At 38.0% G+C, this 144179-nt stretch overlaps 3 protein-coding genes across 5 annotated transcripts in view; all 3 read left to right on the plus strand.

Moving 5' to 3' along the window:
• Positions 1–9790, plus strand: part of CCDC112 (coiled-coil domain containing 112) — a 14722-nt gene extending 4932 nt beyond the window's left edge. The window contains exons 4-8 of the mRNA XM_058168077.1: positions 4217–4723; positions 5987–6400; positions 7710–7805; positions 8723–8841; positions 8980–9790. Coding sequence (XP_058024060.1) covers positions 4217–4723; positions 5987–6400; positions 7710–7805; positions 8723–8841; positions 8980–9010 — 1167 coding nt within the window. The 3' untranslated portion in view covers positions 9011–9790. The remainder of the gene's footprint in view (positions 1–4216; positions 4724–5986; positions 6401–7709; positions 7806–8722; positions 8842–8979) is intronic.
• Positions 9791–10701: 911 nt separating this feature from the next.
• Positions 10702–44626, plus strand: PGGT1B (protein geranylgeranyltransferase type I subunit beta). Of its 2 annotated transcripts, none has more exons than XM_058170335.1 (9): positions 10702–10887; positions 14451–14569; positions 20779–20846; positions 23446–23597; positions 25344–25476; positions 29192–29237; positions 30731–30915; positions 31237–31345; positions 43985–44626. In XM_058170335.1, exons 1-9 carry the CDS (start codon positions 10745–10747, stop codon positions 44164–44166), a joined length of 1137 nt encoding a protein of 378 aa, XP_058026318.1. In that variant the 5' UTR covers positions 10702–10744; the 3' UTR covers positions 44167–44626. The 2 variants fall into 2 exon arrangements, with proteins under 2 accessions (XP_058026318.1, XP_058026317.1); XM_058170334.1 differs by lacking the exon at positions 43985–44626 and adding an exon at positions 31665–31684.
• Positions 44627–59426: 14800 nt separating this feature from the next.
• TRIM36 (tripartite motif containing 36) lies at positions 59427–111968 on the plus strand. 2 transcript variants are annotated; one of them, XM_058172418.1, is made up of 10 exons: positions 59427–59676; positions 84362–84599; positions 94142–94467; positions 98485–98631; positions 99573–99668; positions 101119–101372; positions 101938–102062; positions 104915–105208; positions 106775–107072; positions 109908–111968. In XM_058172418.1, exons 1-10 carry the CDS (start codon positions 59614–59616, stop codon positions 110272–110274), a joined length of 2208 nt encoding a protein of 735 aa, XP_058028401.1. In that variant the 5' UTR covers positions 59427–59613; the 3' UTR covers positions 110275–111968. The 2 variants fall into 2 exon arrangements, with proteins under 2 accessions (XP_058028401.1, XP_058028402.1); XM_058172419.1 differs by lacking the exon at positions 59427–59676 and adding an exon at positions 79140–79364.
• The last annotated feature ends 32211 nt before the right edge of the window (positions 111969–144179 follow it).

The raw sequence follows: 144179 nt of genomic DNA on the forward strand, positions 1-144179 counted from the left end.
TATCACCAGCGCAGCTGCATTCTGGACCAACTGCAGCCTCCGGATGCCCTTCAAGGGAGCCCCATGTAGAGAGCATTGCAGTAGTCCAGGCGAGGCGTCACAAGGCGTGGTGACTGTGCACAAGGCATCCCGGTCTAGAAAGGCGCAACTGGCGCACCAGGCGGACCTGGTGGAAAGCTCTCCTGGAGGCGGCCGTCAAATGATCTTCAAAAGACAGCCGTGCATCCAGGAGAACGCCCAAATTACGCACCCTTTCCGCCGGGGCCAATGACTCGCTCCCGACAGTCAGCCGCGGACTCAGCTGACTGTGCGGGATGCGGCATCCACAGCCACTCCGTCTTGGAGGATTGAGCTTGAGCCTGTTTCTCCCCATCCAGACCCGTCGGCTTCCAGACACCGGGACAGCACTTGATAGCTTCATTGGGGTGGCCGGTGTGGAAAAGTACAGCTGGGTGTCATCAGCGTACAGCTGGTACCTCACACGAAGCCACTGATGATCTCACCCAGCGGCTTCATATAGATGTTGAACAGAAGGCGAGAGAATCGACCCTGCGGCACCCACAAGTGAGGCGCGCGGGTGACCTCTGCCCGTCAACACCGTCTGCGACGGTCGGAGAGATAGGAGGAGAACCACCGATAAGCGGTGCCTCCACTCCCAACCCCTCCAACGGCGCAGCAGGATACCATGGTCGATGGTATCAAAAGCCGCTGAGAGGTCTAATAGGACCAGGGCAGAGGAATAACCCCTATCCCTGGCCCTCAGAGATCATCCTGCTTGACCAAAGCCGTCTCAGTGCTGTAACGGGTCGGAAGCCGGACTGGAGCAGGTCCAGATAGACAGTTTCCTCCAGGTGCAGAAACTGATATGCCACCATACTCTCTACAACCTTCGCGCGGCGGGTTGGAGACGGCGATAATTACCTAAAACAGCGGGTCAGGAAGGCTTCTTGAGGAGGGCCTCACCACCGCCTCTTTCAAGGCGGCGGAAGACTCCCTCCAACAAGGAAGCACTCGTAATCCCTGGAGCCAGCCTCGTGTCACCTCCTGAGTGGCCAGCACCAGCCAGGAGGGGCAGGTCCAATAAACACGTGGTGGCATTCAATCTACCCAGCAACCTGTCCATGTCCTCGGGAGTCACAGGGTCAAACTCATCCCACACAACATCACCAAGACCGCCCTCAGATACCCCGTCTGAATCGCCACAATTTTGGTCCAGACCGTCCCTAAGCTGAACGATTTTATCGTATAGATAACCGTTAAACTCCTCAGCACGTCCCCGCAACGGGTCATCCCGCTCCCCTGGTGAAGGAGGCGGGTCACCCGAAACAGGGCAGCTGGGCGGTTATCTGCCGACGCAATGAGGGAGGAGGCGTAGCAATGCCTCGCTTCCCTCAGTGCCACTAGGTAGGTCCTGGTATAGGATCTAACTAGTGTCCGATCAGCCTCTGAACGGCTGGACCTCCAGGAACTCTCTAGGCGTCTTCTCCGGCGTTTCATCCCCCTCAGCTCCTCGGAGAACCAAGGAGCCGGTTGGGATCTGCGCCGGGTCAGAGGCCGCAAAGGCACGACACGGTCTAAAGCCCCAGCCGCAGCCCGTTCCCAGGCTGCAGCTAGTTCCTCTGCCGTGCCGTGAGCCAGACCCTCAGGAAGTGGCCCAAGCTCCGTCCGAAACCTCTCTGGGTCCATCAGGCGCCTGGGACGGTACCACCGTAATGGTTCCGTCTCCCTGCGGTGTTGGGTAGCGGTCAGAAAGTCCAGGCGAAGAAGAGAGTGATCTGACCATGACAAAGGTTCAGTGACTATTTCCTTTAAGTCCAGATCTCTCAACCACTGACCAGAGACAAAAATCAGGTCCAGTGTGCCTCCCCCGATGTGAGTGGGGCCATCCACTACTTGAGTCAGGTCCAAGGCCGTCATGGAGGCCAGGAACTCCCGAGCTACCGTCGGCAGCCGGCAGATGGCAAGTTAAAGTCCCCATGACTAAAAGTCTGGGGTCTCCACTGCCACCCGGCAAGCACCTCCAGGAGCTCGGGCAGGGCAGCTGTCACGCAGCAAGGAGCCAGGTGCGACCAGCAAGCCCATCTGACATCTATGACCCCACCTCACAAGAGGATTCACACCCGGCAATCTGAGGTACAGTGGTCTCCCTCGGCTCTAGACTCTCTTTAATAGCAACCGCCACCCCTCCACCCCTACCCTGGGCCCTCGGCTGATGGAATGCACGGAAACCCGGTGGGCACATCTCGACCAGGGGCACACCCCCTTCAGTGCCCCACCAGGTCTCCGTACCGCCTATAATATCCGTGGCACCCCTGTATCAGATCATGTATTAGGGGCCTTGTAACCCACGGACCGTGCGTTGCATAACATCAGGCGAAGGCCCAGGCTCTGAGGGTCTTGACCATCCGGGGGCAGGAGAAGTCAGGGGATCGGGCACGCGATCGCCTGCAGACATCGACCGCGTGACCCCCTATGTCGATACGATCCCCCCCTTCCGCCATATCTGCCCCTCCCACTTACCGTGCAAATAGACTCACCCTCACACAAAGGAACACACTCCCCCCCCATAACCTCCGAACCCAATTGATAGTCGCCACGAGCATGCGCTGGAACTGGTTTCCCTCCCGACGGGCTACCCCCCTCATCCGCCCTAACCCTCCCACCCCCACCCACCCTCCCTCCCCCCACCAACCCAAGCCCGTCGATTTCCACCCTCCCGTAAAGTCCCATTAAAACTCCCTTAAAAATCGGTTAAAACAATTAATTAAAATATGTATATATTGGGTTTTCATACCATTAATAGGAAAATTTAAAATGTTAACTAGGAAACATTCATATAATATTTTAAAAGTTAATTAAAATTAAAGAATACAAAAAGATACAAATCTAACTTTATTAAAACAGTTTTCTAGTAAATTAGCATTTCTGCATAAATAACCCAAAGGCCCTCTAATAGTGATATAGAAAGCCATTGAAGTAAGTACTACAAATGATATGTAGAAAGTCAATTCTAACATCATTCTTAGTATATGATATAAATAGTTTAAATATTCAATTTATTCTCAAAAACTAAATTTGTTTATGTAATAAAGATATATTTAGTAATATTGTATATATTATAACCCATAAAACAGTAAAGTGCATTTTAAAGACATGAAATATTCTCTTTTTTTACCATCTTTATGGAAGTTAAGGATTAAATTCCCTGTTGGCCACTAGGTATTTTTTTAAAGGTTTCAAATTTTCACGAATGCTCCATTTAATTGAATGAAATTCAATTAATTAAATTTAATTTAATTGAAATTCAGGACATAAATTAAAGAATAAAATTAAAATGTATGGCTGGGTTGCAGAATAAAACAGCATCTTCTTGGCTGTTTCCAGAAGTCCACATCAGATATAGGGAGCACTGGAGGATAATATTCCTTTTTCTTCCTCTTCCATTTTTTTTTTATTTCAGGAAAGAAAATTCTGTTCTTGAGCCAAGTAGGAAGAGGGAAGTCAAGGCTAACAATGTCTACAGAAGATTTTCTCTTTGCTACATAATTATAGTTTATTCACATATGGATCCTTCCTTACAACTGTCATTGCTGAACACCTGGGAAAGATAGGATCATCCTGTTGGCAAACTCATCGTTACCACTCAAACCATTCAAATGGGGTTATGAACTGCTTTTTAGCTGATTGAGCAGTTCATCCAGAAATGTTTGGTTAACATTAATTATTTTTGTTATGAGCTTGTCTGGCAGCCATGACCAAACTACTTTTCTTTCAATCTATTTATATAATAAGGAAGGGACAATAATTTTGACCAATTTGTGCTATTGTTATAAAAATCGTGTGTGTGTGTATAGGGATGTAAAAGAAAAACCTTTAATGTGCTGAAGTGTGCTATCTTATTTTTATCTTTGATTTATATTTCTACTGTATAAAAAAATTGAGAATTTAAAAGTTAATCCAAATGTCTTAATTTTAGATATGTATTTTACTTTGTGTTTAATTAAGACAATACAGTATTTGGCCTTGGTAAGAATAATACTTGCATTTTATTATATCTTTATGATTTAAAGCTCTCTGAAGAAAATTTCTGAGGTTTGCTACCAGTGTCAGGATTTAAAGATTTGTTCTAAATATATACATCCAAAACCCCATTTGGATTTTCTGAGTGCCATAAGGAGTGTATGAGCAGCAAAATGATATCGCATAACACTGCTTTTGTATATTTGTTCAGTTTATACATCCTTTTGCAAGATGTATGTTCATGAAAGTTAGGCACAGAATTAGTCGCATTATTTTTTATTCTATGTTAAATGATTTATTTATATTTTTAATTTTTTTTAGTTATGATGAACTTCTAAGAGACGAGAATGCTGCTACAAATGAGATCAGTGCCTTAGAAAGAAAAATCGAAATGTGGGCTGTAGGAACTTCAGCTGCAAGAATTTTCAAGCAATGTGTATTTCCAGTACATAAGGAAATCCAAAATCAGTTTCCTAAAGAAGTCCTTGAGCTTGAAAGATTTCTTCAGCAAACTGGAGGAAGGCAAGGAGGTTGGGATGAATGTGATCATCAAATCTTCCTAAAAATTTGGAGAAAACATAAAGGGAAACCATCGTACATCACTGAAACCCTCGAATACCTCCCTGATAGAACAAAGGAAGACATTCAATCACATGAGAAGTGGCATAAAGAATTTCTAATTTTAGAGTCACAGAAAAAGGAGGTGAGAGAATTTTGCCAATTCATTTGTCTATAAATTTAACAGTGCCAGTGTATATTAGAACTGATCTATACAATTATTTTTTTCTTAACCATTAGTTGTTTATTTATGCTAGCATGTAAATATCTTCCATTTTCATCAATACTTCCTTTAGAGGTAGAATGATAAATTCCATACTTCCAATTGTTATGCTAGGAATTGGATTTAGGAAGAATGTTTACAAGATGTAGTAAATATAGGTGCTTTGGAACATGAGAACATGTTGAAGTACTGTTGCGATAACCAAGAATATTGTACAGGTAGTCCTCAACTTACAGCAATTCATTTAGTGACTTTTCAAAGTTACATCAGCACTGAAAAAAGTAACTTATGACTGTTTTTCATACTTATGGCCATTGTAGCACCCCTATGGTTACGTGATCAAAATTTGAATGCTTGGCAACTGGTTCATATTTATGATGGTTGCATTATTCTGGGGTTATGTGATCACCTTTTGCAACCTTCTGATAAGCAAAGTCAATGGGGAAGCCAGATTCACTTAGCAACCGTATTAGTAATTTAACAACTGCAATGATTTACTAACAACTGTGGCAAGAATGGTCATAAAATAGGGCTAAACTCACTTAACAATTGTTTCACTTAGCAACAGAAAGTTTGGGCTCACTTGTGGTTGTAACTCGAGGACTATAGTTGGGAAAAATAGATTGTTCTTTTTTGGGTTCTACATTAGACTATACCCCCTCTCTGTCTCTTTTTATTATTCTATATCCCTTTTTAAAAAAAATTCTTACAGCCTATAATTCCCCCACCAGCAAACTTTCACCTATTTGTTCATTGTTTCTCTATTCTCTGGGTTTGGTGATCGTCATACAGACTGGAATTTATTCAACTTCGATCAGAATGTTGCATTTAAGACTCACATCTAACAAGGCTATGGAAATCTGTTTCATTGAAAAGTGAAAGTATTCAATAGTCGAACAAAGTATTACAGTAGTTTAGTTGTTATTTCCTAATCATAATAAGGTAATCCTCAACTTATGACTAATAGTTATAAGACCAGAAAAACCCTGGTAGATCATCCCAAAACCTATCCTAGTATAGTAATTTGTTTCTCAAAGTTATCAAACAGATTTTTAACATCTCTTCAGAAGCATGAAGACACCTATGGGCCTAATTGTACATCTTAGGTCCTGTTTTCCTTCAGAGGATTAGAAATGGCATGATAAATTTATGAATTATTTTATTCACTTTACTGTAATACTCTAGGCCATTAAAAAATGGAAGATAAAGAAACAAGAAAAGTGTAAAATCTTAGTCCAGAAAGAGAATCCTGAGGAAGTGCCCGCTGATATTCAACGTGAGCGTGAAGAAGCTCTGAAGCAGAAAACTGAAGAGGAAAGGAAAAAACGATTAGCAGAGCTTGAAGCATGGAAGAAAGACAAAGCACTTGCAACTGCAGCAAAACAGGAAGCTCAGTTAAAAGAGGAAGAAGAGAAGGAGAAAAAAAAACAGAGAGAACGTCAGCGGCAACTTCAAATGAAGTTACTGTTGGAAGATTATAGTAGAGAGAAAAAGGAACAAGAAGAGCTGCTGAGACTTGAAAAAGAAAAAAGAGAGGAAGCTGAAAGGGAAGAGAAGAAAAGATTTGCAGCAGAAGAAATTGTTAAATTCCAAGAACGAGTGAGTAGTCTTGTTTATCTCTTCCATATTTATTTCTGGTTTCTCTTTGTTTTCATATGAGAAGGACAATATCCATGTATGAAGCTTCTTGGTGATGAACATTGAAATTCAATTGATTTGTCTCATCTGGATACAATTGTTTTCATTAAAAATGGTAAACCTTAGGAATTATTTCTAAAAGAATTATTCATATAGGCTTAAAATAATTATTTGATTGGGGTAATCAAGAATTGAAGTGACGAGACTGTAATTATGAAAAACAAATGCATGTAGCAGTTGTCTCCCCAGTATTTCCTTAAAGCAAAAAAAGGATCTATGTTATCAAAGAATATACTATATTAAGTTTGAAAACGTCAGAATAGACTACAGTTTATTTATCCATAAGAGTGGTCTTTGCCAATTCTGAAGTACTCTGGGTAAAATACAAAATATCACAGAATAACAAAATAGCGTATATATTGCTATTGACGATATAACAATATCAATAAATGATGATATAACAATAGCAATAAAAACTAATCATCTCGCTACTGAGAACAATATACAAGTAACCTCTAAAGATGTTCTGATAGAACAATTCTTCACTTCTTCAGAAGGCCATAAAGAGAGCAGCGAACCTCCCTTCAGGAAACAAGCTATATCAAAGGATATATTTACCTTTACCAATTACCTTTGTTTTATTATCTTCAAGGAGATTAAACATGTTTCTCAAGTCCTTATATGGCAAAAATGTGATCCTCTATTTGCTTCACTTCCTAACTGAATTTCATATTTAGACCTCCTTGTGTTTTCAATCAAATACCCCTTGCTTGCCTACATCTGAAATTTCTTACTCATTGACCATGTTTGATTTGTACTTTTAAACAGAGATTAGCTATAGTCTATTCACTAATATCACATCCCAGTATTAGCATTAACGAAGACTATAATGAGGTTATTTTTCATGTTTCATGTGGGCTTGAAAAAAAAATCCAATTTAAAATTTTTAAAATCCATTAACCTATATTTGATCTTTTTATCTCTCTGCCTGTAGAAAGGTCTCCAAAGCAGGTTTTTGCAACTCTCGGGTATCCCTGTGTTCTATGGCAATGCAGGACAGTCATAGGTAGTCCTGTTTAGCGACCACAGTTGGGACTGACAATTTAGCTGTTAAAACAACAAACAACTTATATATATATGTTTTTTTATTTGTTTATTTATTCAATTTATATGGTGGCCTATCTCAAACAAGATTTCCTGGGGGGAGGGGGGAGGGAAAGAGTGAGTGAGTGAGAGAGAGAGTATGCAATATTTTATTTATTTTATTCAGGATCTGCATAAACTTGAGCTAAAGTTTCTAGAAAAGCAGGCAAAGGAAGATGAAAAGATTGAAAAAGAAAAAAGATTGTCTAAGCTGAGAAAGAAGGTAAGAATTTAATATGTTATATATCTCAGTCCCATGTACATTTCCCAGGTGTGTATCTCTGACTTCAAAGAACTCTGGCATTTAAAAATTATCTTATATGATATTAGTCTCTTATTGAAATGTCATTATATAACATCCTGAAACTGGAATTCAGTCGCCCATATGGAAGCAAGAGGAAAAGTTGTAAATAGGTTGGAATGAAAGAAAATGGAAAAGAAATTGTGTTAAGAGTAACCCAATTAGGTGTGCAAGCTGCATGTCATTTTAAAAACAAAATGGGATCTTATCTGCCTTCTCTTCTCTAGAAATTAAATTTAAATTAAAACTGTAGAGATGATGAATCAACAGTACTTCCTGTTTCTTCTAAGTGTTTTAGGATTGTTGATCCAGACTTTAGTTTAGTGCCTCGTATCTAATTAGTAAGCCCTTGGAATCCAGTAAAACTACTTTGTGCAAAATTGTTTTCAATTGAGCTTTAAATATTAAACAATATGTGAAATGTATATTTTTTATTAAATTTTAACTATTAGTAATAGCAATGGAAACATAGCATCTAATCACAATCCATAGGCTGAAATGTTGGAGTAATGATCTTGGTGGACTGAAATTTAAATTTTGTATTTCACTGGTCTTGGTTCCATCCACTATAGTACTACTCTGCAATTACTGTCTGGTCCCATTTGACTTCTTTTCTGTTAGTAGTCACCACTTTTTTGATTTGCATCTTTATTCTAAGTATCCAACAAGAATCAGATGCATAATAAATTGTTAGGTCTGTAATCCAAACAAATAGTATTTTGGGCTCTGCAATAATAAAAATACAGTGTGATGCAAGTTTACTTCTTACTCTTTATGGTTTAATTCCTTTGTATTTGCAATTCCTTCAATTACTTTTTCTGTATTTTCACTATTAACAGGTTCACATTAATGTAACTCGGGATCCATGCAGGTTATTCAGACCGACAAAAGTTTGGGAAGAACGAACAAAAGAGATTGGGCCTGTAGGTACAGGGCCAGTGTTATACATTCCTCATAGGTGAGAAAATTGAAATATTTTATATGATTAATGTACATCTTAAATTAAATTACCTTACATTTAAATATTTATATGATTGATGTACTTTTATATGTTTCATGTATTTTGCAAGATACTAATCTATTTTTACATTGATAGGGCTGTCCCAAGTTGGCGACAGGGATTATAATTGGACATCTGCAAATAATTTATCTGAAGAAAATATAACATTATGTATTGTTATATTAGTTTGTATTATATATGAGAAATGTTGTACATATGCATATAAATGTTATGTTAAATAAAAATCAAGTACACATTGTTTCATTGTGTAAAGTACTTGCAAAAGCTTTTTTTTGGTTTGTATTTTTTTTCTTTAGAACCTGGATTTAGCAAGTGATCTCTTTCTGTAAAGCTCAGAAAAAAGTTAATGTATTGCTTTCTACATACTTTCATGGTTATTTTCAGCCCAGAAATAAATAGAAAAAATTAACACAAGTGTTTTTTTCTTTGCTTTACTTAGTAGATTGATTACATAATGTATCTCAGATTAATTTAAGAGGGTAAGCAGATAATATCTTCAATGTTCCTAAAATGGGAAAGAAAATAATAAGCTCTTGTTATAGAGAAATGATTTGTTTCTTAATCGTTATCCTTCAAAACTAATAATTTTTACAAATAAAATAACAGATTTAAAAACCCTAGAAAGAGGTACAGTATTATTTTCTTTCTGCAGTCTTCCAAAAAATTGAAAATATTTCAAAGTAAGCTTGTCTATGATTAAGTTATGCATCTTAAACTTTATTTTAAAATGTTACAAAAAACATAAAAACTAAGACAAACTAATAAAAAAAAAGCAGAAAAAAGTCAGTTGTGCCAAAAGGGAAAGAAATAGAAACTTCTGATTTCTTTTACAGCAAATATACTGTCAATACAACTACAAAATTATCTCTTACTCTATGATAACAAAAGAAATCTCACTCTATTATCCAGTTGCTTTTCTAATTATCAAAACCATACCTTGTAAGTGCATTGTTTTCATTATATACAATGTCTAATAAAGGGTTTCCAGTCACCCATATATGTAGATACTGTTTTCTGTCTAAGCAAAGAAGTTAATTTAGGCATCTATGGAAGTTTCATCACCTGCACCAGCCATTTGTCCATTGTGGGTATTATCGAACTTTGGAAGTAAAAATCTAGAGGACCTGCATAAAATATAGTATAGATCCATGTTTTGCCATGCGGTACCTCAATTTTAATAACCCATGTCAACCTTTGTAGCATATGGTCTTCAGATTATTTTAATATTTTATCAACGTTTTATCAATGAGAAAGACATAATTTCAGAAGGCTCTGGGACAGAAACTACATTCCTTATATTTCTGCACATTGAAGCTACCAAAGTTGTCAAATCTAATTTTTCTGGATCAAGCCATGCGAATAGAAACCATATGTAATTTTGCAACAGTGTGTAAGGGATCCTTGGTGCTCGCTGAGATTGCTTGTTTTCTTGCAGACCTTTCATTACCCTAACTAACGTCATCAATGCTAGTAAGGAGCGCTATTATGACTATAAACTGACAGCAAACAGCACTCCTTACTAGCACTGATAATGTTACCTAGTTAGGGTAATGAAAGGTCTGGAAGAAATCAAGCAAGCTTAGAGAGCACCCTCATTTCAACCCTGAGCTACACGAACGATCAGAGCATTTTTTAAAGCTGCTCTCGCTTGGCGCCAAAGCTTAGCTCCACTTTCTCAGGCGCAAGAGGCGGAACTAAGCCCTGTCAGGTGCCGGTTGTTGCCGTCGCGGCCGCTAAAAGAAGAAGGGGGAAAAAAAAAAGGGCCGGCGTTGGGGCTGCGTCACATGACCGTGCCGCCAGTGACGGAGCTGCGTGCGGGAGTAGGAAGCGGAAGACCAACATGGCGAGCACGGGGCTGGTGGAAGACGAGGGAGGCTTTGGGGACGGGGAAAGGTTGGATTTCCTCAAGGAACGCCACGTGCGCTTCTTCCAACGCAGCCTTCAGATTTTGCCCGAACGCTATTCGTCCCTGGAGACCAGCAGGTACCCTCGGGGAAGCGGGAGAGACGTTCGGGGTGCTTCGGGTGGGGAAGTCGACGAGGAGTTGACATCCCACAAGCAGCCCCTGCGCGCGAAGTGCTTGGGACAGCTGGGCGGTGGGCGGGTTCCCCTCTCGGAAGCGGGAATAACCCGCCAGGATTTGTTCTCTTCTGGCCACTCAGGGGTGTTGAGACGGAGGGTGGGGGGGATGAGTGGCGCTCTGGGAGGCTTCCTTGGAGTCAATATTTGTGGAATGGCGTTAGCCTTAATTCCTATTTAAACTTGACTGGGCGCCAAAAGTCCTGCATCCTAACCCTTGACGATTGTCTGGGGCGGCTTGAAATTGAAAGCCGGTGTCTGCTGAGAGAGATCCTCGTTCATTCACACACTCCGAATGTTAGCTTTAATGTTGGGGTGCGCTGATCTAACAATGGCAATCCCGTTGGTACTAAAACAAAATTAAGACCCCGTTCCCCCCCCCCCGTGCGTTTTAGGTCAAAACTGAGAACAGATCAAGCATACGAAATTATTTTCAATTATTATAGACTCAAAACAGTTAAAGTACTTTCTGTTTCGTTTCATTAAACTGTTAACATTTTGCAGCTTACCCTTGATCAGAATCCAGATGTTTTGTACCATTTTCAAAACTTTTGAATGCTTACTCCCCTGATTGAGATGGATACAGCAGGTTTGAGAGCAGACCGTAGTAATGCTTACCTAGTTTAGTTGGTAGGTTACCTGCTTTGCATTCAGAAAGGCCTCTCTTCCTGTAAGATTCTCAAAAGAATTTGACACATATGATTGAAAGTGTGAATTAAAAAGAGAAAGTGTAAAAGGTAAATAAGTCTATAGAACTTGAAATGGAAAATATAGAAAATACTCTCTGCAATCTTTGTACTATTCACCAGCAGTTTATCCAACCCAGATTTCTTCAAGAACAGAATAAATCCACAAAGAACATGTTGGGTAAACTGCTGGTGAATAGTACAAACGTTGCAGAGACTATATTTTTAAAAACCTTACAGTGTGACCCATTGAATTCAGCCAAACTTAGTCCAAAATGGACACCTGTAAGATTGTCATCAAGATGAGTGGCAAAATTATATTTTTAGGCTTGGAGTTGAGATCACTATATTAGGATATTATGTGGACTTAATGTCCAAGCTCCTTAGAAAGAGAAGATGTGGAGCTTCTAAAAAAGCAGCTTGAGAATATGTTCTTTTTCATGAAATTTTCTTTATCAATAGTTTTCTCATTCTGAAACTAATTTTCTCAATTCACTATCCTGAAATAGAATGAATTGATTTAAACTGCAGATTAATATGTCTACATTTGGGGAGAAAGAGCTAAGGGTCTTCACTAATTTAAAAGTGTGTCCATTAGAGGCAAAAGATTTAACTCTAGTTCTTTGTTCATTATCCTACTATTAAGCTAGGTGTTGCAGTTTCGGTAAACACATCAAAGGTAAAGGAGTTCTTATTTTCTGTGCTTCCTACATTGGATGGGAATCTTAATTCTGGCCTTGGGACTTGTACTGCATTATTTACTCTGAATGTACTCTGCTTGATCTAGGGTACTTATTTAGAATTTATTCTATTAAAGGCGAGTATGCAAAGAATACAATTAGTGAAGCTAAATTTTAAAATTTGAACACACAGTGTAATTAAAAGTGGGTGTAGCAAGTATGAATATGCTTGATGTTGTTTTGTTTACTGCATTGTGAAACCTTGATATATGTTAAACTATATCTTTCTGTCAAAAACATTCACTGAGAGATTCTAAGATTAAATGTTGCATGCTCCAAAGTGAATAAGAAGCATATTGTTGCAATCTGCATTCACTGCATCTCAGATTTCCCCCAAAAAATATGGTGTAAGAATTCAATAGCATTCTACAGTTCTTCCTAGAGCTAGTTATTGTTTTGTAGCTAAAGTTGATGTTGTGTTTTTCCTGGCAAAGTACCCAAGATTTAAATGAAATGTAGGTAGCTGGAACTTATATCTGTAATTTCTGGCCTTAGTTATTGAGGCCATGAAAATAGCTTATTATTAACTTCCCTGTAGCTTTCCTGCATAGACTTGAACATAGCTAGCAAGACTCCCCTAGAATCTGAAGTCCTATTTTATCCTAAATTTGGACAACCAAATAAGCAATGAAACGCATGAGTTTATTTTGTTAAAAATAATAAATATGCATTTATTTCTTAAAATTATTTTCAGTTTTTATTTAAGCAAAATTATAATTGTGTCAATAGTCTTAACATTTGCTCAAACAGAAATTTTTTTTGTACAGACTGACTGATTTTCAGCACTATATAAAGCTTTTTTGGCTTCTATATCAATGTGGAAATTGTCTTTTGTTCCATTATGTAAATGCTAAAGTATTTATAGTGTGTCTTATGATTTAATACTATCAGTAACACAATCAATTTTGCTATTTACTTTTATGTCCTAAGTGCATATAACATGTATTCTTATAGATTTCTAAGTTTCAATATATAAAACCCTGACTTGGAAAAATACTGCTCAATAACTTATTCCATCACCAGCCAGATATATATAAACATTGTCTACAACATGTTTTGGCTATTGCTCTTTTTGCTCATTCTCTGAAATGTTCACCCACTTTTCCTGAAGTATTTATTATATATGCAAATTTAATAGACCTTTGAATAGTTATTGATATTTTTTAACGTAGTCATGTGCTCTTCAATAAAAAAGATGGATTGTAACAATCAACTGCCCATTTATTTGACCAACCCTAGTCTGTGGGGAATATAAGTCTTCAGAACTTCTGAATCTGAATGTAGAGACCCATGTATCTCCCTCCCCCTTGATAGCTTATAAAGTAAATAACATGTTTTAGTGAAAAATCATTGGAAACAGTATCATGTTTCTGGTATTAACTCAGATATACCATGGAAATGTGTGATCTGCATAAGAGTAAGAAAAGAATAAGAACAAGCCTGCACAGCTTGTAGAGAGGAAAGGGTCACATTTATAAATAAAAATATTTGCTTACCACAAAGGAATAGTTGTTATACTGATCAGATGTTCATCAGCTATTGAGGTGGTAGTAGCAGTGCAGCTTGCAGGAGCAGCGACGCTTGTAGGTGCTCAGCAGTGTTTTTCTGGTGCAGAGGTGAATTAATACCAGTAAAACTTTTTTAAAGTGTCAGCAGGCTGCACAAGGCTGCTTGATGGGGTATGTTATGCAGGCCTGAGTAAGAGGATCAGCTAAATTTGATTTAATGTTAAGGGAAAGGGAAAATTCAGGGAAATGAAAATATCAGAAACGTGGGAAAAAATTGACCGTGTAATGCTGGAGTCAGGGTGAGAAACGAGGATAATACATCTACTCATTCATCAAAGTACAATGAATATATTTGATGGTCGAATAACTACTTGCTTGTGGTCCTGTATGTTTCGTTCAGTTTATTTTCTTGTTATAACATCCATGTTGTTTCAGTTAATTCTGCAGTTGTCCTTCTTGCAAATAACTATCATCTGGGTTGGAATTTAATATTAATGGTAAATAGTAAATTGCTATTTTTGTTCTCCCTTCAGGTTGACAGTTGCTTTTTTTGCACTTTCTGGTTTGGATATGTTGGATTCCTTAGATGTTGTGAACAAGGAGGATATAATAGAATGGATTTATTCTCTGCAAGTACTTCCCACAGAAGACAGTGAGTGAGTTTTTAGCTTTTCTTTTATTAACATTTCATTACATATGAATAGTATCTATCTTTTAAAAATAAAGACCATTCTCTTCATCTGAATATCAATTGTGGAAACTATTTTATTTGAACTGCACAAAAAGCTTGTCAGTCCTAAAATATCTTTATTCTTACCTAAATCAATGAACAGTGCAGTGAAGCTTGTCAAAAGCCTGTACATTGCTGATAATAACTTTTGCCAAAGTAAGTAAGGAATGAAAGTTAAATGAGATTCCTATGATACCTGCTAATAACTTTAAAAAGATTGTTTTTGCATGCCATGATATTAAAAAAAACATTTTTTACAAACTATCAGATTTTTTTCTCTTCATTATTTTGCTAGAATTTCTTTAAAGAATTATTAAGTATGAATAATGATGTACTGTAGCCAATGTACAGATTAGTAACTCTTCCAATCTGCAGTTATGTTAATAAATGTAAGGCTAATTTTTCACTGCTGTAAGAAAATAGAGTGAAAGCAGTCACATTACTTGTTAGAAAGATAACCAACAGGATGCCTGGAATACAGTTTGCTTGTTGGATATCAGTGGCCTACATTCTATGTGCTGTTTGCTCCACCAAGTTTGAGGTAGATTTTCTGATACAGTGAATGTAGACAAATGGTGATTGGTTTTCATTTTTAATTAAATGCTGCCCTTCAAAACCAGTCCTTCCCAGTAATAAAGTGTGTTAACAAGACACAAACATTGGTTGTCAGGTAAACTCATAATGCATTCTCGAGTTGTAGTGTTTCGCCATACTTTAGCATGAGAGGGCACTTAATCTGGGCCTGCAAAATTCATCATGATTTAAGTAGAGGGATGCTGGAAGAGGTTTTCCTTATTGTATCTACCTCGTGTTCTGGTAGTAATGTTAAAGCAGGGGTGAAATGTAAAATTGGTTACTACCAGTTCTGTGGGCATGGCTTGGTGGGGTGTTAGTGGTAATGTGACTGGGTGGGCGTGGCCAACTTTTTTTTTCTTTTAAAAGCATTTTTTCTACAACCTCTTTGGCCAAAGAGGTTGTAGAAAAAATGCTTTTAAAAAGCTCCTCTGGGGATCCCAGATCAGCCACGCGATCATCAGAGGTTTTTTTTTTAACTTTTAAAAGCATTTTTTTGGCCGAAGAAAAAATGCTTTTAAAAGTTGAAAAAAAAAACCTTTGATGATCGCACGGCTCAGCTGGGCATGGGGGGAGCAGGGATTTTTGCTACCGGTTCTCCGAACCACCTGCCGCCTTGCTACCGGATCAGGCAATATGGTCCAAACCGGGAGCCTTTCACCCCTGTGTTAAAGTATGTTTAAAGTAAAAATGCTATAGATAGAAGTGAAAATTGGCTCAAATATAAAATCTCAGTATCATAATTTTCTGTGGAACCATAGCAAGATTACATAAAAAGTTTTAGCAAGTTTACAAAGGCACTTTTAATCTCTATACTAGAAGTCTAAAATATGAGATGAAAACATTGGATTCATTTCAAATACTGAACACAGAGAGTAAAATGTACCAGTAATCAACTTCATCATGAACTGTATGCAGGAGTTCTTGAAATATGAAGCTCAGAGTGATTTAGAAGGTATTTCATGCATCCTTTTTATTGGGGCTAGTAATATCTTTTTAAGTACAGCCTTTCCTACCAAAAATAACCAAGATTTTTTTTCAGAGGTTCTTACATTAATGCCAGAGGAATATTGGCTCAGTAGCAAAAGGAGAACTCAGTTTTATTGCACTTTTTAAGACAGATTCAATAATTTTATAAAGTTGGGTTGTCACTGCTATGATTTTTAACCTTAGTTTAAGTGTTTAAGAGCAATAGCAGCAGTAGCAATTAGACTTATATTATTGCTTCATAGTGCTTTACAGCAATGCTCCCCAGCCTTTTGGCACCAGGGACCAGTTCTGTGGAGAGAGATATTTCCGCAGACTGGAGGGGGCATGGTTTCACATGCTGCCTGCATCCCGCAGATGGAGCTTCACTTGTTTGTGTGGCCCAGTTTCTGGCATGCCATGGACCAGGGGTTTACAGCACTGCTTTACAGCACTCTCTAAACAATTTAAAGGCTCAGCATATTGCGTCCAATAATGTGGGTCCTCATTTTACAGAAGGGTGGAAGGCTGAATCAACCTTGAGCTGGTCAGAAACAAACTTTTGGCAGTGAGCAGAGTCAGCCTGAAATACTGCATTCTAACCACAGCGCCACAACAATTCCCTAAACCATACTTTTTCTGGGTTTACCCAATTGCTAGAGCAAAGCCATCAAACTAAACAAGCTATATTACACTTCAGTGTGATGTTGTCATCAGATTTTAGTGTGAATTTCCTAGAATAGTTGTGGAGTTAAATAAATGGAATATTTTATATACTTTTGTGAATGCTTTAATCCATCCTAATTTATTTGGGAATTTATCCTTCCCATAGTGCATAATGCTCTAATGAATAGAGCCAAAGACTGGGAAATGACAATACTTAAAATCTAGCATATCTTGAAGCAGCATATTAAAAAAAGCTTTTATTTTTTTCAAGAAGTAATAATACAATTTTTGTAAACACTAGATGGCACCATACTATAATCCAGGGTTTTTTGACATTTCAAATTTTAAGACCTACCAATGACTTGATATATACAAACATATACATACACAGAGCTATTTTGTTATTATACTGTATGTGTGTATCAATTATGGTAAATTATGAGCATAAGATTTTAAATTTGAGACAGGGAGTTACTTCCACGTCTGTATACTACTGGTGAGGAACACTCCCATAATTTAATTTAATAGAAAACTTTCAGATTATAATTTCAAAAGAGAGATTTTATATTTGATTCCAAATAAAAGGAAAGATTAATGGCAGTGCCTTAGAGAAACAAATCTATTACAGATTTAAGTATAATGTGTTGTAGTCTTTAAGGCACCTCAAGATTTTAATTTTGTTGCTGTAACTTTGGTCTGATCTTTTTAGACTACTTCCTTTAAATCTGGTTGACCAAATTATATCTAGTTATTAATATAATATTAAATTATTCAACTAAAATTATACATTCTATCACTCATTGATACTGCAATGTGAAACTTGCATACTCCATTTATCATTTCAAAAAGTGCCAAACTTTAGCATTAGACTGTGGCAGAATCTTTATTATAAAAGCTCACATTTGGCTACAGTTTGTTTCATTTTCAGATTGCTGGATGACTCTTATTGTGATTTCTTATACATTTATTGTGGTATCTCCTTTGTTAATTAATTTCAAGAATACTTAAATTAAAAATTATACCAGCTTTTCCAAAATTGATGCCCTCAAAATGTGTGGAATCATTTCTCATAATCATTGGCCGCATTGGTGCTTATGGAACCAAGTTAAAGAAGATTGAAACCAAGATTTACAGGGAGTTGGATTGTGTACAGATAATTTAAAAGCAACAGGTTCAGTGAGAGTGTTTTGTAGGATTGTGCAAGTGCTTCAGAAAAAAAAAATACACACAATGGCGTATATGAGACCCATCTCCTTGAAATACTAAAGCAGATGCATCTTTCTCCAGGCTTGTGCAGCTGCTTTGGAATGTGTTCCTGGCTGTGTCTGCCCAGGCAGTCAGAAACACTTCCAGTGCTACTGCATGAGCTTGGAAAAAGACTTGTCTGCATGTATCAAAACATCTCTTTGTAAGTATTTGTACAGTCCTAGAATTTAAAACAAACAAACAGAAAACTTGCTTGTGGTTGGTGTTCTTATGGGCTTTTACCTTTCTATGTTGGTTTAAAAATTCACAAATAGCTTTCTTTCCTTTTAAAAATAACTGTGTGCAAATAATGAAATGAAAACCCTAGAGTTGTGTTTATATACTAAAAATTCCTGAGAGGTATTCTATTTTTACTTTTACTTTTAACTTGATCTTTAGTCCCTTCAAATAAGGTGCTAGAATTTAATTTCTTTTCATTTTTCTTTGTTCATTGTCACAAAATTTTGAAAAGACAGTTTTATAAATCCAATGTAGGAAAATTATTCAAGTCACTCTCTCAATTTGTTGTTAGCATATCCCTTTTAATTAAGACATTAGCCAGTTCCTTTTGTACATCCAATGTAATATTTTTAATCATGACATTCTATGTCATTTTAAATTCCACTTCCAAGGTAGAATTTGTTCCTCTTTTATAACATCATTTGGACAGAGTCTGTATACACAGACAGATACTATTAAGATTACATTTTGGATCCATTGTTCAAAAAACTGTCCCAATGTTAGCAATTGCAATCCCAATTGCCAACATTGTTGTTGTTAACCAAGGGCTATCTGTACAAAGTATAGCATATTTTTAAAGTTCTCTGAAGACATTCTGCAATTCTGTTTGATTTATACCCATGTCAATATTTATTATTCTAGCATTTTATACAATAAGCATTTTATTTAAATTGTAAATAAATGTATGTTCATTTTCAGATTGTTTATACCTTGTATGAGAGCACCAGTTTGATATAGTAGTTAAGGGAGCAGACTAGAAACCAAGAGACTGTGAATTTTAGTCCCACTTTAGGGTCAAAGTCAGTTGGGTCAGTTTCACACTCTCTTGGTCCTTGGAAGAAGGCAATGGCAAACCACTTGCCAAGAAGACAGCAGAGACTAGTCTAGGCATGAACATTGTCTCACACAATTGTTAGAAATCAACATTGGTACAATGTTATATATTGTATCTTATGTAAAGGTGATTAAAAATTGAAATTGCACAAGGGCTGCATAACTACACTGCACTGAAAGAACTATAGTGCTTTAAAAATTATTGCTGGCTGGTATTATAACATAAAACAGTTCCTCCGTTAGGAAGGGTGCAAATCTGGGCATATCTGTGCCCCCCCACCCCAAATTGGAAAGAATAGTAATTGTGAAGAGCTGAATGGAATACGAAAGAAAAATTAAACTTTGGATTTTTTCAGTAGGAGTTTTTCCCATTGTTTCTGATAAACTTCAGTAGTGCTTAATATCTAGAAATTGATATTTTGATGTTTTGATGTAAATAATTTGTTTAAAGCTTGTGGTGATTTTTCACTAAATGTTTAACGTCTTGTTTTATACATTGTATCCCGTGAAAATATGAGCAGATGATTGTGTGCTCACCTTAACTGTATTAAAAAGGGGAAGATTTTTCTCTATTACCATTTAGTTCCAGTGACTCCCTGGAGACATTTTTTTTTTTTTGCCAACAAGGTAGTAGTGGTTTGCCACTGACTTTTTCTAGAATGCTTTTTTTTTGTTTTCTAGTCAAATCTGGATTTTTTTTAATGATCTCCCATTCAAGCATTAACAAGATCTAATCTTTCTTAAGGGGACGCGGTGGCTCAGGGGCTAGGACGTTAATTTTGTCGATCGAAAGGTCGGCAGCTCGGCTGCTGTGTAGCGGGATGAGCTCCCGTTACTTGTCCCAGCTTCTGCCAACCTAGCAGCATGTAAAAATGTAAGTAGAAAAAATAGGGACCACCTTTGGTGGGAAGGTAACAGTGTTCCATGCGCCTTTGGCGTTGAGTCAGGCTGGCCACATGACCACGGAGACGTCTTCGGGCAGCGCTGGCTCTTCGGCTTTGAAACGGAGATGAGCACCGCCCCCTAGAGTTGGCAACGACTAGCACATATGTGCGAGGGGAACCTTTACCTTTACCTTAATCTTTCTTAGATTTTTGGTAGGCTAGTTCAGCCTCCTATTGTGGACTATCAAGTATCTACCATTCGTATTTTTTTTTAATACTTTGTAGTGATGCTTAGTTCTGGGGGACTTTTTTGTTTATATGTTGTCTAGAATTTGTAAGACTGGCAGGGTTTTCTGCATACCTATTTAAAAGTAAATATTTTGAATTTACTGGAATTTCTATGTATGAATGAATAAGTATATATGATTATATTAGAGGCAGTCCTCAACTTATAGTCATTCATTTAGCAACCATTCAAAGTTTACTTAACAACCATGCAAAAAAAGGTAATATAATTGATACAATTCGCTTAGCAACCATCTTACTTAGCAACAGATTCTGGTTCCAATTGTGATCATGCGTTTCTAAGTATCTATAGTGATATGCTACATACAACTTTAAATTTCAGCTGGGTTTTTTTTACTACCAGGTGCTAGCAGTTTTTAAGAGACCTCTCCTATTTTCTAATGTGTATGCAAAATAACAAGTTTTTTTTCTCCCAAGGGACAAACATGCATCACTGCGGCTTCCGTGGTTCTTCATATCTAGGAATACCTTTCAATCCATCTAAGGTTAGTGAATAATGTATTTTAACCAACACTTTAAAAGTTAAAATCAATATGAGGTGTAAAAACTAAACATAGTGCTTTATGGGTAGAAATTAGATTAAATGCTGTAAAAATGCTATAATGTTTTCTGAAAATGTAGGGAAAATATTTTTATTTACATGATTAAATATAGTAAATTGGTATAGATATAAATAATAATACAGATATGGTATTTTTATAAAAGCTTTTAAGTTAATGCAGATATTTTTTACATCTTAAATAATGAGCCATTCTTATCCAGTTTACCATAGAATGATTCAGATCATACCTTGGCTTACAGAAAAATGAATGTACTTCTCTAAAAGTCTATGGAGAATCTCAGTCATCCAGGTCATGGTTATCCCAAAGGTGCTTTTTCAGGAGGCAACTGGACTTTCTTATTTTTTCTTTTGAAGACATTTTGTTTCTCATCCAAGAAGCTTTTTCAGTGTTTCGCTTTACATCCAAAAAGCTTCTTGGATGAGGAGTGAAACATCTTCAAAAGAAAAAAACAAAAAGCACTTTTGGAATGTGCTTCTCTTTTTCTTTCTGATATGGTTATTTTAGGTATTTAGCAAGCACACCATAGTTCAAAGAAATTCTGGAATGTGCTTGCTCTGGAATTTATTTATTTATTTATTTATTAGATTTCTAGACCGCCCTTCTCCCGAAGGATTTAGGGCGGTATGCAGCCTTAATTAAAACACATAGATACACAATACAAATCCCAAATTTAAAATACATTTAAAATGAAATATTTAACAGGCCAATTTAAACTAAAACGGTCAAAGACCGATATAAAACCCTTAGAATATAAAATTATAAATAGATTAGTACAATTAAAATTCAATTAAACTAAATATTAAAGTAAAATAAATATTTAGGCTAGTCCCGCCTGATTGAATATAGAGTCTTCAGTTCCCGCTTGAAGGTACGGAGGTCAGGAAGTTGGCGTAGCCCTGGGGGTAACTCATTCCATAGGGTTCCAAACTTTCAGAGTTTTTTTCTTTTTATTAGCTATTGGTCAACCTTGGATAAAGACAAACTGCAAGATGCAATTTGGGTGGGCTTTTCAGTTACATTAACTACCCTGTTTCCCCCAAAATAAGACATCCTCTGATAATAAGCCCAATCGGGCTTTTGAGTGCATGGCAATAAGGCCAAGTGCTTGTTTCAGGGTTCAAAAAAATATAAGACAGAGTCTTATTTTCGGGGAAACACAGTATTAAGAATCACTACATTACTGTTTTCATCTTTACTGGGAATCATCAGATCTGGTCTGATAACATTTCTCAAATAGAAACTGATAACATTTCCAAATAGAGAAATTTCACTCCCCCCTCCTACCAAGAGAATTGGAAGTCATATAGAATACATGAGGATATGACATAATATAATACCTGCATCTCTCTGCTCTGTAAGCTTACATGAAGGTAGCCTAGATACACTTTTCCGAAAACCAATACAAGAGAGGAAACCCCTCCTCTTGGTGGGTTTTTTGATGGTTAACTTTCCTAGGCTTCAGTTGTCCTAATTTATCACAGGACTTAACAGACTTGCCAACTGTGCAATAACCTTTACAGTTTCTGAATCTCTTGAAGTAGAATTCTTCATTTTCATTATAACTCTTTGTTACATTTGTTAATTGCTGTCTTCCCCGTTTGAATAGATTTGCCATACCATAGTTCATCCTAATAATAATTCATTTATGAATAATTTAATAAACAAAGAATGGATTTGTTGATACCATGTTTATAACCTTCTATTTGAAGAGTGAGTTTCTGCTTACCGTATATACTCGAGTATAAGCCGAGTTTTTCAGCACGTTTTTTGTGCTGAAAAACGTCCCCTCGGCTTATACTCGAGTATATACGGCTTATACTCGAGTTTTTTTTTTTTTTTAAGCCCCTCGGCTTATACTCGAGTATATACGGCTTATACTCAAGTTTTTTTTTTTTCTTTTTTTCACATTTTACCGGACGGAAGCCCTGCCGGTGCAGTGAGAGGGCGGGGCGGGGGAGCCGCCAGCCTTCTCAGCTGGGGGAGGAGGGTTTCAACCGTAGGTGCCTCATTTCCCACCCTCGGCTTATACTCGAGTCCCCAGTTTACCCCAGTTTTTGGGGTAAAATTGGGGACCTCGGCTTATACTCGGATCGGCTTATATTCGAGTATATACGGTATTTAACTTCTTGCTAGGAAGATTTCCTGAAATGATAAATATAGTATTTTCCTAGTGTCAATATGTTATTTGTTATCAAATGCTATATTGTTGGAGATGTGTACTAACAGAGGTAAGTTGAGATTAAAAACAGTCACCAATTGACAAAAAGTCCCTGCAAAAACTCTTTGGTATCATAAATCTATGTAGCCTTAAAATAGTTTCTTCCTGTGGTCGCACAGTTGCTGATATGTGTGGGTCATGTAGAGGTGGACATTTATATATAGCTTTTCAAGCAGTATTCCTGACTAGATCCCTTCTGAATTACAATAAAAAGCTCAGGGCAATTCTCTGTAAAATAAATGCTTATATTTATGTAATTATAATTTTGTTTGGTAAACAAATTTGCATTTTCTCTTGTTTCAGGGTCCTGGTATTTCTCATCCATATGATAGTGGGCACATAGCAATGACTTACACTGGCCTTTGCTGTTTAATTATTCTTGGCGATGACTTAAGTCGAGTAAATAAAGAAGCCTGCTTGGCAGGACTCAGAGCTTTACAGCTGGAAGATGGGAGGTACAGTAAAATATATTTAGAAAAGGGAAAAAAACGTCAAAATCATGCACACTATTATAGTATAGCAAATGGTCAGGCTGAATCTTGATTGGGCAGCTAAGCATATAAAGAAAAGGTATCTTCCTGCTCCATGCCTTTATTGTTATCTTTTTAGAGAAGGCAACTGGACACCATGGCCTTCCAGTTAGAATAGTCTTTACTAGCCTCCTCCTCATTTTACAAAGCACAGCTCAGGAATAAGGGAAACCTATGCTCTTGCCTTTAAATGATAAAATTGGCAAGGTGTTTCAGGGCCTTCCTCCCTTATTTGATAATAATCAAGCAGCAAGTTGGACATGTTCAACTAGGCTAACAAAAATTGCATTTACAGAAATAGAATATAAAATGTTGAGTCAAGAAACTGAAATATTTGTAGATGTATATAGGAGGAGTGATACCTTATATCTTTTTTTTATTTCTTTTTGTCACAACAGTATACACAAACAATTGTCATAGATAAAACAACATATTTTGAAGAAAATATATACATATATGTAAAAAAAAATATGCATCTTCTTCTATGACCCACAGTACTTATTACAACTGTGTCTTACAGAAACAATTCCACTCTACAGCTTTGCAATATGATGATTAAATACGAATGTGGGGGGAAAATCTTATTTTGGGTCTGCAACTGCTGTGTGGCTTCATCAAACATTTTAGAAACACTTTAACCTTGGAACACAAGAACAGGAAGTGCTGTGCTCTATTCTTTGAACCCTTTGACACTTTTGGAACACTTTGAAACTATTCAAAGTGGCCCAGCTTGTCTTTAAAATGCCTGGTTCTCACTTTTTTTTTTTATTTGCATTTATATCCCGCCCTTCTCCAAAGACTCAGGGCAGCTTACACTATGTTAAGCAATAGTCTTCATCCATTTGTATATTATATACAAAGTCAACTTATTGCCACCAACAATCTGGGTCCTCATTTTACCTACCTTATAAAGGATGGAAGACTGAGTCAACCTTGGGCCTGGTGGGACTTGAACCTGCAGTAATTGCAAGCAGCTGTGTTAATAACAGACTGTCTTAGCAGTCTGAGCCACCAGAGGCCCTTTGAAGGGATGCTTCACAATATTTCATGTAGAGAAGAATTGGAAACGCTGCATTGTGTATCTCTAATATCAATTATTTCTCTTGCTATTGTAATTGGCAATTGAGCTCTTTAGAGTCATATGTCTTCCTTTATAGAGTATTCATGTATCAACTTGCACATGAACACTGTAAAAATAAGGATGTGAAAGCAAAAGCAAAAAGTAGTCACGTAGGCATACAGACTAAAAAATAAAAGTGTAGCTTTGGATCTCTAAATGGGTGCTTGAATTATTGTATTTCCATAACAGGAAATATTTTCTATTTTCTGAAGGCCTCAATCTGCTTAAATTGGAGTTATAATTGAACTTGACGCAAGGAAAATTTCAAGATGATAGATAGATAGATAGGTAGGTAGGTAGGTAGGTAGGTAGGTAGGTAGATAAGATAAGATAAGATAAGATAAGATAAGATAAGATAAGATAAGATAAGATAAGATAAGATAAGATAAGATAAGATAAATATTGATACTTGGCATTATTAACAAACCTGATCATTGAAGGAAGACCATACCATTGTGTTTTACCTTGGAAACAAAATTACATAGTAATTACATAATTACTATATTACTAATAATATAATAACTATTACATAACTGAAATGTTTTTTCCAGTTTTTGTGCAGTCCTTGAAGGAAGTGAAAATGACATGAGATTTATATACTGTGCTGCTTGTATATGCTACATGCTCAATAGTTGGTCAGGGATGGATACAAAGAAAGCCATTGACTATATTAGAAGAAGCATGGTAAGTTTTGCCAAGTGTCTCTTGATTAAAATGTTTTTTGTATCCTGTACTTAGAAAACCATTATATTGCTTCTCATGAGCATCCCTGCTTTATTGGGATAATGCCTTTTTTGCTGACAAGTTATATCATAGAGATAATATTTAGCTATTTCTTGAGTTGAATGAGTAGTCTTTAGTTTAACCCTAAATAATAAAGATAGCAACTGCCACACAACATGCCACACTTAATTGTTGATAAGAAAGATAAAAAAATCTGGATGTGGACATTAAAATACCTGAAGATAGCAAAATAGAAAAGAAAGAAAAGGAGAAAAATCACAAAATATAAAACCTGCAAATAGAAGTAAAATGATTGTAGTAAAAGAGAGCAAAGATACTACCAATAGTAAAAAGTGTCTTGGGTACAATTCCAAAACACCTGGAGCATCACTTGAATACCATTGGCATTGACAAAATTACTATCAGTCAGTTGCAAAAGGCAGTTTACAATCTGCGACAATACTTTTAATATTGTTAAACAACATGGGCCTATCCCAAATCATTGAGAAGGACTTAATAGGTGGACAAAAAGGCCAAATCCAAGACTAAACATCTGGCTGACTTTGCGACCAACTGTAATGATAACATATATACAACTCAACAACTATATATGGTGATATAGGGTTCATAGGGATGGTAAAATGTGTATTCTTACAGTACTAGCTAAATATATAGATTTTCTATCCTTTTTATCTCTACCCTTAGGAACTTCTGTTGGACAAACTAGCATCTGATTTTTAATAACTACTGATAGTTTTTCTTTTTAGTTGTATATTAAATTGTTTTCTTGTTTAAGATGAAAAATGTTTTTACAAAAAATGAAGATGTTAAATATCTGGTATTTGAAGTCTGATTAACTGAAGTGGTTTTTAAATTCAAAAATTTAAATTCTGTTTTGGGTAGTATATTCTATATTCATGCCATAGATATAAAGTGTACTATTGTGTACTATGGTAAAAATTGTGGTGTTTAGCTTTTGTGGAAATTGAGGTTGTAATATTTTTAAATGTCTGGTTTACAAAATAAGGAATACCGAGACTATCAATTTAAGCTAATGGATACCATTTAAGTGTAATTACAGTGATAAATTCTACTCCCTAATACAGTGAAAATAGGAAAGTTTTGTTTACCTCAGTATAACTGCATTGGATGTAAAAATATAGGTTAACTTTTAATTTAAAAACCAGAGTGTTGCCTTAAATTATAGGTGTCTACTACACTTAATATCATTGTCTTAAATCATTGTTAAGAAACAAAGAATTCCAGTATGAACAAAATACACAATTTCCTGTTATAAGGTTCTAAAGTGAGGTGGTGGTGAATGAGCAAAATTCTGAATTACATAAATCTCTTTCTCCTCCTTATCTGGTTACTGCAAATGTTCAATTTCTATGAAAGTCTGGAACCTTCAAGATTGAAATTGCATGATCCCAAGCATGTTAACTTGCTATTTTTTAGGTGTTCTCTAAGCTGTTTTTTTTTTCCTTTTTATTTCCATTCAGTTATGTCTCATTCTCATTCTTGTCTAGTCAGTTCCCTGCAGTTTTCTTGGCAAGGTTTTTCAGAAGTGATTTGCCATTGCCCCCTTCCTAGGGCTGAGAGACAGTGACTGGCCCAAAGTTACCCAGCTGTGTTTTTTTTGGTTTTTTTTGGTTTTTTGGTCAAATATGGGACTTGAACTCATGTCTCCTAATTTCTACCTAATACCTTAACCACTGCATCAGACTGGCTGCTTTTAGAGAAGCTTAATAGCCCTTGGATTGTAATAATGCCACAAATGTTCAGTCTTATATCCACATCATTGTAATTAATCTCTCTAGATGTTTCAGTCTGCACTCAGGAGCTTTCACGGAAGGACAGGACTCTGATACATAAGTAAGATTTATTGCAGATACAAAATAGCTATAATAATGAAGATACAGAGTTTACAAAAATCTCACTGTGTATGTGTCCCTTCAAGTTTAAATTCCTTTTCTTCTATTTTCTGTCCTTTTGTTGTAATAGATTGTATGCAGTCTTTTTTTCTCAGATTGGGCTATTGATAGCATTGGTACTGTGTTTACCTAATGATTCAGTCCCAGGCTCCTTACTTCTCAAGTTGGCCAACTCTAGTTTTTTCATGAATTCCTTTAAGAAAAGAGATAATATATTCTTCACAAAGTGATTACTTGCTTATTTTTAATTCTGATCTGATGTGGGGAAAACTTGGAATGACTAAAATATTACTAGATTGAGCCCAGAGAATGAGAAGATTGTACATTTGATTTAGTACTTGGAAAATGAAGTATGCTTCAAAATAATGATGTTGAACAACAAATCTGATACCGTAGGATTTCTCTGTTTTTTTCTGAATTAAGATTGACACAGGATAAAGGAGGCAGCATTTTAACTGATAGGCAGAAATAAAAGCTTGAAATTATTTAATTTAATATGAAATTCTTATTAAATGAAGCTATTGATCTTAATTTGAATTCATTTAAAATATTTGTCTTTTCATACAAGCTCTGTTTGAATCTCAATTTGGTTTTTAAGATTTATATAGTATAAAAAGGCATAAGATATAACATAGTTTGTATGTATTTATTATATTGTAAACCAAATATATTATTGATGCAAATTACTATCACTGATGTTGATTTCTAGGTTATGGATAATATATTTATCAAACTTACATTGCATCTTTATTCAGTGTACATAATGTCCCCTCCTCTTATTCTCCATAAAAATAACCCTGAGATTTGTATTAGCTGAGAGTGAGCAGGCTGTCTAAGGGAGGACTAGTATTCATGATCTCCTGGTTTCTAGTCTGGCACTTTAACTACCACATTGACTCTTTATTTATTTGAATAATGGCCCTTTATACAAGGCAAAATAGATGTCATTGTTAGAGAACTACTACACAAAGATGCTTGTTTGTTTCACCATATCTTATGTTGCTGTGCAAAAGAATAAGGCTGTTAGTATTTAATATCAACTTGTGTAAGCAATACAAATTGGCATGCTGCTGAAATTCATAGAGCTGGGGAATCAGTTGTTATTTTGACCAGACAAATGTTATTTTAAGGTAGTATGCTTATAGACTTATAAAAGAAAGTCATATATTATGTGATTCTACTTGTGTGGAATCTATTTCCCTCAGGTTTCTGCATTTACTCAGTGCATTCTAGTATACACTCACATACTAGTATACTACTACTGCTGCTTTTGTACCTGTGCCAGGGTGGAGGATTCCATTGGTGGAATCCTGAACCCTCAAATAACTATATGAGGCAGGTGAATGAATACATTGGGAAGATGGGGTGAGAAAGCATTTTTCTATGAATAGAGTTATGCTTGCAGATATTTAAATCTAAGCAGAAGAGTTATTTTAACTCCAGATTTTTAAAACAAAATCCAATCTTTCACAAAATTAATATTTATATTGCTCCTTTAGTGATTGAAAAGTTAGATCTTTGTTTTTCATTTAGAATTAAAAGTGCTACAATTTAATGGTGCTCCAATCTCCAGTTAGAAGAATGCAATTGAGGGAGGTGATTCTGTTTTTTTGTTCTACTTTTTGTTCTACTTTCTAACACATTGATCTTGGTCCTGACCAAGTTCAATTCACCTTATGCAATATTTTAAAAAAATCTGTCTGTTAAAAAAATTACATTGTCAATTTATTTTTGTTTTTCAGTCCTACGATAATGGTCTTGCCCAAGGAGCAGAACTTGAATCACATGGTAAGCAGGGGTGAAATGCTCCTGGTTCGCACTGGCTCGCCCGATTAGGTAGCGATGGCAGCTGCTAGTTCGGAGGACCGGTAGCAAAAATCCCTGCCCCCCCCCCACCTCTGCTGAGGTGCATCATCAGCAGAGGTTTTTTTTTTTTACTTTTAAAAGTTTTTCTTCAGCCGAAACATGCCTTTAAAAATAAAAAAAAAACTCCTCTGATGATCACGGGGCTGAGCAGAGATCATCAAAACCCTTTAAAAGTTTTTTTAAAAAACCCTCTTCAGCCGAAGGGGGAAAAAAAAACAAGAAAAAAAACGAGATTATAAAAGCCTCCTCTGGCGATCCCAGAGGAGTTTCCTGATCCTCACAGGCTTTTAAACTCACTTTTTTAACAGCCCTCACTTACAAGAGCCCCCACTCATACCCAGCCAATTCCCCCTCCTCACTTACCTATAATTACTGCTCTTTCGGGCTGGCAACGCCATGCTTTCTTCAGCTACTGAAGGGGAAAAAAAAGCTTGCTTTGACTTCCTGCTTTGCTGGCTGAGGAACTCTGGGATTTGAAGTCCACAATAAAATAAAATAAAATAATAAAATAAAATATTTGTGCAGCTTTCTGAGATTTGGTGTGTTTCTGTAGTGTTTCACTCTAACTACACAAACACACAAAATCTCAGAAAGCTGTATGTGGCATTTTGTGTGTGTGTGGTGAGTTGTGTGTGCGTAAAGTGTGAAAGTTGGTTTTTGAGCTTTTTGTGGCTGTGTGAAGTGTGAAGTGCAGCTGCTTTTACATTGTGTGTGAGTCTGTTGTGTTGTGTTGTGTGTGTGTAAAGTGTGAAAGTTGATTTTTGATGCCTCTTATTGTTTTTTTATACTTTGTTTATTATTTTTATTATTTATTGTTATTGGCCACACCCACCCAGTCATCTGACCACCAAGCCACGTCCACCAATTAAGCCACACCCACAGAACCAGTAGGGAAAATTTTTAGATTTCACCCCTGATGGTACGGTAATGTTTTGGTCTAATCATTAAAAAATGGTCATGGAAATCTGGTTGATCTTCACTTCTATCCCAGTGCTGGCAAAACGTGAACGCTGTGAATTCCATTTTGAGAATTCTTGTGAGAAAGGGGAAAAAATCCTCTAATTTTTATTGACAAAAGCTAGCTTCTCCCATATTGGGATTGCTGTTTCTTCAGCTGTCATGCTTACTACAACAATTTACACTTTTTGCTCCCATATGCAATGTGAAATAAAGCTACGGTACGTTTTCAAAGTTGGATAAATTAGAACCAATTAGACTCAGCTGGAGGCTATTAACAGGTACACCATGTAGGAGGTTACTTTAAAAGATTAAATGAATTCATGGAGGAAAAAACTATGGGTGTCAGTAGTTGCTTGAGAACATTAATAGCAGATGATAGTTCATTTAAATTAAATCTTATTAGTAATTCCATAAAGACTGTAAACATATTGAAGAGACTGTCCCCCATGTTATAGGTGGCTCTACTTTTTGTGGTATTGCATCATTGTGTCTGATGGGTAAACTTGAGGAAGTCTTCTCTGAAAAGGAACTGAAGAGAATAAGGAGATGGTGTATTATGAGGCAACAGAATGGTTATCAAGGAAGACCCAACAAGCCTGTAGATACCTGTTACTCATTTTGGGTAGGAGCAACTCTTAAGGTAATTTGAAAGTATAAATAAGACCTTAGAATCTATAGCCTGCTTATCCTATATTAGTAGTTTTATTGTGCCAACAGCATACAAGCTTCTGACTTTTTCATCAAGCTAGAGGGCTAAAATTTCTGATTAAAATGTATGAATGAGCAGGAAGAAAGGAGAAAACTTATAGTTGATTTTTGAATAATATATATTACTTTGAGGGTGTCATTTTGCGTTTAATATAAACATTGCATTACCATCTAGCTTTGAATGTTCCTCATGAGAAATTGCTTTATTGTGATGTTTCTGAGGTGTTTTGAACATGATAAATTTTTCTTTCAGCTTCTGAAAATATTTCAGTACACAAACTATGAAAAAAATAGAAATTACATTTTATCAACCCAAGATCGCCTTGTTGGTGGATTTGCTAAATGGCCAGATAGTCATCCAGGTATTGTCAGTTTTTTACTTACTTGTGTGATTATTTATGACAAAGAAAAGATTGTCTTAAAAGAAAACAAAAGGAAATAGGAATGTTTTCTAGAATGAAATAAATTTTTGTCTCCAATTTTTCAAAAGAGAAGATCTATAGACAAAAGTGATCAAATAAAGTATTTTGTAGAATCTCTCAGGCAAGATTCTGCATACGTATTCATAGAATAAGTGCTTATATGGATTAATAGTCAATTATAAAAGGAAAAGTAGTGTAAGAATAAATGAATAATTTTTACAATGGAAGGAAATAAATCTCAGGTATTTGTACAATACAGGATAATCTGGAATTGGATCATCAGTGATATAGTCAAATTAAGAAGCAGTTCCAGATAACTAAGGAAATTCAAATGGATTATAAAGACTTTGTTTTTCCAAAGTCTTTGAAAATTGAATAAAAGAGCAAATGAGCTAATTTAGAAAATGCAAAATGATGTATCTGGTGGCAGAAGAAAATATACACTGGTAGGTATTATTTAGGAAAGATACACATTTGTGCTAAGGCTTAATACATTTTGGAATGTAGCAAAAAACACAAGTTTCTTGTTTGGGGTTTTGGATCGTAGAATAAAGATAGAACTATTAAAGTTTTAAAACCTGTTATTGTGTGGTAGCATTTAGAATACCATACAGTTTTCTAATTAATCATCTCAAAAATATCAGAACATTCTATAATATTGGTATTAACAAGACTCTGAATTATCTACAGAACCATACTCGGAAACTACAGGTAGTCCTCAATTTACAACCACAATTGAGCCCAAAAATTATGTTGCTAAATGAGAAATTTGTTAAGTGACTTTACTCCATTTTACAACTTTTCTTAACACATTTGTTAAGTGCATTGCTGCTGTTGTTAAATTAGTAACACGGTTGTTAATCTGGCTTTCCTATTGACTTTGCTTGTCAGAAGGTCACACCAGGGTAACCATCATAAATGTAGGTCAGTTGCCAACCGTCATAAATGTAGGTCAGTTGTCAAGCATCCAAATGTAAATCTCATGACCACAGGAATGCTGCAACGGTCATAAGTGAAAGAAAGGGTCATAAGTCACTTTTTATCAGTGCCATTGTAACTTAGAACAGTCACAAAGTGAATTGTTGTAAATCAAGGACTATTTGTAATAAGCAGTGCCAGGACAAAGACTAAATGTGATATGATTCCATTTATATTTAATTCAATTTAACTGTAGGGAATTACATTCTCATATGTATTCAATAATTTCCTGCTTCTCCTGTGGTAACAATGTTTGATAACAAACTCAGATATTTCTGAGTTTCACGCTGTCCTTAAAGCCTGAATTTTTAGGCTTCTTCTGTTCTTGACTTCTGAATATCTGAAATCTCATCCGGGGGGGGGGGGAACTATTATAATAATATAATTTCATTCTCACTAGATTTTAGAGTAAGTTAGATTTTTCCCAGATGTGAAAAATGAATTAGAAATGAATGTGCAAACAAAAGTTAACATTGATCTGGAACAAAATGCAAGAAAAAAGATTGGATGACCTTTCAAAAATTTAAAGTTTTAAAACCTGTTATTGTGTGGTAGCATTTAGAATACCATACAGTTTTCTAATTAATCATCTCAAAATATCAGAACATTCTATAATATTGGTATTAACAAGACTCTGAATTATCTACAGAACCATACTGAAACTACAGGTAGTCCTCAATTTACAACCACAATTGAGCCCAAAATTATGTTGCTAAATGAGAAATTTGTTAAGTGCATTGCTGCTGTTGTTAAATTAGTAACACGGTTGTTAATCTGGCTTTCCTATTGACTTTGCTTGTCAGAAGGTCACACCAGGGTAACCATCATAAATGTAGGTCAGTTGCCAACCGTCATAAATGTAGGTCAGTTGCCAACCGTCATAAATGTAGGTCAGTTGCCAACCGTCATAAATGTAGGTCAGTTGCCAAAATCCCCAAAGCCTTAACCAAAGACTATCTAGTATTGACCTCACCCCATTCCTAAGAGGTCTGTAAGGCGTGCATAAGAGCACCAGCGTGCCTACCGTCCCTGTCCTAATGTTCCCTTTAGTTGTATTCCTTTTATGTATTCAATTCATGCTTATATTTATATAATTATTTAATATGTATTTGACAAAATAAAATGAATGAATGAATGAATAGAATAGAATAGAATAGAATTTTTATTGGCTAAGTGTGATTGGACACACAAGGAATGAATGAATGAATGAATGAGTGAGTGAGTTACTTCAACAACATTGTCTCACAGAAATTGACAATACAACTGCAAGCATGAAAATGAGTCCTCCTTTAGCTTCCAAGGGACCAGGGTGCCTCTGAAGGTCAGTGCTCTAAGCACTAAGAACCCAGCACAAATCTAAGCCTGTATGCACACCAATAGTGAAAATACCCTGCACAGTGTCTCTTGGCAGAGAAGGTTAATTTTCATAGACGTTGGGGTGGCTCTTTTTTTTTTTGGCAGGGCAATAAGGATCTCTAATATCATTAAACCCAAGTGTGAGGAAAAGACAGCAGCTAAAATGTTAAGGCCAGTTGTGTGACCTTCTCCAATACAGTTGGCCTGGCTGTTTGCCAAAACTTAAAACACCCTCCCATCCCCCTCCTGCTAAAGCTTCTTTCTTAAAACAATTGTGGTCTTTGCCTTCATGTCGCTCAACCTTTCACCTGCCAGGTTCCTAGCCTTCACCCTTGACCCACTGCTGTGTTTGCTTAGCATTGTGCCAATCGACTTTAGAAGTCTGTGTGTGTGTGTGTGTGTGTGTGAGAGAGAGAGAGAGAGAGAGGAGGGAGGAGGGAGTGCAAAGGGGAAGGAGGATTCCCAGCTCTAAACAAAGGAAATCCCGGAATGCCAGCGAAAGGCGGTGCTCGCGTTCCTCCTCCCTTGCTCAAAAGCCCCAATAACCTTCACCAGCAAGGCAGACCCCCACGGGAAGGAAGGGGCAGGCTGACTCACGAGCATCTGGCTGAAGAGCAGCTGCTCCAGGTCGCCCAGCACGGTGAAGCACGGAGGAGAATTGTTAAGTGCATTGCTGCTGTTGTTAAATTAGTAACACGGTTGTTAATCTGGCTTTCCTATTGACTTTGCTTGTCAGAAGGTCACACCAGGGTAACCATCATAAATGTAGGTCAGTTGCCAACCGTCATAAATGTAGGTCAGTTGTCAAGCATCCAAATGTAAATCTCATGACCACAGGAATGCTGCAACGGTCATAAGTGAAAGAAAGGGTCATAAGTCACTTTTTATCAGTGCCATTGTAACTTAGAACAGTCACAAAGTGAATTGTTGTAAATCAAGGACTATTTGTAATAAGCAGTGCCAGGACAAAGACTAAATGTGATATGATTCCATTTATATTTAATTCAATTTAACTGTAGGGAATTACATTCTCATATGTATTCAATAATTTCCTGCTTCTCCTGTGGTAACAATGTTTGATAACAAACTCAGATATTTCTGAGTTTCACGCTGTCCTTAAAGCCTGAATTTTTAGGCTTCTTCTGTTCTTGACTTCTGAATATCTGAAATCTCATCCGGGGGGGGGGGGAACTATTATAATAATATAATTTCATTCTCACTAGATTTTAGAGTAAGTTAGATTTTTCCCAGATGTGAAAAATGAATTAGAAATGAATGTGCAAACAAAAGTTAACATTGATCTGGAACAAAATGCAAGAAAAAAGATTGGATGACCTTTCAAAAATTTAAAGTTTTAAGTGCTTTTATATTATGAAATCCAAGGTAATGAAGCTTTGAATTCCAAGTCCTGTGAATCAAATAACAAATGGAGCTTTTGTTGTTGTGTCCTCTTTGGAGATTTTGTGGGGGAGCTGTTCAGTTGGGACAAACATAAGGTTTTCCTCTTGAGGGGAAAAAAAATCAGTTCATAAGTATAGAAATGCAGAGACTTTGGGTGATGGCAGTGGATGTAAGAAGGATGTAGAAGTACTAGTATACCTACTAGTTAAAAATGAGGCAGCAGTGTAACAACCCGTCCCCATGTAATCCTGGGCTGCATTAACAGAGGCATTGCATCCAGATTGTAGGATTAATCTGCACTGATCAAGCTGCAGATGAACTACTTTGTCCGGTGCATTTCAAAGGGACATGGAACAGCTGGAACAGGTTCAGGGGAGAGCTACAGAGACCAGTGCCTCTAAGGAATATTTTAATGTGTTGGGTATGCTTAACTTGTAACAGAAAAAATAATGAAGTGGAGATATGATTGCAGTCTACAGGTATAGGCAATCTTCGATTTACAACCACAATTGGGTCCAGTTTCTGTTGCTAAGCAAGGCAGTTAATAACTGAGCCACAACTGATTTTAAGACCTTTTTGCCACATTTGTTAAGCAAATCACTACAATTGTTAAGTGAATCATGCAGGTTATTACACGAATCCAGCTTCCCCCATTGACTTTGCTTGTCAAAAGCTTAGCTGGGAGGGTCACAAGTGGCAATCAAATGACCCTGGGACACTGCAACTGTCATAAATACATGCCAGTTGCCAAGCATCCAAATTTTGATTATGTGACTGTGAGGATTGTACCAATTGTAAGTCACTTTTTTCAGTGCTGTTGTAACTTTGAATGGGCATTAAACTCGTCATAAGTCAAGGACTACCTTCATCTTAAAGGTTGTCACATGCAAGAAACATCAGAGATATTCTGTGTTGAAACTCAAAAGTATGACAGATCAATTCACTAAATTAAAATAAATGAACAGAACGAAATTTCCTATTAGGGCTGTTAAGCAGTAGAAATCTGGCCTTGCTAGAAATGGAGCTTTTGTTGTTGTGTCCTCTTTGGAGATTTTGTGTGTGTGTGTAAAGTGTGAAAGTTGGTTTTGAGCTTTTGTGGCTGTGTGAAGTGTGAAGTGCAGCTGCTTTTACATTGTGTGTGTGTAAAGTGTGAAAGTTGGTTTTGAGCTTTTGTGGCTGTGTGAAGTGTGAAGTGCAGCTGCTTTTACATTGTGTGTGTGTAAAGTGTGAAAGTTGGTTTTGAGCTTTTGTGGCTGTGTGAAGTGTGAAGTGCAGCTGCTTTTACATTGTGTGTGTGTGTAAAGTGTGAAAGTTGGTTTTGAGCTTTTGTGGCTGTGTGAAGTGTGAAGTGCAGCTGCTTTTACATTGTGTGTGTGTGTGTGAGAGAGAGAGAGAGAGAGAGAGAGAGAGGAGGGAGGGAGGGAGGGAGGAGGGAGTGCAAAGGGGAAGGAGGATTCCCAGCTCTAAACAAAGGAAATCCCGGAATGCCAGCGAAAGGCGGTGCTCGCGTTCCTCCTCCCTTGCTCAAAAGCCCCAATAACCTTCACCAGCAAGGCAGACCCCCACGGGAAGGAAGGGGCAGGCTGACTCACGAGCATCTGGCTGAAGAGCAGCTGCTCCAGGTCGCCCAGCACGGTGAAGCACGGAGGAGAAGAAAGAATGAAAGAAGGGAGGAACGGCCCTCCTTTCTCTCTCTCTCTCTCTCTCTCTCTCTCTCTCTCTCTCTCTCTCTCTCTCTCTCTCTCTCTCTCTCTCTCTCTCTCTCTCTCTCTCTCTCTCTCTCTCTCTTCCAGCGCCACGGAACAGAAGGGACTAGGCGCGCACACACGCCCAGCTTCTGAAAATATTTCAGTACACAAACTATGAAAAATAGAAATTACATTTTATCAACCCAAGATCGCCTTGTTGGTGGATTTGCTAAATGGCCAGATAGTCATCCAGGTATTGTCAGTTTTTAGTTACTTGTGTGATTATTTATGACAAAGAAAAGATTGTCTTAAAAGAAAACAAAAGGAAATAGGAATGTTTTCTAGAATGAAATAAATTTTTGTCTCCAATTTTTCAAAAGAGAAGATCTATAGACAAAAGTGATCAAATAAAGTATTTTGTAGAATCTCTCAGGCAAGATTCTGCATACGTATTCATAGAATAAGTGCTTATATGGATTAATAGTCAATTATAAAAGGAAAAGTAGTGTAAGAATAAATGAATAATTTTTACAATGGAAGGAAATAAATCTCAGGTATTTGTACAATACAGGATAATCTGGAATTGGATCATCAGTGATATAGTCAAATTAAGAAGCAGTTCCAGATAACTAAGGAAATTCAAATGGATTATAAAGACTTTGTTTTTCCAAAGTCTTTGAAAATTGAATAAAAGAGCAAATGAGCTAATTTAGAAAATGCAAAATGATGTATCTGGTGGCAGAAGAAAATATACACTGGTAGGTATTATTTAGGAAAGATACACATTTGTGCTAAGGCTTAATACATTTTGGAATGTAGCAAAAAACACAAGTTTCTTGTTTGGGGTTTTGGATCGTAGAATAAAGATAGAACTATTAAAGTTTTAAAACCTGTTATTGTGTGGTAGCATTTAGAATACCATACAGTTTTCTAATTAATCATCTCAAAAATATCAGAACATTCTATAATATTGGTATTAACAAGACTCTGAATTATCTACAGAACCATACTCGGAAACTACAGGTAGTCCTCAATTTTACAATGGAAGGAAATAAATCTCAGGTATTTGTACAATACAGGATAATCTGGAATTGGATCATCAGTGATATAGTCAAATTAAGAAGCAGTTCCAGATAACTAAGGAAATTCAAATGGTTTATAAAGACTTTGTTTTTCCAAAGTCTTTGAAAATTGAATAATAGAGCAAATGAGCTAATTTAGAAAATGCAAAATGATGTATCTGGTGGCAGAAGAAAATATACACTGGTAGGTATTATTTAGGAAAGATACACATTTGTGCTAAGGCTTAATACATTTTGGAATGTAGCAAAAAACACAAGTTTCTTGTTTGGGGTTTTGGATCGAGAATAAAGATAGAACTATTAAAGTTTTAAAACCTGTTATTGTGTGGTAGCATTTAGAATACCATACAGTTTTCTAATTAATCATCTCAAAATTATCAGAACATTCTATAATATTGGTATTAACAAGACTCTGAATTATCTACAGAACCATACTGAAACTACAGGTAGTCCTCAATTTTACAATGGAAGGAAATAAATCTCAGGTATTTGTACAATACAGGATAATCTGGAATTGGATCATCAGTGATATAGTCAAATTAAGAAGCAGTTCCAGATAACTAAGGAAATTCAAGGTAATGAAGCTTTGAATTCCAAGTCCTGTGAATCAAATAACAAATGGAGCTTTTGTTGTTGTGTCCTCTTTGGAGATTTTGTGGGGAGCTGTTCAGTTGGGACAAACATAAGGTTTTCCTCTTGAGGGAAAAAATCAGTTCATAAGTATAGAAATGCAGAGACTTTGGGTGATGGCAGTGGATGTAAGAAGGATGTAGAAGTACTAGTATACCTACTAGTTAAAATGAGGCAACAGAATGGTTATCAAGGAAGACCCAACAAGCCTGTAGATACCTGTTACTCATTTTGGGTAGGAGCAACTCTTAAGGTAATTTGAAAGTATAAATAAGACCTTAGAATCTATAGCCTGCTTATTCTATATTAGTAGTTTTATTGTGCCAACAGCATACAAGCTTCTGACTTTTTCATCAAGCTAGAGGGCTAAAATTTCTGATTAAAATGTATGAATGAGCAGGAAGAAAGGAGAAAACTTATAGTTGATTTTTGAATAATATATATTACTTTGAGGGTGTCATTTTGCGTTTAATATAAACATTGCATCACCATCTAGCTTTGAATGTTCCTCATGAGAAATTGCTTTATTGTGATGTTTCTGAGGTGTTTTGAACATGATAAATTTTTCTTTCAGCTTCTGAAAATATTTCAGTACACAAACTATGAAAAAAATAGAAATTACATTTTATCAACCCAAGATCGCCTTGTTGGTGGATTTGCTAAATGGCCAGATAGTCATCCAGGTATTGTCAGTTTTTTAGTTACTTGTGTGATTATTTATGACAAAGAAAAGATTGTCTTAAAAGAAAACAAAAGGAAATAGGAATGTTTTCTAGAATGAAATAAATTTTTGTCTCCAATTTTTCAAAAGAGAAGATCTATAGACAAAAGTGATCAAATAAAGTATTTTGTAGAATCTCTCAGGCAAGATTCTGCATACGTATTCATAGAATAAGTGCTTATATGGATTAATAGTCAATTATAAAAGGAAAAGTAGTGTAAGAATAAATGAATAATTTTTACAATGGAAGGAAATAAATCTCAGGTATTTGTACAATACAGGATAATCTGGAATTGGATCATCAGTGATATAGTCAAATTAAGAAGCAGTTCCAGATAACTAAGGAAATTCAAATGGATTATAAAGACTTTGTTTTTCCAAAGTCTTTGAAAATTGAATAAAAGAGCAAATGAGCTAATTTAGAAAATGCAAAATGATGTATCTGGTGGCAGAAGAAAATATACACTGGTAGGTATTATTTAGGAAAGATACACATTTGTGCTAAGGCTTAATACATTTTGGAATGTAGCAAAAAACACAAGTTTCTTGTTTGGGGTTTTGGATCGTAGAATAAAGATAGAACTATTAAAGTTTTAAAACCTGTTATTGTGTGGTAGCATTTAGAATACCATACAATTTTCTAATTAATCATCTCAAAATTATCAGAACATTCTATAATATTGGTATTAACAAGACTCTGAATTATCTACAGAACCATACTCGGAAACTACTGGTAGTCCTCAATTTACAACCACAATTGAGCCCAAAAATTATGTTGCTAAATGAGAAATTTGTTAAGTGCATTGCTGCTGTTGTTAAATTAGTAACACGGTTGTTAATCTGGCTTTCCTATTGACTTTGCTTGTCAGAAGGTCACACCAGGGTAACCATCATAAATGTAGGTCAGTTGTCAAGCATCCAAATGTAAATCTCATGACCATAGGAATGCTGCAACGGTCATAAGTGAAAGAAAGGGTCATAAGTCACTTTTTATCAGTGCCATTGTAACTTAGAACAGTCACAAAGTGAATTGTTGTAAATCAAGGACTATTTGTAATAAGCAGTGCCAGGACAAAGACTAAATGTGATATGATTCCATTTATATTTAATTCAATTTAACTGTAGGGAATTACATTCTCATATGTATTCAATAATTTCCTGCTTCTCCTGTGGTAACAATGTTTGATAACAAACTCAGATATTTCTGAGTTTCACGCTGTCCTTAAAGCCTGAATTTTTAGGCTTCTTCTGTTCTTGACTTCTGAATATCTGAAATCTCATCCGGGGGGTGGTGAAAACTATTATAATTTCATTCATTTCATTCTCACTAGATTTTAGAGTAAGTTAGATTTTTCCCAGATGTGATTACAATACAGTACTGGCCGATGAATTAGAAATGAATGTGCAAACAAAAGTTAACATTGATCTGGAACAAAATGCAAGAAAAAAGATTGGATGACCTTTCAAAAATTTAAAGTTTTAAGTGCTTTTATATTATGAAATCCAAGGTAATGAAGCTTTGAATTCCAAGTCCTGTGAATCAAATAACAAATGGAGCTTTTGTTGTTGTGTCCTCTTTGGAGATTTTGTGGGGGAGCTGTTCAGTTGGGACAAACGTAAGGTTTTCCTCTTGAGGGGAAAAAAAATCAGTTCATAAGTATAGAAATGCAGAGACTTTGGGTGATGGCAGTGGATGTAAGAAGGATGTAGAAGTACTAGTATACCTACTAGTTAAAAATGAGGCAGCAGTGTAACAACCCGTCCCCATGTAATCCTGGGCTGCATTAACAGAGGCATTGCATCCAGATTGTAGGATTAATCTGCACTGATCAAGCTGCAGATGAACTACTTTGTCCGGTGCATTTCAAAAGGGACATGGAACAGCTGGAACAGGTTCAGGGGAGAGCTACAGAGACCAGTGCCTCTAAGGAATATTTTAATGTGTTGGGTATGCTTAACTTGTAACAGAAAAAATAATGAAGTGGAGATATGATTGCAGTCTACAGGTATAGGCAATCTTCGATTTACAACCACAATTGGGTCCAGTTTCTGTTGCTAAGCAAGGCAGTTAATAACTGAGCCACAACTGATTTTAAGACCTTTTTGCCACATTTGTTAAGCAAATCACTACAATTGTTAAGTGAATCATGCAGGTTATTACACGAATCCAGCTTCCCCCATTGACTTTGCTTGTCAAAAGCTTAGCTGGGAGGGTCACAAGTGGCAATCAAATGACCCTGGGACACTGCAACTGTCATAAATACATGCCAGTTGCCAAGCATCCAAATTTTGATTATGTGACTGTGAGGATTGTACCAATTGTAAGTCACTTTTTTCAGTGCTGTTGTAACTTTGAATGGGCATTAAACTCGTCATAAGTCAAGGACTACCTTCATCTTAAAGGTTGTCACATGCAAGAAACATCAGAGATATTCTGTGTTGAAACTCAAAAGTATGACAGATCAATTCACTAAATTAAAATAAATGAACAGAACGAAATTTCCTATTAGGGCTGTTAAGCAGTAGAAATCTGGCCTTGCTAGAAATTTTCAAATGGCAGTTCTATGGCCAATATTCTGAAAAGGTTAATAGTTTTCCACAGGAAACAGGAAAAGGTCTACAAGATCCCTTCCAACTCATTCATTCTTTGATTCTCTATGCCAGCATTCAGCAGTTTTCTAGTACTAACTCAAGGCTGTGTAAAGATCTGTGATGTATTGGCTAATCTTAGAAAGCTAAGCAGGGTTGGACCTAGTTAGGCTAGACTGGAAAGTTAAAATTAACATCCTAGAAGAAAGCAGTGGTAAACCACTTCTATATTGTTGCCAAGAAAACTAAAAGGATATATTCATAAAATCACCAGAAATCAAACTTGACTTGGAAGACATGGTGTATTTGTACAGACATAGAATTTGCTTGGAATCATGTCATTTTGCATCCTGACTTTGAAGAAAAACTATGAAACTACAAGCAGAATCTCGGGGGAAAACCCACGCCAAAATGTTTGCTAAACTTTTTGATGATTTAATATTGTTTTGAGGTTTTAAATCAAATTGTTTGATATTTGTCCATATACAAATTTTTTGATATTTGTCCATATACAAATATCATTAGAATGTTAAATGTTGCCTATCTTGGACAAGTGTCTCTCTGCTTTTTTATTTCTTAGAAAGTTTGAAAATACATTTACAAGTTCTTCTGCAAGATTGTGTGAGTTAACCATACCATTGGTAGATACAAGAATAAACATATAAGCTGTACAGGGATCTTACTAGAAAGATCAGATGTTCCTTTCATGAAGATTTCTAATTGGATTCATATGCTGGCACTCATTATGCTGAATTCAACTTTTATTATCAATATAAACTTTGGTTCTTGCAATTATTATTTCACCTTGATTTTTCATCCTTGCTGAAGCCTTGGTGAAGAGTCAGGTCTGCAAGGCCCTTCAACACCACCAGCATGGCTACTATCAGGATCTCAGACGGATCTTAATTCTGGAGGGCAGGTGCTAGTATTGTGATGGCGAACCTATGGCACATGTGCCGGAAGTGGCATGCAGAGCCATCACCTGTTGCTCTTCTGGGTTCTGGTGCGCCAGCCAGCTGGTCTTCACATGTGCAGGAGTGCTGGAAACTGGAAGAGCAGCCACCTGGTACACATGCACACACTGAGAAGATGATCTTCCAGTCTTTGGTGCATACATGCGCACTGGACAGCTGGTCTTCGCTCGCTCATGCGTGCTAGAAACCGGAAGACCAGGTGGCTGGTGTGCATTGGAAACTGGAAGATCATCTTTCCGGCCTGCAAATGCACACCAGGCGGCTGCTCTTCTGGTTTCTGGCATGCGTGCGCACGCTCCTGTTTCAGCACTTGGTGCCGAAAGGTTCACCAACACTGAACTAGTACTTAAAAGGTGAACTTCCTGGGTCCTGATAGATGGCATTGTTTAATCAAAGGAATCCAAAGCAAACCAATCCTGCCAGATTAAATAGGCCTAATAGATGTTATGAGAGATAGGTTATCCCTCAAATACTAGGCCCTGTGCTTTGTAGGGCTTTATAGGAATGATGAATACCTGGAATTGCAGCTGGAAGCAAGCCAGCAACTGCAGCTCATGAAGCAGATATTACACAGGCATACCAAGACATGCCTACGACTACCTGTGCAGATGCATTCTGACTAACTGAAGCTTTCTGATGTCTTCAAGAGCAGTAGAACATATGTTGCAGTAGTGAAGCCAAAACAGTGGTCAAACAGAAACTATTTTTTGTGACATTCTGCAAACTTTTAATAATGGGATCTACATGTTGGCATTTGAGAGTGATAAATCCAGCCATTGAATTTCTCAGCCTATTAGAGTTTTCTTTTCTTCTAAAATCACTGACTGATTTTGGGCCATTCACCATCATTCAGCCCAACCTACCTCATATGCTTATAGTTTTTATAAGAAAAATGGAAGGAGAGAATCCTACATATGCTATCTTGAGCGGAACAAAAGGTGGAATATAAACAAAAAATAATGCAGTGTTCTCTAAGCTTGCCCTATTAATTTTTTTTTTTTCAAAATATGTAGTTGTGTCTCAGAATGAAGCTTTCTTTGTTATTTACTTTCAGTGAAAAGATCTTAGTTTAGAAAATAATAGGTTATTGTACTGTGTGCGCCTATATGTGAATAGTGTACGTATCTCTCACACACACTCATTTCTGTTTGCCTTTCTAGATGCTCTTCATGCCTACTTTGGGATTTGCGGCCTGTCTTTAATGGGCGAGTCTGGCATTCGAAAGGTTCATCCTGCCCTGAATGTAAGCACAAGGACTTCAGAACGCCTTCAGCACCTTCATCAGATCTGGGCAACCCAGGACTCTAAACAGTCTTCAGAGGAAATGCACAGTGCCACATGACTGAGACTCCATTTGAGCTTGGTAGCATAATTGTAGCCCAAGGTTCTAAGCCATGTATAACCGATGTGCTCTTTTAAAGTACTGGTATCATAGAATCAAATTCATATACTGGCATCAACTTGACAGCTTCTGGATTGGACCTTTTTTTAAAAAAAAAAATGCTTGCCTTTACAAATGCAAAGATAGAAGATTGGTTTCAGAAAAAGACCTTCAAAGCGAGATAAGTTAACGAATTCTACTTTATTATTTTAAAACAGTGCAATGGCAAACTATGATATAAAGAAACTTCAAAATGACCTTACATATTTTCATACTAAATATCTTGAAATTAGTGATACTTATGTAATAAGGACTTCATATGGTATCTTATAAATTAAGTCTTAATTGCTAAAAGGTGTTCTTTACGGTAGACAACAATTGTATAATCTTTGTAAAAAAAATAAAATTATTTTATTCATCATGTATGGTATTTATTTGGGGATCACCTTAATTTAGAATTATATAGTTTGAAGAGACTATTTGGCCCTCAATTCTAGTCACCCATTAAGTACAGCAGCCTAAATTAATCTATCCAGGTTTTCCCTTCCTTGGACGGTATTTATGTGTTTGATTTTTGTTTCCCAAATGTATCTCTTTGTCTTTGTTGAATCCTCTTTGTAGTCCTCAACTTGCAACAGTTCATTTAGTGATTGTTCAAAGTTACAACAGCACTGAAAAAAATGACTTATGACTTTTTCACAGTTGCAACCACTGCAGCATCCCCATAATCATGTGACCAAAATTCAGCTGCTTCAGTGATCCCCTTTTATGACCTTCTGACAAGCAAAGTCAATGGGGAAACCAGATTCACTTAACAACCACTTTACTAATATATCAATTGCAGTAATTCACTTAACAACTGTGGCAAAAAAAAGGTTATAAACAGGCAAAACTCAATTAGCAAATGTTTCACTGAACAACAGAATTTTTGGGCTCCATTGTGGTCATAAGTCAAGGACTTATGTACTTGTTATTTTCATCCCAGGTGCATCTTGTAATTCTCAAGGTGTTCAGTGCTGATTTCTTCCATGAAGCTCTTCGTTTAATTTCAGGAGTTCAAAGTGTACTTATGAATTTTGTTTTTGCTTGTCACTCTTGTCTGCTGAGCTTGCTTCTTTGCTTGATCTCTTCCTGTTGGAATAGTGCTTCCTCCGGCAGCTCCTCCTGCTGTTTCTTTGATTTCATAAACCATTAACTCTTATGAACTAGAATGGGTCCACTCACTACTCTAATCCTTTTTTTCTTCAGGTTTCTGCTACAATCTTCTAAGCTATCTTCAGGCAGAGAAGCAACCATGCCACACACATTAGTAACAGTTGCAGGTCCTTTACAGGTCCTGTCAGTTCATTTTCACTTCTTAAGGTACCACTCATACCAATTTCCTGACTTAAAAGATAAATTCATTCAAGAGTCTCCCTTATACAATAAACTATCTCACTGAACTCCATTGAGAGTTCCTATTTGGCCTCATTCTTTATAAATTTGCTTTTACAAGTTGAATTTTAGATGACAGTAGGAGTTCTACAGTTTTCATTGAGGTTTAATAGTTAAGGTATATTGTGCTAATCTGATAAAAAAAATTAAAATGCTGTTATTCTCAGGATCATTCTAATACACCAAATATTGTGACTTGCTACAGAAAGTTGCACAGATGGCCCAACCCACGGTATATTTAGCAGTTTCTCACTTAGTGCATTCGACTTCCTGCTTTTGTAAACTTATACTTCATAATTGTACAACAGTGAAGACAGCAGGCCACATTGTTATTTTTCTGTCCCTGAAGGAAAAGATCAGGTATGTAAAATAACAGATAGCTTATCTTAACAACTAAAAGCAACTGGGTGAAAAGTCAGTCTCAAACATACTGTGTGGAAAGCCTGAATAAGGGAAATTGGACTGTATTTCTCAAAAAGCTGCTTCTAGGAAATGGCATTTTTACAGTGGTAACAAATGAAAACTAAATTGGGTGATTGATAAATCATAATTTATGGTTTACTGATCTGTGGCCTATTTAATGATGCACTAACTCATGGGTTAGTGAAATTTGCAAGTCCATTGTGAATGGTTGTGATTGTGAATATTTGCAGACCAATTTATTTTGCACCAGTTCTGAACCTTAAGACATTTAAACTAAAATTGAAAAATCATACTGATATCATTATAGTTTTGATCTAATCTGGTAAATTATTATAATCAGAACATACCAGTTTAACACACAACCATTTATAGTAGATACAGGTTTGTTTGCTTTTTTTTTCAGTGTTGTGATTAATGTTGAACTTCTGTTAGGTTACATCTGTGTGAAAATGTACATTTTACACAATACAGAAGGGAAAATGAAAAGCCAGAGAGTGTTCTGTGGCAGCTGGACAACTGTTAATTCTGGCTCCTAACAAGAGGTCCTCGATATCAGAAATGTAATTTCTTCCAAGCATGAAGGAGAGGTGTTTTTTTGTTGTTGTTTCTGTTCTCAGGGCTGATAAATGGCATATTGGGGATTCTTGTATCCTTTAGCCATTTTCTTTTATCTGAAGTATACTTTCAACTTTATTGTACTTCACTGATTTTTCAATAGAATTATATTTAACTAGGTTAAACTAGTTAAGTTATTTTAAAATGAAGTTTCTGGTTTCCTTATTTTTTGTGGTTCAAAGGCTAAAACATACGAAGAACAGTTGTAGGAATTGGGTATGTCTAATTTAATGAAAAGAAGGGCTAGGCATGACGTGATAGTGTTCCAATATCTAAGGGGTTGCCATATAGAATACGGAATCAGCCTATTTTTCAAAGCACCATAAGGCAGGTTAAGAAGCAATTGATGGAAAGTAATCAAGATGGGAACCAGCCTAGAACTAAGGAGAAATTTCCTGACGGAACAATTAATCAGTGGAACAACTGGAGGTTTTTAAGAAGAGATGGGACAACCATTTGTCTGAATTGGCATAGAATTTCCTGCTTGAGCATGGGTTTGGACTAGAACAGGGGTCTCCAACCTTGGCAACTTTAAGACTTGTGGACTTCAACTCCCAGAATTCCTCAGCCAGCTTTGCTGCCTGAGGAATTCTGGGAGTTGAAGTCCACAAGTCTTAAAGTTGCCAAGGTTGGAGACCCCTGGACTAGAAGACCTCCAAGGTCCCTTCCAGCTCTGTTATTCTGTTCTGTGTTTCTTGAGGTTCAAATTGTAATGCAGCGATATGTTGAAATATATATTATAGAACACATATTACGTATTTAGCAGAATATATAGGAATTTTTATTTTTTATTTATTGGGGGAAGCATTCTAAGTTTCTTTTTTGATGGTCTTTTTTTGAATTGATGCTTTACCAATCATGTTCAGTTTTCTTCTATGGATTTAACGTTTTCCATATCTGCTTATGCTATGCATGCATTGCCTTAGGAATAAATGTAGCAATTGACTTTGGAGTTTTTTAAGAACAAGGGATCTTTTCCTTTCCATCAGCCTGAAGGCATCTCAGCACCTGTGCAAATCTAAATTAAATCTCCAAAACCTATTCTGGCATCCTCTTTTAAGACTTGCTAAATGGAGACTGTTAGCTCTGAATATTAATGTATCTCTCATCTCTTACCCCCTCCCCTCATCTTTTAATCCTTTCTAACTTAAAGTAATGTAGGAATAACCTTGTGTAAAGGTCTTCAGACATTGTCTATCTTCTGAAAAAGAGTGGAAGAGAACCAGATTTGCAACAGTGGGGGAGTTGAGTTGAAAATGGACCACATCCAACCGGAGGATAGAAAGAATAATGTTCCACCTACACGAGATTTCTAGATTTCAGTGTGTCAGTAGTCCAGTATGTTGCTGATTCCTTCATGCTAAGCTCCCTCCCTCCTCCTGCCTGGTCATGTGACCTGGAATATTGCTATCAGTCAGATTTGAAAAGCTACACTATCTTGTTTCTTCTTTTCTTCCCATTTTGTTCTGCTTATTGATTCTGAGACATCAAAAGTATCCACACTGTTTTGTGGCTTTCAGGTATTATACTCATGTGACTACCAGAATGTGTCTTACCTTGTATATGAGTATATAATACAACCACAATGCAATTCTTAATTTTGGTGTCTTTCTGTCTGAAAATTGAACCATAGTTTCAACTGGAAATCTGAACATCCTAGACCAAGCTAAATAATAAAAAAAAAGCTAGGGAATTCTTGGAAGTTTGGCATTCAGACAAATCAGCTATCAAGAAGGTGTTTTTCAAAGGGCAACTGGACTGTGGAGAATCTCCACATACATATTTATTCACCATTCAAAAGAGACAATTAAAAAGCCAGAAAGGAAAAAAAAACAGATCCTCTCTAGCAGCCAAGATCCAGATAAGCAGGATTAACACTAGACAAACAATCAAGCAGAAAACAATAATCAAAGAACTATTAAGGAGAAAAACATACCTCTACCAATGCTTGCAGGGCAGCCTACTATATATGGAAGCAAACCACTTGCATTGATGTTACCTAATAAAAGGTCTGCAAGCAAAGAAACTTTGAACAGTAAGGACTTCACAAATCAGAAAATTCTGGCAAAGCCAATATGCATGATATATTTCTGTCCACTTTGCATCAACAATTGCCAATTGTGTCCTTATTTCTCTAAACATGATTAAGTACTATTTACTGCCACTGAAAGGTTGGCCATCTCCTCTGAGATTTGATCACAAATTCTTCAAATGATCACTATAAAATGAGATGTTTATAGTGGCCATGCTATTTATAATGATTCCTTATGGGTGCAGATACTTCCAATAGCCTTGAACTTACTTGCTGAAAATAAATACTCTTCATATCTTACAGGATGCAAGTGTCTAGAATTGTCTGTCTCCTATCCACTGCTTGCCTTAATGGGCTACAAAACATTCCCTGTACTAGCACTTCCAAAAGCCTAAAAATAGGCAGCTTTACAGATGCATGTAAGTTTAGTTTGGTTCTGTGTACTTTGATATTTAATGGCACTGTGGAATCTGAATACATGTAACATGGGCCCCTTGTATGTTGATCTCAAAGGCACGTGCAGACTATGGAATGTGTGGAGATCAAGAGTTCCCACGACTTCCCTTCCAAAAAAGGAAACAAAATTTTGTTGCAGCTGTTGATCCGATACCAAATCTGGATTAGGTTCATTCTCTCATTCACTCCTTTGCCTTTCCTATTCTGCCTCTTTTAGCAGCTGCATCAGCTTCTTATGACCATTAATCAATGGAATATTTTTGTGGCTAAAAGCAAATGAAAATTCCCTTAGCTCCAACACACATTTCATATGTACAGAAAATACTACAGTATGTGAACTGCATGCTGTGTGCAATAAGTTTCAGACAAGCTACAAGTGCTTGTAAGGTAGATGGCTTTATACAGTATTCATAAACTTTCCATTCTCTCAATGCTCACCCAATAGGTGTTTCAGTCCCAGCACATTTAAAATATTTAGACGTGCATGGGTTTTAAACCTTTAAAACATTTATCATCATTGTAATGTGCACTCACAATTGTGGAAGCAATGCTTTGTTCACCTATTTAAAAACCAGCCATACTTTAGCTTTTCTTCAGATCATATAAGACTTTTGACTTTTACTAGAGATTCCCTTAGAGCAGCGGTTCTCAACCTGTGGGTTGCGACCCCGTTGGGGGTCGAATGACAATTTGCCAGGGGTCGCCTAAGGCCATTGGAAATATGGGAAGTATACTTGTGAGTTGAAGAATCGCGCTCCAATGGTTGACTCCATAAGCCAGCTGCAGGCTCTTCAAATTGCTAGCCGAATTCGGCTTCAGGCGTGATGAATTAAAAAAGAGAGAAATCTTTGCTCTGATGTCTCCCTCTCAAGCCAGCTGCAATTACTCCCAATCGCTAGCCTAATCTGGCTTCAGGCACGATAAACTTAATAGGGAAGGAGTCTCCGCTTTAATGCCTCCGTCCTCAAGGCAATCGCAAGCAGTTCAGATCGCTAGCCAATATGGATTCAGGCGCGATAAATTCAAAACGAAAATAATTTTACAGTTGGGATCGCCACATCATGGGAAATTGTATTAAAGGGGTCACCACATTGTGGGGAATTGTATTAAAGGGGTTGTAGCACTATAAAGGTTGAGAACCACTGCCTTAGAGGGAAACATTTCTAGTGAAAACTCCATCATTATCATTGCTTAGAAAGTTGACTTAGATGCAGGAAACATTTGTTTAAATGTCTATGCAGTTGTGAAACTCCAGAGGCAAATCATTTCTAAAGCTGAGTTCTCAGAGGAAAAGATACGTTATAATGTATATAGGTCTCCTCAGATTTCCATTGCAACTTCTAGTTCAGGTGCCATTTAGATTATTTTTGCTTTCTTAATGAATTTCTTTGAACACCGATATAATTACATTTTCTCATGATTCTCTTTCTTCAATGTTACAAGGTCAGGGAATCATATGAGGTAGAGAAAGAGTATGTTAAGAATTAGAAACTGAAAAGGAAAGGCAGAATTTCCAAGCTTTGTCAGTTCATTCTTTGTTCTATAGAACTGCTTGGGGGAGAATGGATTATTTGCTGTCTTATATATATATGCTGGAAGATCTTCTGGGATTTCCTGCCTTTACAATTAATTGCCCAACCACCCTTTTTCCTTCCATAAATCTTTAATATCCTGTTTATTACTTTGGCATAATTAGAATACTTACTTGGCACTTCAAAGCCAATTAATATTTTAACCCTGAGTGTACTGGCTTCTTTGTGGGCTTTAAATTTTTTTTTTGCCCTATTGGTTAATTATGTCTGCTCTTTTACACATGCTCTTGTGTTAAAAATGTCTTTCAAGACTCTACTTATTTGGCATAAAATGATTAAATCAAGAAAAAGAAGAAGGGTAAAATGTAGCAATTAATTCAAGGATCAAGGATTAATTCAAGGTTTCTGCAATAGATATGTGGATATGTATTCCAAATGAAACATTTTTTTAATATCAAGGCAATTGGTATATTATTTTCCATTGACTTGGGATTGTTGCTTATAAATACATAATGGCAAATAGAACATTATACATGAAATATTTATAGGGGTCTACACAACCCATATTTCAGGGTTGAATACTTTAATGTTAAAGTCTTGTGCTAAGTGAGCAAGGCTTTTCCATGGAGTTCAGGAAACAAACTTCATGAGAAATATGTCAGAAACATAAAAGCCTTGTATTATTTATAGAACTTCAATTGGCACTGGCATGGCCCTAGACAAAACCCACTTTCAAACATTCCATTACCTATATTCTTTTATTTCAAATGTTTATAAAATTTTATAATTGAAATTTTAATCGCCTAATATAAATGCCTGTTTATAGGAGCTGCATTGTGATAACAGAATAACAGAGTTGGAAGGGACCTTAAAGGTCTTCTAGTCCAACGCCATTTCAGACAAATGGTTATCCAATCTTTTCTTAAAAACCTCCAGTGTTGGAGCATCTACAACTTCTAGAGGCAAATCAGTGCACTGATTAATTGTTCTGCCAGGAAATTTCTCCTTAATTCCAGCTTGGTTCTTTCCTTGAATATCGATACCTTTCTAGCGGTACAGCACAGAACCCCCTGTGTAGCCACAGGGCGCAGCCCATCAGAACTATTGATGGGTAGGAAACTCAGGTGTCCCTTAGATCGATTAAACCCAACATACTCCCCTGACGGGTACCAAGGCATCCAGGAAAAAACCAGGGGAATAGCAACGGGTGATTTAGTGTGGGCACATAACTATAGTGAAGGCCCAGCATGGCTTAAAGGAACTATCACTGGAGTAACTGGTCCAAAATCATATATAGTGGACATGGGGGATGGCCGAGTATGGAGGCGCCACATAGATCAATTACGAAAAAGGGTACAAAACAAACCAGAAACCGCGCAACCAGACCCTGACTACCAAATATTTGAACCAACAGCTAACTCAAACCCGCGGTGATCGGAGGACTTATCTGAACTTGAAGAAGTCCAGCGACGCCAACCGGCTCCTCCAGAAGACTGCAGGAACGACTCTGCAAGTAATCCAGGGCCGGAGGGCCCAGAGGAGGAGCTGGGAGGAACAAACAGTCCCTCCGACCAGCTCGACTCACTCCCAGAGAATGAATTGCGCAGGTCAGAAAGAGTTAGGAGACGCCCTGTCTACCTGCATGACTACGTGGAAAAATAACATGCAAATTCCATGCAAAAAAGTGGCACAATGCGTTCTGGGAGGGGAAGAGTTTTATGTATTTGAACTTTAGGAGGGAAGTTTGGGCGAGAACAAGCACGTTGCTGATTGGCTGATGCCTCAGCCAAAATAGTATTTAAAGTGGGGTTTTGCCTGTTGGTCTTTTGCTGGGTCACAATAAACTAAAGAGCTGTTGTCACTTGTTTGGTCTCCTGTCTCGTCATTGCCCAAACTTAACAGCTTCCATCCATTGCTTCTTGTCCTTGCCTTCAGGTGTTTTGGAGAATAGGCTGGGCCTGTTTTTTGTGGCAGCCCCTTAGATATTGGAACCCTGCTCTCATATCACCCTTAATCCTTCTTTTCATTAAACTAGATGTACCCAATTCCTGCAACCATTCTTTATATATTTTAGTGTTCAGTCCCCTAATCATTTTTGTTGCTCTTCTCTGCATTCTTTATAGACTAGTCTTAATGTCTTTTTTATATCATAGCAAAACTGGATGTAATATTCCAAGTGTGGTCTTACCAAGGCTTTATAAAGTGATATTAACACTTCACATGGTCTTGATTCTATCCCTCTATTAATGCAACCTAGGATTGTGTTGGCTTTTTTGCCAGCTGTAGCACACAGATGGCTCATATTTAAGTATTTGTTCACTAGGACTCCAAGATCCCTCTTGCAGTTACTACTATTGAGCCAGGTACCATCTATGCTATAAGTGTGAATTTGGTTTTTCTTGCCTATAGTAAAACGTGAGTAATGTTGTCTAGCAGATAGCAGTGTCTGCAGCGAAGAATTAGAAAATCCAAGATGGCAATCAAAACCATGCAGTTGAAACAGTAGTTATTTTTAGTGTGTCACAGCCTACATAAAAGGGTCAGGGTTTCAATTCCATAGTTGTGGTTGTCATCCCTTTTGACTCCTCCATTTGTGGACACCCCTGCTGATACAGAAATATATTTATTTGGAAATTCATATTGCCGCCTATTCGCACGTGGTGACTCAAGGTGGCTTACAAGAATTGTAATAATTGGGCACTGTTAAACCATAACTGTTCATATTTGCAACATTTCTTTAGTAAGCACTTTTTAAATAAATCATAGCTTAACATGAGGAGCAAATTCAAGTGGGATCCATAACTGGAGGACAAATGATGGCTGGACAGACACTTCACACTGTCACTTTAATGTAAAAATATCACACAACATACCAAACCAGAAGCATGGTATGTTTATAAATTGCAGTGGCTGAGTTCATAGAGGAGGATCTCAATCAAGAACAAATCATACTACGGCTAAGCATCTTGTGGAAACCAGAGCAGACTGAAGAGCTCAAAGTGCTGAAATTCCATCCAGCTTCTCTTTGATAACTTTAGCAAGCAATTCAAGACTGTATTTATCCCAGCAGGTGTTTGATGGCTTAACAAAACACAAAGGACAGCTTCAGAAAGCAGGGCCACTTTATTCTACAAGGATCTGCCTATGTAGTCTTGGTGATACGTGCACTAGCTTCTTCTGTGAAGAAATTCTGTTTATGATCCAAACAATATACAGTAACCTCAGCTATGTAACAAAATATGCATGGCATATTGTGCATTATTTAGATGATGCAGCATAAAATATTTCTCTTAATACAGAAGTCATGGAAAAAAGCAGGCCTGATTTCTCTTTCAGAATAAAAATGAAATACAAGTTTGAAATGATTCTCAGTGTTAATGATTTTAACAAGCATGACTAGCTATAAGAAAATGTAGTTGCCCTGTAATGCTGCCTTGTTTATTCTTAAAACTTTATTTAGTGAGAGGGGAGTCAAGACAGTAGATGTAACTGTGTAATTGAAGTCCCATTCTTTTATAATGCATTGGTTTCACACATGTAGAAAGGGATGGGGCTTCAATCACACAATTGCAACCACAACTCAGGCTTTTTTTTTAGCCCCCTCCCCATTTCCTTCCAGACATCCCAGGCCTTATTCAATCTAGCAAGACCTTATTGCTGGTTAAAATACTCTATAGACTTTAGGAATCTTCAAGCAACACAATAGAATCTAAAATTATGCAATAACATTTATCTCATCTTCAAACTTTTCTTATGGCATAGAACAGGGGTGTCAAAGTCAAGGCCCTGGGCCCAGATCTGGCCTGCAGGGTGCTTAGATCTGGCCTGCAGGGCCACCCTGGAAACAAAGAAGGACTGGCTTGCAGTGCCTCTGCCAATAAAAACCGAGCTCTGTTTTCGCTACCAGAAGGTTGGAGGAGGCCGTCATAGCTGAAAACGGAGCTCAAGAGCCCGTTTTCACTGGCAGAATGCTCGGGTTGCCACAGGTGCCCCGGACATGAGTGACATCAAGCTGGCCATGCCCCCCCCAGGTCAAACACAACCCTGATGCAGCCCTCAATGAAATTGAGTTTGACACCTCTGGCATAGAACATCCTTTAAAGGCCCTATCTACATGAGGCTGAAAGCAATGAGATCTGAAGAAAAGACAAAGAACTGTGACTGTAGAATCTGTGCTTCTTACATTTCGTTTTGACTTTACTCTTTAGTATTTCTTGCTTCCAACAATCTATCTGCCAACTTAGGATTCTGCTTCATGTCCCTGTCGTGTCCCACTCCTCCGCTGACGGCCGGGTCGGGGAAGTCCGTATCAGGCGTGCCTCTGCAGCTCTGCCAAAGTCCTAGCAAAGTTCTCAAGGCAGGCAGGAGACCAGGAAGTGACTTCAGCAATCCAAGGTAGACTTTGCCTGACTCAGAGAATTCCAGAAAGCAGATCCTTTATATAGGCTATGGGGTGTGGCTCCATGACTCAGAACTTATCCAGGCCTGCCCCTCCCTTCCTTTTGCTGACGCCTCCTATCAATTCTCCTCAAGCGAGGATCTCTCCAGGCTCCAGGTGTTGGCAATTCACATTCCTCAGGCTCACATGCTGTGGGGGAGGGGGAGGGGTCTAGTTGCTCCGTTTGCCTGGGCATGGAGCCAGGGCTGGGGGCTGGAGGCACATCAGGCCCTTCGTCTTGTTCGGCCTGTCTGGGCATGGTGCCAGGGCTGGGGCCTGGAGGCATGCCAGGACATTCCTCAGCGTTCGGCAGGAGATAAGAGGGACCCGGCTGCGGGGAAAGCGAGCGAGACACAACAGTCCCTCAAATGAGCTCACCTTCAGTCCATGCAAGCTGATGGAAGTACAACTGTTAACTTTTAAGATTGTCCAAAATGTTTCTTTCACTGCTGTGATGTATTTTTCCAAAAAGAAATCTCTTAGTTTGCTTTCTTGGCTATGTTCTGCATTTTATCCTTAGATACTCAGGAGTCAAAGGGTGTTTCGCCACTAAATTATAACAATGCAAACCAGTAGGTGTGGTTGATCAACACTGATTAGATCCAGCCCAGTTTTTTCTTACCTGAGTGCAAAATAGTATTAGAACAAATCATCTTCCCAGGATACTCTATAGCTGAACTCAAAGGTCCTTAACTCCACTATTGAGCAAGAACTGATGAACAGACAAACAATAAAAGATTTAGGTAATCTCAGAAGCTCTCAACAAACACAATGGGTTTTAATAGCAAAAGATACTGATAATCTGTCTCATATGTAATACCAAATCTGTCCTCTCCCTCATTCTGCCTCATCACAATTCATATTCTACACCAGTCTAGCTACTCACCACATCTGATGAAATGAAGGGCAGGTCAAGAAAGCTTAAGCCTTTGATCTTTATTAAAGGTTCTACCAGACTTCCTATGATTTTTGGCTAGCAAATATATAAATCAACTTTTTCCTGGCTTCTTTGTCTTTTAAAATTGGGAGCCAAATATCAGTTACGGCCGTTGATTCCAATGTTACCTGTTTCACCACTAAGTTTGAATTCAGAGAAAGGGATGAATTGGTGTTGTGTTTCTCTTCAATCTAATTGAATTTTTATCCAACAAAAGTTGATTCTTGGGAGCAAAATAAATGTAAAATATAGGAAAAACGGAATAACTGAAGGTCAAGCAAGGATAGTTCAGAAGGCGGTTCAGCCCTGTAGCTAGCTGGAATGCCCTTTGCCTTCTCAGGTTATTGCCTAACAAGCCAATTTTCCTAGGTCCCATTTCAGCTACAATAGAGGCCCTGCAGTAGCTACTTCAGAAAGAAGATGGCTACAGAATGCATCATAGGTCCAGCCTTTGGACCTAAGAACTGAGAGGAGTTGGCCAGAGGAAAGGCCTCATCAACTAGTGAAGGTGATGCACATTACTTGTTTTGTTATCAAGGCCCAAACAAGACCAGCAATATAACATTTCTACCTTTCTCTTCTTCTTTGAACTCCTTTCTGTATTGGTTGATGACTGCTCCTTTTTTTGTATCGAGTTATGTAATTCATTTGGGTGCTTAGTTGCAAAACTTTATAAGATAGTACTGAACAATGGGAAAAAAGATAAGTCACTGGAGAAGGCCTGTGCCTTTGCTGAAACAGGACACAATAAATAGCAAGCTGTTTAGCTAATGAATGATTGAGTGAAAAGCAGAGTATCCAGTAACAATTGAGCTTGATACCTAGCTTTGTGCTCAGTTTTCTAAAGGGAAGAGTATTTTGTATCAAGGTTAAACTGTAGAAAGCTATAATATCACTGCAGTAACCATAACCATTGAACACTCTGAAAAGAGCAATTCAACTCTCCTAAAGTAGCTCTCAAGAAGCTCATGGATAGATTTAATGAGGTTACATAATTAACTGAGATCAGATTTTTAATAGAATTTGCTTTCAGTTTGTAAGAATACACTGCAAATGTGTCGTAATGGACCCTTCTCCACTTGTACTGAACTATGATGCAAACATGCCCTAGCAATTTTTTTGGGAGGGGGGCATGTCTCCATGAAATAGCTCCATCTCATCTTGGCACATAAGGTAGCCTTTACCTAGTTGTATTAAAGTTAGGGTAGTATTTTTCTTCTTGTGGCAACACTATCAAACAAAAGCCCTAAGACATGTAAAATCTGTTACAGCCATTCAGGAATAAAATCAGATTTATCTGTTGTATGCAGAATTAGAGTAATTCTAATTCTCTTAGTAGCCATTTCAGATTGATGAGGGCATACTTTTTTCTTCCTACCGCTGGTTAGCACCAGTCTGCCTCCATTTTGATGTTGCATCCCTGATTACTTCAGTTCAGCAGTGCTGCGCTGCTAGTCTATCAAAATGACATAACAGCATACCTAACTCAGTTCAAATAGCAAAACAGTAGAATGATGAACCAATTTCCACTTGTGCTATTTTCCAAAAAGAGTATGCAGAATAGGTAATAAAAAAAAGAAGAGAGAATTCTTTAAAATGCTACTTATCTAGGCATAATACACCAGGACTGCAGAAATCTAGTAGAATACTATACTGGCATCAAGAAATACAAAAAACTTTAACTAGGAAATCATTAGTAAGATTAATCTTGCAGGAGAGTAGCATTTATCTGCTGTTTATTAGAGCAGCCTAACTTTTTTCATTTTTCATACCCGAAAAATAACGGCATTAAAGAATCTACTATTTAAAATTGATCTGATTCTTAACCGTGAAGCATGAAGAGTTCTACTAAACATGCAATTCTATGACCACTTATTTTGGAGTGGGCCCCAACGTCAATAGGATTTGCGATGGTGCTGTTGGTATGGGTATGGGAAGACCAGATATCTCCTTTGCCCTCACATCTATGTCAGGAACACTGTCACAGGCCCCAAAAAGTAAATACACAAGATCAGCAACACTTTTACATGCTCTTCCTCTAGTAGGGCAGATGCCACCATCTAGCATCAACACCCCTCTGGATTCTATATAGGAAAAACAGGACAAGAACAATTAATGGCACAAGTCTGACATCAGGATTTAAAATATGAACAAAAGAGAATTTCTACTTCCCAGGCTATATATAGATAGCCCTCAATTTACAATCACAGTTGAACCCAAAATTTATGTTGCTAAGTGAGAAATTTGTTAAGTTTTGCTCCATTTTACGGTTTTTCTCACCAGATTTGTTAAGTGAATCACTGCAGTTCTTAAATTAGTAACACAGTTGTTAAGTGAACCTAGTTTCCCTATTGAATTTGCTTGTCAGAAGGTTGGCAAAAGGAGATCACATGACTCCAAGACATTGCAACCATTATAACTGTGAGTCAATTGTCAAGCATCTGAATGGAAATCACACAGTGGGATTCAGCCAGTTCACACCTATTGGGAGAACCGGTTGTTAACTTTCTAAGCAGTTTGGAGAACCGGTTGTTGGAAGAAATCTTATTTTGTTTTTTCCCACTTTACAGGGCTAATCCTGTAAGGAAAATAGGAAGGAAACATTCTGGTGTTCTTTCTAGACTAATATTTATTGCCCTGCTTACAGAAACTGCCTCTCAATGTAATAAGGGTTAACCCTTATTACATTGTAACAGCTAAGGCAAAGCGCCTATTGACATTGAGTTGCCACGCCCACATGGTCACAAGACCACTGAGCCACGCCTACCCAGGTGGTCATTAGAATGGAGAACCTGTTGTTAAATTATTTGAATCCCACCACTGAAATCACATGACCATGGAGATGGGGCCATGGTCATACCTGTGAAAAATGGTCATCAGTCACTTCCCCCGCTTCCAACACCCATTGTATGCTTGGAACATCACTAAATGAACTGTTGTAAGACGAGGACTGCCTGTTCTCCAATGTCAAGTGGGAAAGGTGCCATCAGCCTCCTGATTTTATGGCTTTGGCTTACAACTGTCCTCGGAGTAAACAGAGCCTTCCACCCCCTCCACCCACTTGCTGAAACGATCTTGGCTTTGGGTTCATTTGACCCCCGTGGATCAGAGCTATTCGCCAGAGAGGGAGTGAGAATAAAACCTTTGCCCCGCCTGTCCGGAGACGGAGACCAGCTACTCATCGTTTCAAATCCGGGCAGCTTCTTTTCCCTTTCTCCTTCGCTCACCTTTTCCTTGACCTGCCGTCAAACAGAATTCATTAAGGCAGCCCGTCTCCGTCTCTCCCGCCACCCCACCCACTTTCCGCCCCGCCCGCCGCGGCGGTCCTCCTCAGCGGCCGCGGCGTTCGCGGTTTTCTTGGCACGGCCACTTCCGACCGGGGGCAGTCGAGGAGGAAGGCGGTGTGGGGGGGATGGTCCTCCTCTCTCCTCGGAGTTCCGCTGCTCCGACGCCGGGGCTCTGCTGACACGCTCCCGGGGGCGTGGAGCGAGCTGGGGTTGGCGGTGGAAGCGTCTGCCTCCGCAGGGCTTTCTTTGAAACGATGTCCGAGGCGAAGGAAGAGCGCGCGTTCGGCTACATAGTGGAGCTATTAGCAAAAGGCAAGGTAAAAGCGAATCCCCTCTCGCTTCCCCGCCAAAAAAACCCAGACAAACCCAAAAAAACTCCCTCGCGTTTGTCGCCGGTAATTCGGCGTCCGATACGAAGTAAGCCCTGCGGGTGCCGCGCTCGCAGGTGCAAAGCAACTTCAGGCTCAGGCTTGCGGGAATAACCGACCAGCCGCGAGAAAAGAGTTTCCGAGGCGGCGGAAGGGAGAAGCAGGCGGGGGAGCTGCTTAACCAGACCGACTGGACGGGGCGGCTTTGTCCGCCCTCTGGGATAAAGTGTGAGTTGCGCGTTGAGTCGTTAAGCCGCTATCCCGGGAGTCTTGGCTAGTTAGAGCACGCCGGGTTCTTGTTTATTTAACAGACTCAACGGCCGAGCTGGATTTCAAATCCTCCAGTGACTCTACGGTTAGGAGTAGCTCCCTGGCTATTCTTCGCACGACGTAGTTAAGCCACCAAGGAGCCAATCACGCTTTTGCCTAAGGGGTTTTTGGCGAACTCGGCCCACTACGGGGAGTCCTCGACTTACGACCACAATGAGCCCAAAGTGTATGTTGCTGAGCGAAACGTTTGTTGAGTGAGTTTTGCCCCCTCTCCGTTTTGCCATTTTTATTGTCACTGTTGTTAAGTGAATCACCGCAGTTATTCAATTAGTAACATGGCTGTTAGCCGAATCTGGTTTTCCATTGGACTTTGCTTGTCATAAAAGGGGATTTTATGACACAACAACTGTCATAAATATGAGTCAGTTGCCAATCATCTGAATTTTGATCACATGACCACGGGAATGCTGAAATGGTCGTAAGTGTGAAAAATGGTCATAAGTCACTTTTTTCATTGCCGTGGTAATGTGGAATGGTCACTAAATGAACTGTTGTAAGTCGAGGACTACTTGTAGTCAATGGTTCAGTGAAAGTGGCATATAAAGCCTGAAATCTGGGTTAAAGTAAACCATGGTTCAGATAACATGTAAGTATGACGCTTTAGCTAAAACAGCTACTAGGTGTTTGAAATAAGTGTCTCTTTCCTTGTATTAGCTTTCTTTGTATTAACAATTGTTCAAGTTGTTAAGCCAAGATATTAAATGAATCCCAATTGGCTGGGTTTACAAGGTACACTAAACCAGGATGTAAAAATCAAGCAAGATCGTTTTATGCAGTGCAGAGTTTGGTTAAGCATGTGGTGAACGCAGTATGGTAGCAATTCCTGTCAGAACTCAACAAGTACTAGAGACAAAAGAAGTTGAGGCTGTATGATTAATGAATGATGTCATTAATTTGCTCTAAATTAGTTTCTCATTACTATATTTGATAATTTCATGGTCTAGGAATTAAAATAAAAATTAGAATGAAAATCAATGTACAGTTTGTGCTCCATGGTGATGCTCTGAATTATAGCAATTCCACAGGATGGCCATTGAAACTTACTGCAAAGCTACAGCTGAAAGTGTAAAATGGATAATTAGCTGCATTATCCCCATCCCAGGCTTTTAAAGCTGAGCTGTTTCTACACCTGAAGCATCTCTATTGATTACAACCAGGTTGCTTTAATCTTTATCTTTTTTTCTATGTCACTTGGGAAAATTGTTGAAAGCAAAGATTTTAAAATTGTGTAAATTAAATTTAGGAGTACAACACATTGAATAGTATTAAAACTCATTTCTGGGTGACCATGTGTCTTTATACTGTCTGATTTAGGAAGTAGAAGTTATTCGGGATAAATGTATCTTGCACAGGGAGGTAAGATCTTCTACACCGGAGCTGTCTTCCAAATGTGTTGTGCAGTAACTCACATTCTATCTATTCAGCATAATCTATCATTGTAACCCAACATACATGAAGGGCATAAATTTGAAGAAGGAAGTGATAGATCCCTTGGACTGAATCTTGCCTACATCACTTATGTTAACACCTTCTGGTACTTCTCATGGAAACTATGATAGGATCCCATTAGTGATAAGTATCACTTGTTGTGATTGCTTCTGAAATGGCTGGAGGTGTGCTAGAACAGGGGTCTCCAACCTTAGCAACTTTAAGACTTGTGGACTTCAACTCCCAGAATTCTTCAGCCAGCATAGCATAGCTGGCTGAGGAATTCTGGGAGTTGAAGTCCACAAGTCTTAAAGTTGCCAAGGTTGGAGACCCCTGTGCTAGAACATAATATAAATCACTAAGAGGGATCTTGAATGTGGGTATTTTAACAGCTATGGCAAAATGTTTCCCTTCCCTGTGAGTAGTAGGAAAGTACAAATTGTGCTGTTGTCATTGCTGATCCTATTATACCTCAATGATGAGACCAGTGAGTAGTGTTGCCCTTGCTGTTTTAAAATGGGATACGTTAAGGAAAATAGATTTCCCCAGTTTTGTTCCTTTTTTATTGTTACCTATGAGTGGGAAAATTACTCCCCTTAATATCAGATGGATTGGTGCATTTGTTAAGTTGCTCAATCTACAGCTCATAAGTGTTACATGTTAAAAGTATCAATCAGGCTATTCCTGAATATGAGTATGGTGTTCTTTTCAAACAGTGCTAAACTCATGTCCAAAGGTAGAATTGTAAGTAGACAAAGAGTGAAAAGTGAAGAAATAAGTCCATCCTCAGTTCTGCAAAAGCATTTTGCTGTAAGTGGCTATGAACATCAGCATTGAGAAGCAGGCTGGGGAATAAAGTAGAATGGTTCTGCCCACTCCCACTTAAAAATTAAGTGCAAAACCATTGTCAACAGAGTTAGCACAAACATTGTAATGCAGTATCTTTTTGGAGATAGAACCTGGTTTAAATCATTCTTTGTGCAACATGTTAGGTAAGCATTGGTCTTTTTTTTTAAAACAGAAGCTCAGTGTTCCTTCAGTGCCCTATGCACGGTCACTCACGCACTCGTGACGTCTCGTCTGGATTACTGCAATGCTCTCTACATGGGGCTCCCCTTGAAGGGCATCCGGAGGCTGCAGTTAGTCCAGAATGCGGCTGCGCGGGTGATAGATGGAGCCCCCCGTGGCTCCCGTATAACACCCATCCTGCGCAGGCTGCACTGGCTACCTGTGGCTTTCCGGGTGCGCTTCAAGGTTTTGGTGACCACCTTTAAAGCGCTCCATGGCATTGGGCCGGGTTACTTACGGGACCGCCTACTGCTACCGAATATCTCTCACCGACCCGTGCGCTCTCACAGAGAGGGTCTCCTCAGGGTGCCGTCGGCGCGGCAATGTCGTCTGGCGACACCCAGGGGAAGGGCCTTCTCTGTGGGGGCCCCCACCCTCTGGAATGAACTACCCCCCGGACTTCGTCAGCTCTCGGACCTCCGGACCTTCCGCCGCGGGCTTAAAACGTATTTATTTAATTGTGCAGGGCTGAGCTAGATTTTAAATTATTGGTTTTAAATTGGGTTTTACTTGATATTTTAATTCTAAATTTACGGGCTTCTTAGAATCAGTTTTTTAATTGTTTTATATTGTATTTATATGTTTTTTAAATGCCTGTACACCGCCCTGAGTCCTTCGGGAGATAGGGCGGTATATAAATTTGAATAAATAAATAAATAAATAAATAAATAAAAGAACACTAAAGTCATGTTTAAAAAATAAGGTTAGTAAAACCATATAAAACCTTGAAAGTGGCTTGGAAAGTGGGTTGATAACTCTGCAGAAATCAGCTGTCAAATCTATCCTGCAGCTTAATGCAAAATGGCCAGCAGTCAGAGAGTAGGGAATATAACTACAGCAATCGGAAATGTTAGGAATTGGGCACATCCAGTGGTGGGATTCAAGTAATTTAACAACCGGTTCTCTGCCCTAATGATTTCTTCCAACAACCAGTTTACCAAACTGCTCAGAAAGTTAACAACCGGTTCTCCCGAAGTGGTGCGAACTGGCTGAACCCACCACTGGGCACATCCCAAACTTTGACCATATCAACATGTTCATTTGTGTCTATAACAAAAGCATTAGTGGCTGTTTCAGCTGCTATGAACTAAGGCAGTGACTTAAAGCTGCAGATAAAAACAGATCAGAACCAGAACTTCACTTAGGCACCAAACTGGAATCTGGCTACTTTACCTATAGGGAATATCCAAACTGAAAAATCCTGCTCTTAGGACTGAATTTTAAGTAATTTAACTACACATCCTTAGTGGATGCATATTTTGATTATAAACAGAAATTAAATTTAGCTTTTTAAAAGTAATGGGTGCAAATGCTAAAAAATCAGACTTACGTTCTGGATAGTTTTAATATTTTTAATAAGGCAGAATCTCCTTTCTTTTCATCTAGTATCCAGCCCAGTTCAATGTCACTTTTAGGGACATTGGGCAGCAATAGTTAAAAAACATTTTCAATCTTCATGTAATCTTGTGCACATGATCTTCATTTAGTCATCCATCTAGAACAGGGGTCCCCAAACTTGGCAGCTTTAAGACTTGTGAACTTCAATTCTCAGAATTCTCCAGCCAGTTATGCTATGCTGGCTGAAGAATTCTGGGAGTTGAAGTCCACAAGCCTTAAAGCTGCCAAGTTTGAACACCTCTGATTTAGAGAAATGGGAAGAAACTGCACTATATAGTATGCTGTCTTCTGAGTTTAATTTACATTGTAATGTAAATGTTTAAGAAGACTGCAACAATTTGCTAGGACAAAGGATTTGTCATACAAAGGATTTGAAATATGGCTAAAGCTTATGCTTGACCCAAGTAATTCGTTAAGCAGCTGTATAGCTTCAATTGCAGCTGTAAAATATTCTGAGTTCCTTGTTTGACTACCACAGCTGATTATTCCGAAAAGGCACATTTATTAATTTATCCAAATTTCCTGACAGGCTTGTACATTTTTCCATTACCTTGTTCAGTTCTCTTAAAGCCCTAGCTCACGTCTAGAAAAGGGAAATGACTTGGATGATTGCATGAATTGCCCCTGAGTGTTTTCTCCTGTTCAAGCAAGCCAAAGGAGTTTTTGCTTTTTCATAGTCAGCAGCAATGAAATATGAAAGCAGCCTAGACTGATACTAGCAGAAAGCTAAAACAGTATAGGTTAGAACCTATTTGGAGATCAGTTCCAGGGAGTGGTGATGGGCAGAAATACAACTCTATAACAAGGTTGTGCCTGTACAGAAATCTCCAGTGGATCATTCTAGCATACTAAAAACCTCACAACATTCTTGTTTGTGTATAAAGAATTTGGAGTATTCAGCAGCTTGCTCTCATCAGTTTTTATGGAACTTATGAGTTTGGTTCAGTGATTTGTAATTGTGCCAATTACATATGATACAAATCCAATAGCTGTAATTATGGCTTATCCAGTTTTAATAGATTATTTTTCAGAGAGTCTTTCTCTGAAAAGGAGAATCTCCTTTTTATGTGTTTACTGTTATTTTTTTAGCTAATAAAAGTTGAGGTAAGTTCTGGCTAAGCTGACAAAGTTGGTACTAAATACATTTTTATTGACGTGCTATTCATTTCTTTTTCAATTCTTGTGCAGAAATCAGATATTTTATTCCTGGGCAAAGTTCTGAATTCAAGGAAATGAATGGATCAGGGGTGTCAAACTTGCGGTGTCACGTCATCATGTGATGTAGTGTGACTTTTCCCCCCTTCGTTAAAATGGGGTAAGCGTGGCCAGTACTTGATGCATCTGGCCCGTGGGCTGCAAGTTTGACACCCCTGATCTAGATCCATTTTTCAGCCCTGGTTATGGATGCTGCTTTTGATATCTTGGGAAATTCTCTACACTGGGGTCTAGGCAAAGATAGTGTGTCTCCTGGATCCTATAATACAGTATAAACCCAATCAATATATCTGAATACAAGGGAGAATTTTTAAGGCTGGGATCCTTTCAAAAGAGCTGGCCGCCAGTCATCAAAGACTGAACCCTGGGAAATGTAATGTCAAACACAAAAAAGTGAACGGTAGCACTATTGATTAGAGCAGGGGTCCCCAACCCCAAGTCCATGGACTGGCATTAGTCTACAGCATATGAGAAACCAGGCCATGTAAAAAAGCGAAGCCCCATCCATGCAGGCAGCCCATGAAATCATGCCCCTTCCAGCTCACGGAAAAACCTCTCCACAGAATTGGTCCCTAGTGCCCAAAGGGTTGGGGGCCTCTGGATTAGAGTATCAGAATAGAGGACAGTATATGGAGTTGGTGTAACATGTTTCTACAGAAGGAGATTTGATTACAAATCAAAAACAATTTGATTAAAGAGGAATGGGACTGAGAGAGAAGAAAAATGTGAGAATGACAATTGATAAAATGAAAGAGAAACTGCCAGAATAATAATGTAATAATAAGTAATAATAAGATTCTCTAATATATGAGCCAATGTGGCATGGAAATATATTGTGCGGACTGACTAACAGAAGGATTGGATATTCAAACTCAAGGAAGAGAATTCCCTCAAAGTGACAGAGGTAAAGGTAAAGGTTCCCCTCGCACATATGTGCTAGTCATTCCCGACTCTAGGGGGCGGTGCTCATCTCCGTTTCAAAGCCAAAGAGCCAGCGCTGTCCGAAGACATCTCTGTGGTCATGTGGCCGGCATGACTCAATGCCAAAGGCGCATAGAACGCTGTTACCTTCCCACCACAGGTGGTCCCTATTTTTCTACTTGCATTTTTTACATGCTTTCGAACTGCTAGGTAGGCAGAAGCTGGGACAAGTAATGGGAGCTCACCCCATTACACGGCACTAGGGATTTGAACCACTGAACTGCCAATCTTTTGATCGACAAGCTCAGTGTCTTAGCCACTGAGCCACTGCATCCCTTCTAAAGTGACAGAATGGGGAAGGAATTCCTACCTACATCAGCCTCATGAGGGGGCGGTTGTAACGGGAAGGGATCAACAATAAGGTTTTAAGCTGAGGTATAGAAAATGTGAAATATTTAAATGTATAAATTGAAAGTCATTTTTTTCAGATGTGAAAAATGAAGCTGAGCTCAAAAGGTGGCGGCAAAATTACTTGGGGAATTGGTATTTTCAGAGAAACACCTAGAAATAATATCAGACAAAATTAGACAATCCATAACATAATTAGTGGTGATAATCGAGGTAGTAATAAATAGAAGATTCAGGAAAGAGCGCCAGAAAAATTGTTCAAGGAAAAAGTCTATCTGGAAGTCCGTGAGATCTTCAGTCTCAGGCTGTTGCTGGTAAATGCCAAATGCCTGTGTAATAAGATCAAGTTAATTCACAGTGAAATTCACTTTCTCATCAAAGAAAGTTGGTGGTAATCAAGAGCTCTCTTCATGAGATGATGGACTGTGAATACTTATATTGTTGGGTTATAAGAACACATTGGGAATTCTGCTTTTTGTTTTATGAGACAAAAAGGCCATTTCTGACCACCTTGACTATATATCTTGTCTGATCTTATGATCTCTATAGCTTATGATGATTTCTATTTCAAAGTCTTGAGGTGAGGTTGAAGCAGACTTTGTGATCTTTCTCACAAGCTTGAGTTCGTCAAAAATATTTTGTGTTATATAAAATATTTGCCTCATGGTGCTAAAAAATAAAAGTAATTATTTAAATACATTGTATAGCCAACCATCTCACATAGTGTGAGATGGTTATTGTAGTTATTGTTCCCTTCCCATTATTTAGTTCACCTGGGGTTCGTTGCTCTGGGAAAGTCTGTAATGCTGGAAAAGGTGTAAAAAAAGAGGAGAAGAGGGTGACCAGCAGTAAGATGGATGGACTCAGTTAAAGTAGTGATGAGTGGATTGCAGGGAGAATTGAAAGAACAGGTTACAAATAGATCGTCATGGGAAAATCTGTATGGTTGCTAGGAGGTGAAAACAATTCAGTGGCACATAATGATTTTCCAATGGATGTTATCTGTCCAGTGCACAAGTTTCAGGTTGGGACATTCCAATTCTTTCCCCATGTGAAATTCAAGGAAATGCAAGAACATCTTGTTTTTCAGTAGAGGCACCATTTCTAGGGACCATCCTTTTACAAACATCTGGATAACCTCCCTCTTTCTATATCTTTTGAAAACTGACCTGTTTAGAAAGACTTTTAATTAAGATTTGCCACTGCATGCTCATTATAATTTAACTTGATTATATTAATTTTTAAAGGACTTGACAGCTTTAAGAATTACTTTTTAACTATGTGTTGGATGTAATTAATTTGATTTTTATTATAATCGCTTATAAATGTGGCAGTAAAGTAAATCAATACATTTGTTATTCCCTGGAGCACCAGTCACTGGGAGAAAAGAGGAATACAACTTTCAAAAAATAATAAATGTGGAGCATTCAATACCTTTGCTTAAGATTGAACAGAAGAAAGAGTTCAGTAGAATGCTCAAGTGATGCGAAATCGATACAACTTGGAAACTTTTTCTAGCTAGTTAACATTTTGTCCTGTTTACATGCTGGACCCGGACAACAAAGAGTCTGATACTTAACAATGTTTTTCCATCTTGGCAATTTTAAGATGCGTGAACTTCAACTCTCAGAATTCTCCAACCATCATGGGAGATGAAAAATACTGAATTAAAGTTAATTATGACCATTTGGAGATCTAATCTATGCATAAGCAGTAGTTTCATGTTACTGAGTGCTAAAAATGCTTTCTTTTGCAATGATAACAGTAAGGCTATAATAGGAAAAACTGTCTTCTTTCAGGAAATGATTCAGGACTTACAATAATGTTTCTGTGTAATTATGTTCTTCTTGAAAGGCTGAAAACTTGCATTCATTTTAGAATAACTTTTATTGTGGCAATAAACTTCATTTCTCATTGTGGAACTGAAGTTTCACAATCTCCAAACAGCATATTATATGGGTGAGATTGGGGAAACGGGGGACGGACAGGCTGTTGAAGTCCCTAATAAATTAGAGACAGCTTTATTAACATTTCCATTTGGACTTCCTAGTATTCCCAAACACCTTCTTTGGGAATATTGCAATGCAATTCTTCTTACTGATTGAGTCTATTTTTGAACTACTCCATATTAACCTTTATCAAGGCAATGCACGATTGGATTGCTTAAAGTAGTATTTTCAAACTTGGCAACTTTAAGATGTTGGCAACTTTAAGAATCCTTGGAGTCCATACATCTTAAATGCCAAGTTTGAAATCATATTTGAAAGACTGCCTTAGACAAATTTTTAATCAAATCAATCTGTGAAATCTTTGAAGGTAAGAAGTTGATGCTTGTTAAAAGTAAAGGTTTACCCTGTCTAGTCATGTCACATTCTGGGGGTGTTGTTCATCTTAGTTTCTTCTTGTGTGTTCATCTTAGTTTCTTAGCCGAGGTAGCCAGCGTTATCTGAAGATACTCCTTTTTATTTTTTTATTTTTTTAATTTTTATAAATTTTTAACGTTACAAACAAAAAAAGAAAATACATTTTCCACCCTTGTGCTATACATAAAAAAAAAGAGGAAGATTTGGGTCTTCGGATATATCCTCATGATTGCCAAAATCCACGTTCTCGAGGTACAGGTACCGAAGCGTCCAATGTTCCAAGCGCATAGTCCACAAATGGTTTCCAAGTCTTCCAGAAAATATCTTCTTTATACACACCACTTCTAATTTTAATATCACATGTCATTTTATCATTTAAAGCTAATTTCCACATTTCAGAATTCCACTCTTCTATTCTAAAAATCACATCTAGTTTCCAATATCTAGCTATTATAATTCTACCTATTATAATCATAATTCTAATCAATTCTTTTTCATATTTTGTTAATTCTATTTCCTTAATTACCAACAATAATATAGTTTCCACTCTCAATGTTATTACTTTCCCCATCATTTCAAATATTTTCTCCAATTGTTGCCAAAACTTTTTAACCTTATCACATTTATACCACATATGTTCATAAGTCCCCAATTCCATTTCACATCTCCAACATTTTTTACTAATTTTTTTATCCATTTGTGACAATCTTACTGGAGTCAAATACCATTTCCAAACAACTTTATAATTATGCTCTTTAATCCTTATAGATAAGGTTCTCATAATTCTACTATTCCAATTCACATTCCAATCTGACTCTGGCATTTCAATATTAAGATCTTTTTCCCAATTTGTCCTCATCACTCTTTGTAATTTTTCATCAGAGTTTATAGTCCCTTTAGCCCAATTTCATCTTTCATAATCCGAGATACTAAATATTCAAATTCAGTTTCACACCTATTTATCGAATAGTTTTCCCTTAATTTTTTTGTCCATTTTTCTATCTGTATTTTTTCAAACCAGCTTAACCCTAATTTTTCAATAATTTCTTTATTCCTCCTTTCATTTTCTAAAACTTAATCTGAAGATACTCCTGTGGTCATGTGGCTATCATGACTGTATGCTGAGGCACATGGAACACTGTTACCTTCCCACCAATTGCTACCTATTTATCTATTTGCATTGGCATGCTTTTGAATTGTTAGGTTTGCAGGAACTGGGAGAAGCTCACCCCATCACATGGCACTGGGGTCTTGAACTGGGGTCTCAGCTTTCCAGATGACAAGTTCAGCATCTTGAACCACTAACCCATCATGCCCCTTTGATACTTGTTAGGATTATTCTTTTCAGTAATCTACCATTCCTGCTATTTTCATGTCATTCTGCAACAAAATGAAAGTTTTTTTTATAACCTAGAACGTTTTTAAAAATCTAATCTTGAAAGAGCTTGATGTTAATCAGTTAGTCCTCATATCTCAAACTGAACTTCTCCATTTAAGACTCATAAACTACCTGGGGTCTTTCTGGAGTCATAGTTACTGTTTGAAGATCAGATAGGTTTATGGCCCAGAGGGCCTTTCCACAGATTCACCTTGTGCGCAGGTTGTGCCTTTTCCTCAATCAGAGGTATTCATACCCTAATCATCTGGTGACTAGATTATTGCAATGCTCCTGCATGGAGCTGCCCTTGAAGACCACCCAGAAACTAGACCTGTTTCAAAATGCAGTGGTGTGAGCAGCAAAGGGAACCTGTTGGCATTTCCAATATGTCATCACTGCCACACATGCTGTACTGGTTATTAGTTGACTTCTGAGTGCAATTGCGCATTATGCTGGCTGGAGAATTCTTGGGAGTTTGAAGTTCACACATATTAAAATTGCCAAGATCGAGAAACACTGCTCCAGAACGTATTTTTGTGTGTGGTGGATACAAAGAAGATTATAGGTAGAAGAAGGGGATGTACTATTGTACAAGATGTCCATCAGTTTCACGTGTTACCAAAAAGTTTGTTTTTTTAATAATGTTAAACTTTCCCTTTAATGGCAATTTCTGTTAATAATAATAATAATAATATTTTAATTTGTATACCGCCCTTCTCCCGAAGGACTCAGGGCGGTGAACAGGCAGATAAAATATAATACACACAATAATTTAAAACAACCCTTAAAAAACTAATTTAAATGCCCAAAATGTTAAAAAACATACTCCCCTGTAAAATAACACAATTTTAAAAACCCATCCAATAAAAATAAAAATCAGGCTAGTCCAGCCATATGAAATAAATAAGTTTTAAGTTCATGAAAGGTCCTAAGGTCAGGTAATTGTCAAGTCCGAGGGGAAGTTCGTTCCACAGGGTCGGAGCTCCCACAGAGAAGGCCCTCCCCTGGGGCCGCCAGTCGACACTGTTTGGCTGACGGCACCCTGAGGAGTCCTCTCTGTGGGAGCGTGCGGACGATGGGAGATAGAAGCCGGCAGTAGGCGGTCCCGTAGATAGCCCGGTCCTAAGCCATGGAGCGCTTTAAAGGTGGTAACCAATACCTTGAAGCGCACCCGGAAAGCAACAGGTAGCCAGTGCAGTCTGCGCAGGATAGGTGTTATGTGGGAGCTCCGAGACGCTCCCTCAATAACCCGCGCAGCCGCGTTCTGAACTAGCTGAAGTCTCCGGGTGCTCTTCAAGGGGAGCCCCATGTAGACAGCATTGCAGTAGTCCAGGCGAGAGGTAACAAGGGCATGAGTGACTGTGCATAAGGCATCCCGGTCCAGGAAGGGCCGCAACTGGTGGATCAGGCGAACCTGATAAAATGCTCTCCTGGAGACGGTCGCCAAATGGTCTTCAAAGGACAACCGGCCATCCAGGAGCACGCCCAAGTTGCGTACCTTCTCCATCGGGGCCAATGATTCACCCCCGACAGACAGCCGCATCTGCAGCTGACTGTACCGAGGTGCCGGCATCCACAACCACTCCGTCTAAGTTTGAGCCTGTTCCTCCCCATCCAGACCCGTACGGCTTCCAGACACCGGGACAACACTTCGACAGCTTCACTGGGGTGGCCCGGGGTGGAAAAGTACAGCTGGGTGTCATCAGCGTACAGTTGGTATCTCACCCCAAAGCCACTGATGATCTCACCCAGCGGCTTCATATAGATGTTGAACAGGAGGGGTGAGAGAATCGACCCCTGCGGCACCCCACACGAGGCACCTTGGAGTCGATCTCTGCCCCCCTGTCAACACCGTCTGCGTCCGATCAGAGAGGTAGGAGGAGAACCACCGATAAACGGTGCCTCCCACTCCCAACCCCTCCAACCGGCGCAGCAGGATACCATGGTCGATGGTATCAAAAGCCGCTGAGAGGTCTAATAGGACCAGGGCAGAGGAGTAACCCCTATCCCTGGCCCTCCAGAGATCATCCACCAGAGCTGTCTCCGTACTGTATCCGGGCCGGAAGCCGGACTGGAACGGGTCTAGATAGACAGCTTCATCCAGGTACTGGGGTAGCTGACATGCCACCACACTCTCTACAACCTTCGCCGTGAAGCGAAGATTGGAGACTGGCCGGTAGTTCCTAAAACAGCTGGGTCCAGGAAGGCTTCTTGAGGAGGGTCTCACCACAGCCTCTTTCAAGGCCGCGGAAAGACCCCTCCGCAAAGAAGCATTTGTAATCCCTGAGCCAGCCTCGTGTCACCTCCTGAGTAGCCAGTACTAACCAGGAGGGGCACGGACCCAGTAAACATGTGGTGGCGTTCAGCCTACCCAGCAACCTGTCCATGTCCTCGGGAGTCACAGGATCAAAGTCATCCCAAACCACCTCAACAAGACGGGCCTCGGAACCCTCGCCTGGATCTACCCAATTTTGATCCAATCCGTCCCGAAGCTGAACGATTTTGTCGTATAGATAACCCTTAAACTCCTCGGCACGCCCTTGTAGGGGGTCCTCCCGCCCCTCCTGTTGGAGGAGCGAGCGGGTCACCCGAAACAGGGCGGCCGGGCGGTTATCTGCCGACGCAATGAGGGAGGAAACGTAGGAACGCTTCGCAACCCTCATTGTCACTAGGTAGGTCCTACTATAGGACCTAGCTAGTATCCGGTCAGCCTCAGAGCGGCTGGATCTCCAGGCACTCTCTAGGCGTCTTCTCCGGCGCTTCATCTCCCTCAGCTCCTTGGAGAACCAAGGAGCTGGTTGAGACCGACGCCGGGTCAGAGGCCGCAAAGGCACGACACGGTCCAAAGCTCCAGCCGCGGCCCGTTCCCAGGCCGCAACTACCTCTTCAGTCGAGTCGTGGGTCAGGTGTTCGGGAAACGGCCCAAGCTCCGTCAGGAACCTCTCCGGGTCCATCAGGCGCCTGGGACGGAACCAACGCATTGGTTCCGTCTCCCTGCGATGGTGGGTAGCGGTCAGAAAGTCTAGACGAAGGAGAAAATGATCTGACCATGACAAAGGTTCCACAACTAAATCATTTAAAACCAGATCATTAAACCACTGGCCAGAGATAAAAATCAGGTCTAGGGTACCTCCCCCGACGTGGGTAGGGCCGTCAATTAACTGAATCAGGTCCATGGCCGTCATGGAAGCCATGAACTCCTGAGCTGCCGAGGATGCTACGCCGGCTGATGGCAAATTGAAATCCCCCATGACCAACAGTCTGGGGGTTTCAACTGCCAACCCGGCCAGCAACTCCAACAGCTCAGGCAGGGCTGTAGTCACGCAGCAAGGAGCCAGGTACGTGATCAACAAGCCCACCTGAGTTCTACGACCCCACTTCACGAAGAGGGATTCACACCCAGCTATCTGAGGCACAGTGGTCTCCCTCGGCTCCAGACTCTCCTTGATGATAACCGCCACCCCTCCACCCCTACCCTGGGCCCTCGGCTGATGGAATGCTCGGAAGCCTGGTGGGCACATCTCCACTAGGGGAACCCCCCCTTTGGTGCCCAACCAGGTCTCCGTAACGCCCATAACGTCCGCGGTCCCTTCCTGAATAAGATCTGAAATCAGGGGGGCTTTATTAACCGCGGACCTGGCATTACATAACACCAGCCGGAGGCCCAGGTCCCGATTATCCTGGCCACTCGGGTCACGGGAAATTTCTGGGGGGCCGGAGCACGCAATCGCTCGTAAACAGCGAGGGCGAGCCCCCGAAACCTGATGTGGCCCCCCCCTTCCGTCATATCTGCCTCTCCCACTTACCGTAGTAATAGCTCGACCCTGACAAACTGGAACGACACCCTCGCCATAACCCCAGGACCTATTAAGTTACACAACACATGGTGGACCTAGCCCCTTCCTGACGGGCCCATCCACCCCCCAGAACCAAACCCGTCAGTTTCCTCCCCTTAAAATTCCCCTTAAAACTCCCTGGTAAAAAACGATTAAAACAGTTCATTAAAAATCCCCTAAGCCTCCTAGATTTCGCATGCCAACTCTCGGGGTTCCAAAACCCGTCCTCGAGATGTGCCCTCGATAGTGTGGAGGGCCAGACCTGCGAGAGAGGGGAATCTCGCAGGGCAAGAAGGTCCGCAGTTGAAAATCTTCGCATCAATAAAAATAAAAATACAGTACAGTCAGCAGTCCATCCAAGCCGGTCAAGATGGCAAAATGTCATTGCAGCAAGACTAGACTCCCTGGCTGGCGAGATGGATCATGGACTTCCAGGATTCCGTGGGGCCGTTATTCTACCCCCAAACCCAAACGGCCCCACTTTCCCAGGTCCAGATGACAAGCCATTCTCCTCCAAGTCAGTCCGTACGGCCTTGGTGTTACAGTCAATCTGGGCTGTTGACTCACTAAAGGAAACCTACTTTAACCTTCCATCATTTGTTTACATATTGCTTTTCTATGGTAAAAAATGTTCAAGATAGCTCACAATTATCATATAGAAACATTATCATTGGTTCCAAATAAGGGTTCATTCTGATAACTTGCACACTTGAATAATAATAGATAAAGAATCTAGTCCTGTTTTTCTGTGAAAAGGCAAGTTGGGGCCGGATAGCTCAGGCTGGTAAAGCCTGTTATTAAGAACACAAAGCCTGCAATTACTGCAGGTTCAAGCCCGGCCCAAGGTTGACTCAGCCTTCCATCCTTTATAAGGTAGGTAAAATGAGGACCCAGATTGTTGGGGGGGCAATAAGTTGACTTTGTAAAAATATACAAATAGAATGAGACTATTGCCTTATACACTGTAAGCCGCCCTGAGTCTTCGGAGAAGGGCGAGGTATAAATGTAAAAAAAAAAAAAAGTTTCTGTGCAAAAGAATAATTCTACTCTCCTGAGGCCTATCAATTTTTATAGAAGTATGTTCTGACAAATAGGGTTTACTCCAAGTTATTGAATACGACCGAATCCTTGCCATATTTAATTCAATTCTTGGGGAATGAACCCCATTCAATACAATGCATCTTAATGACAGACTGTGAAGTCACGTATCTGCCCTGAAAATGGTTACAGTCTGTGGTTTCCTGTATTTGGTTGGCCAGAAGAGCACTTAGTCTTTTTCTTTGCTAACAGACAGAAATACTTACTGTAATGCATTCATTTCAACCAAGTCAATTAGTGTACATCTTCAAGAGCTCTGCTGAGTCAGAGCCACTTTGTTCCAATATAGATTAGGTGAAGAATGAATAAAATGCTGCTCTTATAGTTAGATGTATGGTATTAATATCCTTGCTGTATTTTGTTGGTCAATACTAAGACTGCTTGTTAAAGATACTGCAATGTTATTGTATGTTTTTGGTATATTTATTCCAAAGAATGGTATATATCTATTTCCTAATAAATATACTCTCTGATCCAGTTAGATATTCTACACAGTATTAGAATTTCTGCTAATCCCATTCAGTTTGGGTCTCTAGCCAAAATGATCTCTCTTTTTCTGGCAGCCTACTGTGTCATTTGGATGGGGAATAGGGAAGGTGAGAAAGTAAGTAGGGAATAATCAGAAAAAGAAAAAAAAGTGGGGCGGGGAGTATGATGAAGGGATGTATTCTTCCATCAAGCTGTGATCCCACTCAGGCAATGTATCCCCCAAAATGAGATTCAAGGAAGACGACGTTTCTCAATGAAAATAGGCATGTTATTGAAATGAATTATTGTTTCAGAAAATTAATTTGTTAATTAAAATTATGGCATGGTTCAGATAACAGCACTGTGTACTGTACTGTCATAATGTCCTTCCAACTTTGAGTTAAAGTGGGTGAAGAATGGTTCCTGGTCTCGGGAGCAGATCCAGGTTCCAGCGTCACCCAGCAGTATAATGTTCCTGTATACAATGCCAGTTGCTTGATTGTGCAGTTCAGTGTATGCTGTTCCTGCATGCATCTTATAACCTGCCTCGATTTGTTGGACTGCCTCTGAGGCCTCTCTGCATAGCCAGCATCTTGGGTCCTGTCTAATGTGGTAGATCCCTGTTCCTATGAATTTGTTGCTTAGCGCCTGTTCTTGTGCTGTTATGATCAGTGCTGTCTTTTAATCCAACCCTTTCCAGCCACCGGTAAAATTTCCCAATTCCCAATTCCCCTACCTAAGATATCTGTCCATTGTACATGCCATACAGGGTCTTGTATTGCCATGACACTACTGCTTGATCTTTCTGCCATATCTGCTGCCTCAGGCATTCTTTCAGCAGCTCATTGGTGTGTGTGTGTGTGTATGTGTATGTGTGTGTATTTGCAAAGAATGTTGAAGTTTTATGATGAGCCCCAAAGGTACTTTTCCCAAATGCAACTGGACTTCCTTGTTTTTTTCTTTGACAACATTTTGGTTCTTATCCAAGAAGGTTCTTTAGTTCAGAACTGAAGAAGCTTCTTGGATGAGAAGCTAAACATTTTCAAAGGAAAAACAACAGCAAAAAAGTCCATTTGGGCTTTGGGAAAAGCACCTTTGGGACAACCATGATCTGGATGATTGGGAACCTCCATAGACTTATGATGAGCCCACTTTATATTTAAGTCTTCCTAGTGTTTCCCTGCAACTATGGGAGTCTGCTTTTTGTTGTAGTTCAACTGTGTTTTGTTTCATTGGTTGTGTGAGGAATTGACCATCTGGCTTGTCATCTGAGCCTGGCATTGTAGGCTGAAAGTATGTGACTGGCCCAAAATCATCCAGCTGGCATTTCTAGCCTGCTATTAAAAATAAAAATGTTATCACCTATGAAATGCTAAATTATTTTTAATTTACTATTCTTATTTTCTTTAAACAATGGTGGACTTACTTTTGGTTATGCTTGTGATGAAAGATCTTTCCTTAATCTGACTGCAGTATAAATATAGCCAAACGTGATTTTTGCTTTTGTTTATACACATCATTTGTCTTCATTCTGTCTAGTTCAAGGTCAAATAGCTTTCCTTTGATGGATATTTTCCCTCTTGTCACAAAAGGCAATCTCAAAGTTATAAAATATTTTAAGTATTGTCATCTTGGAAGGAACTCAGGATTGTGATGACTTGAAGCAGGGTATGGATTAGCAAAGGACAGGATATCTTTTACATTGGTATAGTTTCTGCTGACTCAGGGGTGGAAATCAGCCTAATAGTGATGAATGGCTCTAAGATTTTTTTGGGGGGTGGGGGGTGTAAAGCTCAATACAGGAAATGAAAAATGATTTAAAACAAAGCTTTAGGTCAGATTCTTTGTTTTAATCAAACTTTTTTTAAAAAGTGACTCAAAGACATTTGATATAAAAAGAATTAATCTGAAGATATTTATCGTACTTTCCCAAAGGTTTTATGTAATCAGATGGAAGACTGGTGTCTTCCTCCAACTTCTCTCTTTATCAGTTCCTAGCAACACAAATCAATGTGTAAACCAGTGTTTCCTGACTCCAAAAATTCATCAGTCAGTCATAATAGCTGGGGAATCTGGGAATTGAAGTTCACACTTGTTAAAGTTGCCATGGCTGAGAAACACCAGTATATGTGGTAAGCACTATTGCCTTCAGACTGTGTCTTAGCCTCAACTTAGGAAGTCCTATGCATTTTGTAATAAAACTCTCCAATAAGTGATATTTCGGTAGAGAAATATATTTTGTCTGTTAATGCTCTTTCTCTAAATTCACACATTGCACCAAGCTATAATGTGGTTTGGCTTAGATTTTGTGTATTTGTAATTCATAACTTATGGCCAGCGTAAACTCTCAGCCACTGGGTGACTTTGGCATAGTCATTCTCAACCCAACTTTCCTTATAAATTGTTTTTATGGAGAAAAATAGGTTTTGGATTTAAAGGCCAAATGCACATTGCACAAATTTGTGTAACTACCGTATTAAGAGTAACACTGCATGCAGTGAATGTGTTCCAGTTAGTTATCAAATCATGAGTAAAACATTTTTTTTTCAGAGTTAATTTTCCCAGCTTAGTGTAATTCTTAAATTCTTATATTAGGCTAGGCTAGGGAAACTGTTTTGATACTCCTCATAAAGGAGTGGAACCAAGACTAAGAAAAGAGTGGCTTGCGGAAACCCTAGGCCTGCAAAGGGTAACTGATCTGCTCCAATTCTTATAATTTGCTTTAGAAAAGAGCCAAAGCATCAGCGAGTTAAGACTAGTGCCTTTTCTGATTCTGCCCAAAGAAAAATTATACCGGTGCTCTCTCTATCGGAAAATTGTAAACAGCATCAATTCTTTCTGCAATTGTCGTTTCTAGAATAAAACTCCCAAAACTTTGCCTTGAAAACAATGTAAAAACTGCGCTCTTTTCCTCCTTTCCTCCCCCTCTCTAGTCTTTTTGTCTGTTGAGACAGAAATCCAGTTACGTGCAGCAGCCCTTGTTGCAACTTTGACTTTGTATATAAATATACAAATAGGATGAAGACTATTGCTAACATAGTGTAAGCCGCCCTGAGTCTTCGGAGAAGGGCGGGATATAAATGCAAATAAAAAAAAAAAAAAAAAAAAAAAAAACTGCCCTTTGCCGTCTTCCTCGGAGACTCCGTTAGGCTGGAAACGGGTGGCAGCAATTGTGGTTCGAGCCAGACTGAGAACTTCTCGAGAGGAGCTATTATAATAATATCATAACTCCTGGTTCCCACAAATGGATGGGTCAGGGAGGGAACTCATGCTATGGCTTCCGCCCTCCCCCGCTCCCTTCCTGGAAAGAAAGGTGGAAAAAACACCCTAACGGCGGCTCAACAAAGGTGCCAGGTGGCGCTGACGCTCCGCCCCCCACATTGTGGCGTGGAGGCTGTTGCCAGGCAGGCCCCGCCCCTCTTCCTTTGCCCCACCTCCTTTCCCCCCCCACCCGCCCACCCGCCCGGTGCCGGAGTTTCCTAGGGGCAGCAGTGGCAGCTGCTGGGCGCCTCGTAGCCGCTTCGCGCGTGCTCTCTTGATCCCTTCCCTCGCGCCGCGCTCTCGGGAGGGGGAAGGGCGGACTCGACCGGTTCCGAGAGTCTGCGAAGAGGGCGAGAGAACCAGACACGCGCGCCCCGGGCACCTTCGGCTCAACTGTCCGGGACCTAAGGCGGCGTCAGTGGTAGTGACGATTCCAGGATGGAAGGGGACCGGCTGGAACCCGTCGTGAGTGTTCCTGAGGGAAATTGCAGGCTGAGGAGACGGGAGGGTCGTCCCTCCACTCCGCCCCGAAGTGGGGCTTTGACGGGGCAGGGGGAGGTCGTCATTTGGGAGGGAAGGGGGATGATCTGAGGATCCCTCCCCCCGACCTGCGGGGCTTCACCGTGGCTTCCCCCCGACCGTGGGGAGGAAGGGAGCCCGATCACGGCAGGCTGGTTCCCTTCTGTTTCTCCCCGTGGCTCGGCTGCAAAAGCAGAACTCCGTGGCAGCCTTTTCCGCTCCCTTCTCCGAAGAGATTGTGGTTGCCTTTTCAACAGCCGCCTTGCCAAATAGCCTCACCCGTCCGTCCTTCGCTTGAAGGCTGACTCTTCTCCCACCCCCTTGTTTGCTTTAAGCGAGACACAGGCTTTGAAAGAGCCCGGGGTGTTCTCTCGCCAAAGCTTTGTGCAAACTCATAGTGTGTAATTGAGCGTTTGATGGACTATCCCAAGGAGGAGCTGCAGCTATTTCAGTCTTTGATCGTGACTTCTTTCAGATCTTTGAGAAATGTCTGCATTGTTGCAGATGTGGTAGGAACACTTTATTGGAGCTTGCGTAAGAGATCAAGTGAGTATGTCTATCCTTCATATTCTCTTGATCTAGGCTGGGTAGGTGAGGTCCATCTTCCTTTACTGGAGCTTGCATAGGAGATCAAGTGAGTATGTCCATCCTTCATATTCTCTTGATCTAGGCTGGGTAGGTGAGGTCCATCTTCCTTTACTGGAGCTTGCATAGGAGATCAAGTGAGTATGTCCATCCTTCATATTCTCTTGATCTAGGCTGGGTAGGTGAGGTCCATCTTCCAGCTTTGCACTGTGAGTAAGTATTGACTAGAGAGGGTTAGTCATTCGGTCATGAATTGCTTTGCACAAGCAAATAAGATGATTTCAGCCTTGCTTTCTAAAGCGTACATGCAGCCAAGTAGATGAATGTATGCAAAGGCGCTTGGGAAAATGAGAGGGAAATCGAGGCAAAAGAAGACTAGGTTCCACATTGTTACTCAAATATTATTTGCATTACTGCAGCTGTATCCAGTTTTCTTAAACAAAGATAACCAATGCAAATCAGAATATTGGACTACACTCTAATCTGCATGAAACCAAGATGTGGGAAACTGAAGTAAAAGTTGTTATTGGTAAACAAACTGAAGTTGGGAAAAAATAGTCACCTGAATTAGTGAACCCAAAGACAATGCCTAGCTGTTCACTGCAACTCCTTCAGGACTCTTTGTTGCAAAATTGCTTTTGTACAAACACTATTTTGTATAAGCACTATTCTGTACAATAGTTTTTCAGTCTGTAATGATTATGCTTCATTTAGCTGATGTTAAATGTTCAGCTTTACAGCATACAAAGTAGATTTTTAAAAGGCAGATTATTGTATCTTCCAAAGTGAAAGATAACTAATTCTTCAAGGAAAACTTTATAAAGTCCAACGTTTAACTCATTTTGTTTGCTTTTATCATTTAGGATATAAGTGCTAAGTCTTAATTTGCAAACAACTTTTGCAAACAATATTGTCAAGCTATAGAAAGTAAAAGGGAGAGTCAGTACCATAGGTCTTTAAGAAATTTCAGTTTAAATTATCAGTGGAAAATGATTTTTAAACAGTGAAAATAACTATAATTTTTTTGAGTGAATTTGAGTAAATAAATGAAGAGATGGTGGTTTGTTTATGTATTTTGCTTATGTTAAAGCAAATATATTTTGAAAGATTAGATTGCAGATTGTGGTACTTCAAAATTCCTTTGAGAAAATGACAGTGTGACAAAAATGCATCTATCTTTCCATCATATTTTCAATTTTAACCGAAAAAGAACTCTGTCTCTAGTCAACATATTACAGAGTAACATGGAACACTATTTCTCTCATTTCTCTTTTTTCTTTGGATAAGTGGAAAGTAATTTTTTTTCCTGGAGAATGAATAATGAGTATTTTAAATCTTTAGTTGCTGAGTTTGCAAATTGACATTCCCAAAAGGTGAACAACTGAATGTTGCAGAATACATCTCCTGATTTATTCAACCAGCTTATAACTTATTCTGACTGAACTGTAACTGGGACAAGCATCTTTTCTATCCATGTACTTACTTACTTCTTCCAAATCCTTTTGGAAAGGAAGCAAAAAAAAATTGCCATATGCTTACTAAATGTGTATTTAAAGCACAGGGGCTTCAGTCTATGTAGTACTATTTTTAGAACTAGAAAATACAATAATAAATTGGATAGGATTTGCATCCTTTTGTTAAATATTTAGGCTAAAATAGATTTTTAACAAACAACATTAATTCTCATGTCTAAAGTGGTTTGATAAACTCTTAAGGTTTTTACTACCATACCATGTTATCAATGTGAAAGTGCAACTCTCAGAATCAAAAATTGTTATATTGTTTTTGGCATTTGTTTTCTCTATAGTGTTATATTTATTTGCTTTTTTTTCTACAAGAGGTAAAATAATTTAACATTTTTAGATTTTCTTTATCCCTGGTTTGTTTTTAACTCCTTTATTTATTTATTAAACTTTTATGATGCCCAGCTTGCCAAGGGGCAGCTCTTGGTGACTTACAGTCAATAAATACAACAAGATTAAACATTAGAACAATAAATACAACACCAAAATCAAATTCAAATTGACAAAGATTTCAAATTGATTTGATCGATTTCAAATTGACAAGGAAAGGAGCAAAATCACATGGAAAGGAGATGGGGACTTAATCTATTAACCACCTCCACAATTACATGGCCCCACTGTATTGAGAGAGCCAGGTCTTCAGACCTATTTGGATACATGCAGATCTCACCCTGCAGGTGGGGGGAGCACAATGTTCCAGAAGACAGGGGTCACAGCACAAAAAGACTTTTCTCCTGAACCCCACCATCTGGAATTGCTTGATTGACAGGGTCTTCATGTCCCTTCTGCCAGTGTGGGTGGGGAAGGCCAATCCCACTGGAGTAAGATAGTTCCTCAAATAACCTGGACCCATGCCATGAATGACTTTAAAGATGAGAACACCTTGAATTAGATCCAGAAGCAAACTGGCAACCAATGCAGTTCATAGTGGTATAACTTAGGGTACCAAGGATTGTCTGTATGGATGCATTTTGCTCAAATTGTGAGTCCCATATAGAGTGGTTTGCAGTAGTGCAAGCATGAGATGAACAAGGCTTGAGTGACTGAGTGTAGGATATCCTGATTCAGAAAAGAGCACATATGATGCATAACATGAAACTGTCCAAAGGCTCTTCTAGCCATGACTGACACTGGTTCTTTAAGCAGGAATTGTGAGTCCAGGAGAATCCCCAAGTTGCACATTCGGGCACTGTATCCCCATCTACAACTAAAGATGTTAAAAGTCCTGGATCTTGAAGCTCCACATACCCAAAGCCACTTGGTCTTACCAGGGTTCATCCAAAGTCTGTTGTCCCCCATCCAAATCCTCACAGACTCCAGGCACTGTGAGAGGGCAGCAATAGCTTCATTTGAATCTCCAAGGATGGAGGTGTAAAGTTGACTATCATCGGGGTACCCATGGTGATAGATGATGGGTGATCACCTAATGGCTTCATTTATATGTTAAAAAGGAATGGAGAGAATACTGAGCCATATAGCATGCTACAAAAGAGAAGCTGTGAACTGGACCACTCAATCCCTATCAACACAAATGATAAAGTAGCAACAGTTGTGCATTGGAAGATCTGCAGGAAATATTTGCCTGCAAGCAAGAACTCTTGGGACAATAAAAGTCATAGAAAATGAAAAAGCTAAATTGCTCTGGGACTTCAGAATTGAAGCAGACAGGCAATCACCACATAACATCTTAGATGTAACAGTTGTCAATAAGAAAGGCAAAAAAGTCTGGATAGTGGATATGGCAGTATCTGGAGACAACGGAATATAAGAGAAATAAATGGAGAAGATAACAAAATACAAAGATCTGCAAATAGAAATAGAATGACTCTGGCAAAAGTAAGCAAAGGTAATACCAAAGTAATTATTGGGTGCAATCCTCCCCAAAATGAAGCACCATTTGAACCATCAGCATTGACAAATTCACCATCAGTCAATTGCAATGGGTGGCTATACCTGGAATAGCTTATATCTGTAATACCATCAAATGTCCATCCATCTACCTATCCCAGGTCCTTGAAAAGGACTCAATAGGTAGACAAAAATGCCAAATCCAGTGTGAATATCCAGCTAATTGTGCAATGAAACATAATTATTTACTATCTTGGATCATAAGACTAGAATAGTTAACAAATATAGTAAATTAAACCTAGAAAAAATAGTACAAACATATATGTTTAGTATATAATACTAAATAATACTAAATACATTATACACACAAATATACACAGGTAAGTAAGATTGCAATATTAACAGTATAAATGAATTACAAAATAGCTTTATTGCTTTTTGTCATATAATTCAATTACTTTTCCTTTCTTTTCCTTTCAGTTTAGTCATGCTGTAGTTATATATTTACTTTAAATAAATATACTGTATACATCATGGTTTTTGAAGAACATTTCCCTTGCTCAAAGTAAATTTTCACTAAGCTCAAGAAATCAGTCTTCCTTCCAAGGCAGTTAATAAGCTTCCATATTGGTTGAAGCCCTATCCTCTACCTCCTTTGGTCATATTTTATAAATTCTTTCCCATTCCATTTTTATGTTCTTGCTCTTATAAAATGTATTAAGTTAGTATTTCATTTTTGACTGCTCTTAATTTCTCAAAATGGTTATCTTTAGTTATTACTCTTGCTCTCTTTAGTTATTGTATGAACAACTGTTTATAGTGGAAATTATAGGTTATCTGGATTGCTGAATGTCAAAATAGCTATGTACAGCATACAGTATATTTTAATTTCTTTAAAATTACCTGACTGAAATAATGTTATGTTTTTTTAACTGGCTGTAGCCATCATGGTACTTCTTATAGTTTCTCATTTCTTTTTGCTTATAGGTTACCATTAAGAATATTGAACGAGAACTCATCTGCCCAGCATGCAAGGAGTTATTTACCCATCCACTTATTCTCCCTTGTCAACATAGTATCTGCCACAAATGTGTAAAAGAAATTCTATACTTAACATTTGAAGATTCGTTCAATGATGCTGCTTCAGAAACTTCCAATCATAGTAGCCCTCGCAGTAGAATGAATTCCCCTAGCTTGGATAGAATTGACAGGGTTAATAGATCAGGTATGTAAAAAAAAGTTTTTAAAAATTATTCTTAAAGTAACATGGTAATTTACAAAACAATAACCTTAATAAAACCACATCATGTCATGATAGCTACATCCAGTTATGTCAAAGAGTCAAAATGCTTGAACAATATATATGTTTGGATCTAACATTAGAAATATCTCTTGATTAGTATCATCTGAATTGCACAGTGTATTATTAATGAATCAAAAAAATGTAAAATGCTTTCTTGCTATGTTGTCAAGATGAAGTTAGGGTATTAATGTTCCAATAAATAGCTTTTGTAATTCATGTATCTATGCACATACATGTAGCATCATGAAATTAGTGGTCTCCAGCATTTAGAGTAGAACAAAGCTTAATTGTTTTTTTTTTTTTTTTTTTTTATTCAAAAAGTTTTTATTAGTCAAAAAAGGTTTATACAAATACATATCAGGTATGGTAAATTTTCATTTTTCTTATCTAAAATAAGAATTTTACTCAAATTTTTAACACATACAACAGCCATAAGGCAAGCAGGTGACACGAAGTAGCTAAGTTTGCAAATTTTAAATACGTAATAAAGAAGAGTCAAGAATAAACAGAATATCGTACAAAAGAGAATAAGGAAAACCAACACAATCCCAAATATCTTTATCACTTCCTAGTTTTGGATCTCAGAACTCTGGGTTCAGCCTGACCCAACTCCAGGGCCGCAACAGCGGCAGCCGCTTCAGCCCCATGATCTATAACCTCCCTTCTTCAATTCCTGGGTCATCTGATTCCAGGAAGGCTTTGTGTTCCTCCACATAGGCCGTAGCCTCCGCAATTGTACTGATTTTTTCGTAATGCCCTCCCGGAAAATCATCAATCCTCTGGCATCAGCCATCTGAAGCCCACTCCTTCTGGTACAATTTGCTTGACAAAAATAATATTTCTTTCTTTTTCACGTACCTGTCTGGGAATCTGCCTCAGAATGGCTATCTCCTGCCCCTGTAAATCAGTGCCCCACTCCTATGTTTTCTAAGAATTTCATCTCGTCTCTCTTCTCACAAATTTGACATGAACCTCTCTGGGAACTGCATGCGTGCGTGCATATTGCTAATTAACTCTATAAACTCGATCCACATCCCAATTCATGAAATCAACACCTCTCCCAAGAAATTCTCCCAACAATTTAGTCACAACATCTCTCAAGTCTTCTTGGTCCACTTCTTCCAAATTTTGAAACCTAAGGAAATAAGACATTTTATCCATCTGTAGTCCAAGCACAGCATTGCCTGTCGTCTCCTCTCTTTTCTGCACTGCCCGATCTCACCCTCCAAACCTTCCACTTTCTGCTTGTTTTCTGCTGAAACTTGTTGAGTATCCTTTAAATCCTTTTGGATAGTCACAATTTCTGCTCTTATTTCATCAATTTCTTGTCCATATTAGATAACTTTTCCAAAATTCTCTCCATCTCTCCAGCAGTTGGTCTCTGACCTTTTGCCATTAAGGAAAAAAAATACAAAATCCTCAGGCAGGCACAGTATCCTTGTAATTTCCTCCGGATCCACCAGGGGCACTCACAGGAGCAACGAGTCCAGAGTACAGTTAGTCAACCAGGAAGCCGAAGGAAGTGATGTCATCAAAATTCTCATAGTGAAGGCGGAAGCTGGACGCCACCACTGTTCCCCAGAAGGAGGGGCCTCAAACCTTCCCTCCTAAATTTCTCCATCACCTCTTCTCTCCAGAGCTCCACAAAACCGGTAATCTTCTTATTTTAAGTTCTCCTCTCTCCAGAATAACTCGTGCTCCTTCCAACCGCAGGGGAGAAAAGACCCCCCCGCACTCCGGAGCACTCCACTCACGTTACCGATATTCCTTCCTTCTCCTCCTCAATTCTTCTCCGTGCCCTGTTCACCACCAGGCTGCTGCAGTTATAAATCCAATGCCCGGTGTCACGGGCACAGCGCCCAGGCGACGACCAAAATAATGGCCGCGCCTGTGGCCTCGAACCCCGCCGAGCCTAGGACGCGCCAGCATCGGTCCCCACAGTCCTGTATGTCGGCTGGGAGACCCTGGCGAGCCGTCCGTGCGGCAGGTGTCCTTTCGAACACCTGGCCCCTGAGGCCTCGGCCGGATTCGGGCGCTGGAGGCAGGAGAAGCCTTCCAGACGTCCGTTGCCGCTGGACACCAGAAGTCGTCTCTACAAAGCTTAATTGTTTACTTGAATACAATGTTTGATTCTTCATGGTATGTGCCTTTTCACTTTTCTAAGAATATGCAATATTTTTGTACTGATTCAGCACCAGGTGCTTGCATTCTGCATAAAGTTACTAAATTAATGCAATCTCAGGAAGAGTGGCTGAGATCATGGTGTTGGTTTCTCCACTTCTTTCTCTACTGTATTAGATTTCATTTGCATATACGACAATGGAATTCTTCACAAACACAGCCAAAATTGGGAAATGTTTTCATCAACTTGCCCTATTTATCTAGTTCACAGCTGTTTATTCTGACTAGATGTTACTGATTAGAGTCTTAGGGCAAGAGGTCATGTTTATCACATACAGTGGGTAAAAAAGTATTTAGTCAGCCACCAGTTGTACAAGTTCTCCCACTGAAAAAGATGAGAGAGGCCTGTAATTGTCATCATAGGTATACTCAACTAGGAGAGACAACATGAGAAAACACATCCAGAAAATCACATTGTCTGATTTGTAACGAATTTATTTGCAAATTATGGTGGAAAATAAGTATTTGGTCACCAACAAACAAGCAAGATTTCTGGCTCTCACAGACCTGTAACTTCTACTTTAAGAGGCTCCTCTGTTCTCCACTCATTACCTGTATTAATGGTACCTGTTTGAACTTGTTATCAGTATAAAAGACACCTGTCCACAACCTCAAACAGTCACACTCCAAACTCCACTATGGTGAAGACCAAAGAGCTGTCGAAGGACACCAGACACGAAATTGTAGACCTGCACCAGGCTGGGAAGACTGAATCTGCAACAGGCAAGCAGCTTGGTGTGAAGAAATCAACTGTGGGAGGAATAATTAGAAAATGGAAGACATACAAGACCACTCATAATCTCCCCCGATCTGGGGCTCCATGCAAGATCTCACCCCGTGGGGTCAAAATGTTCACAAGAACGGTGAGCAAATATCCCAGAACCACACAGGGGGACCTAGTGAATGACCTGCAGAGAGCTGGGACCAGCGTAACAAAGGCTACCATCAGTAACACACTACACCGCCAGGGACTCAGATCCTGCAGTGCCAGACATGTCCCCCTGCTTAAGCCAGTACATGTCCGGGCCCGTCTGAAGTTTGCTAGAGAGCATTTGGATGATGCAGAAGAGGATTGGGAGAATGTCATATGGTCAGATGAAACCAAAGTAGAACTGTTTGGTAGAAACTCAACTCATCGTGTTTGGAGGAGAGAGAATGCTGAGTTGCATCCAAAGAACACCATACCTACTGTGAAGCATGGGGGTGGCAACATCATGCTGTGGGGCTGTTTCTCTCCAAAGGGAGCAGGACGACTGATCCGTGTAAAGGAAAGAATGAATGGGGCCATGTATCGTGAGATTTTGAGTGCAAACCTCCTTCCATCAGCAAGGGCATTGAAGATGAAACCTGGCTGGGTCTTTCAGCATGACAATGATCCTAAACACACCGCCTGGGCAACGAAGGAGTGGCTCCGTAAGAAGCATTTCAAGGTTCTGGAGTGGCCTAGCCAGTCACCAGATCTCAACCCCATAGAAAACCTTTGGAGGGAGTTGAAAGTCCGTGTTGCCCAGCGACAGCCCCAAAACATCACTGCTCTAGAGGAGATCTGCATGGAGGAATGGGCCAACAAACCAGCAACAGTGTGTGAAAACCTTGTGAAGAAGTACAGAAAACGTTTGACCTCTGTAATTGCCAGCAAAGGATATATAACGAAGTATTGAGATGAACTTTTGATATTGACCAAATACTTATTTTCCACCATAATTTGCAAATAAATTCATTACAAATCAGACAATGTGATTTTCTGGATGTGTTTTCTCATGTTGTCTCTCCTAGTTGAGGTATACCTATGATAACAATTACAGGCCCCTCTCATCTTTTTCAGTGGGAGAACTTGCACAACTGGTGGCTGACTAAATACTTTTTTACCCCACTGTATTTCCTTTTTCCTTTAAATGTGGATATCAAGAGTATGAATCTATGATCTTTTGCATATAAAATATATGCATTGGTGATTGAGTTATGGTCATTTTCATGTTACTGCAGTCTTTCTGATATTGTCAAAGATAGATTGTTATCAACTAATGGATCTTTGAATCATTTTCAATAGATTATTAACAGTTTTTGATTCTCAATAGTTTTAGCAATTGTAACTAGAATTGAAAATTAAAATTAATTAATCATGGATGGCCTCCTACTGATCATGTAAAATACGGATTTTAACTGGTTGTCTTCTACCAAGAGTTCATAAGCTCTAGTACCAAATTCCCTCATTGTTTTAGGCAAGAGGGTACAGACTCTTCCTGATTTACAACTGGTCATTTAGCAACTGTTTGAAGTTAGCTGGATCCCCTGAAGGAAAATTATGACCTGAATCTAAAGTTCTGATTATTGCTGTGCTCTCCCTCCATTCACATGATTATATTTTTGATGGTTGGTAATGAGACCATGATTTATGGCCATTTGCAGTGTCCCGCAATCAAGTGACTGCAATTTTTAACATTTTTGCTGAAAACTGGCATTTGCTTGTGGTTTTTAGCAAAAATTTCCATAGCAAACAATGGATTAATGAACACGATGATTGCTTAATTACTGTGTTGGTTACTTAGTGATCACAACAGTCTTTCAACAGCTGCCTAAGAACTAAGTCATAAAAGTGGGTCTGGTCACGTGATGACCTGCTTTACGAAAATCATGACTTACATAATGGGGAGGCTGCCAATCAAGGACTACCTGTAATCAATGTTTTCAAACTAATCTGTAATTTTTTTTGTCTAAATATTTAGAGAGATTGTGTTATTGGTGTTAAAGAAGCACAGAAATGAGGATAAGAATTTTGATTCCTCAGGTTAAGTTGATGTATGCTTGATTAGATTTCTTAATAAATCACATTTTAAGAAAAAATGCTTGAAACCTTAGCAATTCTATAGTTAGAATCATCATTAAAGTATGTTCTAATAATAATTATATCTTTCAGATATAAATGGTGATATAAATTTTCTTCTTACCTCTGATACTTGCTTACACAAATGTTAATCCCATTATTCCTCAATAGAACTTTCAAATAAGTGTGCATGGCTTAAACTTAACCAAGTTGCTGTTATGAAATGCTATGTTATCTCCAGCATACACTCTAAACCAGTGGTATGTAAACCACTGTAAACAAGAATCCTTCCTTTTCAGCTTCTAAAAATGCTTCTCTGTTCACTGTTTACAGCCTCACAGAGGAGGCCTCATGGGTTGAGAGGTAGAAATGTTTCCTTTTATATGGCTGTAGATAATATTTGGTAGAACATGGATCTTATTATACTAGGTTTAGTATTATTATTTTAAGTATCAGTGGTCAAGTCCAAAATTATCAGTTGGCAATATTGCAAACAAAAATTACTTTCATTTTGCTAATTCATCTAGAGCTCACTGGATTCAAAAGGGCAATATTGCACCTTCAATAAATGATTTAAAAATGCATTAAGCATTAACTTTAGACGTAATAAATGATATTTTGAATTTTGGTATAGCGATTCTGATGTTGCCGAGATGTCTTAAGTGAAAAATTTTGTTAGTTTTTATATTCTGAGTTCTCCTTTATTATTATTATTATTTTTATTTATTTACATTTATATCCCGCCCTTTTCCGAAGACTCAGGGCGGCTTATTATTTATTTATTTATTTATTTATTTAATCATATTTATATACCGCCCTATCTCCCAAGGGACTCAGGGCGGTTTACAGGCACTAAAAACAGATAAATAGAATATAAATACAATATAAAACATTTAAAAAACTTATTCTAAAGCCCGTCCAATTAAAAAATAGAAATAAAACCCAATTTAAAACCCAAAATTTAAAATCTAGCTCAGTCCTGCAAAATTAAATAAGTATGTTTTAAGCCCGCGGCGGAAGGTCCGAAGGTCCGAAAGCTGACGAAGTCCGGGGGGTAGATCGTTCCAGAGGGTGGGAGCCCCCACAGAGAAGGCCCTTCCCCTGGGCGTCGCCAGACGACATTGCCTCGCTGACGGCACCCTGAGGAGACCCTCTCTGTGAGAGCGCACGGGACGGTGGGAGGTATTCGGTCGCAGTAGGCGGTCCCGTAAATAACCCGGCTTACAGTGTATAAGGCAATAGTCTCATTCTATTTGTATATTTACAAAGTCAACTTATTGCCCCCCCAACAATCTGGATACTCATTTTACCTACCTTATAAAGGATGGAAGGCTGAGTCAACCTTGGGCCGGGCTTGAACCTGCAGTAATTGCAGGCTACTGTGTTCTAATAACAGGCTCCTTACAGCCTGAGCTATCCACGGCCCTTTGACACAAATAAGTTTTGAAAAAGTATAGATGTCAATTGCAAAATTTAAATTCACTATTAAAGGAATTTTATTCACATTCTGTTGTAAAGGAGGAAAATAATGAGTAAATGCTGTATTCCATACACTGATTTTTGCTACCAGGTTTGTATTTTCATTATTTTCTGGAAAGAATATTATGAGATTATGCCCCTTTTTCAAAATTCATTTTTGTTAGCAGAATTGAATGCCCGAAAAGTATGACTGAAACCAAAAAATCATCCAATCTGAGGGTAATAGATTTTCGATATTATTATTCTAATTAGATCTAATAATCTCTGTTCAAAAATTCTTATTCCCAAACTGTGATTTAGTTCCCAATTTAGTTCCCAATTTAATCTTTGTCTTTCTCTAATAATCTTAAAATATTATATTAAAAGATAGGAAGGCTGTTTTTGCTATCGGAAGAGCATTGTTAGTATCAAATTATGAATCCAGTTGACTTAATGTTGCAGAGTGTTTTTTAAATACAGCCCATGAACTGATTCTTCTTATTTTTCATGTGATATGCTGGTGATACTGTTGATTCAGAACTCTACAGTAAATTAAGGGTGTATTATCCCTTTGCTACTTCGTCGTGTGGTATTGTGAATTATTTGTGAATCCATTAGAATATTGAATAAATAATTTATCTCTCCCTGAGTAGCAGAAGCTCTATTACATACATTCATTGCATTGATAAAAGGACTTTCTGCCCTGCAACCACAGGTAATATTCTTGCAATATCATGTAGAAGCAGAAAAAGGCAGTTAGAAATTTTTCTTAGCCACCTGTTTTTACCAAGTTCTGTATTTGTATAGGTAGAAGAAAATATAAGAGTATGTGTATTCTTAAATGTTGAGCTACTTCTGGTGCCATGCAAAGGTGATATTCATTGGAGGATATCTAGAACAATCTTAAATTTAATGCAGATTCATAGATGTCTTAAGAGTCTAGGTACCAAGTTCTTTAGTGGCTTAAAATTGAACTCAGTACCTTAATTGAATATGAGAGCGACATACTGTGTTCAGCCCAGCTGAAATTTTCTGATCCTCTAGATATAAAGTATAATAGAAAGCACAAAGACAAATAACATACTAGCAGTCTATATTAACTGTGCTGTTAGGGGTTTAAACTATTTTTAAATTCAAATGCAAATAAATTTTGCCCAGACAAATAAAGATTTGCTACTACTAATAATAATGCCCGAGGTCTGTGATATCTGCAAATAAGGGTAAAATGCCATATACTACCTTAGTTGAAGCAAATATAAAAAGAGAATATGAAAAGGGATAGAACATCTTAGATCTCTAACATACTATCATTATCATCATCACATCACATGTTTTCATTATTGTTACTTTTATTTGTAATTAAACTTGAAACAGTTCTAAGCATTCATGCTTTGGCTTCAGTGAAAATATTTGCCCTTATGGGCATTTCAAAAGCATGTTACTATCTAAACATTTCAAATCATACTATCTATACTTGACCACTGCACTTTAATTTATATTACATTTTATTTTTCATATATGTTTAATCTCATTATTGAATAATAATGCCGTAAATTACTTCCCTGCTTAATTTGCCAGCCTAAGTTTGCTTCTGCAGCATTGCTTAATTGCATGTTGCATGCTATAGGGTATACTCTCCTGCTGTTTACATTTTAAAGACTTATATCAATTACTTTTAAATAACTCCTATTAACTCAATGGCACTTCTCAGTGTATCAGTAGTGGTTTGTGCTGTGAGTTAAATTTTGTTTAGAACATACTGTATTTTAATTTTAAAAATGCATTTGTATTATGCTGTTAGCATGTCTGACTTTTTTAGATAAAACTTGCTGTCCTAACCAATTTTTTTAAAATAATCATTTTAAATTAGTTTATTGACCGACTAGTCTCAATTATTGCAAATTTTCATATGCATCTGGTGCTAATCATTTTTCTAAAGCTTTCTTAGAATATTACTTTATCTTTGATTCACACAGATGTTCTGAGTCTAAATAGTACATAAATTATTTAGAAAATAATATTTTAATAAATGCCATTGTAATGTAATTAAGAATGACGACTTCTTCATATATTTTAGAATTACGTTCAAAAGTTTCTTTTTGTAAAAAGAAGCCGTATAATTTATTTTACGTTTGCATTATAGTTTTCCAAAACAATATAGATATTTTGGGAAAGTGAATCTACAGAAGATTATCTATATGTAATATTTGAAAGTTGTCTAGATTTACTTAAACTCAGAGGGGGGATTTACTTTATTTTTGACATCAAAGGTGAGAAAAATCAGCTTTTCTTTCTATAGAAATTTGTATAGGATTTCATGAGTTATATTTGAAGGGCTGTTGATCCTGTAGATCCAAAAGAATATTACTAATATTGGAGCATGTGACATGCATATATTTGCATGTTTATGGGGAAAAAAACCTGTTGTATGAGGCAATTTTAATGACTAATTAGTAATTGCTTGCAGTTTTGGAATGAAGTATAGTATTACTCCTTTGCTTCACAGGCTGATTTCTTTCTTTTCTTATTTCTGTTCCACAACAATAATAGGATCAGTTAAATACCTTATTAAAAACATTCACGACAGATTGGGTTGGGAGACCCTAAACTACAAAAGGCTATTGTGGGTTTCTAGATAAGGAAGGATCTGAACAAACCCTTCCAATTATACAATCTTTCTCATTTAAATTATATTCTCAATTATGGTTGTTACTATATTCTATATGTATTTATCCCAACATTTTACTCACCAACTGTCCATTTATAAAGCATTTACTGTAATTTTCTATGTTGTTAAGATTACAAAGTTCATTTGAGATGTTTAATAACAACTTGAAAAGTTGTTTAATAATAGTACTCTGTGACACTAATTTAGTATCTACCTATGATGTACATTAATTTTTTTAAAATGCAGTCCAGTGTTTAGCATTTCTTCATCTCTTGAAAAGATAAAACATGTTTCATTGCATTGTAATTAAACCAGATCCTACCATCTATGCAGGTTGGAAACGCAATTCATTGACTCCTAGGACAACTACCTTCCCTTGCCCAGGATGCCGGCATGATGTAGATCTTGGCGAACGTGGCATCAGTGGCCTATTTCGAAATGTCACCTTGGAAACTATTGTAGAACGGTACAGGCAGGCAGCGAGGGCAGCCACAGCTATTATGTGTGATCTATGTAAACCTCCAGCACAAGAATCCACAAAGAGCTGCATGGATTGTAGTGCAAGTTATTGCAACGAATGCTTCAAAATACACCATCCCTGGGGAACTTTAAAAGCCCAACATGAATATGTGGGACCAACCACCAATTTCAGACCTAAAGTAAGCTGTGTTTTCCTTCAGTGTGCATTTAATCACATAGATTTGAATGTATATGCATCTGTTTAAACCAACTGTTCATTAAATTTTGGTATGAAACAATTGCTTTAATACTCCTAACAAACGGTAACAGAACCATTCACAGTACTGTTCAGATTTTGACTCGGTTGCTGTAGATGTTAATGAATGAGCTGAAATGTATATAGCAGGGGTCTGCAAACTTGGCTCCTTTGAAATCCACAAGTCTTAAAGGAGCCAAGTTGCACTTTGAGGAAATGTACAGTTTACAGTTATTACCAAGGCAGATTTATGATAAGCATAGTGTGTGTGTGTGTGTGTGTGTGTGTGTGTGTGTGTGTGTGTACACATACATACATACATATACATATACATATACATACAGGGCTGAGCTAAATTTTAAATTTTAAATTACTGGTTTTTAAATTGGCTTTTATTTTATATTTTTAATTTTAAATTAATAGGCGTTTAGAATAAGTTTTTTAACTGTTTTTATATTTCTTACATTGTATTTATGTGTTTTAAATGCCTGTACACCGCCCTGAGTCCTTCGGGAGATAGGGCGGTATATAAATTTGATAAATAAATAAATAAATAAATAAAATAAATACATACATACATACATACATATATATATATATATATAAAATGCTTGTAGGTGTATTTTAAATTCAAATAATTTGAAATGCAAGTATTTTTAAGATCTATATTAATTTTATTACTAAAATATCAAGTAATATTACCTTGTGGAATTAGTCATGCTGAATTCTTAGTATTTTCTTTAACTTAACTTTATTACCTTATTTAGCACAATGAGCTCTTATGGTGATTAGAGTATTATTTTATATATGTCACCCCAAATCTTAAATATTTTGTTAAGAAACCTAATGCTGCTAAAGTGGAATTTGAGGTCTTACTGCTAGTCGTATTGGATTTTTTTCTTGCATTGTAAATCACCATTTTGTAGATGGATGAGCACATTTCCTTCCCCCCCCCCCAAAGATTATTGCCTCCCTTTAGTATTTGTTTTTCTAAGAACATGTAGTGAAACTATATTTGGTATTTTTAGAAATAAAAATGAGATGTGCTATGTTTTGCTATTGGCCAAATTTGTAGGAGAAGGAATGGCAGAACTTGGGGGCAGAGTGAAGAGAGGATCAGGCTAGAATAGTTAAGTAGCCACAAGTGAACTAAGTCCAACTCTTCCCCCTTGAGTGTAGTTGGCTCTTATCTAACTCTAGCAAGGTATTGATCATTACTTGAAAAGATTCCTGTGCACAGACTTTAGCAATAAATCAGTTTATTTGAACAACGTACCTGACAAAATTCTAGTTTTTTGTTTTTTTTAAAAAGGAACAGGAAATTGGATAATATTTGTTCACATGTAAGTATATCATAGATGCCATGTGTTCAGCCTTATTAGATCCATATCTTATTTCTATATTTTTAAAATAATCATGTAAAACTGCTGGAAAGGTAGTGTGTATGCAGAACAATGCTGAAAATGTTGCCATCCCTGATTTACTGTTTTATTTAAACTGTCAGAGAAATTGTAATAGACTTTGTTCTGACAGTCTTTCATAAATAGATTACATTAGATAGCTAGAAAGAAGAAATCAGCTTTATTTTTTGGTAATGTGGTAAAAGCCATGATTATAATTTTGAGAACAGATACTCTTACACGCTGCTAAATGGGACAAAGAACACAGAACTGGGGAAAAGTTGATATTTTGCAAAAGCCAATTCATAAAAATGGTCTTGTTGACCTCTAGCTATAGCTCAGTTTATGCTACACATCACACAGTAGCAATTCTGACATCATGGTTGAAGTTTTCTGCTGTTCAGCAACTTGTTCAGAGTGAGGAAACCTTGCTCGATAGTAGGGTTTTAGGTCAGTTCTGCCTCATTGTATGTTGTGAATAGATTGTTCTTCATCATGAATCAGATTATAACATTTTGTGGAATAGCTGTGGATTCAGATGTTAATTGGCTTAAAGTCTCAAGTGAGCATGCCCTGTAGCATATAACAGAAAATGTCCTTTTCCGCTCAACATCTTTGTTTTGTAATGCTACCCCAAGACTACTGTTTTACTTATAAAAATACTTATCTATTTGTCAATTTTAAATGATCTCCATGTTTCATAACTGTAAGTAAATGAAGAGAATCCTGAGTCTCGGTGATTACTTCCTGATTTTTTTAAATACATCTTTTAATTCTTCAAGCAAAAAAATATGAATTGGACTGATGATGATTATATTCTTAAGATTTGTCTATTGATGTCTGATATTGAAATTTATTGTAAGTAATGTATGAAATTGTGCAGTTTAGAAAATTAAATTAGGAGGTTTAGCTTTCAGGGATTATTCCAAGTCTTCATTGTCAAAATTGTTATCTTTCCCTTCCTAGTTTCTAGTTTATAATTTGCTCATCGTTGCATCCATTTGCACTCGCTCTTGAACCAGTATTAAATCTCCCATTAGTCTAAATAGTAGCTTGAATCAAATAATTAAATATTGGAGAGATTGTAGAATTGCAAAAACAGTTAACATAACCACTATTACGGATAGTTATATAGTGAAATTCAGTTTAATGGAACCCCTTTTAGCAAACTATAATGGATCAAAATAGTCTAGATGAACTGTTAAATTGACATTAATATAAATAATCTTTGTTAATAAATATCTCTAACATATTGTTAGAGATTATGTAATTATGTAATTTGCATCAATTTACATCTTTATTATTCAAATGATGAAAATCACCAGGAGTAACATAATTTCTACGTTTTGCATAATTATGTCGTTATACAAATGACTTAAATTGCCCAAATGAAATAATTTGTGGTTTAACAGACTCACCCCAGGAGCAATGAGCACTCTTTCCCCCAACTGATCACTGTAGTTCAACAACGTCTGGGTTTCCCAACCATATTATAAATGCAATAACTTCCTACCTCATGCAAAATGCTTTTGTCAACATTAAAAAATTTCTATTATGACATCTCCTGCAGCAGAGGACTATAGCTTCAGCCTTATGAATATTGCCATATCCCTGTAAGTGGAGGTGCCTTCCATTAGTATAAAAAAACTTATAATTGTAAAAAACTGCCTTGTAAAGTAATTAAAGAATAAACATATGTAATATTTCAGGGAAGATGGTGATATTCTTGAGCTAGTTCCAATTATAATTAAATAGCTTCAGTAAGATGTAATTTTATAATCAGATTTAAGTGAACTTTAGGCAATTATGATACTTTAGCCAAAACTATCGTATTTTCCATTAATTCTAAAATTTAGAAAAATATAGTACTGTATAACTGATGTAGTTAAGCTGAAAAAAAAAAAAGAAAAGCTTTGATGCAAAACAAATGGTTAAGGAATTTGTTTTCATTTACTTTGAAGGTGAAAAAATACAGGTAACTAGGCTTCCGGGTCTGAAAGAAAAAGTCTAATGTTCTATTCTTAAGACAAAATTTATTCAAAAGGCAGTAGAAGCAAATGAGATTGAAATTTTCCAAAATAACGAAATATACAGTATTTCTTACAATAAGGTCATAGTATGTCGAAGTTGTATAGTTACATGAATACTATTTAAAAAGTCTCCATCCAGTGTTACAGAGACAGTTCCTCATGCAACTTTTTCCTCTGCAGTGTGTCCCTAAAATCTCCAGAAGAGATTAAGAGAATCTATTGGCTGGAGACACAGATTTCAGCATAAAATAGTTCAATATTGAACAAGAGAAAGTTTTGCGAGAAAATTTACTCTTTGGAAAGTTGCAAAGAACTTGTGTATTCATTTTTAAACAATTTGATACAATGTAGCCCAGTATAAATCCATTCATTTGTATATAAGTACTATCTGATAAGAAAGAAAGAAAATAATTTTAATATCTTCATAAAGATTAAAATGTATATGAAAAACAAAACGAAAATACTTCTGATTTTACTTCATCATTACACAGTTCTTGAAGTATATTTTATATTCCATTATTTTATTCTCAGATTTTGATGTGTCCGGAACATGAAATGGAAAAAGTAAATATGTACTGTGAAATATGCAGACGACCGGTTTGTCACCTTTGCAAATTGGGTGGTACACATGCAAACCATCGAGTGACTACCATGAGCAGTGCCTACAAAACACTTAAGGTGTCTCCCCTCTTTATTTTTTGGCTGGTTTTGTGTTGCTTAGTGTTACAGAGTGTAAAGTAGCTGCTTTACTGATCCTATATTCAGTGTCATGACATGTTACTAAAACCTGGGTAATTAAAGAGCATCCAGTCTGTTTTGATTCTGACTTATGCGACAATTTTGTGACCAGCAGGCTCAATAATTTTCACCTTCCAAAGTGGGTTATATCTGCAGAATATTAGAAATTTCCTCAGAAATAAAATTGACTTCAACTTTGCTTAAATATCTGTGGTCCTAATCATGTTTTAACATTTAGGCACATTTGAGTATTTCCATCTATAATACAAGGTCATTGCCATAGCTTACAAAATGTTTAATATCCTTGAAGAAGAAGAACATTTAAATTTAATCCGCATCATTGAATACCTTATATTGACTCATGCCATCTGTTCAAATAGATAAATATTTGATGGGACAAGTAACATACGAGATTAGCTCTTGGAACAAAGACAAAGCATGTAATTTGATAATATTTAATATTGGCTTAAGTTGTTTTGGTTCACTGCAGGTTTTAATTGACTTATTGTATACCATATTCTTTTAATAACCTTTTTAATTTGTAAGCAAACAAAGAAGCAGTGAAACAACAAATGTTTCCATATTAGTGAAAGAACATGGTTACCTTTTTTAATGCAGCTATATTTAACATTGGTCCCTACATAGTTTATGCCAAGGCCCATCACATTTCTTTATTCTCATATCATGATTGAACTATGTGCACTTTTAGTTAACTCTAAAACAATTGCTGGGCTTGTAGTTTTGATAGATAATATAGAACGTAGAAATTTATTGAACCGAACTGTCAATCACAAAACAAAAATATTAATGTTCCTTGTATTCACAAATGCAAAAATAGTACTTTACAATCATTTTTAACCATGCAGTATGATTTTTCATAGGATAAACTTTCACAGGATATACACTACCTCATTAGTAAGGAGAGCCATGTGAAAAACCAAATTACAGAGCTTGGTCTTTTAGTGAAAGAAGCTGAGGTAAGTACTATTTATTTTTGCCTTGGGCAAAAAAAAGGGCTACTTTGTGGCTCTTTAATAGTACTAGTATTAATGTGAATTTCTACATAAACAATTTTATTCAAACTAAAATGTTTCTATCCATTATAATTTGACTAATTTATTTCAAGATCTTACATATTGCATTAAAAAACCCCAAAGAGCTACATAGTTTCTGCTTCGTAAATAGGTTTATGCTGTATTAAAAAATTGTGCTACAACTGATCATTCAGTTACTGTATTTGTGACACTTGACTATTAAGTGTATTGCTAGCTATTATGACTATCAAATAAAAATTTGGCTGCTGAGCAGCTAGCATTTAATTTTAGAAAGTCTTATTGAAAATCAGATTAATCATATTCTACAGCTTGGTAATTATATAAAATATTCAGAAAATTATGGCACAATCAACAAGCAGCCAGAGCCAGTGCTAACCCATTTTACAATTTTGTTCAAATTAGAAAAAAATATTATAGGAATGGAGAAAGTGGAAAGTGTCCCTCACCCTGTTTGGCAAAGAAAGCATTCTCTTTGGGGCAAGCTGAGTAGCCTAAGTGGCCTCCCTCTGTTCACTTTTTATCTTGCCCAGAAAAGGAAGTGTTGCAGACTCCTTGTTCTTTGTTACTCTTTGGTATTTGCCCCATGAATGGCCCTGATTGGAAAAATATTTGCTAAATGCCTACATACTGAAGAGGCATCTCTTACCCTTTCCTCCTGAAATAACTCTTGTTATGAAAAGGTAGTTTGTTTTAAATTGCCTTTGAGATTGTGAGATGGAAATATCCATGTTATTATTCTGAAATGCACAGTGAAAATATTTCAATTTTTAAAGAGTTTTGAAAAGCTTCTATTACAAGCGTGTTCTTTTAAAAAATAGTGTTTTTCTATTTTTTTTTCTAGCAGTTTTGTACTACTGTGACCTTGAAACCTAACATTTAATGTAGAGAAGTAATTTAGATGAAGTGTTTCTTCATCCTATATATATTTGTCCTGATTGTCACAGATGTTCTGATGTCTAAAATTTTAAGAGCAATTCTTTGTTTACAACTGTAGTTTGCCATGGTTAATTGCACGTGTAAAGTTGGATTGTAAACTGTACTTCAGAATCATAAAGATGAACAATGCTATTTCAGTGTATCAAATATTTTAACTTATGTTCCTATAGAACAGGGGTGTCAAACTCATGTCGTCACATTGTCACGTGATGTATTGCAACTTCTTTTCCCCTTCGCTAAATTGGGGGGTGGGCGTGGCCATCGTGTGACGCATCTGGTCCGCAGGCCGCAAGTTTGACAGCCCTGCTATAGAAAGAATTCTGGTTTTGTACATCACATTAATCTCACTACCTTCCTTGAAATAGTTCTTGAAACTAATAAAAAAAGATGCTTAAAGTTAATATATTATCCTGCTTTAACTTAAAAAAAACCCCAGTGCAATGGTGAAAGAGCGAAGGAGGAAGCTTCTAATAACTTCGATAAGCTGTTTCATGTTTTGGAGGAAAGGAAAAACACTGCACTTAGAGCTATTGAAGCATCCAAAAATTTAAGAATGGACAAATTGCATTCTCAAATAGAAGAGTATCAGGGACTTCTAGAAAATAACGGCCTAGTGGGATATGCACAAGAAGTTCTCAAAGAAACAGATCCATCCTGTTTTGTTCAAACAGCAAAGCAGCTTCATGATAGGTATGTAATTTATTTCTTTTCAGAGTGGCTTGAATTGTGCGTAATCCACTGCATGTCTCTTTCCCAATTTTCTTTTAGTTGTACTTTTGCAAATCATTTCTCCAATAGTTCCCATTGGTTTGGGATGAATGCAGTGCAAGGGTAACAGGTATAAAAATTAGAAACTTGCCTTATATAAAATATACCTATAGAAGTATATTCTGCTGATGAATGTTCTGCTTTGGACCCAATGATACAATGCAAGATGAGATCTATTACGTTCCTATCTATTTTAATTAGTTTGCACAAGGGAATTTTTGTTGGATTACATTTTACGATCTTAAAAATTTGATCCAATTTATGTGAACTTTAGTTCAGCTGCTAGTGTTGACTAATTTCATTATAAAGTAGGGATTTTCTTTAGTGAAATAATTATTTTTTATTAATTTGCAGTTAGAAGTAAAAAGCAAAGAATCACGTATTTTATGGTTCATGAATGGTATGCATTTATTTTTTATCTGTATTAAAGTATTAAAGGCAATTTGTTAGTGTGTGCATAATATTGGTATTTTTTTCCTGTCTATAGAATTCAGAAAGCTACTGAATCTTTAAAGTGCTTCAGGCCTGCAGCTCAAGCTTCTTTTGAAGACTTTGTTCTTGACACAGAAAAGCAACAGGAAGCTCTTGAAAATATGTGTTTCCATTCAAATGGTAAGTTTAAAGGAAAAAACATTTAACCTCTTCCACCTCAGAAGACTTACAAATACAGTTTGCTCTTGATACAGTATTCCAGTGGTAGTCAACCTGGTCCCTATTGCCCACTAGTGGGCATTCCAGTTTTCATGGTGGGCGGTAAGGGTTTTGTCCAATACTGAAGCCCTTTCCTTTTTTTTTTAATTTAATTAACTTTAAAAAAAAATTTCATAGCATTATTTAAAAACATTTTCATTAGGTTTTGATAAAATTCCCCGTGACAATTTAAATTTCTGAAAATATACTATTTGTATCACCCGCGCATAAGTTTAGTTCACTTTATGTAAGTGAAACTAAATGGTGCTATAGTGTGACTGCAAACAAAAGAGCCTCGTCCCAGAATAGCTCGTTCATCTTCCTCCACACCACCCAGCTGTAACAGACAAGCAGAGCTGGTAGCCAGTGTCCCCCCGAAACCCAATCCACGATGCGCGAGAAGCATGCACAGATTACGATACATGGCGCATTACTGTAGAACTGGTAGGCGGTTAGAAAATTGTACTACTTACAGAGATACAAAAGTGGGCGGTAGGTATAAAAAGGTTTATTACCCATGCAGTATTCAATATTCTTCAAAAGTTGGTTGAACACACACTTATCATCCTCAAATGGGAATTTTGTAGTATACTAAAAATTCTTATAGGAAGAAAAAATTGGTCATTAGATTAGATTAGATTAGATTAGATTAGATTAGAATAGAATAGAATAGAATAGAATAGAATAGAATAGAATAGAATAGAATAGAATAGAATAGAATTTTTTATTGGCCAAGTGTGATTGGACACACAAGGAATTTGTCTTGGTGCATATGCTCTCAGTGTACATAAAAGAAAAGATACCTTCATCAAGGTACAACACTTACCACACTTAATGATAGTCATAGGGTACAAATTTAACACTTAATGATACAACACTTAATGATAGTCATAGGCTACAGTTAAGCAATCAGGAAACAATCAATTACAATGTAAATTTTAAGGATACAAGCAACAAAGTTACAGTCATAAGTGGAAGGAGATGGGTGATGGGAATGATGAGAAGATTAATAGTAGTGCAGATTTAGTAAATAGTTTGACAGTGTTGAGGGAATTATTGGTTTAGCAGAGTGATGGCGTTTGGGAAAAAACTGTTCTTGTGTCTAGTTGTTCTGGTGTGCAGTGCTCTATAGCATCGTTTTGAGGGTAGGCGTTGAAACAGTTTATGTCCAGGATGTGAGGGGTCTGTAAATATTTTCACAGCCCTCTTTTTGATTTGTGCAATATACAGGTCCTCAATAGAAGGCAGATTGGTAGCAATTATTTTTTCTGCAGTTCTAATGATCCTCTGAAGTCTGTGTCCGTCTTGTTGGGTTGCAGAACCAAACCAGACAGTTATAGAGGTGCAGATGACAGACTCAATAATTCCTCTGTAGAACTGGATCAGCAGCTTCTTGGGCTTTCTAAGTTGGCGCAGAAAGAATATTCTTTGTTGTCCTTTTTTGATGACGTTTTTGATATTAGCTGTCCATTTTAGATCTTGCGATATGGTAGAACCTAGAAATTTGAAGGTTTCTACTTTTGATACTGTGTTGTCTAGTATTGTGAGAGGTGGAAGTGTGGAAGGGTTTCTCCTAAAGTCTACCACCATTTCTACGGTTTTGAGTGTGTTCAGTTCCAGATTGTTCTGGTTGCACCATGAGGCTAGACGTTCAACCTACCGTCTGTATGCAGATTCATCATTGTCTTGAATGAGACAGATCACTGTTGTGTCATCTGTGAACTTCAGTAGTTTAACAGATTGATCGTTAAGAGATGCAGTCATTGGTATACAAAGAGAAGTAGGGAGAGCACACAGTCTTGGGGGTGGTGGGCTGTACTAATTGTACAGGTATCTGATGTGATTCTGCTTAGCTTCACCTGCTGCTTCCTGTTTGTTAGGAAGCTTGTGATCCACTTACAAGTCTGTTCAGGTACCTGTAGCTGGTTTAGCTTAGTTAGAAGAGTGTCTTGAATGATGGTGTTGAATGCTGAGCTAAAGTCTACAAAGAGGACCCTTGCATAGGTCTTAGGATATTACTATCATCTCTTAGCCTGAGTTCATATATAGTATTTGAATGGGTGTACAGTAGAATGGTCAATGGATAAGAGCAGAAAAATTGAAGAAAGAGACAGAGGGATTAATTCTGGCTGCACAACAAAATTTCAAATCCAGTCTAAACATCTGCTTGACTGTGGGACCAATACAAAGATAATAAAATAGAAAACATAGTACCATAACACTAATTTTAACATTGATTATGCCACAATCAATCTACAATGACCATCTGGAAGAGATATTTTCCAGTCTTTTGGAAGAATGGGCAGGTTGATCCTCAGGTCAATGAACAGAATATTCCACTGGAAGGGAATCCTACAGAAAATGCTTGCCCCTATTTGTTACGTCTCATGGGTAATGGGATGAAGGGGACCCATAGCAGGTGTTATCTGGCCATCTATGCAGGAAGGCCAAATTTTTGTGTAATGTTTGTTGCAAGGGAGAAGTTGGTATGTTATGAGCAGGACTATGGTTTGGTGAGGATAATATGTGTGGGTAAGTAACCTACAAAAAGGTCCTTTGGTTCGTTTCTGGTTCTCAAAAATGATGCCCACTCGAGAATTGAACACACCTAAATTTGGCTGGATAGGCTGGATGAAGACAACAACACTCGACTGAGGTGATGTAAACATGTTTTGCTCTTCTTCTCTCCTTAATGTTATGAATATATATATATATAAATGTATTTATCCTCTATCAGTATTTTTATATATTAACACCTTGTATGTTTAATGCAGGGAATGATATACCAGAAATCAGTGAGGAACGGAGCAAAATGTATAACAAAGCTTTGATCTGTTGGGATCATCCACAGAAAACAGGTTCAGCTGATACTTACATACTTGAATATCGCAAGCTTAATAAAGAAGAGGCTAATACAGCATGGCAAGAAATTGAAGTCTGCAATAAGAGTGAAGTAATTTCTGACCTTGACACAAACAGTACCTATGCCTTTAGGGTCAGAGGATATAAAGGATCTATCTGTAGCCCATGGAGCAGAGAACTTATCTTACATACACCACCAGCTCCAGGTACAATAAAAAATATACACATTATACTTTTGTCCCTGTTCTCTTGTTGCAATTAGTGAAACCGAAGAGTGTTAGGTATAAATTTAAACAATCGTACTTAAGTCTACATAACAGAATTTAGATGATATCCACAGATTCTCGTCAGTCTTTAAGTTGCCTTAATGAGGTATAAGATGCCATGATATATGACTGTACTGAGATTATTGAATATTTAAATCAAAAGGAGGAAAGTATTTTTAGTATCTGAATATAAAGTAATACTTGTTTTTAGAGAAAAAAGAATTCTTCAGCAATTTAGATAAAAGCAGAAATTAAATAGTTTGACTACTTGGTTTACTGTCCATTTTCTAATAATGCATCAGAAGAAACTTTGACAAAAATTATAACATATTCTTGAGATTCGTTACCAACAGCAGTTACTTTAAAATACTATTCAAAGTATATAGTCTGCCTGTCTTGTCTGTCTGTCTCTATCTATCTCCATCCATCCTTCCATCCATCTTGCTAGCCTTCAAATTACAACTCTAATAGGACCGGGATTGCCATTACTAAACAATAAAGTGTAACATCACTGCATTGCTTAGTGACAGCAATCCAGGTAGTTAAGATGCACAAATAGTTAAGCAGGAAACAGAAGAGGTAAGGAATGCAGGGGTGCTGCAAAGGGGTGAGGAAGGACTGACACAGGTTGCAGTGAATTGGGGGAAGTGGGGTTGGTGCTGCACGAATTCAGACGGAGAAAGATGATGCATGTGTGCAAGTTCAGTGAGGCTGGAGAAAAAGAGTACGAAGTGCATATGTAGGAAGTGCAGAAAGACAGGGCAAGTGAGTGTGGAGACCATGTAAATATATGAGTGCAGGGAGGTCAGAAAAAGAGAGCATGGTGTATGTGTGCGATTGCAGGAAGATCAAGGAAAAAGGAAAATGAGTATGGTGGTACATATATATGCATTGTGCGTGCATAGCAGGGAGGACATGGAAAGAGAGTGTAGAGTGTGTGTGATTCCAGGGAAGCTGTAGAAAGGGTTTGGGATGCATGTAGGTGTAGGGAGGCCATCTAAAAAGAGCAGAAGATGTGTATGAATGGAGGGTGGGGTACATGCAAACAAAGAAAGGTGGAGGGGAGACTTTCCCCAGCAATTTGTGACTTTCTGTTGACTTTGCTTGGGGGAAGCCAACAGAGAAGGACACAGATGATAATCATGTGACTATGGGATGCTGGATCTAGTTGAAAGTGTGAACTGTTTGCCAGGTACTGGAACCATGGGGACACTGCAACAGCCAGAACTTTAAGGACCAATTGTAAGACCCTTCAGCATTATAGTTTCCCAAGGTCACTAAATGAATTGCGGTAACTCAAGACTGTCTGTATTCTTTAGAACTTTTTGTTGTTCCCTCTAATACTTTTCTGGATTTTATTTTGATATTATTGTTTATACATGTTAAGCCTCCCAGAGTCATGGAATTGGGTAGTCTAGAAATTTTGGGAAAGAGAGAAGTTTATTATCCTCCTCTTTAGGATATTTTCTGAAGCTATAATTCTACTAACTGGTTATTCATTTTTAGTTTTCAGTTTTCTTTTGGATGACAAATGTGGCTACAATAGTGAACGTCTTCTGCTAAATGCAAGAAGAAATGTTGTGGAAAGCAGAGCTGGGTTTCCTCTGCTTTTGGAAGCTGAACGTATCCAACAAGGCTGTTATACTGCCCTAGATTACATTATTGGAGATACTGGTGTTGTGAAAGGAAAGCATTTCTGGGCTTTCCATGTAGAACCCTATTCATATCTTGTGAAAGTAGGAGTTGCATCTGATGTTAAGATCCAAGAATGGTTTCACAATTCTCGTGAACAAAGTAGCCCCAGGTAAGTAATCATTTTCTATTGTTTTCATATTTTTTTTAAGTTCTGCTGTTGTAATTTAATAGTTTAGCATTTATCCATTAGGTCAAATGCATTAATTGGATGTTAATATGGAAGATAATATTTTCGATAATGATCTGCATCTAAAGAAATACGGAACCATTTTTTCACGCCCAGAGGAATTTTAGTCTGTGTATGTCAAATGGATTACAACATGCTTTCATTGAATTGAAAGTTCCAAAAGCAGCTTCATGATCTTTTGATGGAAGAAGTCTAGCAGACTTCAATAACAACAAGAACAGCAACAATAATCCTTGAGGGCTACATCTAGGGTCTTAGCCATTACATATCATAATGTTAAGATACTTAAAATAGACATACTTAAGTATATTATTAACAAAATATGTAGATACTTCCCTCAAGTTAAGAGATTTATAATTTTATATATAGTATGCACACGTTAAATCCATTGTGCCATGATTTTGAGAAATGTGACAATTGGAATATGTTGTTTACTTAGGATTTATTTATTTATTTAGTTATTAAATTTGTTTGCTGCCTATCTCGAGGCAACTCTATTAATAGGATAAAGAAAATGTATTTGATAACAATCAGAATACTTCATGGAATGTAGAAAAGAATACATCTAGCTCAGGGGTGTCAAACTCAAGGCCTGGGGACCGGATGGGGCCTGCGAGGTGCTTAGATCTGGTCCTCGGGGCTGCCCTGGAAACAGTGAAGGACTGGCCTGCAGTGCCTCTGCCAATGAAAATGGAGTTGACAGTGCTGTCCGCGCCCTCCTGAGCTCTGTTTTCACTGGCAGAGGGTTGCAGGAGGCTGTCGCAGCCAAAAACGGAGCTCCCGAGGGCCGCGGAAGGTTCTGCCAACTCCGTTTTCACTGGCAGAGGGTTGTAGAAGGCCATCACAGCCGAAAACAGTTTGGAAGCCCATTTTTGCTGGCAGAGCATTTGAGCCACCAAAGGCGTCCCTGACATGAGTGATGTTGAACTGACCATGCCAACCCTGGCCACACCCACCCTGGCCCCCCAAGGTGAAACACAACCCTGATGCGGCCCTCAATGAAATTGAGTTTGATACCCCTGATCTAGCTGAAAGAAATGTAAATAGATCACTTCTAAAGCTGTAGGTTAGAAGTAAGACATGAAATTTAAATCATATAAAAGGCAATCTGAGAGCAAGCTAATCTAAGATAGAAAAAAAATGTGGCTTTGTAAGAGTTATCCACTCTTGAAAAATCATGATACCCTCTCCCTTTTATGTATTCCCTGAGCCACAGGTTCATCCAGTTGTACTTAGATTACTGTATTTTTCGTCTATAAGACACACTTTCTCACCACCACCCCCAAAGTGGGTGGAAATGTCTCTGCGTCTTATACAGCAAATGTTGCCGAAGATCCACCCACCCACCACCCCACACCCTTTGGCCATTTTTGGCCTCCACGTGCTCTGTTTTTGGCCTCTGCACACTGCGTTTTCAGCCTTCACGCAGCCCGTTTTTGGCCCATTCCAGGCGGTGGGGATTGTTGCCACTGCCTATCACCTTTGCTGCCGGTGATAGGCAGCAGCGATGATAGGCAGTGGCAGTGCCTGCTGCCAGAACAAGCCAAAAATGGGATGCGCAGAGGCTGAAAACGGGATGCGTGAAGGCGGCAATAGGCAATGGCGATCCCCGTAGCCTGGAACAGCTGATCGGCGGTATTCTGGTAGGCCGATCCAACCGCCAATCAGTTGCTTGTGCTAAATCGGGCTGCAATAATGTGCTGAAGCTGACCAGGCTGTTTGTTGCAAAGATGCTAGCCAGATGAATACCGATGGATGCTAGGAGGCAGAGGCAGTATTTTTTTCTTGTTTTCTTCCCCAAAAGCTAGGTGCTTCTTATGGTCCGGAGCATCTTATAGTGTAAAAAATATAGTATCTTAAGTGTGTATTTTGATCTTGTGAAAAATTAGATCTAGAATCTGAAACTTGCATCATACTGATATTTTCTTATAATCTAAGGCAGGGGTGCCCAACCCCTGGGCTGCCGACCAGTATCAGTCTGCAGCCTGTTGGAAATTGGGCCATGCAAATGGCAGATGAGTGCACAAAGCTTATTCGTGCATGCACTGGACCTAGCTTGTCCACGTGAAACCATCCTCCTGCCATTACCCACTGCTGCCACTGGTCCATGGAGCCAGAAAGATTGAGAACTGTGATCTGAAAGAAGTCAGTTGAGGCAATAAAGTGAAATGAGTCAGTTGCAAAGCATCTGAATTTTGAGCACGTGACCATGGAGATATTACAACAGTCGTAAGTGTGGAAAGCTGTCATAAATCACGGTTTTTGGGCTGTTATAACTTCAAATGGTCACTAAGTGAACTGTTGTAAATTGAGGGTTACTTGTATTAGACAGGGTAGATTAGAGGATTCGAAGTGCCATACACACTGATCCTGCTGGCACACTGTAGTTGAGATGAGCACTGGATGGGGGTGGATTGCTTCTTATTTCATGATTCCCCCCTCCCCCCAAAGAGTTTACACTGAAATAGTGTTGCAGCCAGATTGCATCCCCAACATGATTGTATTTGCAATTCATCTGGAAAGAGCATTTTGATCAGTTAAATGTTCTAATAAGTTAGAATCCTTTCTAGGGTGTTTAATATTTAATAAAGCACACACAACTTACCTTTATTTATTATTCTCTCCTACAAGCACATTGTGATATTGTACAGAACAATATTTTTAAAGACAAAACCATATTGTGTGAACATTGTGCTGAAGTCTGAAAAATTCACTGAAAACCTGAGTATTGTGGCATGACTAGTATTTCTTTTTCAGATACGAACAAGACAGTGGTCATGACAGTGGGAGTGAAGACATCTTTGCTGAGTCCTTGCAGCCTTTTACATTAATAACTATAGGCATGAAAAAAATGTTTATTCCTAAGGCATCATCTGCTTCAGCTGCGCCCAAAGATTGTGTGAACAGAGTTCTTCCCATGCCATCAAATATTGGAATCTGCCTTGACTGTGACAAAGGCAACATTGGATTCTATGATGCAGATCGAATGAAGTGTCTTTATGAACGGCCAGTGGAATGCTCTGGTAAAATGTATCCAGCTTTTGCATTAATGGGGAGCTCAGGAATTCATCTAGAAGAAACGATTGCAGCGAAATACCTACAATATCAGGATGAAGACATTTAATACCCAAGGACCCACCTTTAGCTTTGTGTCTTAATTACATCATAACTCCAAGTGCATCTGCTGCACCCCCTGCTTTCGAGTCTGTTTTTCTTTTGTTTTTTAATTGCAGAAAAAAAACATCTCTACTAAATGTCTAGTGTCCAGAAAACTGTACCTGAAGACCTCTTTGAACTGTGGTGTTTTTTTTTTGTCTTATAGACCTTGGATACTCAGATTAGCACCCTCATTGCCTTTTATAAACTGGAAACCTGCCAGTCTGTTTAAATCCTTATTTCTGATATTGCCTCCATTTACATTCCATTTTTAAACAAATGGAAGTAGGCTCTTCTTGTAATTATAGATTTATTCACTTCAGAAGGAGCTAATTTTGACTATCCTGAGTGGTCAAGTGTGTCTCAGAAACTGTCTTTGCATCAGAGCAAAGTGCTTTGTGAATCCAAGCTATGAGCGAATTGGTAGCATTTAGGAGATGGATAATGAATCACAGTTACTGTGTCTCACATAGATTTATTGTGATTCATAAAACTGATTTTTAAAACTGGTGCAGTGATTAAAAGCAGGTTCTTATGTGTTTTTTTCAGTATTTTAGGTTGTCTCCTATATGCTTTTATTTAATATATGTTTAAATAAGTGCAATTTTTCATCAAACCTTGGTGTTAAACCTCTGCATATGTGACTTGTGTGGAGGGTGGGGGGATAAAATGCAGACACAATTTGGATTTTATATTTTTCTTTAAGAAAATGTTTTGGCACATTTAATTCTTTATAAAATTAAGGCAGTCAGTGTGTTTAGAATAAAAGCACTGATAAATTTAGTTTGAAACACTTTCACCTTAAGGTATCATCAATCTAAACTTCTTAGCTAAAAAGCAATCCATACAAAATAGTCTAAAGCTCCATATAATCTTCTTAAGTGTGTAAAAAAAAATTGCTTCATGTTTGTGAAGCTTTGCACTTCAGGTCATAGGGTTTTTAATTTGTTTTACATAAATAGATGTGTGTAGTCCATTTTATGTGTTAAATACTGTTTCAAAAAATATCAACTATGCAGTAGTACACAAGATCTGGTAAGCACTAGTTACTCTGAATCAAATAATAATAACCCAAAAGATTAATTTAAACTTTTTTATTTATAACGTGATAATTATTTATTTACAGTGAAGTGATATTCTGCTTAAAGTCAGTTTAATTAATGCCATCAATTTAATCTACCCAATGGATTTGAACATTTTTTCTGCCTTTACGCACTCTACTGTTTGAATTAAAAATAATAATTTGTGCTGGGAAATAGTAGAATATTCAGGGCCTCCTGAATGCAAAAAGTGGTGCTTTTCTTTAGTTTAAGGGACCAGAAAAATACCTAGCCATGTGGTGTACAAAAATGGGGGGGAGGGGCGGGAGGAAAGGAAAAATAAACAATTTTATTTTCTGCACTTTACATACAGACTAAGCTAAACCTTATGTGGATTACTTGCAATATAGCTGCTATAACTAACAAGAAAGTTGGTAACCACTCCATAATGAGTGAACTCTAGGCAAAGGTACATCATGGAGATTGTTTTTTACAAAATAATTTTTGAAGCTTTAATAACAACCCATAAGGCCTTGTTTTGAAGATATTGTGAAGTGGAAATGTAACATTTCTGAAGATTTTCTCAGTTTTGTTTTCTAATAAAAATAACAAATAAAATGTCTCTTTCTTCTTATATTTGAACCTGGTTACTATGTTGCTGTTATGAGAAAATTGAAAATCTATAATTTGTGTCCCATCTTTTCAATTAATACCAATAGTGAAAAAATCTAGGACTTGCAGCTACTAGTAAAAATTTCCTAATGAAGTTTGGGATTATTTTAACCCAAATTCTGCTTTCAAATCCTTGATAATGCAATACTGTAAGGTCTTCTGTGTATATAGTACTAATTGTAAATGATTCACTAGTTTAGTTTATTTATGAATAAAAATTGTTTAGCTTTTTAAGTTGTACACTATAGAATAGAATGGAATGGAATAGAATAGAACTTTATTATCACTTTAAATGTACACTAATCAGTATACATTAAAATGAAATTTTGTTGCATTCCGCTTTCAAAAGATAACCATTATGCATATACCCAAATACACAGACCAATTTAGCACAGAAACATCACATAGTTCAAATGTATACATTTACATGGCGAAAAAAAAGAATCCTGCAAATTTACGAGACAGATGGCATAAGGAACAAAGCTATTATAGAATCTAGTAGTCCTGCTATAAATACATTGAAACCTCCTCCCAGTGGGGAGCAACAGAAACAGACCGTGAAGTGGGTATGTGGGATCTTTAACAATGCTTCGAGCTCTAAGCAAATAGCGCTTATAAGCAGTATCCTGACTAATGGGGGAAGCGAGTTTCCTATAATCTCGGCTGTCCTTTCCATTCTTTCTATGGACCTATCTGAGGCACTGGTACCACCAAACCAGTGATAGTTTATTGTTATGTGCCCTTAATTCTTCACTTTACTTAGATGTATTTAAGCCCCTTTACCCTTATAGAGCAGATAATGATTGAAATTTCAGGGTATCTTCAGTCATATATTCTGAGTCACTTTTGCCATGAATGGGTTGTATGGTGGTGGCCTCCATGATGCCCTCCCTTATTTAGGAGATGCCTACTATAATATCCTTTGGTTTTCTTTCTACTAGCTGCTAGAATAATACAACTTATTATTGTGTCTCATTCCAATTGGCTGGATTTCAGTTGTTACAATTGCTATGTTGCAATTTTATTATGGTAGTTCAAGTTCAATACTGTATGCTAGTTTAAGAACAGTCGTTAACCTGTAGTGTTTCTAATATCAACTGGCAATACATGTTGGTTCATTGTTGAATAGCAACACTATTTACTACCCTTAAAATTAAAATCTGCTTTTCTCAGAGATAACATATTAAAAGTACATTATATATACTAATATTTTGGGTCAGCATTCATCAAAAACATGTCAATCACCATACAACTAATAACTAAAGTAATACTCATGTCTGTTAACAAGTGTCTGGAATCACTGTACTGTATAGATAACACCTAGCACTCACAGCATTCGTAACAGGAAGGAGAATGTTCACAAAATAGTTAGGCAAGGTGCTTTAAATTTGGAGTGCTCTTACAAACTTTGACAATAGCAAATAGGATAAATGGAAGGTAAAACAATGCTTGTCCCCTATTAACAACTTGAGAAAATATTTGTTGGGTGGGGAATATGGGCAGTCGCTGGGTTAAGAATGAATTATGTTCTCTAACTCTGCCTTTAATAAGTAAAAAAAAAATTTTTATACGAAACATCCGTGAAGGAAATTCAAATAGCTGTCTAAATTGTAACCAATTAAGAAGATAGCTATAAATGTGAATGCTTAGGCATGACCTGTGTAATTTGAATTTTCTCTATACTCTGCATCAAAGGACTAATCAAGCAGTAATTGACTATGCTAAATTATTGTAACAGAGTATGTTAGTGTAATTCAAAACAACCCTACGTAAACACGTCCAGAACAATACAGTTATTCTATGCTGAATTTTTTCTAATCTCATACTAATGTGTTCACAAGAGATAACACAGTGCACGTTACTAATTCTACTTTTAGAAAACTGTATGATGAACAGATAACTACAACAACTATAATCCAGGTGTCATTCAAAACTTTTCACATTCAATAGTGCAATTCCTTAGGATAGATTAATGGCCAATCCAATCCACAGACAAAGGGAACAAGCTTCAAAGAGTTCTGAATATTATCCTATGGCTATTAGTCTGCTAAAGGAATGTTTCACTGTTAGAGCTTCTTCCTGCTGTCCTTCAAATCTGCTCTTCAGAATATTATTTATTTATTTGGAAATTTTATATTGCCACCTACTCGCTCACAACAATTCAGGGCGGCTTACAGGAAATTCCTGTAATTCCTCAAGGATCCAGTTCATTTTTGTCTGATTAGAAATAAATTATCCTAAATTCATAAAGCTTTTCAGTCTGTTCAGGTGAAAGAAGCAGAGTCAGGATAGATTGTATGCCACCTAGAGTTCTTGTGAGATGAATGGCTAGGTACATTTGATGAATGAATAAATAAATAAAATGGATACCATCTCATGGTACTGCTGTTGGGCCAACAATTCAGGAACTGTTATGTGATATAGAATAGAATAGAATACAATTTCTAATTGGCCAAGTGTGATTGGACACACAAGGAATTTGTCTTGGTGCATATGCTCAGTGTACATAAAAGAAAAGATACCTTCATCAAGTTACAACATTTACAACACAAATGATGGTCAATATATCAATATAAATCATAAGGATTGCCAGCAACAAAGTTACAGTCATACAGTCATAAGTGGAAAGAGATTGGTGATGGGAACGATGAGAAGATTAATAGTAGTGCAGATTTAGTAAATAGTTTGACAGTGTTGAGTGAATTATTTGTTTAGCAGAGCGATGGCCTTCGGGAAAAAACTGTTCTTGTCTCTAGTTGTTCTGTTGTGCAGTGCTCTATAGCGTCGTTTTGAGGGTAGGAGTTGAAACAGTTTATGTCCTGGATGTGAGGGATCTAAATATTTTCTATTTTCAATAATTTTTATTTCCATTTTCCAACATCATATTTATGTACAAACTATTATCCATCATTAATCATTATTTTTTATTTATAACTGATTCAGGCCTGCCCGATTGCCACTTCCTTTCTACACAACCTCCCTCTCTACCCTCTACTACTTTCCCTCTCTACCCTCTACTACTTTCCCATCCTTCATCTCCTTCACTTTACTACTTCCTCTCCTCCTTCTCCACTCCTCCCTTCTTCCACCCTTCTTCCACCCTATCTAACCTTCTTATTCCCCTCCTCCTTCTCTACTCTTTCCTGCCTACTTTCTTCCCTCCTTCTACTCCTCTCTCCTTTTCTTCCTGAAATGGCAGTCGAGCATCCCCAATATCATTTTAATTTTTTTTTTTTAATTTCATATCTTCAAAAATTACTGTACATTAATAATCAATCCATGTATCATTTCCCCCCCTTCCCCCCCTCCTCCCCCTTCCCCCCCCCCCAGACTTCCCAGAGCAAATACCGGGTATTATAACCAACAATCACAAGCTAAAGTATGCAAAATATACATAACCTCCCACCTTTAAAAATTTAAAACTTTAGATCCCCTCACATTAAGAATAAAAAGATAGGAAAGAATAATAAAAAAAAAAAGAAAAGAAAAGAAGCAGTACCAACTTCACATATTACTTCTTCTTACAGTTCATTTTTAAAATTAATCCATCTTCTCAAATTCAATTTTTTTTTCCACTTGTATATTCCTTCAAATTTCATAAGTCCATTTCTCAAATTACAGTCCATCTTCTCGAACTCAAATTTTTATCACTTATATATTTCTTCAGTTGCCATAACATTTAATGTCCGTTCTTCTTACAGTCCATTTTAAAAATTAGTCCATCTTCTAAAGTTCAATTTTTTTTTCACCCACTTATATATTCCTTCAAATTTCATAAGTCCATTTCTTAAATTACAATCCAGCTTCTCAAATTCAAATTTTCATCACTTATATATTTCTTCAATTGTCGTAAGATTTAATATCCAATCTTCCAATACTACTCCATCAATCAAATATCATTTCAAATAAAATCTCTCAAATATAATATTTCCAGCTTAACTTCATAACTTTTACTATCTATAAACGTATCAATTAAAATAAATAATCATTTAAACTACATCCACAATATAACAGTAAGCAGTTAAAATCATTACATCCACATTATCTAAATTCATAAATTTCACTTTCCATCCTTCACAATTGAATAATATCATCCCATAGATTTATACCATACAAATAGCAAATAACAAAATCCTATAATTTATATCCTAAACAAATCAATTCCAAAAATTAACCATAATCATCATATTCACATCTTAAACATTCCTCCCCTCTCCCATTCTATTTTGCATCATTTCCAAACCAGTTAACTTAGCATCTAACAACAAAGGATTCCCACTCTTTAAAACATTAATATAAATATGTCTCGCTTTCATAACTGAATTAAGAAAATACTTTCTACCTCTAAAATTCAGTGACAAACCCATTGGGACTTCCCATCTAAAATATATCTGATATTTCTTAAGCTCATCCACCAAAAAAGCAAATTCTCTTCTGTTTCTTAACATTTTAGGGGGAATTTCCTTCATCATTTTTATATCTTGTCCCAATATCTGAAATTTATTTTTATAAAAGGCTTGCAAGATTTCATGCCTAACCTTTTAGTTGTAAAATAAATAACCACATCCCTAGGTACTCTATTTTGTCTTGCCCACCAAGAATTAACACGATAAATTCTTTCAATATTAATCTCAAAATCTTCTGGCTTCACACCCTTTATCTGTGCAAAGGCTTGCGTAAAATCTCCTTTAAATTTTCCTTCCTATTTTGTTTCAACCCCCTCACCCTTATAGCATATTCCATTAATCTATATTGTAATATTACTCTTTCTTCATCTGCCCTATCTACCTTTGCCTTTATATCTTCCATCTTATTATCTAAGTTCCAATTGTTTTGATTTTTTTGAATATCTTCTATTTTCCTTTGCAGCTCTAAATTAGTTTTATTAAATTCTGCAAGATCGTCCTGCATCTGAATACAAGAACTTAATATTTGCGCAATTGCATCCTTTACCATTTTCATTTCCCTCTTCTGCTCTTCCACCATTTCCTTAAAATCCAACATCTCTTTCTCTATTTCATCAAATTTTTGATCTATTTCTAAAAAATGACTCTCCAAAAACTCCTGTAAAAAATTTCTTACTTCCTTTTTGATTTCTTCTTTTAATTTTTGAATCTGAGCTGAAGAAATTTCAGCTGAAATTTCAAAGTTTTTAATAACTTTTGGCACTATTTGCTTAAAGGCCATTTAAAAAAAAAAAAAAGGGTAGCTTAATAATAAACCAAAAAAAAGAAAGAAGAAAAAATTTTAAAAGAAAATTTCAAAAAAACCCTATCTTTTAAGTCTATAATCCCAAGGAAGATGAAAAAATATAAACCATAAGATTCTCATTTCTTCCAGTTAGTCAGTATCTTCCTATATATCTTCTTTTTCAGCACACTTTTGGCACTATTTGCTTAAAAGCCATTTAAAATATATATAACAAGTCAAGCCCAAAAAGAGAAAAAATATAAATCATAAAATTCTCATATCTTCCGTTTAGTCAGTATGTTTCTATGTATCTTCTTTCTTCTACTTCAACACTAGCTGTTAGTAAGCATTTCTACTTTCGTTTTCAAAGCACACATTCCACAAAACTGCCATTTGCTTTCTTCTCTCCTATCTTCGCAGCCAATAAATCCTCAGGGTTTCACAATCTTCTTACAAGCAGATGTTAGAACTCCAGTTTTTGCTCCGTCCACGTTTAAATCCGTCATTAAATCAATTCTTGTCGTGGCGGTTGGATGCTTCGTTTGTTTGCCATGACGGCAAGTGCCTCTTCTAGCCCGGAGCTTATCAGATTATAGAAGGAGAACTTCCCACCAGATAAGGGCATCTCAACCTCAAATCTAATTGCTCAGCCTTCCTCCTTCGCCTGGAGGAAAGAATACAAGCTGTTGGACTGATTTACGATGTCCTAACAGCTTTTACAGACTAGGGAGTCAGCAGCTAAATCATAGCTGCTTTCTGCACGAAGCAGAGCCAAACCGGAAGAGGGATCTAAATATTTTCAAAACCCTCTTTTTGACCTGTGCAGTCCTATTCAGGTCCTCAATGGAAGGCAGGTTGGTAGCAATTGTTTTTTCTGCAGTTCTAATTATCCTCTGAAGTCTGTGTCTTTCTTGTTGGGTTGCAGAACCGAACCAGACAGTTATAGAGGTGCAAATGACAGATTCAATAATTCCTCTGTAGAACTGAATCAGCTCCTTGGCCAGTTTGAGCTTACTGAGTTGGTTATTCACCCTGTTATTCACCCTGCTGTTGCTAATATTACATATATTTTTTACAAAGCATGTATTAATTTGAAAGCCCATTGATTATCACTTTTAAGGAGGATCTGGAAATGATGGCATCTGATGCCGCTTTAACTTTCAGCCCTCCTGAGACATACAGAAAGGTGGTGGACAAGTCAGTGGTTTGTGCCAAAAAGCTTTGGGAGACCAAGAATAAATATGGGTGGGGCAGCTTTCATCTTGACTGATAGTTATCAAGGGAAAATTCTTGACAGTTATTTTCTGTCCACAACTGGGTGTACCTTACATACAACACAAAATATTTGTGTATTAGTGTTATTGTTGTTTATAGATGCCTGAATTGCAAAGCATGCTCTTTGGACTGAATCCAATATGAGTCCATTGCACTGGGGCCCCTGGAGGAGTGCATGGAAAACTGTACTTTGTTTGAAAGAGATGGTGTGATATTTGGGCTGGGAGATACTTGGGTTTAACTTGTGACTTACCAGGAGTAATGCAGGGGTGAAATGCTCCCAGATCAGACTGGATCGCATGATTTGGTAGCAATTGGGGCCAGTGGTTTGGCGATCTGGTAGCGATGGCGGAACGAAGCTCCACCCACCCACCCACCTGGGTGTTTTTTACTTTCTGTGCATGAGCAGAAGGTTTTGTGCATGCGCAGAAGGTCTGCGTGTGCATGTGACATGTGTGTATGTGAGTAAAATGAGCATGCACACACAGCGCGTGCACTTCCGGACCAGTAAGGAAGGTAAGTAGATTTCACCCTTGGAGTAATGTTGTCTCAAGATTAGCCTATAATTAATCATCCAAAATAGTGTATTTCAAATAGTCCATGCCTGTTATTTAGGTGCTTAAGTAACAAAACATATACAAATCTTCCTAATATGAGTTGGTTTAGATGTAAGTTAGGAGATCAGCTCAGCTCTCACTAAATCTTAACAATCACTTATACTGATTTAACTAATAATAAATAGGGCAGGTGAGAGATGAACTCGGCAGCAGCCTGCGAAGTATCCTTCCCCTCATCTGCCTCTTTCCATTTATCCTCGTGGTGAATTTGGCTCATGAGTTCAAAATGATAATACAATCTGCAATGTATCATTATTGTTATATTTAGTAAATGCTCTTGGAACCAAAGCCATCTGATGTCTTTTTATACTTTGATTTCCACCTTCCAATATTTTCCACGTAGCACACCCTAAAGGTTGACTTGCTGTTGCTGATATTCAGTTTTGCCAGTAGATGGTGACTATTGACTGTTGACTGAACAACACTGCACAAAAGGAAATCTCTTCATTCCCAGCCTTCTCTTCTGCCCAATAGATTTGCTGCTTCTTCCTTTTCTTGATATTAATTGCATTGCAGAATTAGAAATAAAACAGAAACACTAAATCCTGTGGGAGAAGCCAGATAAAACCTCAACATCTATTGTTAGGTAACCAAGAAGAAGACAGATGTATCTTATAAAATCTCTGTTAAAAATTGTATGAAGACCATCAACTGCCAGTAGCAAATTATTTTCAAAAGATTATATGGAACTGTACCTTTTGACCTGAAGTTTTCATACATCATAAAAACTATTGGGTAATTTACATCTCTATATAACTGAAAGATTGAACACTTCCTGCAGAGGATGATCAAAATAAGCAACATGCAATCTTTATCAAAGCCAAGGATTTACTGCATTTTTTTTTAGTTCATGCTCCTGTTTAATGATTATGCACAGTTTAAGCATACCTTCTGCCCTGCTTTTGGAATACCTATCAGACAAATTCCAAGAATAATCGGTTATGTCACTGTAAATAAATATTGCTCCCCAGTCATCTAAGGCACTCTGAAAAACTATTTTTTCAAATATCAAATTGTACATTTTGAGTGGTATGTTTCAATGTTATATATTTATTTTTATATCTCACCTTTACTGATTTTATAAATAACTCAAGGTGGCAATAATACTTCTTCCTCCTATTTCCCCCAAAACAACAACCCTGTGATATGAGTTGGGCTGAGAGAGAGTGACTAACCCAAAGTAACCTAGTCAGCTTTCATGCATTAGTCAGGACTAGAACTCACAATTTCCTAGTTTCTACTCTATCTGGTCACTAGACCAAAGAGGGTTTATTGGTAACTTTTATTGTGTTTTCTGTTTTAACTTGGTTTATCACCATAAATTACTGTGGTGGTACGGGGTGACCCTATAAATGTTAACAAACAGCTCCTGTATAAATTGTGTGATTTAATTTAATTTGCAAACATTGCCATTCTGTTTTGAAGAATTATTGATTAACAATATGTGATAAAATCAATTTGTAGTCTTCCTTAATTAAGGTAAAGCATTTGAAGATTTGAGACCGGAATCAGGTTCTTATTGTTACCTAAGTAAGCAGCACAAAGTTTCAAAAGGGTGCTTCAACTGACATTGCTTTCAAAATTCAATTTTTTCTCTAAAACTGAAGCAAGATTATTGTATTGTTTCACTTTCCCTGGTCTTTCAGTGGCTACTCCTAATGTCTTAAATACTGTGAAAGGAAATGTCGTCTATCAATAGAATTCATAATATGAAATTCCAGTTGAGCTACATAGATATATTTTCACACATCAGTTAACCTATAATAAAATATTTCCTAATTGTTTTGTGAAAAGTCATTCACCCAACCATACTTCTAAATTTATTATTTAGCCACACTTTTAAAATTTAACAGATGATGATTCCAAGAGGAGTGAATTCAGACACAGACTGTTGATGTTCTTCAATGAATGAATCTAGTATTGTAAATGGTGCTTAAAACACACAAGGAGTTCATTTTGTCCCTAAATTTCAACTTTCTCCTCCAGGTAAATATTTTCCCCCGGTACTAACATTTCTAAATATGTTAGTTTCCCATGAATACACAGTTATATCCATCACCAAAGTTTTGAAGTGCTGGTTTGAAAGACTGGAACTCATAAATACAACCTGAGACAAATATACATGAAAATAGAAAAGTGATTTTGTTTGAACCCAAGCAGACCATCTAATTCCAGAGGCTTAAATGAACAGTTTTGGATCAATTATGGTTTAACAAAACCTAGAATGGTTTAGTTGCTCTGGAGTTTGGCCAAAACCAAACCCAGCCTGGCAAGCTTTGGATAGGACACGGATTGTGTACATTGCCCCATCTCTCCCCTCATCCTCCACATGGCTATGCAAGCAACTCTTCCATCTCCATTTTTCCAGCTTCTTCCCTTCCCTTTTACCCTATAGGTGTTGCTGTTGATGTCCACACTGATTATCACCAAGGAAAATCATAATCCACAGCTTCTTCCTGTCACTTCTACAATTAGGTCTACCAGGGGTGAAATCCAGCAGGTTCTGACAGGTTCTGGAGAACCGGTAGCAGAAATTTTGAGTAGTTCGGAGAACCGGTAGCAGAAATTTTGAGTAGTTCGGAGAATCGGCAAATATGACCTCTGGCTGGCCCCAGAGTGGGGTGGGAATGGAGATTTTGCAATATCCTTCCCCTGGAGTGGGGTAGGAATGGAAATTTTGCAGTATCCTTCCCCTGCCATACCTACCAAGCCACTCCCACCAAGCCTGGTGGGAGTGGCTTACTACCAAAACTGGTAGTAAAAAAATTTGGATTTCACCACTGAGGTCTACTCAGAGCATCTGCGTCTTAGTCTGTATTTGGAACAAAACAGCCTTGATTCATTCTGGATACAACCCAAAATATTTGAAATGTATCTGTTTCAAGTCATGCATGGAGCCTGTTCTCTGCATAGAATAACTTCAGCATGGATTGTTGGGTACTGCACATCCTAATAAATTAAAAATCTCAGCTTTCACAAGACTTGTTGCAGACAAGAGTGACAATATAATCTGAAGACCCTTACAAACAAACTGACCAGCAGTGTCAGCTCCATTAGATGGACCAGATCAGGAAATCAACACCACATAAAGGCTAAAATTACTTTTTATTGAGGTTGGCTAAAGTAACAGAATTTTGCTCTGCCTCCTCCTTATAGTTCAGTGACTTAGAGAGGCATATGTCTGAGTTGCTTCTGAATATTATTTGACTGTTCTGGATGAAAGAAAAATGCTCCAGCCTTTTTTGCCTAGGCAACAGAGCCTGTATTTCTCCATCAAGGTCATCTTCCTTATTCTCTAAAGTCAGCAAAGACATACCAGGGGGCACTGTAATCATTTATTAAATATTATTTCTGTCTCAATTAATGGTTTCTTAAAACTGTGTATGTATCAAGTCCTTTATCATAATCTTTGGAAAGGAGCCAAGCTAAACAGTTTAGAGATAACAAATAGAAAGATGAAAAGTCTATTAATACCAGGAGTATGACTAATTTACTGAATGGTCCTGCAACTGCTAATATTATCTGTGCAAGTTATTTTCTCATATAGAAAGTTATCTCCAATCTTGATAAAAACAGAACCAAAGCGCAGCATTATCTTCATCTGCTGATCCATTTAAATATATGCACATTTCAAAGTACATTTTAAGGGAAATTGAAATTGCTAGAAAACATCCATCAAAAGAGAGGCAATTGCTCCCATAGGCATATGTATGTGTATATTTAGAAACCCAGATTAAAAAAGAAGAGTGTAACCCTTAAAATGGATACATGGAAAACTGGGGATGTGGAAAATAGGGGTGTCTGGCTAAGCATCCTTTGCAAAGTCACAGACCCCCAAAGGGTGTTGGGCTAGGAAAAGCTGGGTCTAGTAAAAGGTAAAGGTTTCCCTCGCACATATGTACTAGTCATTCCCGACTCTAGGGAGTGGTGCTCATCTTCTTTTCAAAGCCAAAGACCCAGCGCTGTCCGAAGACGTCTCCGTGGTCACAAAACTCATGTCCTTATGAAATTCACTTGTTTGCTCCCTTATTGTTCTCCACTGCCAGTCTTCCACCTCTAACCCAAATCTGTCTCCTTCTACTCCTTCTCAAACATTAAACCTGAACTTCACCGCTGAGGCCTTTATTATAATTTCTCTACAAAGATTCAGGAGAAATATACTTTTTCTTTCATTAGCTTAGTTAATTCGAATAGAGAATTTCACCTTAAGTAGAAATTTACCTCTATATCTGTTGTGACCAAGGCCCAAGTAGTGATTACTAAACACAATTCAGTCCTCAACAAACTTATTTTAATAAACTTATTTTATTAAAAGAGCTGAGAATCAATTCATTCTCAGCTTAGTCCAAAACAAAATTCTTAATAACCAACACCACAGCCTTATCACCAATCTTTGATGTCTCTGGCAACCTGCCAAAGTCTTTTCTTGGCAAAACCCCCACAAAGTTCAAGAGATTCTGACAAGAAGCACGGAAATCAACGTTGCTTTTCTACAAAGAACCCAACAGCTCGTTGCTGCTCTTTTAAGCCTTATGGGAGTGGCCAATCATCTTCTGCCTTACTCCTGAGTTGTCCTTTTTTCTTCAGCTGCTCTTGCCTTCTGGCAGCTCTTTGCATATGTGCACTAGGAACAGGCTCCTCCTGTTCCTCTGCCTCTCTGCTGTCTGCTTCTGGAGGCTCCGGAGTCTGCGCATCGCTCCCAGATGGCACTGGCCCCATGTCTGCCTCTAATGCAGAGCCTTCGTCTGGGCCTTCCCCTGACTTCAGGACTGGCTCATTGTCCTCCCCAGTCTCCTCACTGTCTGACTCCATTGCCAGGTCCGTGGGCTGCTGGCTGGCATACCACAACAATATCCTACATCTCTAAGGGTTCATTCTCATTTGCCCCTAACCATAATATGAATCTTTTTTTGCTGTCATGTCCTCATAAGGTCACTATTTTTCCCTAGACTGTAAACGAAACAGGTTAAAGTTGTCTGGAGCTGTTCTGGTTTTAAACTAGGACTTTCCATCTTCTCTTTGCCAGTGATTTAATCTGGCACCTTTCAGTGACTATTTGGCTGAGAGTAGAAGTTGGAATTTGCCCAACTACTTTAGGCTGCCTTGGATTCATCCTCTCCTCTTTGGTTGCTAAACAAAACCCTGCTGTACCTCACTCCCCTGCTTGCCATTTTAGTTTGGAGTACGAGAAATCCCCAGTCCACTGATGCACAGAAGATGAATTTAAACAAGGAACAAGAATTAGGTTCTGTCCGCTATAGATTGCTAATATGTCAACCTGTGATTTACAAGTTTCCTGCTATTTCTGCTGACAAGGGGATTGGGTGGTTTTGGTTTGAGGCTATACTTTAAAATTATTTTTGTTATCTCTGTGGACTTGGGCAAAGGCACCACAATCATTAAAACTATTGCCCTTCCTAGGTAATTCTTCATGTATATCACGCAACTTCAGTTTTTCACAATCTGGGAGTTTTTCATTCAACTGTTCATACAATGCACATACTTATTTGTGTCCCATTCAGGAATGTGCCTTTTCCTACTCCACTGGGGATTTGGAAGCATCAGGTGCCTCTGTGATGGCTATTCCTATTACATGCAAGACCAATAATAATCATATAAATCTAGATGTTTGCTTTAGTGTATGGAAATTTTTTTTTGTCCAGCAGCTTTTTCCAGGTCTGTCAGCCATGAGGTGGAGATGAGATTCCTTGGAAACTGCCTCCCTACTTCCCTTTGCAATACTGAGGATAGAACTAATCTAATTTGCAACTCAAGGAAACCATTCCTCCTATTTTCTCCACTAACTCAACCTTATGAGATGGGTTGATGTCATGCCCGAGTCAGAGTCTGAATCTACGGGGGAAGATGAGCTGGAACAACAGCCGACAGAGACTGAGAGGGTGACTCCATTGGCCTTGGAGGAAACTGGGGAAGGGCTGAGTCAGTCTGGGCAAGGCTTTTCAGGATTAGAAAGGCTTGCAGACAGGCAAGAGCAGGAGAGACAGAGATCAAGCGAAGAGCAAGGACCACCCTCTCCTGATCCTAAAGCATGAGAGAAGAGAGAAGGCAAGACCAACACAGACAATGGGCTGCGAGGGAGGAGAGTGCCCCGTCCCCCTTCACAAAGCATACCTGGGGACTGAGATGTAAGGAAGTGCCGGTGGGAGGGCATTTGTTAGGAACAAGCATTGAATCTGTAGAGCCTTGCTGACACATGGAGATTACTGTGCTCCGTCTTGTGAGGCTTGCCTGATTTGCCTTCTTCACTGAACTTCTTTCTCTGGTTACTGTTTGGTTAAACTTGGCTTATTGGACTGCTGGCCCTGATTACTGTTTGGCTGACCTGGCTTACTGGACTATTCATAGCCAGAGGCTGTTGAAGGTGCATGTGAGAGCTTTGCTCCAGGATTTGTAGTAAACGTGGGGACTTTGGAGGCAAAGTTGGAGCAATAAAGGGGAGTTAGACCTGTTCCCTGGTTGTGTTGCTTTTGTGCCATGCCCTGGGTCATCACAGTGAGAGTGAAAGAGAGTGATTAACCCAAAATTGCTTAGCCACCATCCGTGCCTAAGGAAGAATGTAATACACTACACCAAAAGTTAATACTATTATATTGGTCTTACAGGGAAAAACTTCCACTCAAATTCTATACTTGTCCTAGGGCAGTGTTGGTGAATCTTTTTGGCACCAGGTGCTGAAATGGGAGTGTGCGTGCATGTGCAGGGGAGTGCCAGAAACCCAAAGAGCAGCTGTCTGGTGCGCATATGTGGGAGTGCCGCAAACCAGAAGAGCAGCTGGACTTCTGGGTTTCTGGCATGCATGCGCACGAAAAGACCAGCTGGCCTGCATGCATGCGTGCACCGGAAACCAGAAGCTCATCTCTCCGGGCACTCCAGCCATCACCTGTTGCTCTTCTGGATTTCGCCACTCACATGCATGCTTGCTAGCTGGTCTTTGCACATGCACACACCGGAAACTGGAAGAGCAACAGGTGACAGCTGGCATACCCGGAGAGATGGCTCTGCCACTTCCAGCACGCGGGCCATAGGTTCACCATCACGGTCCTAGGGGTTATTTGCCCTTGAATAAATTTGGGGCAAAGTTGTCACTAATAGTCAATAGATTATTATTGAGTTGCTCCAAGGAGAAAATAAGTAATAATAATAATAATAATAATACCTTTATAAGGTAGGTAAAATGAGGACCCAGATTGTTGGGGGGGCAATAAGTTGACTTTGTAAAAAAAATTTACAAATAGAATGAGACTATTGCCTTATACACTGTAAGCCGCCCTGAGTCTTCGGAGAAGGGCGGGGTATAAATGTAAACAAAATAATAATAATAATAATAATAATAATAATAATAATAATAACAACAACAACAACAACAACAACAACAACAACAACAACAACAACAACAGAGTTGGAAGGGACCTTGGAGGACTTCTAGTCCAACCCCCTGCCCAGGCAGGAAACCCTACACCATCTCAGACAGATGGTTATCCAACATTTTCTTAAAAATTTCCAGTGTTGGAGCATTTATAACTTCCGCAGGCAAATTGTTCCACTTATTAATTGTTCTAACTGTCAGGAAATTTCCGGACTTCCGGTTGGCGCCACCTTTCTCGCTGGGTGCTAATTTAAGTCACTCCGCACTGGATATCGTAAAAGCCGGTGAAAACAGCGAAGAACAGCTGTTCCCGGCTTTAATTTCCCTCTCTGGTTGAAAGAGAGAGAATAGAGCACAGGCGGGGGAGTGGTAGATTCCCCTAGGGGCTTTGTTTTTGTTATGCAAAGTCCCGAAAGGTTGAATCCCACAATCCTGCTTCAATCTCCAGTATTCAGCGTGCTCCTGCAAAAGCAGGAAAAGAGGAAGGTGTCCACCTCTGCTCAATTGATTTCTTTTTGTGGATCTCTACATGCAGACGGAAGAAACACGAGTGAACAATTATTGGATTGCAAGTATTTTTGATTTCCTGACTTCCACCTTTTAAAAAGAGAAACTTTCCCCCCCCTTGCTTTAACTGACTGTTTAAAATGGCGTTTGAGAGGAAGTGAAAGTAAAGCGAAAAGTAAAGTGGAAAGGAGCAAGCTGCATAACTAATAATGGAGACTTTATCTTATTGTGTTGGACTGTGGACTGTTGGATTATATTAGTTTGTTTAAGTATTTCATAAGGGGATTCTCAGCAAGAACGTTGCCATGAAGGCTCTTTTAGAAGAATGGATTCATGACTTTATACAGGATTGTACAGAAAGAATGTATTTAATTATTCAAAAATACGAATTGATAAAAAATGGGGATGTTTTGGATGAGAGCTTGGAGGAAATTAACCAGTATAATCGGTACTTGGAATATGGAATGGAGGTGCAAGCAAAAACAGATAAAAATGAAGATATGATCATGAATAAACAAAATGATGTAAAGAGGCTTTTTCTAAAAAGTTTAGATGAAATGCCTGAATCTGTCTTACAAGAGGCTGCCTCCCGAACCGGAAAAATTCACAGGATTAATGCTTTCCAAGAGTTCTCTTTCCGGACTGATGGAATATATGGCAGTAACTTGTGGATTGTTGGACATAAGGAACTATTAGGAAATATTGTGATTGACTTTTTAAAAGGAGTAATGAAGGAAAGACAGAGACTAATGCGTAAAAAAAATGGCAAGAGATAAAAGTATTACCCTGGAAAGAAGTTTTTTTTTGAAATATTAACAGATAAAAATATTAGCATTCCTGAAAGACTTTATGTGAGAAAGATCTGGAAGAAATGGGTTGATTATATGTTTCACATCTATCATAAAAGACTAGGACTAGTAGAACAAAGTCAAACTAGAGTCTTGGACTTTAAGAGAGCTAATTTCAATAAACTTAGAGAGAGCTTGAGAAGGATTCAATGGATGAGAATCCTCAGAGGGAAAACAACTCAAGAAGCTTGGGAAATTTTGAAAAGTGAGATTATAAAAGCGCAGTCTAGCACAATACCAATGAAGAAGAAAAATAATAGATCTCAAAAGAAACCAGCATGGATGCATAAAGAACTATCTGACAAATTGAAAGACAAAAAGGACAAATATAAAAAGTGGAAAGAGGGGCAAATAACTAAGGCAGAATATCAGCAAATAGCCCGAGCCTGTAAAGATGAAGTGAGGAAAGCTAAGGCTCACAATGAACAAAGGCTAGCGACAAAAGTAAAAATAACAAAAAGCTTCTTCCAACATGTTAAAAACAAGAAAAAGTCAAGGAAACAATTGGCCCATTGCTGGGAGAAAGTGGCAAGAAGATGACAAGCAACAGGAGAAAGCAGATCTACTTAACTCATATTTTGCATCTGTCTTTACACAAAAGGAAAAACAATCCAACCTATCAAAACAGCACTACAAAAACAGATTAGAAACACAAGTTAAAATAGGGAAGAAAATGGTAAGTGAACACCTGTCTACCTAGACGAGTTCAAATCACCAGGACCGGATGGATTACACCCCAAGGTTCTGAAGGAACTGGCAGACGTGATCTCAGAACCACTGAACTATATCTTTCAAAGATCCTGGAGCACAGGGAGCTGCCAGAGGACTGGAAAAGAGCTGATGTAGTTCCCATCTTCAAAAAGGAAAAAACAGATCCAGGAAACTACAGACCTATCAGCCTGACCTCAATACCGGGAAGATTCTGGAAAAGATAATCAAGCAACGAATCACCAAACACCTAGAAGCAAACAAAGTAATAACCAAAAGCCAACATGGGTTTGTCAAAACAGATCATGCCAGACTAATCTTATCGCATTCTTTGACAAAATGACAAAATTAGTAGACCAGAGGAATGCTGTCGATATAATTTACTTGGACTTCAGTAAAGCATTTGATAAAGTAGACCATAACCTACTACTAGATAAAGTAGAAAAATGTGGGTTAGACAGCACCACCACCAGATGGATTCGTAACTGGCTGACCAACCGCACTCAACGTGTAGTCCTCAACGGAACTACATCCACATGGAGGGAAGTATGCAGTGGAGTACCCCAAGGCTCTGTTTTAGGCCCAGTACTCTTCAACATCTTCATCAATGACTTGGACGAGGGGATAGATGGGGAACTCATCAAATTTGCAGATGACACCAAGCTGGCAGGAATAGCCAACACTCCAGAAGATAGGCTCAAGTTACAGAAAGATCTTGACAGACTTGAACATTGGGCGCTATCTAACAAAATGAAATTCAACAGTGAAAAAAGTAAGATTCTACATTTAGGCAAAAAAACCAAAATGCACCGGTATCATATATGTGGTACCTTGCTCAATAGTAGTACCTGTGAGAGGGATCTTGGAGTCCTAGTGGATAACCATTTAGATATGAGCCAGCAGTGTGCAGCAGCTGCTAAAAAAGCCAACACAGTTCTGGGCTGCATAAACAGAGGGATAGAATCAAGATCACGTGAAGTGTTAGTACCACTTTATAATGCCTTGGTAAGGCCACACTTGGAATATTGCATCCAGTTTTGGTCTCCACGATGTAAAAAAGATGTTGAGACTCTAGAAAGAGTGCAGAGAAGAGCAACAAAGATGATTAGGGGACTGGAGGATAAAACATATGAAGAACGGTTGCAGGAACTGGGTATGTCTAGTTTAATAAAAAGAAGGACTAGGGGAGACATGATAGCTGTGTTCCAATATCTCAGGGGTTGCCACAAAGAAGAGGGAGTCGGGCTGTTCTCCAAAGCACCTGAGGGTAGAACAAGAAGCAATGGGTGGAAACTGATCAAAGAAAGAAGCAACTTAGAACTAAGGAGAAATTTCCTGACAGTTAGAACAATTAATAAGTGGAACGACTTGCCTGCAGAAGTTGTGAATGCTCCAACACTGGAAATTTTTAAGAAAATGTTAGATAACCATCTGACTGAGATGGTGTAGGGTTCCTGCCTAGGCAGGGGGTTGGACTAGAAGGCCTCCAAGGTCCCTTCCAACTCTGTTGTTATGTTATGTTATGACTAAAGTTGAATAGATATTGTAATTTCTTGTATTGAAATTATATAATGTGTTGTACTGAATTGCAAATAGAATATTCTCAAAAGATCTTACGTAAGAAAGATTTGGGGGGGAAATTATATGGTTATAGAAATTATAAGGGAGATATTCTCTGAATTGGATTGGATTTTTACGCATTAGCTGGTTTTAAATACTTTAGGATTAATTTGTTTTATTGATTTATATATTTTATTACTGTTAATTGTTAATTTTTTTTTTGAAGGGTTTTGGTTATGTAAGGAGGAAGTCAGAGCTAGAGAGGGAAAATTGGTATAATAGTTTTGAGGGAAATTTTTTTTTTTTAGCATATGTTTGTTTTATTTTTAACTATACCTTGTGTTTGTTCCGGGAAGTCGGGGGGGAGGAGGGTTTGTGAAGGGAGAGGGGAGGGAGGCTGGGGGAAAGGGGGGGAAAATTTTTTTTGTAAAACTTTTTGAATTAAAAAAAAAAAAGAAATTATTTTTCCCCCTTACTGGGTTCTGTGGGCGTGGCTTGGTGGGGAAGGTTGTGACTGAGTGGGCATGGCTGTGAGTGACATTGAGTTGGTCACACCCACTCAGTCACAGGACACACCCACCCACCAAGCCACACCCACAGAATAGGTAGCAAAAATTTTTAGATTTCACCCCTGAATCAAACTATTCTCCAAAGCACCTGAGGGTAGAACAAGAAGCAATGGGTGGAAACTAATCAAGGAGACAAGCAACCTAGAACAAAGAAGAAATTTCCTGACAGTTAGAACAATTAATCAGTGGAACAACTTGCCTGCAGAAGTTGTAAATGCTCCAACACTGGAAATTTTTAAGAAAATGTTGGATAACCATTTGTCTGAAATGGTGTAGGTTTTCCTGCCTGGGCAGGTGGTTGGACTAGAAGACCTCCAAGGTCCCTTCCAACTCTGTTATTATTATAATATTATTATCCCATCAATATCATATTTCTTCTATAGCAGTGTTCAAGTTAATGCTATACTTTTAATGTTAAAATTTAAGAAAAAAAATTATAAAGCAAAACCACATGAATAGAACTAAAAGGTAAACCACATCAACAGATAAAATTTATTTCTGTGAACAAGTAACCTTAAAAATAAAAAGGCTATGGGATGAAAATGTCTAGGCTTGCTAATAGAAAAACATGTTACCCAAACAAACAAGCACCAGTCTGGCAGTGCCTCAAAATGTTCATGAAATGCCTTTTCAAATATTTTGTAGATCCCTAGAGGTTAGTGCAGTGGTGAAATCTTCCCCAGTTTGCCACTGGTTTGCTGTCCATGCATGCACAGTGTGCACCAAATGCACACTGCATACATATGCACAGTGTGCACCAAATGCACACTGCATACATATGCACAGTGTGCACCAAATGCACACTGCATACATATGCACAGTGTGCGCCAAACATGAGCTTCGTGCGGAAAAAGGAGGCTTGGGAAGGTAAGTAGAAAAGCGGGAAGGGGGGGGAGAGAACAGCTGTGCCATGTGATTTAGATTCACTAGAAAGCAGGATTTCCTGCTTTCTGGCAATTTTAAATCAGCACAGCTGATCGTTGGAAATACCGGTTTGGAGGAACTGGGAACTTTTTTTTATTACTGGTTCACCCAAACCGGTAGTTTTTATCACTACCGGTTCACCCGATCCCATGTGAACTGATAGCATTTCACCACTGGTTTAGTGTTACTGAACTGAACTTCAATTGCAGTAAAAGGGTCAAAGATGATAGATAGATAGATACAATCCATGAATTGTACATAGGGTAATCATCTTCAATAACTAACATGATGCTTAGAAACAAAGGGCAGGTGGTTGGACTAGAAGACCTCCAAGGTCCCTTCCAACTCTGTTATTATTATAATATTATTATCCCATCAATATCATATTTCTTCTATAGCAGTGTTCAAGTTAATGCTATACTTTTAATGTTAAAATTTAAAAAAAAAATTATAAAGCAAAACCACATGAATAGAACTAAAAGGTAAACCACATCAACAGATAAAATTTATTTCTGTGAACAAGTAACCTTAAAAATAAAAAGGCTATGGGATGAAAATGTCTAGGCTTGCTAATAGAAAAACATGTTACCCAAACAAACAAACAAACAAGCACCAGTCTGGCAGTGCCTCAAAATGTTCATGAAATGCCTTTTCAAATATTTTGTAGATCCCTAGAGGTTAGTGCAGAAATCTTCCCCAGTTTGCCACTGGTTTGCTGTCTGTGCATGCACAGTGTGCACCAAATGCACACTGTGTGTGCATGTATAGTGTGCACCAAATGCACACTGCATACATATGCACAGTGTGCGCCAAACATGAGCTTCGTGCGGAAAAAGGAGGCTTGGGAAGGTAAGTAGAAAAGCGGGAAGGGGGGGGAGAGAACAGCTGTGCCATGTGATTTAGATTCACTAGAAAGCAGGATTTCCTGCTTTCTGGCAATTTTAAATCAGCACAGCTGATCGTTGGAAATACCGGTTTGGAGGAACTGGGAACTTTTTTTTATTACTGGTTCACCCAAACCGGTAGTTTTTATCACTACCGGTTCACCCGATCCCGTGTGAACTGATAGCATTTCACCACTGGTTTAGTGTTACTGAACTGAACTTCAGTTGCAGTAAAAGGGTCAAAGATGATAGATAGATAGATAGATAGATAGATAGATAGATAGATAGATAGATAGATAGATAGATAGACAGACAGACAGACAGACAGACAGACAGACAGACAGACAGACAGATAGATAGATAGATAGACGGGTGGACGATAGATAGATACAATCCATGAATTGTACATAGGATAGACGGGTGGACGATAGATAGATACAATCCATGAATTGTACATAGGGTAATCATCTTCAATAACTAACATGATGCTTAGAAACAAAGGGCAGGGGGTTGGACTAGAAGGCCTCCAAGGTCCCTTCCAACTCTGTTGTTATTATTATTATTAAAGTGGACTATAAGATAAAAGTGACCACTTGAATACTAAAGGGATCCTCTCACTCCTTTAGCATGAAAGATTTTGTGAATGTGGGATGAGCCAAATAAAATGTAGAAATGGGGTAATAGGGGTAATGTCTAAAATATCTGGTGCAGGAAAAAAATATCATTAAAAGTGTGTATGTTGCTATACCATAATTGATTTTATATAGGCACTGGTGGGTAATAGCACTTAGCTATAGTTCTTAGACTTACCATATATACCGCTGCACAGTGCTTTACAGCCCTTTCTAAGCGGTTTATAGAGTCAGCATATTGCCCCCCACAATCTGGGTCCTCATTTTACCCACTTCGGAAGGATGGAAGGCTGAGTCAACCTTGAGCCTGGTGAGATTCGAACTGCCAAATTGCAGGCAGCCAGAAGTAGCCAGCAGTACTGCATTCTAACCACTGTGCCACCACAGTTCATAATAATAGAAAAGACTAATAAAACCTTTGGCTCCACAAATTCTGAAAAATTAACTAGCAAAGGAGCTAGTTAAGGAGCAGAGGAGTGTATTTTCAGTTTAGGTAAATTAGAAAAAATTGTGTATGCCATCTTGCAACTTCAGCTGCTCTTTGGTGCAATGGAGGAGAACATTCTACTTATCCTACATTGCAGGAATGTTATATTGTTAGTTTAGCCTAGCCTTCTTGTCTTTCAAAAACACACAAACATGACTTCAGCTGACACTGATATGACATTATATGTTATTGCCTGACTTATTTAATAAATATCCGAAGACTTGTTCCAGTTATCTTCCTTGAAAGAGATATAGAGGGTTGGATAGTTGCCAAGATCAAATACTTTTAGATGATGTCCATCACTATAAAAAATGCTGTATGTTAGGAAATTTGCCAGACCTTGGTCAGTTATTATTAAAACAATAACCACAAACATTTATTTTCCCAGGGTGTAGCCAAAACATGTTTACAGTAGAAGGCTTTTAACTAATTATCTTAGCTAATATTTGAAACGGTTCCCATTGTAGTTATTGCTGATTATTTATATTGAATATGTTTTTATGGGATGATGCTGTATTACATGATGATCTTGAGTTTATTTTTTTAAATAAATGTAGACCTTTTCTTAGCAAAATTGAATAAATACAAGAACATGATGGGAGGCTGTAATTATTGCAAATCACTTCATCCTACATATTTTGTGGGAGGCTCAACATATACATCATACCGAAAGGCTACAACCTTACCTCCATTTGTTCTTATTAAACTTAATATGTGTGTGGGTTTCAGTAGGCTTATATAAAATAGCATTTTTAACTAATAGCTGTTTGACGTTTGTTTTGTAGTCATCACTCTGGCATCTTGTCTAAGATATCTCATCTTTGTCATGAAAAACTATGTGAAGACAGAACTCATGGCAGCTGGAAGCAAAAGCCTTGAAGAGATGGTTATGGGGCCAGATATTTGAGCTACTAGGTATCCTTTGTGGCAGAGGTGGCAAACGATGCCTCTTTATGACTTGTGGACTTCAACTTGTGAACCAGCATGTCTGGTTCAAGAATTTTGGGAGTTGAAGTCCATAAGTCGTAAAAGGGCCATCATTCCCCATCCTTGCTTTATGGTGAGCTTTGCTTCGTGCCTTGTTCACATTTCCTTTTCTTTCTATTTTATGTGTTTATGTATTGTTGGCTCTGCAGGGTCACTAGGTTGAGATAGGCAGCATTGTAAATTTTTGTTGCATTACTGAGCCATCATTATGGCAATAATAAATATCCTTATTAATGATATTGCCGCAATGGTATTTGGATGATATTATCAATTGTTGGTTCAAACATGCTTAGGAGTTAAGCAGATATTTTAGAACTGAAATACTGAGCTACCTCCCCATTCACACACAAAATATGCTTTGTATATGGTTGAATATTTCATGTGAACTAGACAATTATAGTGCATTCGATAAACAGTAGTTATGTAAAGTTTGGCTAAACTTATTGCATCAATTTCAGATTTTTTATCAAGGTAACTGATCTTTATAATAAAAGATTATATAATAAAATTGGTGAAACATATTAGGGGTAATCACTCCTGCCCCTTTTCCCAAACAACAAAAATTGATATAGAAAATACTAGTTTAATTCTTGCCAGCATTTTAAGCAGTTTGGCACGCCATTTATTTCATCATCTTTTCTGACCAACTTTCTAGATGCTTCAGCATATCCCCCCCCCCACTATTTAGTGTAGGTAAGCAGGATCATTTCACAGTTTGTTTATTTACAATTATCTAAGGTAGTTTCCCATCATTGCTCTTATTATACTCCATTAACCAGGGTTCTTTTTGGATTTAGAGTTGAAGTTTGGATGTGAGTTTTCAGAAGTCTCAAAAAGGGATTGCTTTCGTATCTTCCTAACCACTGAATCTGTCTTATGCCCAAGAGAAAAAAATAAAGACATAAACTGCCTTGTCTATGGTTGATATAAGGGTAAGAGAGAAATTGCCCAATAAGCTCAATTCCCATTTTGAACATACTTGGCTTTAAAAAGTTAAAATAATGACTTCTTGTTATCAATAAAATCACTTTGTTCAAGGACAAAGATGATCTTCTTATAGATATCACACATGACATTGTGTATGTTAAATGTTGTACCTTGATGAAGGAATCTTTTCTTTTATGTTCACCGAGAGCATATGCACCAAGACAAATTCCTTGTGTGTCCAACCACACTTGGCCAATAAATTCTATTCTATTCTATTCTATTCTATTCTATTCTATTCTATTCTATTCTATTCTATTCTATTCTATTCTATTCTATTCTATTCTATTCTATTCTATTCTATGTTGTGCATAAATACATTTTTCAGAAACAAGCCAGATCATCCATTTTTTCAGAGCTAAATAAGGATTGAGAGACAGGAGTGAGATAGCCGGTCCGGCTTTGTGCTCATCCTGTCAATCCTTTAGCTCTAATTTGACTAACATCCTTTCTGAGACATAAACACATAACACGTGACAGGCATTCACATACACATAGTTGGAAGCAGGGGTGCTATTCAGCAGGTTCTGAAAGGTTCTGGAAAACCGGTAGCAGAAATTTTGAGTAGTTTGGAGAACTGGCAAATACCAGCTCTGGTTGGCCCTAGAGTCGGGTGGAAATGGAGATTTTGCAATATCCTTTCCCCAGGAGTGAAGAGGGAATGGGGATTTTGCAGTATCCTTACCCTGGAATGGGATGGGAATGGAGATTTTACAGTATCCTTCCCCTGCCACACCCACCAAGCCATGCCCGCAGAACTGGTAATAAAAAAAAAATGAATTCCATCACTGGTTGGAAGCCGGAAAACTTCTTAAGATAGGTAGAACATTAAAGTACAGAATCCCATTTCATCTCTGGCGCAGACTTGAATACTTAGAGATGGGGAAATGCCTGCTGTACTTGGCTTGCTGCAGCAAGGATGGGTTCAAGCAGTAGCATATTCTTGTCTCAATTTTAGTGGGAAGAACAGAGGGAGCCATAATGGCATTGCCTGTTTGGAGGCAGATGGAAACTCTCTTCAATTTCTAAAATGCCCATGCTTATTAAGTTTATAACAAGTAGTCCTTGACCTATGGCCGTAATGAAGCCTACCCATTGTGGTCGGAAGTGGTCATAGCCATTAAGTGAGATAATCTCACTTAATGATACCCAGGCCCCATTTTTTCTGATGCAGTTTGTTAAACAAACATGGTGGTCTCAGGTGGAGGATAGACAGGGAAGCCTAGCACAGAACCAGATCTGCCTGCCCAGGGCACCACTACCACCTGAGACACCCTGTAGTCTGCTTTAGAAATTGTAGAAATTGAAGAATCCTGACTTAGCTTGTAAGTCATAAGAAGCAGCTAGAACGTGATCAAATATTGTGTAGGACAGGGGTAGTCAACCTTTTTATACCTACCGCCCACTTTTGTATTTCTGTTAGTAGTAAAATTTTCTAACCGCCCACCAGTTCATGCTCACTCACAGAAATCTAACTGCATACTGACCAGTGCGACCGCAAACAAAAGAGCCTGTGCCGTGTATCGTCATCTGCACATGCCTCTCGCGCATTGTGGATTGGGTTTGCGGGGGGTGCCGGCTACCAGCTCTGCTTGTCTGTTACAGCTGGGTAGTGTGGAGGGAGATGCATGAGTTTTCTGGGACGAGGCTCTTTTGTTTGCGGATGCACTAGAGCACCATTTAATTTCACTTACGTAATGTGAACTAAACGTATGCGTGGGTGATACAAATAGTATATTTTCAGAAATTTAAATTGTCACGGGGAATTTTATGAAAACCTAATGAAAATGTTTTTAAATAATGCTATGAAAATTTTTTAAAAAGTCAATTAAATTAAAAAAAAGTAAAGTGCTTCAGTATGAGACAAAACCTCTACCGCCCACCATGAAAGCTGGAATGCCCACTAGTGGGCGGTAGGGACCAGGTTGACTACCACTGGTGTAGGACATAAGGGGAGGTAGCTAACCACCAAATTGCAAGAACACAAGTGAAAGGTCAGATGAGGACACCCAAACTCATTGGTAACCTCATATTGCAATGAACAAGGACATATATTCAATTTTGCATCTACTAAGATTGTTGACCGAGCATGTATAAATGACATAGGCCCCTTGAAGGGGTGGTATTCAATTACTTTCCCTACTGGTTCGCAAATGTGAGCATATGCATATCCATGCATGTGCCTGGCCTTTTGCACATGAGCTTTGCTGGGGTGTGTGCCTTCTGCGCATGCGCCCAGCCTCAAAAAGGTGCCTAAATAGGATGGCATAGAGCTGGAGGGTGGGTGGGCAAGGGTGGGTTCACCTGCAATTTCCGCTACTGGTTCGGGCGAACGGGTCTGAATCATCTGAATACCAGCTCTGGCCCTTTGTCAGTATTAGGAGTGCTGATTTACCACCAGTTTATCAGGTACTTAAAAGTCAAGGACTAAGCAGCACAAGGAAACAGCAGCCAACAACTTAATAGTTAGCCATCAACATACCAATCAACCTGTGGTTCTTTATCAACATATCATAAGTACTTTGGAGCATCAACACCATTTTCTTTTGAAATCCACTCATCTCCTCCTGATGCAACATCATGTCTTATTTTGATAGGTCCAAATATTGCTCAATAGCCTGTCAATAGTCTGTCACCGCCCCAAAGTCTCAATTGTCTATGACCTCAGAAAGCCAGCTTAGAAACAGTTTGCTCAATCCTAGCATTGCTCCTCAGGAGAATGCAATAGTTATAGTTCTTTGTATCCCACAGTCAGTCAATTAGTTCCATTTAGATAATCTAGGAAGATTTCCAAATGTCTCCTTAAATTTACTCTGTAAGTTCAGTCCTAGATCCTGGCATTTTAAAAGTCACTTTCTTTAGATATCTTCCATAATCGCACAGTTAAACCTCCAATAACCATAAAGTACACAGATATAGAACAGTAGATAGCACAGCAGTCCTCCAGGTGTTATTTATTTTCACCCCCTCCCCTTTGTCTTATCAGTACTTCCCAAGATTGTATTACTATACAACCTTGGGTTTACTATATATATATATTTACTATTATATATATATAATATATATATTTACTATATATTCCATTCATCACTAGATGGCGCCTTCAGCTTAAATTTCAACATTGCACAAACTTTGACAAATATTTATTTCAATTTTTCTGCAAACAGTCAATATTCAAACAAATAATTCCAGCATTTTAAAATGCCATACCAAAATATTGCCAATAAAGTTTAAAAATCCAATCTTTCTATATTTTAAAGATTTTGCACTCTCCCTTTAGTTCCTTTTCTTTTGGGTCTATAATTTTTTTCTCTTTAATTATTCACCGCTTTGGCAAGCATTTCAAAAAGTCTCTTTTCCAGGGTTTATTTTCTTTGGGGTTAGGTTCTAGGTAAAAAAAGAATCACCTCACCAAGTTCCAGTCACTGTTCATCTACACTGTTCCAGCACATTCTTTGTTTCTTTGGCTGCCCCAGCTTCACGGCAGCCCTAATGGCTGCCTCTCCTCTTCTAGTTTGATGGGAGGGAATCCCTGGGTCCAGCTGGAGAACCACCACTCTCTGTCACCTGCAGAGTGCCCCTCCTTTCTTTGTCACCCCCACAGGGTGACTTTAGCCCCTTGGGGGCCCCTCCAACAAGGAGGATTTGGTGCAAATTCACAGAGCCCCACTCCTCATGTCTGATCTCACTGCAACGTCAAACCGGAAACTTAATGCATGACATTGTGGGGAAATCAGAACATGTTCAACAAGAGACAATGAATAAAGATCATAAAACATAGGAAATAGAGGAGATAATAGAAAGACCAGAGGAAAAGACGGAACAGATAAATCAATAAATAAAAGAAGAAGAGAAGAAGAAGACAATAAAGACTTATTAATCAAATAAGGGACAATATATATTAAGAGATCAAAAAATGGGATTGGATAAAAAGAAAGATAGTTTTGAAGAGAAGAGAGGGGTTTGGGCAGATCCTCCGGAGGTATGGCAGCAAACGATAGTAGAAATGGAAGAAATATTTGGTTAAATAGGAAAGATGTAGACAGAGACAAAGACCCAACGGAGGAGTTTGGGAGGCAAGTCAAAAAAAAGAATAAGAATTGAAATACTAAAGTGGGCAAAAGAGGATGGTTAGAAAAGGAATGCTGTTTAATATAAGATTGGCTTTATTGAGAACTAGAATAGAGGTAGAAACAAGACAAGAGGGAATATTATTATACATATTTTTACATAATATACTAAAATTAATAGCTATATGTAAAGATTAGATGTTGAAAGATGATATCACTATGTACATTTAAATAATATTGTGATTGTTATTAGAATGGTGCACAAAAACACTGAACAACTAAACAATGAAGGAGCACACTCTTATACAAATATGTATAATAACACCACAGTTCATAAGTATGATTAATGTAACAAATATTAATATTACTATTATTATTTGTATTTAAATGAATGATACCTAGATGCCTCACTGTGTTCTGATCTAGCCTTAGCAGAAATAAGAAACAGGCTCCTTGTCATGAAAAACCCCTCTTTATTTTCCTCTTGTGAATTAATTGCATTCACCCACTGAAAAGTCCAGGCATTAGTCCTTCAAGGAATTAACTGCAGTACAGACCTTATCAGTTCCTTGTGATAATTACAAGGCTGTGAGCTCCCAGCTGAAAGGCTGTAAATTTAAGTTCTAGCAAGCAGTCTTTGTGAAACGCATGAAACGCAATGAACAAAATCTTCAGAAATACGAATTGTTGTCTCCTACGACAACCACTTCCCTTTCCTTCTATTTATTCCCCAGCCAGTGAAGGGCCATTCAGTGTCCACATGTGCTTTTCTTCCCGAATCAACTCCTTGTCCTCCATTGTTCTCCTCTCCTAACTGCTCTGCCCATATGTGCATCTGGAACAGGCCCCAGCTGTTCTTCCTCCTCACTTATCTCAGCCTGCAAAGGCAGCTGCCTCTCCAGAGGCTGGGAAATGTCGGACGGCCCTGGCTCTATCTTTGCATCCGATGCAGAGCATCCATCAGAGCCTTCCCCAGACTCCAGCACTACTGGCCCAAGTTCCTCTCCAACCTCCTCCTCATCTGAGTTTGCCGCCAGCTCTGCTGGCACCTGGCGGGCCACAACACACTGTTCATATAATGTTCTCCCCCCAAAAAAAACCACCAATCAATCAATAAGAAGCCACACCCAACCAGGCACCACATAAAGACAATACATAGAATAGTCCAAAGCACATATTCCGGTAGAGAGAAGTTCCCTGACCTGACTCTGAAAGCTTGAAAGACTAAACCTCTGGTTTTGGTGACCGACCCAGATTGGATCCTGATCAGATATTCAATGAAATACAGTACCATTCAGACATCTCATTCCAACACTATAATGTACACAGGTGGCATCTTCAACTGGATATACTTTCAAAGCCATATTTTTTCAGTGTTTGCAATTTCCAGTCCAAAATGTATGTTCAAAATCCAGATCATACGTATGTATCTATTTAGCTAAGTAGGTTATATATGTCTCTAATGTTGCTGATATTATAGAAATTCCTTAGCAACTTTTGTACATCGTAACTAAAACTGATGGAGTAAAGGGAAAGTATCCATCATTTTGAAGTGCATCATTGATTTAGAAAATCTACTGTACTAGTAGCATTATTTTAGTAACTAATCTCTTTAATTGAATTATCACAAGCAAGGAAGAAATCATTCTTATTTGTATATATTTTAACAAGTAAGGTGACTCATGCTGAAGAAATAGAGCAAAAGATATGCATTTAATTTTTCCACCTCTCATTTAGTCATAGCTGGAAGGCATTTTTGTTTCTTAATTTGGAAAAGTAATAGGAGATGTATGTGTGTGAGGGTCACCTTTATATTATCCCTGTCCTTTAAGGGTATTGTAGGAGAAATTTATTGTGAAGCAAAATTTCACCAAAAAACCCCATAGTCTTTGAGATAACACAAAATTGAAAGTTAATGACAATAATTTCCTAGAGTTTTGTAATACCGTATTCGTGAACATTATGGTACACGAAACTCCTAATAGCTTCTGTGGGGATTCATTTTTTAAAAATCTCAAATATGACCAGATAATCAGATAACTTTCAGTATTCTCACATAAGATCTCATGAGATTTTTGGTAATTCTAATGGTTTTGTGTCCATGAGATTTTGGTAACATCGCAATGGTAAAGTTGCTGACTCTGTCATATATTAAGAAAATATTTAAAACATTTGTTAAATTGCTTCTTCTCATAACCATAATTTCCATAATATTCTTCACATAATATCTCTTCATGGAAATTATCACTGGGGTTTTTTTCTTTCTCTTTCCTGGTGAAACTATGGCATCTGATGTGAAAAATATTCAATGATAGTTCTTCATTAATAAAATAACTTCCCCAAGATGACTCAGCTGGAACCTTGTCAGGCAAAAATATGATTCTGCCCCTCCAGATTTGAATAAATTAAATATTAGTAATTTTAACTTTAAAAAGATTGACTTTATTTTTTATTTTAGAGCTCATTAGTATTATTATCATTTATATTTATCCTTAGGATCAAAATATTTTCTTTTTACTGTTTTTGTTTGCTTTTGTTTAATTGTTTAATTACTCTCTGTATGATACTGTTCCTACAGTCCCAACTGTAGTTTGTGTGTGTTTATTTGTGTGTGTGTATTTGGAGAAACACGGCATATATCTATCTATCTATCTATCTATCTATCTATCTATCTATCTATCTATCTATCTATCTATCTATCATCTATCTATCTTTGGTTATTTGGGTTTCCTCCCGCATAAAATTGGAAGTGCCTTGGCGACATTTCGACGAAGTCTCATTCGTCATCTTCAAGCTGGTGTTATCAGCTTCGTGCTTCTAATTGCTCCTAGAAGCACGAAGCTGATAACACCAGCCTGAAGATGACGAATGAGACTTCGTCGAAATGTTGCCAAGACACTTCCAATTTTACGCAGGAGAAAACCCGAATAACCAAAGACCTACATACAAACACCCGCAAAAACCTCAGAATATATACGTATCTGAGCCAGAGTTTGGGTTTGTGATCAGGTTTTTCTAGTGCTTGGGTTTCAAAGTGTTCCATGTAGAGGTTGGCAATGACAGGTGAGAGGGGTGATCCCATGGGTGCTCCTTCTATTTGTTTGTATTTTTGTCCTTGATACGGACTTCCCTGACCCGGCCGTCAGAGGAGGAGTGGGACACGACAGTATGTATGTATGTATGTATGTATGTATGTATGTATGTATGTATGTATGTGTGTATATATATATATATATATATATATATATATATTTATTTATTTATTATTTATTTATTTGATTTGATTTTTATACCGCCCTTCTCCCGAAGGACTCAGGGCGGTGTACAGGCATGATAAAACCGACAATACAATATACAAATTTAAAATACGATTTAAAAAACTTATTTAAAATTAGCCTGGTGATTAAAATTTACCATTCTAAAAAACCCCGTTTAAAATTAATAAATTAACATTAAAATCCCAATTTAAGCCAGCCCCGCGCGGATAAAAAGATGAGTCTTCAGTTCGCGACGGAATGTCCGAAGGTCAGGTATTTGGCGTAAACCCGGGGGAAGCTCGTTCCAGAGTGTGGGAGCCCCCACAGAGAAGGCCCTTCCCCTGGGGGCCGCCAGCCGGCATTGTTTAGCGGACGGCACCCTGAGAAGTCCCTCTCTATGGGAGCGTACAGGTCGGTGGGAGGCGTGTGGTAACAGCAGGCGGTCCCGTAAGTACCCAGGTCCTAAGCCATGGAGCGCTTTAAAGGTTGTAACCAACACCTTAAAGTGCACCCGGAAGGCCACAGGCAGCCAGTGCAGTCTGCGCAGGAGCGGTGTTACATGGGAGCTACGCGTAGCTCCCTCTATAACCCGCGCAGCTGCATTCTGGACTAACTGAAGCCTCCGAGTGCACTTCAAGGGGAGCCCCATGTAGAGAGTATTACAGTAATCCAAGCGAGAGGTAACGAGCGCATGAGTGACTGTGCATAAGGCATCCCGATCAAGGAAGGGGCGCAACTGCCGAACCAGGCGAACCTGGTGGAAGGCCCTCCTGGAGACGGCCGTCAAATGGTCTTCAAACGACAGCCGATCATCCAGGAGGACACCTAAGTTGCGCACCCTATCCTTTGGGGCCAGTAACTCGCCTCCAACAGTCAGCCGCGGCTGCAGCTGACTGAATCGGGGTGCCGGCATCCACAGCCACTCCGTCTTGGAGGGATTAAGCTTGAGCCTGTTTCTCCCCATCCAGACCCGTACAGCTTCCAAACACCGGGACAGCGGGATATATATATATGTATGTATGGATGTATGGATATATATAATATGTGTGTGTGTGTGTGTGTGTGTGTGTGTGTGTGTGTGTGTGTTTCTATGCCAGGTAAGTTGTTTCGCTCAACAAAGTAATAATTTAAATATTTTAAAACCCTATAAAAAACTAGTAGATGTATGCAGTAGGTTTTATCTTTAAAACATGTTAACATGTTCATAGCACCAATATTTGTTATGTATTCTTTTCACATAGACACTTTTATCTTCAAAGTTGATAAGTAAATTTT

Source organism: Ahaetulla prasina, chromosome 2, assembly GCF_028640845.1.
Source record: "Ahaetulla prasina isolate Xishuangbanna chromosome 2, ASM2864084v1, whole genome shotgun sequence".
NCBI lineage: Eukaryota > Metazoa > Chordata > Lepidosauria > Squamata > Colubridae > Ahaetulla > Ahaetulla prasina.

Excerpts from the sequence above, each read along its gene's own strand:
- PGGT1B (XM_058170335.1), top strand. The coding sequence starts at position 10,745 with ATGGCGAGCACGGGGCTGGTGGAAGACGAGGGAGGCTTTGGGGACGGG. Across the intron at positions 10,888-14,450 it reads TCGTCCCTGGAGACCAGCAG|GTTGACAGTTGCTTTTTTTG; the intron begins GTACCCTCGGGG and ends TTCTCCCTTCAG. Across the intron at positions 14,570-20,778 it reads AGTACTTCCCACAGAAGACA|GGACAAACATGCATCACTGC; the intron begins GTGAGTGAGTTT and ends TTTTCTCCCAAG.
- TRIM36 (XM_058172418.1), top strand. The coding sequence starts at position 59,614 with ATGTCCGAGGCGAAGGAAGAGCGCGCGTTCGGCTACATAGTGGAGCTA. Across the intron at positions 84,600-94,141 it reads TGACAGGGTTAATAGATCAG|GTTGGAAACGCAATTCATTG; the intron begins GTATGTAAAAAA and ends CCATCTATGCAG. Across the intron at positions 98,632-99,572 it reads GTGCCTACAAAACACTTAAG|GATAAACTTTCACAGGATAT; the intron begins GTGTCTCCCCTC and ends GATTTTTCATAG.